The sequence below is a fragment of the Pinus tabuliformis genome, chromosome 9 (assembly GCF_031772625.1).
Source record: "Pinus tabuliformis cultivar Carrire ecotype Pingquan chromosome 9, CPIR1, whole genome shotgun sequence".
Lineage (NCBI taxonomy): Eukaryota > Viridiplantae > Streptophyta > Pinopsida > Pinales > Pinaceae > Pinus > Pinus tabuliformis.
In genome coordinates this window covers 1055066288-1055185129 of record NC_142307.1, presented here as the reverse complement: position 1 = coordinate 1055185129, position 118842 = coordinate 1055066288, and the positions used below count along the sequence as shown (strand labels likewise).

At 37.2% G+C, this 118842-nt stretch overlaps 2 pseudogenes; both read right to left on the bottom strand.

The window, feature by feature from the left end:
• Positions 1 to 27168: 27168 nt before the first annotated feature.
• LOC149152312 (DEAD-box ATP-dependent RNA helicase 53-like) lies at positions 27169 to 82669 on the bottom strand (annotated as a pseudogene).
• A 5529-nt stretch (positions 82670 to 88198) lies between these two features.
• LOC149152311 (DEAD-box ATP-dependent RNA helicase 53 pseudogene) lies at positions 88199 to 89352 on the bottom strand (annotated as a pseudogene).
• Positions 89353 to 118842: the final 29490 nt, after the last annotated feature.

The following is a 118842-nucleotide window of genomic DNA, read 5'->3' as shown; positions in this document are numbered from 1 at the left end:
GAATTTGACAGGTTGATTTGACTTTGTATTGGGCTAGTCTATTTGACTTTTTTACTCTCTCTTTGTTGAACTATTGAATAATAATAAGAAGATTTGATCAAATGGTTTTCCCCAAATTGGGGTTTGGCATCCGCTAAATCTGGTGTCCTCTTGTCTTGGCTGGTCTTCTGCATTTGTTTTATGTTCTATCTGCATTTACTGTCAATGTGATTGCTACTGGAAATAATTGGAAATCGTTATTGGGTTGCTAAGCATAGAATATACCATTGTTGTATTGAAATTACATCATCAAACAAAGCTTTGGCGAAGACATGCTAATAAAGACCGCTATAGGCAAAAGTGCATCGCATTCAGGCATTTGCGCAACGCACTCAGGCAAAAACGCAGCGCCATCTTGCAAAAGGCTTTTGGAGGCCTTCCGGTGCTCCAAATTAAGAACTTGGTGGCTCGTTGGAAATTTGTGAGTGTTTAGTTTTCATTTGACTACTCAAGAAAGTTATTTGGACACTCCATCTAGCAGAAAAATAGATTTTCCCAAGGTCACTCCAAAAACACAGCGCCTGTTTCAAAATAGTGCCAGAAAGTGATTGTTTGACTTGTTTTTGAGCTTTTTCTCCCAATATGTCCACCAAAAAACTTGAAAAAGTGGATAACAGATAAGTAGGGGTAATTATATATCCAGGCATATAAATTTTTTGGCATTAGGATGGCTGAGGAAAGTGCAGCGCCTTGGTAGGGTCAAAATTATGGGTTTTTCTGCGAAAATAGGCCTCAAAGATGGAGATATATATCTCTAAAAATAAAAATAGAAAATTAGAAAAAGGGCAGAGTTTTGGGTAGATAAGGACGTTTTGAATAAAAACCTCTCTCATTTCTTTGAAATTCATTTTCATTTTCTCGGAATCCGTGCCACAAAATCATGACTAAAACAAGAAATTAACTTGATTTTATTTTTTATTTTTTGACATAGGTCTCCAAGAAAGTTTCATATATCCCAATATATGATACCTATGTAAAAACGGAAGGAGCTTTTTGTCCCTTGTTATATGATTGACAAAAACCTCTTCCACATTTGTCAAGTTCATCTTCATTTGGTCATAAACACACTTTGAAGCAAAATCATCCCTGTGTGCGGCAAATGACCACTTGACAAGTTTGTAAGGAACTGATCTATTTGATGTTAGATGGCTCAAATCTTTAGACATGTCCTCCATTATTGTACTTATTCTTGTCAGTGTGTGTGGCCTCTGCTTCCAAGTTGAAACCCTAGCTCACTAGAAGGAAGAATTAGGGTTTTTTTTTGGGAAAATAGGGGATTTGAGACAGTGTTGTAGATGGAGGGGAATGAAGGGGTTAGGGGATTTCTAAATTCTTAGGGAAATTTTGGGACTTAGGTATAGGTGTTAGGGAGTGTAGGGAATTTGAATTCCTAGGAATAAGTGAGGGGAAGGGGTAGTAAAGTGCAAAACATAGCCCTAGCCTAGGAAAGTGTCGAAAGTATAGCAATAGGCTAGGGTTTGTGGGAAAGTGAGAGAAATTAAGGGAATGAGCATGGTAAAAGGTTAGGTGAGATATATGGAGTATATGTGAGGGTGTTTGAGCAAAAAAAATTAAGGTTTTACCACAAAAATGAAGTAAAATAACTAGGAGACCAAAAGTGCAGCAAAACCCTAGGAGAGGGTGATTCACTAGCTCTTTGTGAGCAAATTGATGAAAGGAAGGATGAAGGAGGAGTGAATGAAGTTCACTTACTTGTTGATTATGTGTTGGACCGGTAAATTGATGGATAAAACCTCTGCAATGAATAATTTTTCTCCCTTTTCAAAAGCGCAACAAGGATTCCAAAAACATAGCGAGGGAGAAAGAAAGATACTCCAGAGGAAATAATTCAATCTTTTGAGGGCTGGAATGCACTATTCTAGTGGAGTGATGTCTTATGAGGGTAGAATGAGCAAATGGATTTATTTTTTGGTCCTTTGTAGCTTGTGGAAGTCAATTTCTTCATAGTGGTGAGGTGGCCCACCACATGTTTTTCACTTTTGCTTCCAAAACTATGTAGCTTTGGCATATTCAATGCAACCTTGGAACTTTAGAACTTATTACATCATATTTGAAATAAATTAAACTTTGAAACAAATTTTTTTGAGCAAATTCCCTATTACTACTCCTTCATTTGTCGGATTTATGAATGAGATGACAAATTTTGATGACTTTGACCCTAATGACCTAATGGTGACACTAAGTTAAATGAGGACCATGATGATATGACTGAGATTATGATTGTGACCTTTCAGTGATGGCAATGACCAGAACATGAAAATTTTGAAAGGAGAAACAATAGACCTAGACACACTAGGCAGTGACCAAATTTTTATTTTGAAAACCTAATGAAATGATAAAAATTTGACTTTGAGACCCTAACAAACCTTATAAGAGCATATTTGATCACTGGTGACTGACATGACTAGCAGGCACTAACATATCCAACACTAGAGTGTCAAGTAATGGTTGCAAATGGAGGAACCATAAATTTCTTTGAAAAGTGCCAAAATATCATGCTATCCATGGGAGAATATGTATTGAATAGTCTAATGCTTTCCATTCCAATGGGTGGTGCAGATGTTGTACTAGGAGTCAAATGGATACAATATTTGGGTACGATAGATTTTAATTTTTAAGAACTTTTCTTGAAGTTTTTTTGGGAAGGAAAGGAAGTTGAATTAAGGGGTATCATGGGGAAACCAGGAAATATAATCAACTCTAACAGAATGATAAAGCTTCTAAAGAAAGAACAATAGGGTGTAATTGCACAATTATGTTCATTAGAGGTTCCCACATCGAAATCATCTATTTTTCCAAATCTCCAAAATGTTTTGAACAATCATTCCAAGGTATTTGAGACTCCTAAAGGCCTCCCACCTAGAAGTATTCCCCCAAACATCAGGCCTTACAAATATCCATATGCCCAAAAGAGTGAAATTGAACGCATGGTTATGGAAATGCTAGAGGTTGGTATAATTCAACCTAGTCAAAGTTCTTTCTCTGCTCCAGTGGTATTAGTACGCAAGAAGGATGGATCATGGTGCATGTGTTCGGATTATAGGGAGCTCAACAAGCTTACTATTAAATATAAATTTCCCATTCCTGTCATTGATGAACTACATGGAGTACTTTACTTCACCAAGTTGGATCTTTGTTCAGGATATCATCAAATCATAATGAAGACTGACGACATTCCAAAAATAGCATTTAGAACTCATGAGGGTCATTATGAATTTTTGGTCATGCCTTTTGGCCTTACCAATGCACCTTCTACATTTTAAAGTTTGATTAATTCCATTTTCAAAGCCTTCCTTAGAAAATTTGTGCTAGTATTTTTTGATGATATACTAATCTACAGCAAGTCTTGGAAGTATCATGTTCAACATGTTGATAGGGTGCTCAAACTATAGGAGGAGAAACAATTATATGCAAAAAGCTCCAAATGTTTCTTTGGAGTACAAGAGATCGAATATTTGGGTACTTAGTTAGCTCATAGCTCGTCTTATCATCCTCATTCTGATGGGAAAACTAAGATAATGAAAAAATGTTTGGAAGGATATCTTCATTGCTTTGTATCTGATAAACAGATACAATGGGTCAACTGGTTGCCTGTGACTGAATGGTGGTATAACACTTCCTTCCATACTGCAGAAAAAATGACCCCATTTGTGGCACTTTATGGATATCATCCATCGTCCATCACATCATCTTTAAAAGAAAATTCTAAGGTTCAAGCAGTGGAAGATCACATCGAGCATCAACAACAAGTTCTCAAACTCTTAAAGGATAACCTCACTTTTGCGCATAATAGAATGAAACAATAGGTAGATCAACATCATAGCCAAAGAAGTTTTGATGTAGGTGACTGGGTATTTCTACAACTACAACCATACAAATAAATGTCCCTCAAGTAAGCTAAGAAGGATAATAAATTATCACTAAAGTATTATGGTTTGTACAAGGTGTTACAAAATATTGGTACTATGGCATACAAATCGAAGCTTCCTACATCTTCTTGAGGCACTCAGTTTTCAATGTTTCATGCTTAAAGAAGGTTATAGGTGAGGGTATTCTAGTTCAAACAATATTGCTAGAACTTGACGAGGAAGGAAAAATCATATTGGAACGAAGTATTCACAAAAACAAGAAATTGACAGCTACGAAATCCATCAATTTAGAGTATCTCATCAAGTGGAAGAACTTACCCACTGAATTTTCCGCATGGAGGATGAGAATTTTATACAGAAGTATCCAAAACTACTCAAGCATTGAGGACAACACTTTTTGAAGGAGAGGAGCATGTTAGGTCCCTATACTACTAGTGTAACCCCTTATTGTTATTAGTGCAACCCCATTAGTGTATTATTGTGTCCACATAATCCCCATGTTGTTATTATTATGCCCCATAGAAGCCCACTATTGTTATTTTTGTGCCCCTACAATATTATTTTTATGTGGGCTTTGATTGCATTAGGGCCCCTTAGACTCCTATATATAAAAAGGATGTCTTATCATTTGTATCATATAAGAGTTGTTCATTTGTGTAATGTAAAAGAGGTTGCCCCCTTGAAGAAGCTGATTTTGAAGGCGTTGATCTATCTTTTCTTCTATTTTGTGAGCTGGGTGCATAACATTTCATATGTTTCTTAATTTATAGGTTTTAACTTATTTTGGAAAAGACATTTTTTTATTTTTTAAGTTTGTAGTTTTCCCTCAAACTTTGGATGGAGCTCCCAACTACTCTCAAAGATAAGTATTTCATATCTTTTCAGTTTTGGGTTCATGTAATCATTTAGTTTTGATTATATCGAATACTAATCACCTTTCTCCCTCTATTATCTTGATTAGGGAAAAACATCCACAAGAAGGAGGATCTCTCAAGACAAGGTTAGCAAAGAAACAAAGGTATGCTTTGAATTCATTGATTGAAAGGATTATTCATTTGATGATCTATTACTAACCTTGTTATGTCTAGAAGTATTGAATCCTAGTGATTCTTGTTTGGGTGATTCATCTCTTGATAAATATACCTACACCACTCTTATCTGATTTGGTAGAACCCTAGACAGATTCTGGAAAACCTTAACCAAAGGGTATGCTATTGTGAATGTTTGAAACCCTAAGTTGATTAGGAATATTGTGAAATGCTAGTCTTTATTGATGATTTTATGTTTTGGATTTTCATATGATTTCCTAACTTGCTAGGATGGAATGATAAGATATAAAATCCTGAAACCTTTGAAGTTATGGTAATATAGGGTTTCCTATGTTTCTACATTGGAACCCTAGTTCATTGGGGTTTGGTGGAATATGTATTCTACATTAGAATTATAATTGATTAGGGTTTGATGGAATGTGTGAGCAATACTCTTATATTGTCTTAGAATTGATTTACTTGGTATGTGTGTATTGTTTAGTCAAACCCTAGTACAATCAATTTATTGTGTGTCTAAATATTATTTGATATTGTTAAGAAGATGGGTTTGACTAACACATGATATGAAATGTATGTTTCATGATGATGAAATCCCTATCTTGATATTGTTAAGAAGATGGGTTTGACTAACACATGATATGAAATGTATGTTTCATGATGATGAAATCCCTATCTTGGTCTAGGTCATAGGTATTAATGTTATTGGACATATAGTATGCTTATGTATGGTTATGAATTCCTAGATATGTGTGTTGACCTAGTCATTGATGGTCATAAGTCTTAGTATTTAATGAAATCCTTGTCTGAGATTCTAGGATGTTGATGTTTGGAAATCTAGGGTGTTATAGCTAAACCCTAGTGAAGTTAAAAGCTGTTTAGTATGTGTGAAATATAACAATATGAGATTTATGAATGAAATGATTGTTGAGATTGGAAATCTAAGGTTTTGGAATTGAACCTTAGTCGGAATATCTAATGAATATTTGAGATTTGTGAAAGAGATTGTTGAATTTTTGAAAATGGAAATCTAGGGCTTACAAGTAACCTTAGTAGTAGTTGGTCATGTTAATGACTGATTGATGGTTTATTGAAAATCTAGGGGCTTGGAACTAACCCTAGTGGAAGTAGGCCAGGTTGATGACTAAGCTGTGATTGACTTTGATTAATTCTTTTGTATGAAATCTAGGATTTGTATGAATCCTTAGTGATACTGTGATGGTATAGCTAATCCATTTGTTTCATGTTGAGGTGTGATGATTGACAAGACTCCACAAATGGGCCATGAGGGCCAGTTTATTTGATGATCTCGTGCGAGCCCATATGCATGAGGGAGAATAAGTAACACCACATGGGCTGGGGACAAACTCAATCAACACTACATATGCCAGTGGTTCCTTTGTCTTGTGTAGCTCTTGATGGATAACTCTTGAAGGGCTATGGGACCATCTTGAGGAGGCCAAGTGCCGGATGTTCTAGGTTAGGTGCCTTTTATTGGATTGGGAAGCCGGAGTCTAGTGGGGGTGTAAGGACTTTGATGCAGGGGGTTGTGTGCCTTAGTAGTTTTGGAGGGAGTGGGCCAGCCTTGCAAGATGCCCGAAGTCATTGAGTAACGTACTGGATGCCTGCCTTAGGGCAAATGAGGTCTGAGTTAGGTACGAGCCTTGGGGCCAGCCTTGGACTAGGATACAGACCGGGGAGGCTCATGTCTGGTTCCAAAAGTGGGAAAAAGGACAAAGATTCCTTGAGATTTCCTTGGTGTTGTGAAAACTTTCGATGCCTGCTAGTTATACTAGTTCAACAGAGGGTGTCGTGTGAACATGAAGTAATAAATAACAAAATAAAATGTTAAATAATTCAACTTAACTTCGGGACGAAGTTCCTTAAAGTGGGAGAGTATGCAATGTCCCTTAATAATAAAAATAAAAATAAAAATAATAAACAATGAATAAAAAAAAATAGTAATAAATAATAATAAAATAATAAAACCATACTAAAGCTCTAAATAAATATAAATAGAAATAAAACAAGAAAGCAGTAAAAAAATCAGTGAAGCTATCAAAAAGTAAAAAAAAAAAGCAAAAGAAATAAAACAAGAAAGCAATAAAGTTGCATGTGGACACATGGAGCATGTGCATGTGGCTCCCCTTTGTTATAGACATTTTTGTGCCTTACAGCATGAAGCATGAAATGTCCATAATCTAAGGGATCCAAAGTCCCTAAACATGGTGTTCCTACCCCTAGAGGAACAAGGTCAGCAAACCACAGCACTGAATATCAGTTCTCCACCTGAAAACACTCAAAAACAAGCAATTTCTGGATCATGTCAACTGCTCCACTGAGCATCTGCGCTGAATGTCAAGTGCTCCACTCTGTACCTGCGCTGAATGTCAACTGCAAAGAAGGCCACCTGCGCTGAGCGTACTTGGACAAGTGGCACAGTCATTCCTCAAGGTGTCAGCGCCCAGGAAGCTTCCAAAATGACACTTGGATCAAGGAATTCGCCTAGTGATGAGTAAGAGGGTCTAGATCTCCAAGTGGAAGCAAGAACCTCCAAGTGGACTCAAGAACTGAAGTATAACTGAAGTGAGAGAGGACACTAGTCAGCTTGAAGCCAGCCTCAAGCTGACTCATCCTTTCTCCAAAACTCCTATATATAGAGCTCTCTCTTGAGGTCTAAGAAGGCTGGAATCTTGTGAATGTAAGGAAGTGCTGTTGGTTTGAGTTTAGAGCTATTGGGTGATTTGCTTTGAAGGAGGTGAAGAGGAGATTTCTTTCTGCTGGGAGGTGTTGCTGGATTGGGCCTCTTATGGTTGTAACACTTCCTGAACTTTACTTCTTCCATTAATAAAGCATTTGAGGTTCTTCTATATGCATGTGTCTCAATGGTGTATTGTTATATTTGTGTATTTGATTTATTCTAATCCTTGAATCAATTATGAATGTATGCTTCTTGTAGTTTCCCATTCTTGCCATTTTGCAAGATCTTGGTGTAGCTGGGCCAGTGAAAGAGCAAGGAGCTGGGAGCAAGCAGCAAGGAGAGAAGATTGGATCAATCATTAGCAAAAGACATCGGTTAGTGGATCCCTTTCTCCCCTATTTTACTTTCATAAAGAAGAAATCTTAGATAGCTTTGCTTCGGTTTTTGCTGAGGTACTATCACCCTTAGAGTGGGATAGGGTCATTCCGTATTGGATACTTTTCCCAACAACAAATTGGCGACTCCACTGGGGAACGTATCTTGTTGGTTGTTTGTGTTTTTGCTATTCATTTCCTAAACACAGGGGGTACCGAATCGAACTGCATTTGGATCTTTCAAATGCAAAGTAGAGGGCAGCTACTCTAGCTCAGTTTCTGGGCATGTTTATGATTTGAAGAGATGATCCACAAGGACTCTGAATAGCTCTTAGTGATAGCTTTTCATCCTCCTAATTACCCTTTAGTGTGTACTTGATTGATAGCTTCTGATTTGGCCAAAAACTGTGAATTTTTTAGCAATCTGTGACCCGGAAACCAAGAGAAACGCAAGTTTCTCGCTTCATTGCAGGCACTGTGAAGGCAGTATGCATTTCAGCGCAGTTCCCGAAGGGGCTACCTACGCTGAATGTCAAACTGACAGTGTACTACCTGCGTTGAACCAGTCTTGCCTTGTGCTACTGGGGTTCCCTGCTGTTTCTTGCCCTGTTTTCATCCTTGTTTTTGCAGACTGTTATCAGTCAATGTACCTATCTGAAACCAACTTTCCTTGCCACTATTCCGCCTCGGTTGTATAAAGAAACTGTGTTTGTTCTTTGTGTATTTCTTACATCATTTACAGTTTCCCATAACGAAAAGCGAACTAGTCTTGCTGTGGCCTCTTAGATCTAGACCTGTGATAAGTGTCGTATTGATCTTAAGAGTTAGTTTGTTTGCTGTTCATAGTTGATTGAGCTTTTGCTTTCATCATATGGTTTGGATTTATGTATTTCTAGTGTTGAAACAAGTAAATCTTAAGGTGTCTTTTGATTTTGGACAAGCTTGTTTGCTTTCACTTGAAATTGAATTCAAAATTATACAACAGCTTTCTTTTTTGTAATACACCAACATTAAGAAAGAGAAAAGAAATACCTGCATTGTGCATGTGAATTTTGACAGCTTGCATGTTGATTTAGGGAAAAGTGCATTAGTGTGTGCTCTATGATCTGTGTGAAAAGATGATGTCTTTCTTTTCCCTCAGTAGTTAAGATTTTCAAAGTTGAAAGATTGAAAAGCTTGCTTATCATCTTAGACTGCATTTAGGAAGTTGTATTATACATCTCGTGGTGATCCATAAAGGTAAACTGCTAAACAAGATCAATTTAAAATGAATTGAATTTACATAACAACGCTTTGAAACATAACGCAAACACATAGAGGTCTAAGCTAGAGACGTGTTCCGGCATCGTTAAACGTGATATCTTAGCGTTGAGTGGTTGGGTGATTCCTCCACGGTGAAGCGATAAGTATCAATACGGACTTGTGCTCCCACGTACCGTCGCATATATATTGGGAGACCCCTATAGGAACAAAGCCTTTATCCTTAGGAAGCCGTGTCGGCCACCCTACTGATCGCGATGCAGTGAACACAGCATTCACGAAGATCGACCACCCGTACCGTAAAATGTATTCTGTGTTTTCGCGAAAGGTTTGGCACACCCTCTGCCTAGATCTCCATAGTAGTTTCTTTTGGCCTTTTTCAAACTCTATAACTGAAAAAGTCCAACTGAGCATTTGTCACTTCGGGCTCGTTAAAACATCGAAGGAGACTAGAGTCATCTTTAGCTTTTTCTCGACTCTTAAAAAGTGAAAAAGCAAGTTGTGTCTAAAGCGTCGTTATAAAATTTATTTTAAACGGAACATAATCACCTCCTATTCCTGCGTTGATCTGTAGGTTGAGAACATGGAACGCCCCAACCAAGGAATTCCCCATGATGGAAATCCTAGTCCTTTCTCCTCTTGGGGAGAAGTTGGTGCGCCCCACATGGCCACATTGTCGCTTCCAGGACTGACAATTGGCCTGCCAATTTGGCTATTCTCAACCAATGTAGTTCAGAACACCATGGTTCCTAAACAGTCGAGTCAACAGTTAGATTAGTCTAGAGCTGCCCACCAGCCTTCTACTTCCTATAACTCTTCCTCCAATCCCTCGTCTTCGCAAGGTAGAGCCGGCAAAAGCCAAGCTCCCATGGAGAAGAAGGAGAAGAAGAAGAGAGAGAAGAAGAAGAAGGAGCCTAAGGCGACTGGGGGCAAGCAAAAGACTTCTGACAAAAATCCACACACAGCACAGACCGAGCCTAAATCGCCATGTGTCATATGTAGAGGAGACCACTTCCATAGAGATTGTCCCTGTATTCCCCGGATACTAAGGGACTGGTCCCCTCGTTTGCACAATTCGGGAGCATCAACCTCTGATAGCCATGTTGAATGCTTACCGTCAACCAGCGAAAGTGAAGGTTCAAGACAAAGAGGGGGAGCAAGATTCCCCTGCAGACTGTGTGAAGGCGATCACGCCATCCACCGTTGTCCCTTCTTAGACGAAGCGAAGAGAGTTTTGGAAGATCGTCCGGTTTCACCGTTGAGACTTCCTCCTGGATACAAAAAACTCGTGCCAAGTCCTTCGTTGGTTGAGAATATAGCTGGCCCACTCAAGTGGTCGGCTGAAGCGTCAGTCACTGAAAATGAACCTACTGAATCCAGACCGGACGAAAGTCCAAAGGTCGAAATGGCAGTTGACCGGGTTCTCCCTTCAGAAGTTTCATCTTCAAATGACAGCGTCACTGAAGAGTCATCTTCAAATGACACCCTCACTGAAGAGAATAAGGATGACACCATCCAGATTCTTTTCATCAACACAGACTCTGATGAGCATCAGGGCAATGCGCCCATTCCTTTATCGCAGGAAGGAACATCGTCAGGGTCATATCCGGCCGTGTATTCGGTCCCACCACCGAGCAACCTGGTTGTATCCTTTGATTGGAATCAACTAGGCAGACCCCAGTTGCCAGCCAGTATACCATTCAAAATCATAGTCCAAATATACAGAATGGTAATGGCTGGCACTATCATTGATGAAGGGGCATCTGTGAGTATCCTTTCCTCTATTGCTTGGAAAGCACTGGGTTCCCCGGCGCTTTTGCCTGAGATAAGAAATCTCTCAGGTTTTGATAAAGGAACCAGTCGACCATTAGGGATCCTCCCCAATGTGCCTATAACATTGAAAGGGAAGACCGTTCAAATGAACGTGATGGTCGTTCAAGGACCCTTGGATTATAACCTACTCCTTGGACGAGACTATATATATTGCATGGGAGCAATAGTCTCCTCACTCTTTAGAGTAATGTGTTTTCCACACGAAGGAAGGATGGTCAAACTCGTAGACCAAATTTCATTTCCGGGATCACGCATCGCAAATAGTCAAATACCAACCCTGAATGGTCTATTCAATCAAGAAATGTCTCCACCCCCAGTCCTCCTTCCCGATGAGTGCGAGTGATTCGGAAAGATAGGACTGGAACCCAGGGGGCATGCATCCTGGTCTGCTTCGGGCAGAAAAAACCCTGGGTATAAGGTAGAATTTCCGCGAGAGAATATGACTAGTCCGTACCCCGTCCGTAGAGGAAGAGGGGTTGTTCTGGAATAGGATTCTTTTGTCAAAGTTACGTGTTTGACAAGAGTCATTCACCCTTGTCTATTTCGGTAGACAGTGCCGAGGAAATGTTTTCGTTTGAAGAAGTTAACAAAACAATCTTTGGGTAACTAGAAAGAGGTAAGCCTCCCTCAATAACACAAATGTTTTGTCTTTGAGTAGTGTTCTTCTCTTGTCGTAAGTAGATATTCTCTTGTCGCAAGTAGCTGTTCTCTTGCGATCTTGCAAAAGATCTGTTAAAAGTTGGGCTGACGGGAAGACAAGTACCGCGTAAGACCCCTTAAAAATAACGAGAAGACAAGTATCGTTAACATTAGACTGGCAAGACGACAAGTAGCTGTGAACACCCAAAGAAAAGCAGAGGTGGGGGAGAGGAGGGGTAGCCTTGAAATTGTATTTTATACCTGGGGGCATGCAAACCTTTTGGAGTGCAAGCAAAGAGTGGTTATTTATCTGTTTTTTGGGATTAACCGTTTCCGAACTTGCATAAAGAAAGGATATGGAGTAGAGCTCAGTGAGATGAAACTCCTTAAAAAATAGAGATCTCACAGGGGACATTTCTTACCTTATGACTGGTAATTCGAGCAGTTTTAGCACATAGTTCATGCTCGTTAAAAAATAAACGCAAGATCCGAGCAGTTTTAGCACATAGTTCATGCTCATTAAAAAATAAACATAAGATTGTGAGCAGGCTTTCCCTTAGAGTTCAAGCTCATTCAGAAAAAATGAACCGGTAAATAACCATTGTGATCGTAAATTCATCAGCCATAAAAGCCCTGGTCGTGTTTGCACCGTCACCTCCACTTTTCATTTGGCCGATATTCACCTCCATTTGAGTGTTTACCTCTTTTGAGAAATAGCTGCGAAGAGTGATTTCACCTAGCCATCCTTGTGACACTGCCGTGATTGGAAAATTCCAACCTGTACCTGGAATCTGCTGCTATCCCTATTCATCACTCGTTCCTCAAAAGACGAGTCTTCTTTAAGCTCTTTTCATCTGACTCGTAAAATATGAAAAGTTTGCCGAGTTTTGGCCTTTCAGCTCGTTAAAGTGACCGGAAGAGCTATCCCTCCTCTAGATTTTAATCTTTTTGGACCTGAGGGATTATTGCACAAAAAGATCGAGCGCTTGTTTTGTTCGGCTCGTTAAAAGTACCGAAAACTCATCCCTTCTGTATTGTTTTATACTTTTTCGGACTTAAGGGATTAGATGACGAAAAAGGAATTTTGGAGTTAACTTTCTGTACCTTTTCAGACTCTCTAAAAATGAAAAGGACCGAGTTTTCCTTGTCGTTAGACTCGTTAAAATGATTAAATAGCGACAAACTTGTCTTTAGACGAGAACGAGTTTCCCTATCGCTAGGCTCGTTAAAACATAGCGATGGGCTTGCCCGAAGGGCAGGTTATAGAACAAGCATATGTTATCCTCCTCAAGCTTGACAAAAATAAAGAGGTACTGGTCAGAAATGACTGGGGAAAAATTGGGAGAACCTCAAAGCTTTAATGGTAGCAAGTCGCTCTTGAACATGACACTTTTCCTCCGTACCACATCGGGTTGGGTTGTTTCATTCACCGGTCTCATCACCATGGTCTCGCCAAACCATCCACATTTTGGGTAATGCTACTGATCCATCGCATCAGTGTCGTTATATGTTCAAGAGATGTCGTTCAGAAAGAGTCAACCGTGTCCCACCCACTGCCATACATTATCCTTCATCCATTCATGACCGCCACCCTGAATCATATGTCACAGATTGTTTTCACCTCCACTAAAATCATTAGCTCCGTTCCGTGTCACTGATGTGGGATTCATTAAGGCCCTCCTTTAACGGATCGCTTCTTGTCGACTTCAGCTCATTATCCAAGGAGTTGATCTAGGAACAAAACCCCCAGTACTTTGAAGCTTGCATGCCTCAATGGCAAGTTTCTCACTTTCGGCGACAGGTATACATCAATGACCTTCGACCAGAAGACTTTGCGTGGTGTTCAACGCCAAGTCCTATATTCACACCACGTGAATTGTACTGCAGTACCTTGAGGGTCATTATCATTATCAGTGATTCCTCTTGCGCTTGTTAACGGTTTACATCATTGACCGGTAATCAAGCGATGTCTTTCCATGTTCGACTTCAGCGCAATTCTCACATGGATCGACTTGTACTTAGAGTGAAGATCGAACGAGTTTGAAGACCCCGGATCTAGTTTCATCCATCCGGGCTGCGATATATATTCAGGAAATATAAAGACATTTGACATGTACATCATTGCAGCAGATGATCATCCTACTCAAAGGATGATAATTTCAACAGATAATTATCAGTCTACCATCAGACGATCATCTGTTCTATGTACCAAAATGAATTTATAAAGCTGAGCATGGGAATGCCTGCCTCATCTAGATCATGAAAGCAGAATGAAAAATAATGTATTGTATTGTATTTTATTACAGGTCACCTCTCAGCGATTGAATGAACTTCGGATCCTCCTGATAAAGCATTTCACCCGATAAACGACCTCATACTTTAGGGGGCAACTGTTATAGACATTTTTGTGCCTTACAGCATGAAGCATGAAATGTCCATAATCTAAGGGATCCAAAGTCCCTAAACATGTTGTTCCTACCCCTAGAGGAACAAGGTCAGCAAACCACAGCACTGAATATCAGTTCTCCACCTGAAAACACTCAAAAACAAGCAATTTCTGGATCATGTCAACTGCTCCACTGAGCATCTGCGCTGAATGTCAAGTGCTCCACTCTGTACCTGCGCTGAATGTCAACTGCAAAGAAGGCCACTTGCGCTGAGCGTACTTGGACAAGTGGCACAGTCATTCCTCAAGGTGTCAGCGCCCAGGAAGCTTCCAAAATGACACTTGGATCAAGGAATTCGCCTAGTGATGAGTAAGAGGGTCTAGATCTCCAAGTGGAAGCAAGAACCTCCAAGTGGACTCAAGAACTGAAGTATAACTGAAGTGAGAGAGGACACTAGTCAGCTTGAAGCCAGCCTCAAGCTGACTCATCCTTTCTCCAAAACTCCTATATATAGAGCTCTCTCTTGAGGTCTAAGAAGGCCGGAATCTTGTGAATGTAAGGAAGTGTTGTTGGTTTGAGTTTAGAGCTATTGGGTGATTTGCTTTGAAGGAGGTGAAGAGGAGATTTCTTTCTGCTGGGAGGTGTTGCTAGATTGGGCCTCTTATGGTTGTAACACTTCCTGAACTTTACTTCTTCCATTAATAAAGCATTTGAGGTTCTTCTATATGCATGTGTCTCAATGGTGTATTTTTATACTTGTGTATTTGATTTATTCTAATCCTTGAATCAATTATGAATGTATGCTTCTTGTAGTTTCCCCTTCTTGCCATTTTGCAGGATCTTGGTGTAGCTGGGCCAGTGAAAGAGCAAGGAGCTGGGAGCAAGCAGCAAGGAGAGAAGATTGGATCAATCATTAGTGAAAGACATCGGTTAGTGGATCCCTTTCTCCCCTATTTTACTTTCATAAAGAAGAAATCTTAGATAGCTTTGCTTCGGTTGTTGCTGAGGTACTATCACCCTTAGAGTGGGATAGGGTCATTCCGTATTGGATACTTTTCCCAACAACACCCTTCCAATGTTTGCCCTATTTATTAGATGGTGAGGAAGATGGGAGGCATTCCATCATTCCAAGATTCTATCATTCATTCTCTCAGGAGAATAGTGTTCTAAGACAAAGGATTCCCTGGCAGTGGTACATTGATTGAGGGCTCGGGGGTGGCCAGTTGTAGCAAGATTTTGTGCAATTGAGCCTACGGTTGGGTGGAGAGTCGTCCCCAAGACTTTTTTGCATTTAGCAGACTTCAACTGAAATCACAAGTAAGTTGTCTCTACTGATAGTTTTGAAATTTGATGCTAATTAGTTGATAATTGCATACTGATTATAAATTACTTGATTAATATAATTAATTACATGTTTATTTTGGGGCTGATACATGCAGTGAGTCAAGGAAGGTGAATGAGAGGTTCTGACACATAGGGGGTGAGATGATTGCGCCCCTTGGAAACCTGTAGCAGTACTCAGCTGAGAAGGGAACACACGAGCGAAGATGCATCACAGGCTGGAAAGTAGATCAATCGACAATCCAAAGTGATGGTTAAACCAACAGTACATCTACAATAGGATTCATATAATCGCATATGAATCAGTTCATACACACCTACGTAAGTTAATAACATATATTTCTAATCAATCAGAGTAGTCCAACTACAATAACATAATATGCATGAAAATGTGTTAGCTCTTATTATATAAAGAAGCTTAAGTCCCAATCATACAATACATCCATGTAAACTTGTTAGCCCCAATAGTGGAACGTGACAGCCACATCCACCTACTCCTCCAAAGAGATGAACTAGCTCCGTGCAGTGTAGAAGCTAAGGTGCATTACGATAATGTCCAAGATTTCTCCAAGATAGTCTTATCAGAAGCGTGGCTAACCAAAATCCTATACAATGAGTTATGAGGGACTATTTATAGCAAAGGGTTGGGTGACCCTTGACAATCCCATTTGTGACAGTTCATCTACCCTCATGACCCTTCATCTACTCTATGACTGTTACATCCAACTATTGACACTTGACTTACACCTGACATGACATTACATTACAATGCATGTGTACTCACGCGAGACAACATGGCTTTAGCAAGCCATGCAAGACATCACTGACACATGGTCTGCTGTGATGAGATTGACTCTTTGGAATGATTGTGATGGTGAAGGTGGTGAGATGATGCCAAGATTGCTCATCCATGATGGTGTGCATGCACCTCATGGTAACATCTTTCTGAAGTGAACTCTTGCCTCCGTTGCAACCAGTGCATTTGTTCGGCTCCTTCATCCAACTCGTCTATTAACATGCACATGGTCTTCTTGGGTGGGGCTGAATCGGCAACACACTGATGCATAGTGTCCATGTTGATCTTCAAGTGTGTGCTGGTGGTCATGCACATCAACTTGTCGAAGTACATGTTCAACTCCAGTTGGACTTGCTTCTTGTCTTATATTAAGAAGGATGATAAATTATCACCAAAGTATTATGGTCCTTACAAGGTGTTGAAAAATATTAGTATTATGGCATACAAATTGGAGCTTCCTGCATCTTCCCGAGTGCAACTAATTTTCCATGTTTATAAGCTTATAGGTGACAAGCTTCCAGTTCAATCAATATTGCTAGAACTTGACAAGCAAAGAAAAAACATATTGGGACCTGAAGAAGTCACGAAAACAAGAACCCGACATCTACAAAATCGATCAATTTTAGAGTATCTCATCAAGGGGAAGAACTTACCCATTGAAGATTCCACATGGGAGAATGAGACTTTTATACAAAAGCATCGAGAACTACTCAAGCGTTAAGGACAACACTTTTTTGAAGGAGAGGGGAACTTTAGGTCCCTATACTACTAGTGTAACCCCTTATTGTCCCTATACTACCAGTGTAGCCCCCTTATTGATATTGTTGTGCCCATGTAGTCCCCATATTGTTATTATTGTTCCCCATATAAACCCACTATTGTTATTGTTGTGCCCTTACACTCTTATCCTTATGAAGGCTCTGATTATATTGTGACCCCTTAGACTCCTATATATAGAAAGGAGGACTTATCATTTGTATTATCCAAAAATTGTTCATTTATGTAATGTAAAGGAGGATTCCCCCTCAAAGAGGATAATTTTTAAGTCGTTGATCTATCTATTTGTGAGTTGGTTGCATAACAACACATTAATTTAGGAATAGAGTATATTTTAGTACATCAGAAGTTAATTAATATTAATCACTTCACATTCACAAAATGTTGTATGTGGAGGAAGAAACACCTCTTCACTTTGCACATGCAATTCCGCACTCCGCAATTCCCAGACAATTAAATTATAAAACTCTCGAACATTATAGTGCCCACAATGGGGTCTTCATGATGTTGAGATATCCTGTATTAATTGTTATCATACATAATAGGAATATTGTTTATAGCATGAGCATTGTTTCCCTTTGGTAGGAGGACACTTGTCGTTGAATAAAGACAAGGAGACCCTTTATATAAGGCGATAAATTGGTATAAAAATGATGTTCTGTGTCATCATATTGGAATATCTCTCTCATATCCATGATATTTCTATTTCGACATTGCATAAGCACATCATAACCTCATGTGATATATTATGTTAATCCTTATCTAAAAAAAAAGATTCAGTTTATATTTTGCTGACATATATTAGTGTAATATGCTCTCAAGTGGCAATATCAAATCCATATGTAATTATGATTCACTCTATATTTTGGCAATACATATTATCGTAAGATGCTCTCAAGATGAAAAATGTAATCAATATGCCATGGCTCGACATATATTATCGTTAAAGTTAACATAATGCTATCAATCAATATCTTCTTCATATTACTGAAATAGCTACTTTTACTATTAATTCCTTTATTTTTATTTTGTTTCATGACATGTTGTCATAGCATGCCACATAACTTGACTTTTGTCCAACAATGTGACTCTATCCATACAAAACCATGTTTACCGTAACCTCAGTTAAACAAATTAACTCTATAACATTCAGAGAGAATCTACAATAATGACTTGGATTGGTTTGTTGGAAGAGTGTGTTTGTTCACTTATTGCACAATGGATTACAATCTCGCAAAGCTAGGGGTTTCTCTGATGTTCCGACAAGGTACTATCTTCATCAGTGTGTATGGAAGCACTAAGAGATGATATGCTATGTTATCACAATTTTAGTCACTAGTTTTAAAGTGTTGACAACTTTAATGTAAGCATTGATTTGTAAAAAATAATTTTAAAAGCACTGATGGTTTTAGTGTTAGCATCGAGTTGTAAAAAAAAATGTTAAAGTGCTAAAAAATAGAATATCAGTGTTATTGTAAGTTTTGAAAATAAAAATGCGCTGACAACTAGAGTAGTAGTGCATATGTGTAAAAATGGTTAGTTAAACTCTAACAACAATAATATCAATGCCGAAGGAAAAATTCAAATTTAGTTTTATGTCCAAAATAATGCGTTGATGGAGCACATGTCGTTGAAGGAGCGAGCACTTTTTCTTTTTGGTAGGTAAGCACCCACAGGGAGATTTGAACCAATGACCTATCGCAAGGAGTGCCTTAACAGTGCACCCATTCACCATCAATCCAAAGCCCCGTGGGCAGGAGTGAGCACTTGATCAAGTGAGTGCTAACAGTTAGTCTATCAGTGACAACTTTGTTTTACTTTGTTTGTTCCTATAAAAGACAGTAACTTTGGGCACATATTCCGAACAGTTGGAAATTAAATTTAAAAAAAAAGAGGTTTTTGTTGGTAACAAACTAATTTGAAAAAAAGCTCTTTCATTTTTTACACAATTATAATGCTTTGAGATATTCGAAGGGAGCTTTGAAGCCTATTTTTCAGGATTTTTCATTTTAGTTTTTTTCTGCTTTTAGTCACTGTTTTAAAAATCCATTCTTGAAGAACTGGGGATGAATTTTTGAGAACCAAAAAATTTTTGTTTCGATAATGGAACCATTAACAAAAATCTCTTTCATATTTTTGATGTATATCACAATTTGAGAGTTTGGAATGGATATTTGAAGCCTATTATTCAAGAATTCGCCAGAATTAATTTTTTCTATTTTTAGAAAGAACAACCGATCAGTTCTATTCTTAGTGCCATGTTCTTTCTTTATTATTCATTGATTGTTTAAGCTTCTCATATGAATCAGTAAGTAGATGTAGAATTCATGTCACAGTTATCTATATCTTATATTCGTATAATCACCTTTCAATTGATGAGTTAAATACAAAATTCCTCATTATGATGCGTTATTTTTAAAGCTCTGAGTGTATTCCTCTTCTTCCTTTCATGCTATAGATGATTAATTTCTAGCATATTGTTGAAACACATGTCTTTGGAATGTTAAATCCTTACAAACCAAGCTTCAAATATTCTTAACTTGGATTATTTGACTCCATTTCCCAATGGTTTCTTCTCATACTCCAACCAATTTTAGCAACTTCCACATTAATCTAGCCATAGAGCATTTAACAGGCCTGCTTCCATTGTGACCTAGGGTAGTTGAATTTGAGTAGGGACCTCCCTTTGGATTGAAGGGCCAACTTTAGTCTCAAAGTGGTTAGAAGTTACCTTAGAGTTTTTCCCCCACAGCCAAGGTTTTCTCTAAGTGATAACATGCTCGAAAATCTAGAAGGATACGTTTGTGTTGTTGTGTAGATGGAGTCTCGATTCGAGAAAAATGAAAGCAAAGAGAAACAAGGTTGGTGTGCTGTAGTAGCTAAAAGTAATGATGATTCTGGTGGTGTTGGTAATAATAATAATGTAATATCCCAAACATTAAAATTTTTAACAAATCAAGCACACTTTAATGTTCTAATTAAAGCAAACCTTCAACAAGAACAAGAACATGGATAAGATCTAGAATTGCAACCCCTTATTGATATTATTAGCTGAAGAAAATAACACATGCCCCTATAATAATATTGGAACCCCTATAGATGGCATGCATGGATTCTCAACACAAGAAAAAAACAAGTCACTGAAGCCCACTTGAGAAACCTAAATAGATCTACCACACAAATGTCACCGCAAGGTTTTCATCCTGGGATCAACCTAGAACTGGCCATGCCAAGTTATGAACAAAGTATAATAAGATAGAAGAATGAATGATCCCAATGCTCAGTTCCTATCCCATTTTATAGGCTTGATGGACTCTCTAGAAACTTTATTTTATTATTTTCCCTCGAAAAATGAAGGAAAATACCATGGGAAAATCCACGGTAAACACCATGGGTAGCTTTTATCCATTTTGACCATATCCAGAAAAAGGGAATATTGCAAATCCTCCCACCCAAATATTTCTTTCCCTCAAGCAATCCATTGCTATCCACTTTAAAAGCATCTGGTCATTGAAGCCAAGATCCCATACAACACAGTGTGTTATTACATGCCTCCATGCTAAATGATCCTGAATGGATCCTTCGATACTTAGATCCCAAATAATCCTCCAGCCAATCATTCCTCGATATATTCACCTGGATACCAATGCCACCTAAGTCATGGGACCTGTTGGTTACGATATTATTTCATCCATACATCACTTCTCGTGCTTAAGGGTCCAATTTGCGATATTCATTTGCCTAATATTATCCCAGCAATAGAGTTACAACTCATAATCTCTTGCCAATCCATCTCGTGGGAAGGATATAATGCAAGAATTCCTACACATGTAATAAGTCTACCATGTTGATGTTGTCTAATGCTCAACTCATGTTGCTCTACTCGATCATCCAACATGTTCCATTTGTATAACTTTTCTCGGTTATCCCCAATGTATAAATGTGGGTTGGCAGTGTGCCAAGACTTATCTATGTACTCTTGTAGAGGGCTACTTTGGAACTCCCATATCCCTCCTGATGCCTAGTGAGGGACTTGAGATGTTCCTCTACAGTAGACAATTTAGTTGCTAACTCAACACATACCCCTATGATATCCTCAATTTTTTTGTTCTCATGTAAGATAATGTCTCAAGTCTTCCTGACTCTCTACTTTAACATCATAAGATCTATCTTGAAATGTGTGAACTTTCCTTGAAATTCCTCTATTGTTGGTTCTGGTGCCCTATTGAATATCTTTGTATCTGTCTGCACCTAATGCCCTACAACCACCACTTTAACTTGAGCCTTTGAATAGCTCTTTGGGAATGGTTCATATTTCATGTTATGTTTGTCATGCTCCCCTTCATGACCATGCTCAACATGTTGGTTTACCATTACTGGTTCCTCATTTAAGTCTCCTTGAATGTCTGCTTCCTGACCTTCACCACATGTGGGGACAATTTGTTGTCCATCCTCTCTGGTTTTCAAACATGGATGTACCAATGGATTGTTATTTATACTTGCTTGTTCATACTCTTCATGGATGGACCCAATTCTACAAGAGTCTACCACATCATTAGGAAGAAACACCTCCTTCCTTTTCTCATGTATTTTGTCAAGCTGACTGATCATCATCGACTTGTCCTGCAATTTTCTTTGAATAACATTGTGTTGTTGGTAACCATCTGTACTTGACTGCTTAGATCCTTTAGATGAATCCTCATGGTCCAAAGGAATCTCTTTTTTTCTATCCTTGTTGCATCCTTCCTTTCACCTGGACATGAATGGTTAAGTTCCCAAGATCCCTTGCAGAGAAAGAATAGTACTCTCCTTCTTAGTTAATTCTTGCTGCAGGTTTATTTTCTTTGTTCTTGCTTCCTCCTTTAATCCTCTTCAGCTCCTTCCTAGTCAACACTCTTCTGAGCAAATTTATGTTTTACATGACCAACGTGTCAACTAAGTCACATGCAACTGGTGATACAATTAGTTCATTTCTCCAAATGATCAACAATTTGGATCTTCGTATCTTGTAGATGTCAACATCTCCTTCTAAAAACAATGAAATAATATTTTGCATACTTGTTTTGACACGTTCCATATGAGCTAATGTAATGTTGGTGTATAATTTCTGGAACACTTGAAAGATTAAGTCCTCACATTCTAGATTTAGCATGAATGTGCCAAAATTGAACTCTGTAATGAGTTCTAAAATTCTGCGTCGCTTCTGAAAAGCATGAAGCATGATGTTGTTCAACCCTTGAAGGGATTCTACTATCATCTACAATATCTCCCCCATGATATCATTATTGTAAGGTGGCAGAGGTGATTTTAAAGCTATGACATGATTGAGACAAGAGGAAACTATGATCCTGAGCTCTTCACAAGGATGCTCCCATAGTTTGGGTTGTATTAATGCAAGCATGGATGACTTGAGATCCCAACTAAGTTTCTTCCATTATATCTGCCCCAACTGGGACAAAGATGTGTCTAATTCCTCAAACTTACAAAGGTCTATGGCTAACTTTGTTTGCTACAATTCAAATCCAAGTGCAAAAAGCTTAGCCCCTCTTATTGTCCTTCATTCACTTCCCATGGGTGCTTCTGCTACAAAATAACTTAGACTCTTTTCGAGAAAGGTCTATTGCTTTGATCATTATTTTTGTCTAAGTAGGTATTTTTGTGTAAAGGTCCACGTATTCTCACTAGTTCGTTAAGAAGTTTCTAGGTGTTTTCCAAGGTCTCTTCAAGATGATCCATCTTCTCCAATACTAATTTTTCATAGGGAGATTTTATTAATCATATTTTGACCCAAAGATATTATAGCCACAATCTTAGATACTATTCTCCCTTTACTTCTTTTTTATTTAACCTGTCAACTACACTCGTAATTAGTAAATAGTATGGTTACAAATTGGTAGCCTTCATCTGAAAATGGTTGGTCGAAACTAGGAAGATTCTTATATACAAAATCTTTTGAAACCATTACTGCAAGTGATATATGAAGTTGTTGGTAGCCATCTTTACAGCCTAAACTCTAGCAATTGTTATAAAATTTGCACTAATTTCGTTGAAATGTTTTGTTACTATGGTTCAAACTCTTCAAAAATAAATATACTGCAAGAATTAATGTCTTCATGAATGGTAGGTTGAGGAAAGCCATTATGGAAGCAATCTAATGCTTCAACAACTCCTACAACCACTTTTATGTGCACTTTCCAAGGAAGGACTTGCTTCACCTTGCCTCCTAAAATATATGTAGTCCATAGATAAGGATATAACCAAATTTCATAAAATAGAAAATGAAAGACCCAACCATACAATATAGGGTGCTATAATTGCTAATATAATGATGCGGGTGTGCTTCAATAGAATAAGAATCTCAAGCACTTGCTCTGTTTTGGTTGAATAATTCAAGGTTTTTAGTCCCACTGATTATCTTTCGGGAAGAAATTCTATATAAACTTGATTCCAACCTCCTCTTGCTATAAAATTCCCACCAAGAACAAGGATGCCACATAATAGATGCCTATTCACAGGATACCATTGTAATATTGTTCACCGAATGGCCTGTTTTTGATATCAACCTTAGCTACAACAACACTTTATGATCCTGTTCATATTGATGAGCAGATTCGTGAACTTTTGTCTGTTGATAATTTACCATGGAAAGATCTTCATCACCGATCTTCGTTTTTACCTGAGCTTGATCATTTTGAAAATGATTTTTCTTCTATTTTTACTACTGACTATGTCAGAGAACAACAGAATCCATTGCAACATTCTGATTTTGAGTTAAATTTGGAAAATATCTCTCGAATGGTTCCTATTGACATTTCAGTTAAGCCATGAATTATTGAAAACATTCATATAGGTGCTTCCTGTATGGAAGATGAAATCCAAACTTATAAAGCCCTATTTCAAGAATTTTGTGACGTGTTTGCCTGGTCATATGAAGAAATGCCAGGAATCGATCCATCAATTGCTGTCCATGAAATTAAAACTTACCTGGATGCTAAACCTATCCAGCAACTCTTACGTCAGATACCTTTGAGAAAAGTCATTGCTATCAAAACTGAAGTTGAGAAATTACTTCGCACAGGTTTCATTTATCCAATTCCTTTAACCGATTGGGTATCAAATATTGTTCCTGTCAACAAAAAAAATGAACGATGTTAAACACGCATGGGCAACAAAGGAGTTTGAAGGATAAAACATGAGGGTGCATTTTTATTGACAACTAATATACATTTATAGTACATATTGTGACCGTTGGGTTCCACATCCCAAGGTCTCTTGGACTCCTTTTGTCTATTCAGCTTCCACACTAACCCATTGAGGATTAGGTGTCCAACATTCCCCCCCCTAATCTGAAGGGTTATGTATGAGTCCAAGAAGAGTTGTAATACAAAATGTGCAAAAAATGCATGGCAGCACTAGGCTGAATGTGCTCTCTGAAATTTTGGTATAAAGGGAGGTGGTCTAAGGATGACCACCAACACTGGAACACTTAGTGCAGTTCTTGGAACTCTTCTAAAACTAGCAAGAAGCTGAAGTCTTCTGCTAGAGGAAGTGCTCCTATTATTTTGAAGAGGGAAACCTTCAACCATGAAAGGGAGGTCTCACCCTGCATAAAAGGGAGAAATTCAACCTGAAAAGGGAAGTCTCAACCTGTGATGGTTTAGGGATGACCAACAACTCTAGAATGCTTAATGCAATTCCTGGAACTCTTCCAAAACTGGTAAGAAGTTGGAGTCTTTTTCTATAGGAAGTGTTCTCAATTTTGTTCCTGGAATTCTTCCGAAGCTGGAAAGAAGCTGAAGTCTTCTACTAGAGGAAGTGTCCCAAATTACCAATTGAAGGAATGCTCAGGGGCATCTTTGTTTCTGGCTACAACTCTGAATCTGGTATGGCAGGTTGTGGCTCATGATCGCTTGATGTGACTTTGAAGCTTTTAGATGACCATCATTTCCCCCCCTGTCAGATACAAGGTGAGATGATGGAGAAAACTCAACTGCAAGAATGTTCAATACTCTAGAACAAGTTCTGACATGTGATTGGAATATATTCTTGGATGTTGATTCCCATTGCCAAGAATCGATCCATCCAAGATGAATCTTTGTTCTTGCAGGAGGCTTGTTTCTGAAGCATCTATGTGAAGAATGGGTGGTTTTATGACAATGCTTACATGGATGAAGATCAAAACAATGATATTTCAAATGGCCAACTCGGTCACAATATTGGCATTTCATAGTCTGTTGTTGTTGTTGTTATGGAAGAGGGGCAGAATCTAGAAAAGCTAGATGTGAGTTGTCATGAGGAGAAGTTGAATTGTCATGAATGAATCCAACACTTTGAAACTAAAAGGGATTTGAGTAGTCTGGAATATGGAAGGACAAGTCCTTGTCATATCCAAGACCAGTTCTATGCTTGTTGTGGATAAGTTGTTCCCAAGGTCTGATGATGGGCTTGGGAAGTGCAGACTAAATTTCTGCTTTTGCATGCAAATCTGTTGTTGTATTAGGCATTGAATCTGAATTTGCAACATTATTGTCTTGCTGTTTATGGGAGTTTATTTCAATCTTCTGAACAGAAACAGGTTCATAATGATGACTCCACTCGCATAATTCTTCCTGTTGTAGTTGAGATTAAAGCTGCAAAAATTCAATCTGTTCTTGTGCATATTTTAGACATGTCTGAATTTCTGAGAGAGACCCTTTGCTGATTTGGAATGTTTCATCAATAGTAGATTGTATAAGAGTTTTCATGAACTCTAATAGTTTAGTAATTGTAGCCATTTTTCTCAACACTTAGAAATGCACCACTAGAAGCTTGTTTTAGTATGAGTTTAGGTGAAAATGTACCCTAAATAATCACAATGCTTGCAACAAAATTCTAATATATCTTCATAAACATTTTAAACATTAGAGACCCATCATTCCAAGGTGCATGTATAACCAACATCGGCTTCAAAGGCTCAACGTAGCACTCAACCATCAACACAATTCAAGAACAATACTATACCAATCCAAAAGACATGATTTCAACGTATAGCCTCCAACGCTATATGTTAAGAGCACCTTCAATGAACATGTAAAGAGTGGGGACACATGAACCATATAAATAGCACATGAACTACTGTACATTCACGCTATCCAATCATATAATACAACATACAGGAAGCATATATTCTCTTCATAGGAACTTTTTTTTTGCCACAAGTCAGATTCAATGTACAGAGAACACAAACTAATATATCTCTGTCAAAATGCAAGGATGAATATGGACTAGAACTCTTCCATTATAAAATCCTTCCCTGCTTCACTAGTCAGTAAACTTCTCAATGGAATAGGAAAGTTCTCGAAGTTGCTTTGATTGCCAACTTTGTTTAAAGCGTTCGCTACATGCTCCAAGTGTTTAAGCGAATTACTGCGAGAAGAGAAATCGACCCACATAGCAGAAGCACTTTTGCAGAGATCCAATTTCGTTTGATTGGAGAGTCACCATGAAGTTGGTAGGATTCTATATTATTCAACAAAATGGGTGATATATTTGAGAATGAAAATGAGACCGCACTCGCCATTGACGAGTACATAGAGAGCGTGGACGCCCAAGAATTGGAAGCCGATTTGGGGAAAGAATGCACGTATCCAAAGGGGTATATGAACAGACAGGCTGTTTTCTCATCCCTGACATGCGTGCCCCCAGGCAATGCTGGTGTATGTATAGCCTACTCTTTAACTTGTCATGAAGGCCATGAAGTGGTAGATTTGTGGATGAGAAGGTGATTTAGATGTGACTGTGGGAATTCAAGGTTTGACAGTATCTCCTATAAGCTTATTCCAGACAAAGATTCTGAAAATCATAACAATTCTTACAGTCAGAACTACAAGGGCTTGTACTGTACTTGTCACCGACCATATCCTGAACCTAATGGGGAAACCCATGCTCAGCTCATGGAATGGCTCTACGGTCTTTGGCAAATGGTTATTTTGCAACTTTAACCATCACAATTTCAATGCATAGGAGTTTAGTCAATGCCAAAACAGTAGAGATATATACCAATAGTGTTCCCACAGCGTGATACCAACAACCTTCCAACACCGAGCTTATAGTGGTCCTTCACGCAACACTAATTTCCTCAACGGATATGCCAATTCAATAACCGGAGAAACGTTCAAGATGCAAGATCTCCTAACGCCCGAATTGAAATTTATCTGCCATTCTTCATCTCCACCATGGGAATCGATCTCGAGTGCTTTCTCTATCTGGTCTCCATGTCTGTCACAGAGAAAACCATGCAGAGAGGTTAATGATACATGTTCGCATGTCTTTCTGTAATGGTAGAGAAACTAATTCGCAGCAACGGTGTGTAAATTGTTGTTGGATGTGGTCCGACTTCAATTTGTATGCAGGACTGGTGCCCTTCCATGCAGGAACGAACTATCACGCAGATGGCTATTAGGGCTATGCAACAAGAGACTGTTCGGTGGATTGGGGCAGCATTCAATCAAATATATGCTGCGATAGTTCTGGTTTCAAAAGAGATGGCTTCACGCAGATAGGATTATGAATGGATTATGAAATGGCTTCAATGGGGCAGGAGAGCATTTGAGTTTGTTGTCCAGGTGAGGAAGACAAGCGATCAAGATCAACAGTTGAAAACCATGCAGCCAACCATCCCGCAGCGCAGTAATGGTTTCTAAATTTAGGCAACAAGAAAACAGTGGATAGACTGCACAGTAGGCACGTAGAGAGGCAGTGTACCATGATGATTATGCACAGAAGACACGTAGAGAGGTAGTGGAGAGACTGCGTAGTAAACAGAGATTATAATTAATGAAATGGTTAGATGTACAGTGGATGTTGGAAAGAAAGAGTGCTGACAATTGCAGAGAATGCCCAAAAAGTGAGAAAATGTTCATGAAATTCATGGCAGAAATAACCTTCATAGAAAGGCCATAAAACAAATGGCTCAAATTAATTATGCAGGGCAGGAATACGCCTACTCTGATAACATGTTAAACACACATGGGCAACAAAGAATTTTAAAGGATAAAACATGAGAGTGCATTTTTATTAACAACTAATATACATTTATAGTATATATTGTGACCGTTGGGTTCCGCATCCCAAGGACTCTTGGACTCCTTTTGTCTATTCAACTTCCACACTAACCCATTGAGGATTAGATGTCCAACAAACAATAAGAGTATGTATCGACTATAGGGATATTAATCGAGCTTGTCCTAAAGACAATTATCCAACCCCCTATATCGATCAAATTATTGATGATTGCGCTGGAAGTGAAATTTTATCCTTTATGGATGGTTTCTCTGGTTATAATCAAATCAACATACCCCCTTCTGATCAACCTAAAACAACTTTCATTTGTCCATGGGGGACATTTGCTTATTGCAAATTACCCTTTGGATTGAAGAACGTTGGCGCAACTTTTCAAAGGGCTATGTCTTACACATTTCATCACATTAAGCACATTGTGTAGCCTTATCTCAATGATTTACCCACCCATTCATTGCGTAGAGCTGATCATCTCACTCATTTACGAGCTATCTTTATGAGATGTAGGCATTATTGAATTTAGCTAAATACACACAAATGTGCATTCTGTGTAGAAATGGGTTGCTTACTGGGATTTGTTGTTTCAAAGCCTGGTATTCGTGTTGACCCCTCAAAGGTTGAATCCATCGTCAATCTACCTCCTCCTTCGACTCTTCGCCAACTCCAAAGTTTGCAAGGGAAAGCAAACTTTTTACGTCATTTCATTCCTATCTATGCTAAGATAATGAAAGGTTTTACCAGGTTGTTAAAATAGAATACTCCATTCTTTTGGGATGAGATCATTGATCAATCTTTTGATGCACTTAAACACGTGTTAACCCATCCGTCGTTACTGCATCCTCCCAATTACAACCAGGATTACTTTTTGTATCTTGCCCCTTCTCATTCCACCATTGGCATGGTTTTAGTTCAGGAAGATGAATTCAACAATGAACATGTGATTTACTATCTTAGTTGAAATTTTCATCCGACTGAGCTTAAATATTCGCATGTGGAGAAACTGGCCTTGATAGCTGTCCAAGTTGTCTAAATATTTCGTCACTACATCTTATTATGTAAAACTACGATAATTTCTCACTGTAACCCTATGATGTATATCTTGACTAAACAATTGCTAGGGGGCAAGTATTCCAAATGGATAGTTATCCTGCAGGAATTTGACTTGGAATTTGAAAGATCCAAGGCAAAGAAATCTTTGGTTTTTGCCGAACTGATTTGTGATTTCCCGTGTACTGATACTGAAACTATGGAAAAGCAGCCCATTGCAGATGAATCCTTGTTTCTTATCAGTACTCTTGATCCTTGGTATGGAGATATTATTATTTATCTCCAAACCCAATCTTTTCGGCTTGAAATCTCACAATCTCAGCGACAAAAAATACGTTTCCAATCCCAACAATACAATATTATTGGTGATACACTTTATCATTGTGGAGCGGATTCTATTTTCTGACATTTTCTAACTCATGAAGAAGTTGAAAAGGTTCTGAATGACTGTCATTCTGGAGCATGTGGCGGTCATATGTCTAGGGATGCCACAGCTCAAAGGATATTACGCGTTGGTTATTTATGGCCGTCCTTATTCAAAGATTGTATCTATGCAATCCGGAAATACCACAATTGTCAAATCTTTAATCATAAAATGCGTACTCCACTTGCTCCTCTTCACCGTATAATTGTTGTTGGTCCTTTCACAAAGTGGGGTATTGACGTTATTACATGTGACCCTCACCCGGCCGGGGGGCATACGTATATTATCCTAGTGGTAGATTATTTTAAAAAGTGGGCCGAGGAAGTGCCTACATTTTCAGTAGACGGAAAGACCGCTACAACTTTCGTATTCAATCATATAATTGCTAGATTCGGTGTTCCTCAAGCTATTATTACTGATCATGGAAGTCACTTTCGAAATATCATGATGACTGAACTAACAGATCAACTTGGTCTGTGCCATGATAGTTCTACTCCATATTACCCATAGGCTAATGGTCTAGTTGAAGCTATCAATAAAGTTTTAGTCACTATGATCAAACGAATCCTTGATATTTATAAGTCAAATTGTGCATACCATGCTATTTCCAACACTTTGGGCATATCGGACCTCAGTGAAAACATCGACTGGTTTCACTCCTTTTCAACTGGTCTACGGTTTGGAAGTAGTGTTACCTATTGAATGCGAAATTCCATCATTAGAATTAGCCATAGAATTACTCCCAGCTACTTCTGAAGAAGAGAAATGTTTTTTGTACGTAGCTCAGCTAGATGAGAATCGATGCACTACTACGATAGCAAACAAGACTAATGCGAAATGAATGAAAGCTCAGTACGACAAAAGTGTTACACCTTATAATTTTTTAGAAGGAGACCTAGTTTTAGTATATGATCAAGCGAACGATAAGCTAGGGGCTGGAAAATTTGTACCTATGTGGCATGGTCCTTACATTGTTAAGTGAAAGCTAACAAAAGGGGCTTATGAATTGATAGATTTTGACAGTTTCTCTTTGGATAAACCCAGAAATGGACTTTATTTGAAGAGATATTATGCTTAAATTCTGTGTGGATATTTTTTGTTAGATTAGTTTCTTTATAGCTGGTGTGTTTTAGATTAGAAAAGTGTGCCTAGTTTAGAGAGTGCTCTTATCACTGTTCTTGCTTATCTTGATTTTACTCTTGATATTGCAGATGTCGATGTCTCTTCAAACATACATTGGTTTTGCTAATAGTGCTTATCGTAGTACATGGAACATTTCTTCCATAGCTTGGGTTATCTATTCACCCTCTGATGAGTTAGTGTCTATGCATGGGGTAAGCCTCGGTAAAAAAACGAATAACATTGTAGAGTATAGTGCAGTGATTGAGTTATTATCTGAATCCATCTCATTTGGGATTCAGAGTTTGATTGTTAGGTTGGATTTTGAACTCTTTGTATTACAGCTTAACAGGGTTTATGCCATTAGAAATCCAGTGTTATTAAGGTTATTTTTGAGAGTTCGTCTCTAGTATGATAAATAGACATTTGCAATAATAAAAACAGTAAATTTAATAGCATTCGATAACATGTTACACGAGATAGCTGGTAATAATGATATATCATAGCATAGGACTGTCTTTCAAAATATGCATCGTCTTCAATCATAGGTTGAAAAACACCTTATGATCGGTAAAAATGATAATACAAAAAGACAAAAATGTCGTGAGTCTACAAAATCGATCATCCTATCCCTGGTGATGATCACGATAAGAAACTACTGCTCGGGACACCCTACATAGCAACCTGCTAAAAGGTTCTAGGACCCCAATCACATATCTCTGTAACCTAAGTGGAATATCATCTATATCAGTCTCTAGAATATCTAGTGTCAAGCACTCTAGATGATGCTCCAAGTCAAACATGATCTCTGCTAATTGGCCCTGTGGGGCTGGTGCTGCTGCAGCTGGGTGTCTCCTCTCGTAAGGCTGGAGAGCATCTGGTCGTCATGGACCCACATCTGCATTTAAACTTTTTATTGTCAGTTTTGGACGATTTAAAAAAAAAAACGGAATTAAAACTTAGAAAGTGTTGAAAATGGTTTTTACCTGAATCATCCCATTGCTCTCCTGGTGGAATAATCATGTCTCAATCGCCATGGTAATCCATCTTGGCATATGGAAAGTCATGAATCACAAAAATTTGGGTGTTCAACCAACGAAAATATGTAGGCAGAAATTGAACAACCTCTATGCCCTCAGCGTGACGGGCCATCAAAGCAACCCAACAAACCATTCTAGGCTCTCGAGGAAGACCAACATCAACAGGAATATGTTGCGGGGCTAACATGGGGATCCTCTCTAGAGCAAAGGTGACTATGATAAATCCATATCCAAAGTTGTTCAGCTTTCCATTCTTTGCTCTGGCTAGTTGGCCTTTCACATTTGCCAACACAGCCTTGCACTAGTTGTATATTGTGCCTCGAAAACAGTCTATAGCCATCTGCATCTAGGATCTAGTAGCCACATGCAATTCTGCACTCCCGGATAGTCTGGTAATAGTGAATGCAATAAATTTAAGCTCAGGATGGATGATAGTTTTAATATCAATCCGTTTCTCCTTGGGGTCTGCTTGATCATCGCAAAACTCCAATAGGAGACTAGCGACAGACTAGCCATCTGGCCTAGTCCTGAAAAGAGATAATTATTCGCCCCTCTTGGACAAACCAGTCAAAAAGTATATGTCCTCCAGCTCGATTTTGAGCCGGTGGCCACCAATCACAAAACATTGGTCCTGTGTGCTCCATCTGTCTACCAGCCATGCCCAAAGGTCTACTTGGGCCCTCATGCCCTGTATGGCCCAAAACTTATACAGTCTACATGCTCTCAATGCCTGCAATGTGGGCATATGACTTATTGCATCAAAATCTACATCTTCATGCTCACGTTCTCGCCAAATAAGCATTTTGAATGTCCTACAATGCATAAAAATACATATCAGAACAAGCTTATTTGAAAAAATTTGGGCAAAAATGGAGAAATTTAAGTTTTAAAATTCATTGTGCAAGGTCTGCACCCACTGCTTACAAACAATGTGTAGGTCCGCACAAGTTGTGAGTAATAGGTGCAGACCCATGACTTTTTTCCTTATAGAAAAAAGTCAGGGTCCTCAAAACCTGCATGTTGCAACTGCAGAGCCCCGCGAACAATTTTTTAAACCTATTTTTCCTTTAAAAATCAAATTTAAAGCCTAAAAACAAAATGTAAACGGATGAAATGCAAGTTAAGGAGGATGTGGATTACCTGGAGCTGATGGTTTTCGATTCCGATGAACAGATTTTCCAGAATCTTCACAGGAACTTTTTTACCCAAAATCTCTCACTTTTCACTTTGAACTCAAATGGTAAAAATGAAGTTAGAAAAGCCCTTTTTATAAGTTTTTTCAAATAAATGAATTTTTAATTTATTTATTTTTCACTTTAAAAAGGTAAACTAAAAAAAAAAAAAAACATTTTTATTTATCTTAAACAGTTATGTGTAATGTTTCGAGTTTTTGTGCAGAATATTGGATTTTTCGGGAAAATTGATCATTTTTCAACAAAGAGCATACCTTTATCACTTTTTCAAACTCTTTCAAAAATTTACGAAAAAGCGAAGAATTGGAGTCCTCTTTAAGCCCTTTTCAGACTCTCGAAAATTGAAAAGATTTCCGAGCACTTGATTGTTCAAACTCGTTAAAATAAATGAATAATCGTCCCTTCAGTATAAGTTTACCCCTTTTACGGACTGAAATGGACTACTTACGAAAAGGTATACATTGACTAATTACGGTCAATTGAGTTCTCTCCCGCATTATTTTATCCTTTTTTGGGCTCGAGGGACTAAATTTATGAAAAAGTACCCCCATGTAGTTTTCTTAAGTTTTTCTTCTGACTCCCTAAAATTGAAAAACACTGAGTTTTTCCTATGTTGGACTCGTTAAAATTGAACAGTAAAGGACCTATTCAATTTTAAACAGGAATGAACCACTCCTACTTAGGGTTTGAATTTTAAACTAAGTTGGACTCATCTGAAGGATGAGCTTATAAACAAGAAAATGTTATCCTCCTCAAGCTTTTCAAAAATAAATAGGTACTTGCCAGAAATGGTGGGGGAAAAGAGAGAAAAATGAACCTATTTGTTACACTTTGTTTTTTAAAAAGCCGTTAACCACTCTTGAACATGACACTTTTTGTTCAACTAGGTTGGGAAAATCCTTTGCCTAATACTTAATCAAACTACATTGAAAGTCTTCAGCCAGTTTCTGGGTATTAGCTTTGGGTCAATTGTCACCAAACCATTTGCAGTGTCGTTATGTGTTCAAGAGAATAGTTTAAACAAACCATTCATCTGTGATATATCTGTCATCCATTTTGACCATCCCTGAATCAGTGCTTGCCAATATATTTCTTCAAAACTTGATCTATGATTTCATGTTGTGGGCTTGCCTACGACGGATCACTTTCTATTGACTTCAGCTCATTATCTAGGAATTTGATCTAGAAATCGTCAATACCTTGAAATTTGCATGCCCTAATGGCAGGTTTCTCACCTTCAACGATAGGTTGCATCATTGACCTTTGATTGAATGATTCTATGACATGTTCGAATTCAGCTCATTTATTCACATTTCATCGATTGTACTGAGTACTTTGAGAGCCATTGATATTACTGGTGGTTTCTCTCACACTTGTTAACAGTCCATATCATTGACTGGTAATCAAGTGGTTTCTACCATGTTCGACTTCGATACATTCATTCACATGGATAGAATCATACTAGTTCGGGAAGAGAAATCAAGACCCTGGTTCTAGCTTCTACCATCCAGGCTGCGAGGAATTTTGTTATTCATTATACAGTGGACTATTCATAAATAGTTGGTTGTGTCCATACTATGTCTACACATGTCTATACTCTTGATGTATTACAAAATCATTCCTGTATCAGAACAGTTTAGTCATTTTTCTAGTTAGTTTCGATCTGGGAATGCCTACCTCAGTAATGATATGTCTACATACATATATATATATATATATATATATATATATATATATATATATGCATTGAATGTTTTTATAGGTTCTGATTGGGGTGTCCACAAGATGATCCTTGAAATGATAAAGTACTTCACTCTTCATACATAACAGACTCTATCTTCATCTATTACAGACTTCTCACTTTAGGTGGCAATCTGTTGCACTAAAAATTGTCACCTTGACATTCTGCTATCTGTGTGAGTTCATTACCACTCATACTTTCCTCCTCTGCAAGTCTAAAACATCAGTTCCTCATATCAAGTCTTGAAAATAAGAGAAAAGCTCTCAAAAGTTTTTAAAACTCTGGTTCTGCACTTTCTCTTTGTCTTACTTGTGGTCCCGCACCTAATGGTCATGTCTCTGGCGCACCTGACTACACTGTCTCTGTGTTAAAGGTGTGGACCCTTGTAAAAGTTAAAAAGGTGCAAGTATACTCTGAAAAAACTCACTTTCAGTTATTTCTAGAAGCTTCTGAAAGGAATCTCGAGGTGGCAAGTTCGCTCTTTTAAGGTTCATGTAACCCATACCTTAAGGAGCTAACCCCTTGATGTGAGGATCTTATTCCTTTGAAGGAGGATTCTATCCCTTCATAGGTGGAGTTGTAACCTCATCCTCTGCATTATAAAAAGAAGCATTGAGCTGGTTAACTGGTTAAAACTTAGTCTTCTTTAGTTGAGTTTTTATGAGGAGAGATTACATACCTCTATGTATCTCATTTGGAAGAGTGCAAGACTCGTCAAAGTAAAGGAAATTCCTGTTTCGGACCCCAGGAAGAACTTATTCAACATCAAGGCTGAAAAGGTTGTAAAGTTCTACTATTCAAAGTTAATACAAATATATTTGTTTTTCTAAATAAGTTGTTAATTCATTGTTTATTTTATGGATTCCTTGATCACCATAATAGGCATGATTTATAATATTTTCTATGCAGGTGCTATTTAATGTTTGCTTGTTTGTGATTTCAGGTCTTCAAAGATAACTCTTTCGAATGATTGGAGGATGACTACTATGAACAAGCATTGGATCTAAGGTAGGATCTTAACACCTTTTTAGTATTTACTTATAAATCGCATATGTCTAGAGAAAGATAGGTTTGTTTGTCTGTTTGTTGCTAGACTATCTTTTGATACTAGGGAGATCGGTCTTGTCTGCAAGATCGATTTATCTGGCCAACAATGTGTTGAAGCAGCAACTCAAGGAAGAACATGAAGCTACATAGACATACGAATGAGTTGCAACAGAAATAGGAACAACAGTAGGCGCAACATGCACTCACAGATGAAACTACACCAGTACAAGTTAAAGATCCATCCTAGTAGCTGACACAGAGCAGACATGGTGAGCAATGTTATTAATTGCATGCAAGATGTTCAGCAACATGCATGTCATTGTGCGTAGGCATGCAATCCAACCCATTCAAAACACTCACCAAGGTGAAGACAAGAAGCAATTCCAACTGGAGCTGAACATGTACTTCAACAAGTTGATGCACATGACTACCAACACACAGTTGAAGATCAGCATGGACACTATGTATTAGTGTGTTGTCGGCTCAGCCACAACCAAGAAGACCATGTGCACGTTAACTGACGAGTTGGATGAAGGAGTCGAACCAATGCACCAATTGCAATGGAGGCAAGAGTTCGCTTCAACAAGATGTAACCATGAGGTGAATGCACACCATCATGGATGACCAATTTTGGCATCAGCTCACCACCTTCACCATCACAAGTATGCTAAAGAGTTGGTCTCACCACAACAGACAATGTGTTAGTGATGTCTTGCATGGCTTTCTCAAGCCATTTTGTCTCACATGAGTACATGTGCATTGTAATGTAACATCATGTCAAGTGTAAGTCAAGTGTCAACAGTCGAATGTAAGAGTCATAGAGTAGATGAAGAGTCATGAGGGTAGATGAACTTCCACAAAGGGGAATGTCAAGGGTCACCCCACCCTTTTCTATAAATAGTCCCTCATAACTCATTGTATAGGCTTTTGGTCAGCCAAGCTTATGATAAGACTATCTTGGAGAAAGCTTGGACATTATTGTAACACGCCTTGGCTTCTCCATTGCACAGAGCTAGTTCATCTCTTCGGAGGAGCAGGCGGATGTGGCCGTAGCATTCCAATGTTGGGGCTAGTAGGTATACATGGATTTATGGTATGATTGGGACTTACACTTCTTCATATAATAAGAGCCAGCACATTTTCATGCATATGAAGAGCCAACACATTTTCATGCATATATTGTTATTGTAGTTGGACTGCTCCAGTTTCTTAGCAATATATGTTGTTTAACTTACTTAGTTGTGTATGAACTACTTTGTATGTGATTATATGAATCTTGTTGCAGATGTGTTGTTGGTTTAACCATCACTTTGGATTGTCGACTGATCTAATTTCCAGCCTATGATGCATCATCTCTCATGTGTTCCCTTCTCAACTGAGTACTACTACCAGTTTCCAAGGGGTGCACTCATCTCACCTCCTATGTGTCAGAACCTTTCATTCACCTTCCTTGACTCATTTTAGTAGTCACACCCTTGCTACTGACAAAGATATCCTACTTGCCTCTGTGCAACATTGCAGTCAAGGCATTATCTTACGACCCACTGCTGGGACTCCTACACCAAACAGTTTAAGGTCTGATTAGGACTTCTTACTGGGGATGTCCCCTTGACATGTTGGTGGGTCCAACACTGTCAACAGGTGTCAACCTTGTATGTTGTGGAAGACTAGAAGAAACAACACTTCCATCTTTGTAGTTGTGATTAGTAGACTTCCTTGTTGCCATAATTTTTCTTTCAACTTTTCTTGCCACCCTGAATGCCTTGTCCAATGAATCAGGTTCCCAAAGGAAAACCTCATGTTGTATGTTATCCTTTAAATTACCTATGAAGACATCAATGTTATGTTCCTCTGGAATATAATTTATTCAATTTTTGGAAGTCATCAATGTGCTCCACCATTGAACCTTTTTTTTTTAGATTTATCAATTGGCTAAAGAAGGTGTTGCTCTTTGTATCCTCATAATGTGCTATCATTTCCTATGTGACCAAGTGACAAGTGGTTTATGAGAATAAAGTCATCGATACCATACAAACTGATTGGGTTCTAAATATAAAGTTAAAATGCGTACACTTTGTGTGTGTTGCACATTATGGAGATCAAAATATTGCTCCATCTATACCGTCCATGTTACCAAATCCTTTTCATCGAAATTCCTCATATCAATATTTGCAATATGGTGGGTCTTCAATCCAATGTTAGAGTCTATGAAATCATAATTAACAATTCTTTTTTTCTCATCGTGAGTTTCATCTAATATCTTTTCTCCATTAGGAAGCATTTCTTGTAGAAACTTTATCAAACTTTCTTTCAAAACTTCCATGTTTTCTTTTAAACCATCCTTTGAACCTTCCATGTTCGCTTTTAATCCATCCTTAAAACCTCATGTTTTCGGGAAAACTAGTGTCTTTTCGATCTGCTAGTCCCACTAAGATGGGTAGCTATCTTAGAAACAAACAATCAAAGAAAATTGTGATTTCCTTTATGTATGATAGATAAGAGAGAATCAAAGAGTACCAAACTGAATCTTCCGCTTGGCCCTTTGCTTGTTTCCTCTCTCCCTTGATAGAGCTTTCCACTCCCCTCCTACTTGTCCTGCTTTATAGAATACCTGTAGATGAAAAGCAACAAAACACTATCAAAGCATCTTGATCTATAATATCATAAACAATGCAGAATCAAAAATACATTGACCATACAATTGCATTCACAAATACATGATTATATGGAGGAAAACTCAAATAAATTTATTAATAGTAGAAGAGAGGATTACAACCCATCTTTCTGATCTAGCATCATCCTCCTAGCATCAAAGCCCTCTTCACCTCATGAAAAGCAAGATCACCCAACAATACAATATCTCTCCTCAAAGATAAACCAACAACACTTCCTTACAAAATACAAAATTTTAGCCTCAAGATCTCTCAAATGAGGGATCCATATATAGATGTTTTTCAAGGGTGTGATTCAGCTCTGGGTTTTTTATTAGTGTCATTCCACTGATAGTTCTTGGTTCCACTTGGAGATTTCATTGATATCTTACTCATCCCTGGGCAAATTCACAAAGGCAAGTGTCACAGGAGAAGTTTCTAGAAGATTCCATGAGCATCCACTTAGCAAACTGTCTCTGCCATTTGCCTATTCTCACTCATCGCACCCCACAAAAGGCTCTTTCAGTATGCATCACACCTGGCTAGTGTAGCAGCCAGTATGCATCATACCTTGACCACGGAGCAGTCAGTATGGTCCAGTTTTGGCCAGTTCTGAGTGGTTTTTCAGGTGGAACTTCTGGGAAATGATGTAATCAATTGACCATAATCCTTTAGGGTATGAAACAACAATTTTAGAGGTTAAAGAGCCCTTGTTTTATTGACATATATGATTGGGGTTGAAGTGCCCAAATATGTCTATAATAGTTGCCCCCTAAAGCATGAGGTCATAAATCTTTTGATGTTGGGTGAAATGCTTTATCATGAGGATCCAAGGTATTCGAACTGGAAAGTGACCTGTATAAGATATAATGCAATACATCATCATCATATTATTTTCATGATCTAGCTGAGGCGGGCATTCCCATGCTCAGTTTTATAAATTCATTTTCATGTACATGGAATAGATAGCCATCTGTGGTTGCAGACTAGTGATTCTTTATATGTAGAGTCATCATCCCTTAGCTTGGATGATCATTTGTGCAGCTTCTGTGTATATTTTATGTCTTTATTTTCCTAAATATATTGCAGCCTGGATGGATGAAACTAGATCCGAGGTCTTCAAACTCAATCAATCTTTGCCCGATGCAAAAGTCGATCGATGTGAAAATATTTTCTTAAGTCGAACATGGAAATGCATCACCTGATACCAGCCAGTGATGTAAGCTGTTAACAAGCATGAGAGGAATCACCGATAATGATAATGACCCTCAAGGTATTGTACTGCAATTCACGTGGTGTGAATATATGAGCCGATGTCGAACACCACGTAAAATATTTCAATCGAACGCCATTGATGTAAACCTGTCGCCGGAAGTGAGAAACTTGCCATTGAGGCATGCAAGCTTCAAAGTACTAAATGGGTTGTTTCTAAGTCAACTTCTTGGATAATGAGCTAATGTCGACAAAAAGTGACTTGTCATAGGAGGGCCTTGATGAATCCCACATCTACGACACAAAAAGAAGCAAATGATTTTCTAGAGGTGAAAACAATTTGATGATACAAGGTTTAGGAATGGCGGTCATGAAAAATGGAGCGTGAAGGTATTGCAGTGGATGAGGCATTAGCTGGGTGGTGAATTCTTTGAATGACTTCTCTTGAACATATCGACAATACTAAAATGGATTGGTAGCGTTAACCCCAAAAATGGATGGTATGGAGGACCAATGGCGATATGACCGGTGAATGGAATAACCCAACTCGACTCAATCATGGTGATGGAGTGAAAGTGTCATGTTCAAGAGCGGCCTGCTACCAATGAAGTTATTCAAGTTTTCTTCCCTTTTTCCCTAGTCATTGCTGACCAGTACCTCTTTATTTTTGTCAAGCTTGAGGAGGATAACATATGCTTGTTCTATAATTTTCCCTTCGGGCAAACTTGACGCTATGTTTTAGCGAGCCTAGCAATAGTGAAACTTGTTCTTGTCTAGGTGGACAAGTTTGTCGCTATTGTTTTAACGAGTTTAATGACAAAGATAACTCAGTCATTTTCATGTTTAGAGAGTTTGAAAATGGACGAAAAGGAAACTCCAACATTCCTTTTTCGTAGCATAATCCCTTAAGTCCGAAAAATTATAAAATAATACGAAAGGGATGATTTTTTGATCGCTTTAGCGAGCCAAAAAATACAAGCACTCAATCTTTTGTTTGATAATCCCTCAGGCCCCAAAAGATTAAAATGTATAGGAGGGATGGCACTTCTCTTTACTTTAATGAGCTATAAAGGCCAATAGCTCGGCAATCTTTTCATATTTAGTGAGTCTAAAAAGAGCTTAAAAGAAACTCGTTTTTGAGGAACAAGTGATGTTTTCGAGTAGCAGCTAGTTCCAGGTAAGTTTGGAACTTCTCAAAACATGGTAGTGTGAAGAGGGTGGCTAACATAATCACTTGTCACAACTATTCCTCAAAAGGGTAAATAATTAAGTGGAAGTATATGATCGGCCAAAAGAATGGAGGTGATGGTAGAACACAACCATGGCTCAAAAGGCTGATAGCATGGAAATCACAGAGGTCGTTTACTGAAGGTGGGTTTATTTATTAATGAGATTTAACCTTGTGCCAACATGTGCTAAGTGGTAGGTTTATTTTTTAACGAGCTTGAACCTTGCGGAAACATTTCTCGTGCAGTCGTTTAAAGATGTCTCTTATTAATAGGTTCATTTTTTAGTGAGCTTGCACCATCCGAAACTTTGCTCAATGCCTTTTCGTGTAGGCTAGAAATGACCAAACTACGAAGCTAACTACACTAAAAGCCAAGGAACTACAAATGTTAGGTAGGATGGTTTTGTCCTCTGTCAAGGAAAAATCCTTCCTTTGGTCCGTCTGGTATGCAGACGTTTCTGGACCAACTGGCTAACCTAAGAAGTTGACATTAAAAAGCTAAAAAGCTAAAATTGCTAAAAGCTAAAAAATGAAATTGGTTGTCTTTTGCTTGCATAGAAACAGTTACATGCCCTCAAGCATGAAGAAAAGGAGAGTTTCCAGGTTACCATATGGAAGTCCTTGCAGTTAGGCAGGATCGTTTCTGTCTGTGGCTAGACAAAAACACTTCCTTGGCTCTGCCCATAGACAAAGGTGAATGGTGTGAGCTTCCAATCACATAACCTACGAGGAAGTAACTGTTTGAGATTGATCCCAAATCCTACAAGGAAATTGTGTTTCATACCAATCATATAACCTACAAGGAAATCTATATTTTTAGCTGGGTTTGTCTGCTGAAGCAGACCAGGGTGCATGCCTCCTAAGCTTCGTTACATTCACCGAACTACTCGTGGTAACTAGGTGGATGAACTAAAGGTTGGAGAGACATTCTTGATGCAAAGAGACCATTCAGGGATGATGTTTTACTTGTAGCTGTGTTTGAGCCAGGAAATGAAAGCTGGTCGATAAGCTGTATCATTTTTCCTTCATGTGGGAAACACATCACTCGGAAGAGTGTGGAAACAATAAATTCCATGCTATAAACATAGTCACACCCAAGGAATAGATTGTAATCTAATGGCCCTTGGACTACCATCACGTTCAAGTGAACGGTTTTCCTTTTCAAAGTTATTGTCAACTTCAGAAGGATCCCTAACGGTCGACTGGTTCCTCTGTTAAAGCCTGACAAATTTTGTGTCTCAGGCAGAAGCAATGGCAAACCAAGTGTTTTCCAAGCAATTGAGGAAAGGATACTCACTAAAGTCCCTTTATCTATGATAGTGCCAGACATGATGATTTTGTAAACTTGTAATATGATTCAGAATGGTACATTAGATGGAAGGTGGGGTCTCACTGGTTGATTCCAATCGAAGGAAACGACTAAAATGCTTGGAGGGGGTACCATATAAATGGCTGGATGAACCTCCTGAACTGGGGAACTTTCTTCCTGTTGTAAAGGAACAGGTGGATTTCCCCCAAGTTCATCAGACTCTGTATTAACAAAAGGAATTTGAATGGTGTCGTTCTCGTTCTCTTTGGAAATTATATCATCTAAAGGTGGACCTTCTAAAGGTAAGACTGGGTCGACTACCATCTCAACCTGTTGACTTTGGTCTAGTATGGACTCAGAAGGTTTAATTTCAATGATAGGTGTTTCAACCGATGATTGAGTTATGTCAGTAAGATTTTCAACTAGCAATGGACTTGGTAAGAGTTTCTTGTATCCAGGCGGAAGTTACTGCGGTGAAGTAGGATGGTTATCCAAGACACTTTTGGCTTTGTCCAGAAAAGGACAACGGTGAAGAGCATGATCGCCTTCACACAACCTACATGGAAATCTGACCTTTCCTTTTTTTCCATTGACTTCATTTTCACTAGTTGATGGTATGTTTTCAACCTGATCGCCAGAGGTTGATGACACCGGATGGTGTGAATGGGGAGACCATTCTCTCAAGATCCACATACTTCAAGGAAAATCTTGATGAAAATGGTTTCCTTTCCAAATTATGCATGGAGACTTGGGTTTGGAAAGTTCAGTGTGCAGATTTTCACCGGATGATGCATGGTTGCCCCCTTGCTTGATTGAATTCTTCTTCTCCTCAACTACTTGGTTTTTAGTATCACTAGTTTCACCAAGCAAAGAGGAAGAAAGAGAGGGAGAAACAAATGAAGTAGAAGGTGAAGGGACAACTTCAGTATCATCTGATTACTGATTTGATCGCTGAGGAATTACGGTGTTTTGAACAACAGAGGTTGAGAATAGCCATACTGGCAAGCCAATTGTGATTCCTGGAAGGGACAATGTAGCCATATATGGAACACCAATATCTCCCCATGAAGAGAAAGGACTAGGATTCCCCCTAAGGGGAATTCCTTGATTGGTGGACTCCATTACCTCAACCTAAGATCAATGAAGGAATAGGGATGTTATTTCGAATTAAATAAATTTTATGACGCTTTGACACAACTTTGCTTTTTCAATTTTTAAGAGTCAAGAAAAAGCTAAAGATGACTCTAGTTGCCTTTGATTTTTAATGAGTCTGAAGTGACAAGTGCTAAGACGGACCTTTTCTTTTAAGGAGTCGAAAAGGAACGAAAGTGACTACTCTAGAATTCTAGACAGAGGGATTACCAAGCCAATCGCAAAACTACAATATACACCTTGGTGGTAGATTAAAGAAAAATTACCAAGGACTTATGTACGACAGTCAATCTTCCTGAATGTTGTGTTTAGTGCATTGCGATCGATAGGCTAGCAGACACGACTTCCTATGGATAAAGGATATTAGCCTATTGTGGTCTCCCAATATATACTCGACGGTACGGGGAGCACAAGTCCGTACTGGAACTTGTTGTATCAAAGAGGAGGAATCATCCAACCTTCAATGAAAACGATAGTTACCAGGTTTTACGACACCGGAACACGTCTCTAGCCTAGACTTCTAGATGTGTTGCATTAGGTTCCAAAGCGTTTTTATGTTCATTGAGATTTATTTTAGAGTTGATAATTTTTTAGAAGTTTGTCTTTCAAGGTTCACCACGTGATGTAGATGTAAAATTCCTATATGGAATCCAAACTGATAAACAGTCGTTTGTTTTTTTTAGCAATGAAAATCCTAGCTACTAAGGAAAGAAGATTAAGATTGTTTCAACAGAGAGCAAAGAGCACACACTAAATGCACTTTTCCTAAATCATTTTCCCCATACAATCTAAATGAAAATGCACATGCATGTATTTATTTTTCCATTTCCTTAATGTGAGAATGCCAAAAAGGACAACTAAGTACAGATCTGAATCATTTTCTTGAAAGCGACATTTCAACAATTTCTTTTCAAAATGAAAGGAAGACTAAAAAGACACTTTCGATTTCGAATGGAAACTGGTTTCGACACTTCAAATATTGAAAAATCAAATCAAATACAATGACAAAAGTATAGTCGACTAGCTAGAGGAGGAAAACTTTATGACACTCTTCTTCTTGACCCAAAATGACAGTTACGACACTTTTGAATCAAAAAACGACAGTTCGATTAAGCTACTTTTGACAAAGAAGGACTGTAAATGATGAAAAATACATAAAAAAACATTTACAAATCCTAATCAATGGAGGCTGAATAATGTAAAGGAAGAAGGCTTCAACAATGAGATACTGATCATATGCAGCAAAACTACTGAATAGAGCTGAAAACAAGGAGGAAAAAACAAAGTTCCAAAGAGAGAAACAATATCACTCAATCATCGCACCTATCCTTAAGGGAAACAGGGATGCATCTCACCTGCAACACATGGGAGGTGCGATGCATATAGGCTGCCAATTACACACAGTGTGATGGGCTAAGGAGCGAAACTGAGTTGGGTTTTTGCTCAAAATTTGTAGCTGAGTTTAGTTATTTCAGCTAAGCTATGATAGATAGTAAAAACAAAGTAAAGGGGTATGATATTATGAGGTTATTGAGCTACCACAAGGGCACTTAGGATGTTTGCAATTCAGATGTTCAGTTCATAAACCAACCCGAAGATTAACTGAAGCAGCATTTATCTACTTTGCACTTGAATAACAAGAGCAGTTCGAAGGCTAGATGGCTAACTTCAAGCTTCGTCTGTAGTTTATAATGAAAACAAAAATAACAAACAAACAAACTAATAACTCCCCAGTGGAGTCGTCATTTTGTTTCTGGGAAAACTAGTGCCTTTTCGATCTGCGAGTCCCATTAAGACGGGTAGCTATCTTAGAAACAAACAATCAAAGCAAATTGTGATTTCCTTTATGTATGATAGATAAGAGAGAAGCAAAGAGTACCAACCTGAATCTTCTGCTTGGCTCCTTGCTTGTTTCCTCTCTCCCTTGATAGAGCTTGCCACTCCTCTCCTACTTGTCCCGCTTTAGAGACTACCTGTAGAGGCAAAGCAACAAAACACTATCAAAGCATCTCGATCTATAATATCATAAACAATGTAGAATCATAAATACATTGACCATACAATTGCATTCACAAACAACAAGATTCACAAATACACAATTATATGGAGGAAAACTCAAATAACTTTATTAATAGTGGAAGAGAGGATTACAACCCAGCTATCCTCCCAGCATCAAAGCCCTCTTCACCTCATGAAAAGCAAGATCACCCAACAATACAATGTCTCTCCTCAAAGATAAACCAACAACACTTCCTTACAAAATACAAAATTCCAGCGTCCAGATCTCTCAGATGAGGGATCCATATATAGATGTCTTGCAAGGGTGTGAGTCAACTCTAGGTTTTTTATTAGTGTCATTCCACTGATAGTTCTTGGTTCCAATTAGAGATTTCATTGATCTCTTACTCATCCCTGGGAGAATTTAGAGAGGCAAGTGTCACAAGAGAATTTTCTAGAAGATTCCATGAGCATCCACTTAGCAAACTATCTCTGCCATTTGTCTATTCTTGCTCATCGCACCCCACAGAAGGCTCTTTCAGTATGCATCACACCTGGCTAGTGTAGCAACTAGTATGCATTGCACCTTGACCATGGAGTAGTCAGTATGGTCCGGTTTTGGCCAGTTTTGAGTGGTTTTTCAGGTGGAACTTCTGGGAAATGATGTAATCAGTTGACCATGATCCTTTAGGGTATGAAATAACACTTTTAGGGGTTAAAGAGCCCTTGGTTTATCGACATATATGATTGGGGTTGAAGTACCCAAATATGTCTATAACACCTTCCATGTATGATTTTAAACCATTCTTAAAACCATCCATTTTAGCTTCCATTTTATTTTTTGGTTACTCTTTGCGAGAGCAAAATTTGTTGCACTTGGTCTCGTAATTTTGATATATCATGTTGCATTTCATCCTCTTCTTCGTGCATCACATTATAGCTTTCGTTTGATTGCAGGTGTTTCCATTTTATTTATTTATGTCATTTTAGAATCAAACAATGATATTTATGCTTCAATATGCCTCTCAAATCACTTCAAACTGATTTTTCAAACAAAACGTACATAAATTTTTAAAAAGTACACACCATTTTCATGCTTTGTAGGAGCTCGATATTTAATATGTTGTATCTCTATAAATTCAGATATTAAAGGTCTGAAATTCAGTCCTCTGGTATCCCTCTAAGTATTCTTTCCAATGCCACAAGTATGACCGAATATGGATTCTTCAAGGTAAATTTATGTCCAATCTCCCACGATGTCCTAATTATGGATTGGTTCAGTAGAGCTAACTTGTACATAGTGCCACATGTCATTGTTTTTTATATTCAGCCTTGAAAATTATATACACGATACTACATTTTGTGCAACTTTTGACACTTTTTTCAAAATTCAAATTCGATGCTTATAGAGGAAGATATAATGATTTTCCCAAGGTCACCTATTTCAGGCAAACTTTTGGAGCATCCAAAAACCCTAAATTCTTTGGACCATATCTCTGAAAATGTAGTGAAACAAACTCTAATTTTTTGCAAGAATTTCATTAGGATTTTAGCTACTTGTGGTAAAAATTTGACTTTTGAACATTCATAGAAAAAAATTAATAGTGAAAATTTGACGATGACCTATTTGCAGCAGTGAAATCCTAGAATCCAAAGCTCTGATACCAAATGTTATGCAACTAGCTCACAAATAGATAGATCAACGACTTAAAAAGTATCCTCTTTGAGGGAGAAAACCTCCTTTACATTACATAAATGAAAAATTCTTGGATGATACAAATGACAAGGCCTTCTTTTTATATATATGAGTCTAACAAGTCATAATATAATCAGAGCCTACGTAATAATATTAATGTAAGGGCACAATAATAATAATAGAGGATTTCTATGGGGCACAATAATAACAATGTTGGGTCCCTATAATACTAGTGATTACCCCATTAATATTGTATTTGTACCCCTTATTAATATTGTTGTGCCCCTATTGTCCCCATATTGTTATTACTGTGCCCCATAGAATCCCTCTATTGTTATTTTTGTGGCTTTATATTATTATTGTTAGGTCGACTGGGTTATATTGTGACTCCTTAGACTCCTATATATAGAAAGGAGGTTTTTTCATTTGAATCATCGAAGAATTGTTCATTTATGTAATGTAAAGGAGGTTGCCCCCTCGAAGAGGCTGAATTTTAAGGCATTGATCTATCTTTTCTATCTTTTTCTTGAGCTGGTTTCATAACATTTGGTATTAGAGCTTTGGATTCTATGGTTTCGCTGCTCCAAACAGGTCATCGTGGAATTTTCGCTATAACTTTGTTTCTGCGACATTTCAGAAGCTAATAAAAAACCCATTTGAGAAGACATCGCACTGAAGCTCGGATCTGAATTTCAGATTTTTTTGTGCTATATTTGCGGAGATATGATCTGAGGAAGTTGGTCTTTTTGCAGACTCCTGAATTACATTCCAAGCAGGTGACCTAGGGAAAATCATCATAACTTTCTCTCTGAGCATCGGATTGAAATTTTGTAAGAAGTTACAAAAAGAGGACGGACTGTAGTTTCTTGTATATATTTTTTAGAGCGAAAGGTCAAAACATGGACACATGGCACGTCATACAAGTTCGCTCTACTGAATTAGTCTATAATCAGGTCACTGTGGGAGATTTGGCATAACTCTTCATTGGAGAATCCAATTGGGGTAGCACTACTGGCATTGGAAAGAGGACACAAAGGGCTACCACAAGTCGCAATTTCAGAATTGGATGATCCGAAATTACAAAGATACATTAGAGGCAATATCGAGCTCCTACAAAGTGAAAAAAGGTGTGTAGATTTTTAAATTTTTGCTTAAGATTGGTTTGAAAAATTATTTTGAAGGAATTCAAAGGGCATTGTAGAGAATTAGTATCGGTAACTGATGCCCCGAGGAAAGAAAATGCAAACACCTAGTAAGCAATCTGAAAGCTCTAACATGACTCATGAAGAAGAGGAAGAAATGCTACATGATATATCAAAATTACAAGACCAAGTGCAACAAATTTCACTCTCACAAAAGCTAACAGAAGCTAAGATAAATGGAGTGGAATCTAATATAAAGGGTGTGGAAGCCAAGATTGACGATTTGAAGATAGATTTGAAGGCATATTTGACAAATTTTCTACAAGAAATACTTACTAATGGTGAAAGGGGAGGAAAGGAAACTCATGATGCAAACAAAGGAAATGTTAATCATGAATTCATAGACTCTAATGTTGGATCGAAGACGCACCATATTCCAAAAATCGATATGAGGAAGTTTGATGGCAAGGATCCCGCAACATGGATATTACAGATGGAGCAATTTTTCGATCTCAATAATGTGCAAAACACACAAAAGGTACGCATTGCAACTTTATATTTGGAACCAAATCAATTTGTATGGTATCAATGGCTTTGCTCTCGTAAACAATTTATCACTTGGCCAATTTTTACGGAAGAATTGATAGCACATTATGAGGATACAAAAAGCAACACTTTTTTTAGCCAAATGATAAGTCTCAAACAAAAGGGTTCAATAATGGAGCACATTGAGGAGTTCCAAAAATTGAACATAAGGGTAAAAAATGTTCCAGAGGAGCATAGGATTCATGTGTTAATAGGGTCTTTAAAGGATAATATCCAACATGATGTTCGCCTTTGGGAACCTGATTCATTAGAGAAGGCATTCAGGTTAGCAAGAAAAATGGAAAGCAAAATTATGGCAACCAGGAAGCATACCACTCACAACTATGAAGACAGAAGTGTTGTTGCCACTAATCTTCCACAACCTATAAGGTTGACACCACAACAATTGGGAGAAAAAAGAGCAAAAGGGCTTTGTTACAGTTGTGATAGCAAATACACTAAAGGTCATAAGTGTGCTGAGAAGAAATTATTCTACATAGATTGTGAAGAGGAAGAAGAAAAGGAGCAAGAAAGGTCAAAAGAAGAGGATATACTCCAGGAACAAAGCCTAGATGAAGAATAAATGAATCCGACCATATCTTGTAATGCATTGGCAGGAATTACCAACTAGTAAGTCAACAATTTAGGAACCAAAATTCCATGGACTAGATTCTTAACCAGGGAAATCTATCCAAGTAGGACTAAGGTGGACTCAAGATTTCAACCCCTCTAGGTACCATCAGGCTTACTTGTTAACCACCAACCCAAAAATCTAGGTGTGTAATATAGCTCAATAATAAAAACCGCCTTTCCAACTTCAGGGACTTAGACATCAACACAAAGTGTCTGCCAAATGTCTCCCTAGGAAATGCTTCACTTGCAAAGCCTTAACACCCCTTGATCTAGCATATCAAGAATGTCCAGTCTCTCCCAGTCAAACTGATTGGTAACCAACATGCTTTCCTTCGAGAGATTCACATGTACAATATCAATAACATAATTTCATATGTAAATAATCAAATACAAACCTTCAAGGTCTTCCAGGAAACATATGTTCCTTCTCAATTTTCCATAGTAGGACTATCAAGCAAATATTTGACGAAAGATTACTCATACATTTTTCTTCCTATTATTCATGCAACAACATATTCTTCAATTATATCCTACATTCATTCCATAGAAAATTTTAGGGGCGAATGTTCGCCCTTTGGCGAAATTAAGGGGTTTTAAATTTTTAGTGGGCGAATATTTTGTAACATAGTACATTTTTACAAATCACCTCAAATAGCCCACCTTATTTTAAGGGAGAGGGTAAAAAAGGTAAATCTAGCCCTTTAAATTAGGAGTTACAACCTTCCATTCGCCCATTTTCAAGAATAGGTTTTATTTAAGTAAATCCATTCGCCCATTTTCAAGAATAGGTTTTATTTAAGTGAATCCTATGGGCCAATGGCCCAAACACCATATTTATAAAAGAGGTATGGTAAATTAATAAAAATATAAATAAATGAGAGGTATGGTAAATAAATAAAACATTTTTTATATTTACTCCATAAGTCACCTTATATACATGCAAGGGTGTAAACAAATAAAAATATAAGTAAAGTGGAGGTATGGTAAATAAATAAAACGTCTTTTTATACTTACTCAAAAGGTATGGTAAATAAATAAAAACGCGGTAAATAAATAAAACCTCTTTTTTATATTTAGTCCATAACCCTCGTTCTATTTATGAAGGCTCAAGAAAGAGGTTTTATTTAAGTGAACTCTATGGGCCAAATACCATATTTTTAAAAGAGGTATGGTAAATTAATAAAAATATAAATAAACGAGAGGTATGGTAAACAAATAAAACGTTTTTTTTTATATTTACTCCACAAGTCACCTTATATTTATGAACACTCAAAAAATGAGTTATATTTAGGTGAAACCTATGGGCAAAATACTATGGGACAAATACCATGGACTAGATTGTTATTAATACCATGCAAAAAAACATTATTAACCCTAATATTAGTATTAATAAAAATAAAAATGGCACATGGTATTGACCCATGGTATTCACCAAAATGGCACATGGTATTGACCCATGGTATTCACCTGGAATGTAGCCCATTTAAATGGGGGAATTAAATGAGCATAGATCCATCTTTACTCTGGATCTACTAACCCCCGAGAGGTATCAAATATCGTGATATAGAAACTAGCATAGAGTGAAAGAGTAAAAATGGATGTTGTAATTTAATGTATGTTAAACATTTTAGCTTGGTTAAAATAAAAATCAACTATTAATTTTATTAATTTTTATAAATTACTAATAGTAATTTTTAAGCTCCAGGTTTATGATAACCCATGGTATTGACCCATGGTAATACCATGGTATTCATGTGAGCATAGACTATTTAAAGGGGAAATTCTATCATCTTAGATCCATCTTAATTCTGGGTCTACCAAGTGCTTAGAGGGATAAATAGATTTCATCCCCCTAAGAGTGGTAGATGTGGAGTTACGATGGATATAGGTTGGTTTTTATGATAATGAAGATATTAAATAGACTTAGGAAATTATATTGTAAAAACATCTTAAGGTGAATGGTTAAAGCATAGACATTGGACAAGTATATTTGTATACTTCTGTTTTAAACTGAAACAAATCCAGGGCTAAAAGGAATCGATTGATTGCACTAGCCATCCTTCTATAACTTTCCAACATATGCTGGAGTAAACAGATTTTAATTTGGGTAATTTTTCTAATTGCAAATAGGAACATACTTGTGTATTGGCAGGGTGGTTACGAGGTCCCTAGAAGTGATGAATTTGAATTTTTCTTGGTTTTATATATAGTATTAAGTTTTTTCTCATGCTTTCTGTGAATGGCACGAGTGAATTTTATCCTACACCCACTAGGTTATCGATAATTTCGGTAATTTTGATTTCAAAAGATATTTTAAAGAAATGCAATGATTTCATTTGTGTATTCAATAAACACAAGATTTTATAATTGATTAAAATATTCGCTATGCCTAGTGAGAGATTCGCCAAAAAATTATATATACATATCATATTATTGATAAAATCGCCTTCCATTTTTCCTATATACCATGGAGATTCACCCATTTATTATACATGTAAATTTAGGGGGGGTTCTTAAAATTTTCCCTGATTCCTTCTTTTAGTAGCACTTCAAAATGCATTCTCCAATTTCCTTTTCCTACTCATGGCCTTCACTCAGACTTATGACTATTTGTCCTAGTCTAGTGCATGACACATGAAGAAAATAACCATATTTGTCAGTCCCCCTCAACCCGGAAGCACTTCTTTATCCAGACTCCCTCTTAATATTAGGGAGATCTCTTCTATTCATGCTTCCTCCAGGAGATCAGCTTCTTGTTTTTTACATCGGAGAACCTTTCATAGCTTCCAACCATTTCATCAGATTTATCATTATCCCCATCATGCTCAACACATCTTCACTAAGTTGAAGATTATGTACTTGCACAACTTGTTTGTCACATTGAGTATCTTCACCAAGTTAAAGATTGTGTACCTACACAGCTTGCTTGTCACATTGAGTATCTTTACCAATTTGAAGATTGTGTACCTGCACAACTTCAACAGAAAGTACAACCAAAACTATAGAAGCATGATGTTAGCCATATTAGAATCACGAAATCATTTCAACTTTATTCATATCATATACCTAGACTTAATTATAAATAAGAGGCATATACTCTTTCAAAATCTTATTAGGGACTTTATACACCCTAGACTCCTTCATAAGATAATTCATTCCATCTAGGGTTTCAATATGTCTTCCAAAGGTATGACATACCTTACTACAACATAAATCCTAGAAACCATTCACACAAATATGGATCTACAAATCATCTCACAACCTTCCAAAATACATGTGTTATACTTCTCACTAAGGATTCATACAAATCCTAGATTTCATACAAAAGAATCAATCAAAGTCAATCACAACTTAGTCATCAACCTAACCAACTTCCACTAGGGTTAGTTTCAAACCCCTAGATTTTCAATAAACCATCAATCAGTCATCAACATGAATAAATACTACTAAGGTTACTTGCAAGCCCTAGATTTCCATTTTCAAAAATTCAACAATCTCTTTCACAAATCTCAAATATTCATCAGATATTTCGACTAAGGTTCAATTCCAAAACCTTAGATTTCCAATCTCAACAATCTTTTCATTCATAAATCTTATATTTTTATATTTCACACATACTAAACAACTTTTAACTTCACTAGGGTTTAGCTATAACACCTTATATTTCCAAACATCAACATCCTAGAATCTCAGACAAGGATGTAATTAAATCCTAAGACTTATGACCATCAATGACTAGGTCAACACACGTATCTAGGAATTCATAACCATACATAAGCATACCATATGTCCAACAAGGATAATTTTAGGGGCGAATGTTCGCCCTTTGGCGAAATTAAGGGGTTTTAAATTTTTAGTGGGCGAATGTTTTGTATCATAGTACATTTTTACAAATCACCTCAAATAGCCCACCTTATTTTAAGGGAGAGGGTAAAAAAGGTAAATTTAGCCCTTGAAATTAGGACTTACAACCTTCCATTCGCCCATTTTCAAGAATAGGTTTTATTTAAGTGAATCCATTCACCCATTTTCAAGAATAGGTTTTATTTAAGTGAATCCTATGGGCCAAATACCATATTTATAAAAGAGGTATGGTAAATTAATAAAAATATAAATAAATGAGAGGTATGGTAAATAAATAAAACATTTTTTATATTTACTCCATAAGTCACCTTATATACATGTAAGGGTGTAAACAAATAAAAATATAGGTAAAGTGGAGGTATGGTAAATAAATAAAATGTCTTTTTATACTTACTCAAAAGGTATGGTAAATAAATAAAAATATAAATAAACTAAACGTATCGTAAATAAATAAAACCTCTTTTTATATTTAGTCCATAACCCTCGTTCTATTTATGAAGGCTCAAGAAAGAGGTTTTATTTAAGTGAATCCTATGGGCCAAATACCATATTTGTAAAAGAGGTATGGTAAATTAATAAAAATATAAATAAACGAGAGGTATGGTAAACAAATAAAACATTTTTTTATATTTACTCCATAAGTCACCTTATATTTACGAACATCAAAAAATGGGTTATATTTAGGTGAAACCTATGGCCAAAATACTATGGGACAAATACCATGGACTAGATTGTTATTAATACCATGCAAAAAACCATTATTAACCCTAATATTAGAATTAATAAAAATAAAAATGGCACATGGTATTGACCCATGGTATTCACCAAAACGGCACATGGTATTGACCCATGGTATTCACCTCGAATGTAGCATATTTAAATGGGGGAATTATACTAGCATGTAGCCTATGCTAAGATTCACTAGGTCTTTACAAAGTTTTATTATTTAGTGAAAGACTCGCCAAGATCTTACAAGATTTTATAATTGAGTAAAATATTCGCCATGCCTGGTGAGAGATTCGCCAAAAAATTATATATACATATTATATTATTGATAAAATCGCCTTCCATTTTTCCTATATACCATGGAGATTCGCCCATTTATTATATTTATAAATTTAGGGGGGGTTCTTAAAATTTTCCTTGATGTCCAATAACATTAATACCTATGACCTAGACCAAGCTAGGGATTTCATCATCATGAAACATACATTTCATATCATGTGTTATTCAAACCCAACTTCTTAACAATATCTAATAAGATTTAGACACACAATCATTTGATTATACTAGGGTTTGACTAGACAATACACACATACCAAGTAAATCAATTCTAAGACAAGATAAGAGTATTTATCACACATTCCACCAAACCCTAATGAATTAGAGTTCCCATGTAGAACACATATTCTACCAAACCCCAATGAACTAGAGTTCTAGTGTAGAAACATAGCAAACCTTATATTACCATAACTTCAAAGGTTTCAGGATTTTAGATCTTATCTTTCCATCCTAACGAGTTACGACTTCCTAATCATACCAAAAACCAAAACATAAAATCATCAATAAAGACTATCATTTCACAATATCCCTAATCAACTTAGGATTTCAAACATTCACAATAGCATACCCTTCGGTTAAGGTTTTCCAGAATCTGTCTAGGGTTTGCCAAATCAGATAAGAGTGGGGTAGGTATATTTATCAAGAGATGAATCACCCAAACAAGAATCACTAGGATTCAATACTACTCGACATAACAAGCTTAGTAATAGATCATCAAATGAATAATCCTTTCAATCAATGAATTCAAAGCATACCTTTGTTTCTTTGCTAACCTTGTCTTGAGAGATCCTCCTTCTTGCGAATTTTTTTCCCTAATCAAGATAATAGAGGGAGAAAGGTTATTAGTATTTGATATAATCAAAACTGAATGACTACATGAACCCAAAACTGAAAAGATATGAAATACTTATCTTTGAGAGTAGTTGGAGCTCCCTCCAAAGTTTGAGGGAAACCTATAAACTTAAAACAATACAAAAATGTCTTTTCGAAAATAAGTTAAAACCTATAAATTATAAAACATATGAAATGTTATGCAACCAACTCACAAAATCGAAGAAAATATAGATCAACGCCTTCAAAATCAACCTCTTCAAGGGGGAAAGCTCCTTTACATTACACAAATGAACAACTCTTATATGATACAAATGATAATACCTCCTTTATATATAGGAGTCTAAGGGGCCCTAATACAATCAGAGCCCACATATAAATAATATTGTAGGGGCACAACAATAACAATAGTAGGCTTCTATGGGGCATAATTATAACAACATGGGGGCTACATGGACACAATAATACAATAATTGGATTGCACTAATAACAATAAGGGGTTACACTAGTAGTATAGGGACCTAACATGCCCCTCTCCAAAAATTTTTGTCCTCAATGCTTGAGTATTTATGGATGCTTCTGTATAAATTTCTCGTCCTCCATGTGGAATATTTAGCGAGTAAGTTCTTCAACTTGATGAGATACTCTAAAATTGATTGATTTTGTAGCTATAAATTTCTTGCTTTTGTGACTACTTCAGTTCCAATATGATTTTTCCTTCCTCGTCAAGTTCTAGCAATATTGTTTGAACTAGGATACCCTCATCTATAACATTCTTTAAGCATGAAACATGGAAAATTGGGTGCACTCGAGAAGATACATGAAGCTCCAATTTGGATGCCATAGTACCAACTTTTTGTAACACCTTGCATGTATCATAATACTTTAGTGATAACTTATTATCCTTCTTAGCTTGCTTGAGGGACATTTTTTTGTATGGTTGTAGTTGTAGAAATACCCAGTCACCTACATCAAAACTTTTTTCACTGCGATGATGATCTGCCTCTTGTTTCATTCTATTCTGTGTCAAAGTGAGATTATCCTTTAAGAGTTTGAGAACTTGTTGTTGATGCTCGATGTGATCTTCCACTGCTTGAACCTTAGAATTTTCTTTTAAAGATGATGTGATGGATGGTGGATGATATCCATAAAGTGCCACAAATGGGGTCATTTTTGCTACAATATGGAAGGAAGTGTTATACCACCAATCAGTCACAGGAAACCACTTGACCCATTGTGTTTGTTTATCAAATACAAAGCAATGAAGATATTCTTCTAAACATTTTTTCACCATCTTAGTTTGTCCATAAGAATGAGGATGATAAGACGAGCTATGAGCTAACTGAGTACCCAAATATTCCACCTCTTGTAATCCAAAGAAACATTTGGTGCTTTTTGCATATAATTGTTTCTCCTCCTATAGTTTGAACACCTTGTCAACATGTTGAACATGATACTTCCAAGACTTGTTGTAGATTAGTATATCATCAAAAAATACTAACACAAATTTTCTAAGGAAGGGTTTGAAAATGGAATTCATCAAACCTTGAAATGTAGAAGGTGCATTGGTAAGGCCAAAAGGCATGACCAAAAGTTCATAATGACCCTCATGAGTTCTAAATACTATTTTTGGAATGTCTTCAGTCTTCCTTCTGATTTGATGATATCCTAAACGAAGATCCAACTTGGTGAAGTAAATTTCTCCATGTAATTCATCCAATAATTCATCAATGACAAGAATGGGAAATTTATATTTACTAGTAATCTTGTTGAGCTCCCTATAATCTTGAGACATGCACCATGATCCATCCTTCTTGAATACTAATACCATTGGAGTAGAGAAAGAAATTTGACTAGGTTGAATTATACCAACCTCTAGCATTTCTGCAACCATACATTCAATTTCACTATTTTGGGCATATGGATATCTGTAAGGCCTGATGTTTGGGGAAACACTTCCTGGAATCAAATGAATATCATGATCATGATCATGAATAGGTGGGAGGCCTTTAGGAGTCTCAAATACCTTAGAATGATTGTCCAAAACATTTTGGAGATTTGGAGAAGTAGATGATTTCAATGTGGGAACCTCTAGTGAACATAATTGTCTAATTACACCCTCTTGTTCTTTATTTAGAAGTTTTTTCATGTCGTTAGAGTTGATTATCTTTCTCGATTTCCCTGTGATACCCCTTAATTCAACTTCCTTTCCTTTGCATAAAAAAATTCAAGAAAAGTTCTTAAAAATTAAAAGCTATCGTACCCAAAGATTGTATCCATTGGACTCCTAGTACAACATCTACACCACCCATTGGAATGGAAGGCATTAGACTATTCAAGACATATTCTCCCATGGATAGCTTGATATTATGGCACTTTTCAGAGCAATTTATGGTTCCTCCATTTACAACCATTACTTGACACTTTCATGATGAATATGTTAGTGCCTTCCAGTCATGTCAGTCACCAGTGATCAAATATGCTCTTACAAGGTTTGTTAGGGTCTCAAAGTCAATTTTTTATCATTTCATTAGGTTTTCAAAATAAAAATTTGGTCACTACCTAGTGTGTTTAGGTCTATTGCCGATCCTTTCAAAATTTTCATGTTCTGGTCATTTCCATCACTCAATTGGATATGGCATCACTGAAATATCACCATCATAATCTCAGTCATATCATCATGGTCCTCATTCAGCTCAGTGTCACCATTAGGTCATTAGGGTCAAAGTCATCAAAATTTGTCATCTCATTCATAAATCCGAAAAATGAAGTAGTAGTAATAGGGAATTTTCTCAAAAAAATTTGTTTCAAAGTGTAATTTATTTCAAATATGATGTAATAAGTTATAAAGTTCCAAGGCTACATTGAATATGCCAAAGCTACATAGTTTTGGAAGAAAAAGTGAAAAACATGTGGTGGGCCACCTCACGACTATGAAGAAATTGACATCCACAAGCTACAAAGGACCAAAAAACAAGTACATTTTCTCATTCCACCCTCATAAGACATCACTCCACTAGAAAAGTGCATTCCAGCCCTCAGAAGATCGAATTATTGCCTCTAGAGTATCATTCTTTCTCTCTCACTACATTTTTGGCATCCTTGTTGCGCTTTTGAAAAGGGAGAAAAATAATTCATTGCAGAGTTTTCTCCATCAATTTACCAGTCCATCACATCATTAGCAAGTAAGTGAACTTCATTCACTCCTCCTTCATCCTGCCTTTCATCAATTTCCTCACCGAGAGCTAGTGAATCATCCTCTCCTAGGGTTTTACTGCGCTTTTGGTCTCATAGTCATTTTACTTCATTTTTGTGGTAAAACCCTACTTTTGTATGCTCAAACACCCTCAAATATACTCCATATATCTCCCCTAACCTTTTCTCATGCTCATTCCCTTCATTTATCTCCCTTTCCCACAAACCCTAGCTTATTGCAATACTTTTGACACTTTCCTAGGCTAGGTCTATGTTTCGCAGTTTAATACCCCTTCCCCTCACTCATTCCTAGGAATTCAATTTCCTTGCACTCCCTAACACCTATACCTAAGCCCCAAATTTCCCCAGGAATTTATAAAGCCCCTAACCCCTTAATTCCCCTCCATCTACAAGACTGTCTCAAATCCCCTGTTTTCCCAAAACAAAACCCTATTCTTCCTCCTAGTGAGTTGGGGTTTCAACTTGGAAGCAAAGGCCACACACACTAACAAGAATAAGTACAATAATGGAAGACATGTCTAAAGATTTGAGCCATCTAACATCAAAGAGTTCAGTGCCTCACAAACTCATCAAGTGGTCATTTGTAGCACACAGGGACGATTTTGCTTCAAAGTGTGTTTTTGACCAAAGGAAGATGAAATTAACAAATGTGGAAGAGGTTTTTGTCAATAATATACCAAGGGAAAAAATTTCCTTCCTTTTTTACACAGGTATCGTAGATTAGGATATATGAAACTTTCTTGGAGACCTATGTCAAAAAATAAAAAAACAATTCAAGTTAATTTCTTGTTTTAGTCATGATTTTGTGGCACGGATACCGAGAAAATGAAATTGAATTTCCCAGAAATGAGAGAGGTTTTTTTTCAAAACATCCTTATCTACCAAAAACTCTACCCTTTTTATAATTTTTATTTTATTTTATTTTTAGAGATATATCTCTCCATCTTTGAGGCCTTTTTAAGCAGAAAAACTCATAATTTTGACCCTGGGCGCTGCGCTTTTTCCTCAACCATCCAAATGCCAAAAAAGTTATATTCCTGGAAATATAATTACCCCTAATTATCCATTATCCACTTTTTAAAGTTTTTTTTGTGGAAATATTGGGAGAAAATGCTCAAAAATATGTCAAACAATCACTTTCTGCCACTATTTTGAAACAGGTGCTGTGTTTTTGGAGTGACCTTGGAAAAATCTATTTTTTTGCTAGATGGAGTGTCCAAATCACTTGCTTGAGTAGTCAAATGACAACTAGACACTCAAGAATTTCCAAAGATCCACCAAGTTCTCAATTTGGAGGATGGGAAGGCCTCCAAAAGCCTTCTGCAAGATGGAGTTGCATTTTTGTCTAAGTGCACTGCGCAAATGCCTGAATGTGATGCGCTTTTGTCTATAGTAGTGTTTGTCAACATGTGTTCGCCAAAGCTTTGTTTGATTATGTACTTTCAATATTTTCAATTCTTGATGATGTAATTATGAAATAAATTAGTATGATAGTTTGTTTTTTTCTTAATTAAGCCTCATAAATGAAGCAAAACTCAAATCAAAGTCTAAGAGAAGAGTTTGTTTTTGACCTTCTCACTCTCACTTGTTGGTTGAGAGATTCTTGAAAACTGTTCCACAACTTAGGGATTTGACCCCTGCCGATGGGGTGACTATTTGTTTTATTCTATATGTATCATTTCTCATTCATAGAGAAGGGTTAGACTTCAGAGGAGAGGACTTGTATCTTATGCTTTCACGTAGTTAATCAAGAAGCAATTGCAGTTATTTTTCAGGAATACATGCGCAGTAAGTTTGTGATGTTGTTTTCTTTCTATGTCAGTTTTTTATGAATGAATGCATCTTTCTTAACATGTTTTTCTTTCCTTAGTTATTTTCATTACAGGTATATGGCAGAATTATTTATATTCAAAGCTCTGTTTATGTGGAAAATCATGTCTGTCCATTTCTTCTTCTAGATTAATGAATTCATGGTAACATGCTCATTACGACCTTCTAAGCTTTTTAGACCCTACACTACATTGATCAAACTCTTAAGTCCATCACAAGACACTTAATTACTCCTCTTTATGCCTACTACTACAAACCTCAAAGACCTTAACCTAATTTCTCTTTCTAATCCCTGGTCCAGCAACCCAAAAACCATAGATTTTCAAAAACTCAACTAAAACTCTTATATCTAGCCTAAAATTCATTTCTATTCCATTGATTGACTGTGAAATCCTTAGAGAGATCCCTCTCTGGTTTAGTAGGGCTAGCTGCTGAATTGCAAGTGGTTTGAAGTTACCTCTTTCGATCTCATCCTCAACCTTGGACATTGTGGGGGATAACAGGATATAGGAAGCAATTCAATTCCTTGGCTATCTTACAATGAATAGAAGTATGGGTACTACCCAAATCAATCAACACTATTACCTTTTTCTTCTTGATATGCCCTTCTATCTTGAGAGTTTGAGGAGTGGTAATTCATGTCAATGCATTACAATATATGGTCAGACTCATTTCTTCTCTCTTTGGGATTTGTTCTTGGTGTATATCCTCTTCTTTTGACGTTTTTGTTCCTCTTCCCCATCTATGTCTATTAATTTCTTCTCGGCACACTTATGACCTTTAGTGTATTTTATATCACAATTGTAACAAAGCCATTTTGCTCTTTTTCTTCCAATTGTTGTGGTGTCAACCTTGTAGGTGGTGAAATACTAGGAGCAACAACACTTCCATCTTTATAGTTATGAGTGGTAGGCTTCCATGTTGCCATAATTTTGATTTCAATTTTTCTTACCAACCTATATGCCTTCTCTAATGAATTAGGTTCGCAAAGGTGAACCTCATGTTGGATGTTATCATTTAAAGTCCCTACGAAGACTTCAATCCTATGCTTCTCTGGAATATAATTTACCCTTATATTCAATTTTTGGAAGTCCTCACTATGCTCTGCCATTGAAATCTTTTTTTTTTAGATTTATCAATTGGCTAAAGAAGGTGTTTCTCTTTGTATTCTCATAATGTGCTATCATTTCCTCCATGAAAATTGACCAAGTGACAAGTTGTTTACGAGAACAAATCCCTCTATACCATACAAACTGATTCGGTTATAAATATAAATATGCAATACATAACTTTTGTGGTAGTTGCACATCATGTAGATCAAAATATTGATCCATCTGTAGTATCCAAGTTACCGAATACTCGCCATCAAATTTCCTCGTATCTATATTTGGAATATGGCGGGTCTTCAATTCAACGTAAGAGTCTATGAAATCATGATTAACATTTATTTTTTTCTCATCACGAGTTTCCTCTACTACTTTTTCGGCATTAGGAAACCTTTCTTGTAGTGACTGTCCTGCCTTCCTTCGAACCTATCATGTATTTCTTCAAATCTTCCATGTTTCTGTTCAATTTTTCTTCTATACCCTTTATCTTATTGATCATATCTTTGATCACATTCTTTAAATCATCCCTCCAATTTTGCTTAGTAGGTTTTTCTATTTTCTTGATTTGAGTCATTCTTTTTCTTTCTTTTAGGAGCTCGATCTTGAATCTATTGTATCTCTAAAATTTCGGATCTCCAACGTCCACAGTTTCGACCTGTGATAGCCCTTTGCGTCCTCTTTCCAATTCCACCAGTTTGATCAAAATTGGATTCTCCAAGAAGGAGTTATTCCTAATATCCCAAGATGACTTGATTATATGCTTTTTTAGTAGAGCGAACTTGTACGAAGTGCCACATGTCACTATTTTGACCTTTAGACCTAAAAATGATACACAAAAAAGTAAAGTTCATTCTCTTTCTATAAATTCATACGAAATTTCAATATGATTCTTAGAGAGAAAGTTATAATGATTTTCCCAAGGTCATCTGTTTGGGATGTAATTCAAGAGCCTGCAAAAACCCTAACTATCTGGGATGGTATCTCCAAAAAATAGTGAAACAAGATTGGAAATTTGGGTCTGAGCTTCATCAATATATCAGTTCAAATGGGTTTTAATTTGAACCTTCACAGAGACAAATTTATAGCGAAAATTCCACGATGACCTATTTGAGATGGAATTTTGGAGCTTGCAAAAACCCTAACTTCCTTAGATCATATCTATGAAAATATAGCAAGACAAGATCTGAAAGTCGAAACTGAGGTTCAAAACGATTTCGACTCAAATAGGGTTTTTTTTTTTAGCTTCTGCAACTTCGTAAAGAAAAAGTTATAGAGAAAATTCCACAACGACCTGTTTGGAGCAGCAAAACCCTAGAATCCAAAGATCTAGTACCAAATGTTATGAAAATAGCTCACAAAATAGAAGAAAAGATAGATCAATGCCTTCAAAATAATCCTCTTTGAGGGGGCAACCTCTTTTACATTACACAAATGAACAATTCTTGGATGATACAAATGACAAGGCCTCCTTTCTATATATAGGAGTCTAAGGACTCCCAATAAAATCAGAGCCTGGATAACAATAATATTGTAGGGGCACAACAATACAATAGTGGGATTCTGTAGGGCATAATAATAACAACATGGGGACTATATGGGCAGAATAATACAATAAGGGTGTTGCACTAATAACAATAAGGGGTTACACTAGTAGTATAGGGACTTAACATGAAACAAGGTATGTAAAACAAAGGACTTAATAGTGCATGTCCCTAATTTTAGAATCTTTTGGTTTGACTTTCTTTGAGTCTCCTTCTTCAACAAAGTTGGCTTGATCTCTTGCTCTCTTCTTATTCCTCAGATTCTTAGAACAATCACTTTTGTAGTGACCCTTTTTATGACATTGATAGCACTCTATCTTAGACATGTCAACTTTCTTCCTTGGTCCCTTTGTTCTCTTTCCTTTATGATGATCAACATAAGAATTTGATACTTCTTCAAGATTAAAAGCCATAGAGATCCTTAATTCTTCCTAACTACATGTGGTCCACAATTCTTCCAAGGTGGGAGCTACTTTCGAACTCTTGAGACCTTAAGCAAATGCACTCCAAGAGGGTGGAAATCCTAATATAATAGTGATCACTAATTATTTTTCTAGAATAATCTCATCGATGGCCAAAATATCATCCTTGAGTGTATTCATTTTCACAAAGAAGGTTGCCACAATATATTCCTTTGTCATATTTGTATTCCTCAACTCATTCTTCAAACTTGCCACTTGATTGATGTTATTAATAGTGAACAGATTCGACAAGACTTCATACATATCCCAAGCATGATTGATGTTATCTATGAATGGGACAAGATGGTATTTTATCCCTTCTACCATTAGAGTCATAGCCACCAATTCTAGATCCCTAAATTTCCCTTTATCGGTATCACTGACTTCTTCGATAGGCTTCTTTACATTTCCTTTTACCAGATCTAATACCTTGTTCTTCTCGAGGATTATTTCAATCCTCTTCTTTCAGGATCTAAAGTTATATTCTCCTTCAATATTGTTCTTACCCTTGATAGAGTTAGACATATTCCTTGAATATGATAGATTCCTTCCTGGAGATATTACCTTTGAATGGAAATCAGAAAGGTAGTAAATATTTTCTCGATCTTGATAATTACTTGTGATGTTACTTATTATTACGACCCTTATATCTTCTTTCTTAAGTTCATCAAACAATTACACAAAAGCAACATCACATAAAACAATGGACATAAGATGGAGGCACATGCCAGGGAAAAACCCCCCGTGAGTGGGAAACCTAGTTAAATTAATTCTTCCTTTCAATAGTATTCCTTGAGACTCTTCACCCTAGACCTTGACCATACCTTCCCTCCACTCCAAGTCATCCTCTAGAAGATTGATCTCTTCCTAGCAACTTCGACTCTGCAGCAACTTGCAGTAGCTCACGGCTTCCGGCAATAGTCCAACTTGGGAGACTTTGTTCTCCCAATCTAGAGCATGAAACAGAGAGAGACCACCACCAAAATTTTAATTTTCCTTGACTCCTTAGATTCCCCCAAACTCACATTCACTTCATACTCTCAGCAGTAGACTTTCTGAGCCTCTTACTTCGCAATTCTGCTCGACAAACATATTTTCGCACTTATGCCCAAAAGAGAGAGAATGAGAAGTGATGCTACAAATGGATTCATAGTACTTCCTTTTATAGGCTTCTTGTGGGATAGAATGGGTCCTTAGGTTGACCTAATCTTCTTTTAGGTCGACATGGTGTGGAGGTTCCCTAATTCATATTTGACTCAATCCTAAGTCTTTTTACATGATTCAAAAGCCCAAGAATGGTCTCTTTAAATGTACAATAATTCTATAGACCCAAAATAAATCCTAGAAATAGTCCCAATAGAGATTTTGACCTAAAACATGGTGACCCATGCTTTAATAAGTCAAAATAATAATAATAAAAACTATTTTCTTCATTCTTTTGACAAGTACATTACATAATGACTCAAGTACATTATTGAAGACTGAGCGTAGTTACTTTTTCCAACACGACAACCCCAAGGATTTTCAAAGTGTTTTACATAAGCGAAGCACACCAGTTCAGATGACTACTAACAACATCCCATTGTTGCACAAACAGCAAAGCTCCATATTCCATAAAAGGATGGCTCCTGAATATTTGAAGTTATAATTAGAACCTCATAAAATAAAACCAAATAGAGGAACGAAGGCAAATATGATCAGGAGTTTGCTTCCGCTCCCCCAATTTTTGTTTAACAAGATATAGGATATGATGAGGCTACCACAGGGTTTTGAAGTCAAATTTTCTTGCAACCACACTTCCACACTCTCGAAATTGAAACTCATATATTTAAGACAATATAATATTTTCATGGTTGCTAATCAAAATTAGCAAAATCATCCAAAATAATTTAAATACAGAGCTATGTAAAACCCAAAAATCAATGTGTGAAAGTTTGCTAATTTACTTCTATAAGGAGATTTGAAAGCTCTACACAAGAAAACCTTCACCACAAGCAACCTAGCAACTTAAAACCAAAACAAAATACGTATCTTAAATTTATAATGAATTAGGGTAATATTAACCCATGGCAACTTTCGAATATAATTCAATACTTCATGCCCTCTGTACATTATAATGTTTCATGCCCTCCATACACAATTTCTCACAAATAGTAAAAACCTAACAATGTTGTGCAGAAATTTGTTTCACAATGAACAAATGATGAACTAGGTGAGTAGTAATCAATAAATTAAGGAGTCATCTACAGAGGTGGAGGAATTGCCTGGACGGCCAAAAGTGGCCGGAATTCAGGTAAAAAAATTCAAAAAATCGTGTACAGACAATGTTTGAATTGTGTTTTTGATGGTGGAAATGGATTCAACACCATCAAAAACGTTTAGGACACCTAAAATTTTTGAAGTTTAACAACTATAACTTGGATTTACAAAAATCCTTGTTGGAGTTTTTCTAAATATGACCAGAATTTCCATAGCTTTCCCGACAATTCCTCATGCTAGTTAGACTACGACATAAATTAAATATAACGAAAATATAAATTTCACAAAGAACATGGTGAGCGGAAATGGTTCTCGTTTTTTGGAGTGTGAATGTGTAGAGAAATGGTTTAAGTATTTTTGCATATAAAGATTTGAATCCAATTTCTTAATTACTCTAACAGTTTATATTAAATAATTTTTTATTGTAAACAAGTTATATAGTAGCGAGTACCTTCCGCCTAGTTTAAATATAGTTAAATTAAATAAAAAATTATGAAAATTTGGCAAAATGTAAGGCTATATAAGTGCATGTAGAAAATCCAAAGCTAGAAGAAAAAGAAGTAAAATTGGAAAACAAAAGATGAAAAAAAAGAAGGCTATAATTAATTAAGTCGAAATCTAAAATGATGCATTGTATTTTTTAAGATTAGAAATAAATATTTAGGAATATTATTTTATAACTTTAAAAAGCACCCTTCAGAAGTCATAGTCAATAAAAAAAATTGTCTTTTGATGACCAAAATAAGCTATAAACAACTATTTCACTATCAAATTCTACCCTTCATAGACATGTTAATTGGACTTATGATAATTAGACTTGTGAAAGGGACAATGTCTATTCATGTAGAGCTTTTCTCAAAAAGTTAAAGAATTTTACATTCAATTTGAACTCTTTTTTAATGAATGGTTATGGAAAAAATTATGCAATTTGTAAATTTTAAAGATTTTAATGACAAATTGTTAATTATTTTCCCTTTATAGATATACCCCATTTTATGATTTTTCTTTTAAATACAAGTTTTATTTTTTTCATAAAATTAAATTACCTAACACAAATAAAGTTCGTTCAAAGTTGGAATACACTAATATGCTTTGTTTATTATTATTTTAAGGCTTTATATTGTTGTGGCCCCACATAGATCAAGTATTTCACATAGATGAAGTAGTTGATAAATGAATTTTAATGTTATTGTTCATTTCTATCTATATTATAAATTACACATGATTTGCTTGCAACTTTTATTATACCTTTAATTTTCTAATTTTGGGATTGTGATTATTGTCCAAGATACTCATCATTTTTTCATATATATATGAACAACTTGATGAATTGAAAAGTTTAATATATTAATAAAAAATAATATTTATTTTATAATTCTACATTTGCCCATGACTTTTACTTTGACTCACAAACTTTCACTGGACTAATGATCCACTTTGGCCCATGAGCCCCTCAATTCTCTACTCACATGCATGCACTATTAACGTTTAATTATTGCTTAGAGAATATTTATGTACATAAGCACCTACCAAATTTGTGAGTACTATATTGTCCTATCATTAGAAAAGTGTACAATAAAAAAATCTTAGAGAATCAAAATCATGAGATTACTAGGTACACTAATAAGTAGGTCGAGAATTGAAAGGCTGAAATAGATGAAAATCGTCAATAATGAACAACCTTTAGTTTTCACACGTTTTGAGGACCACCCTCCGATTTCACATTAAACGTTGACTGGTCCATCTTTTAATAAATAATAAAGATAGTATGGATGGTTCAATAGTAGTTAATGATGCAGTACATTGAAGGTCGTTCCTACCATCCTTACACAATAAAAGGTGAAACACTTGGACCAATAATATTTGAGATAAATGAATTTAGATTTCATTTCATAATATTAAACTTTGGATAAACTTTAAATTATTTTAGTTAAAGGAAACTAATAACAATCAATGGAAAACTTAATACCTCCTCCGTATAATAAAATTGTAATTTTAATTTATAACATTTTTAAAATTAAAAATAAATTTAAATGTGATAGGTTAGTTTAGGATTGTTAAGTTTTTGATATTTTTTTAATCAATTTTGTTGGAATAGTAAATTTGATTTATTAAATGTTGGAATAATAAATTTGACTTGTTAAATTTATATGCACCTTTTAATGTTTTCAAATTTATTTACACTTAAAAAAAAAAAATCTCGCTAAGAATTATATTTATAGTATTAAATTAGATCGAAAAAATGTATAAAACTCAAAACCATTCATAAATTATTATCATATTTTATACATTAAAATATAAAACAATTATCATCTTATAATTAAATTAGAAAAAATTACAAATTCAACTTCAAAATCTTAGACATACATTATTAAAATAAAATTATGTTATTTTGAAAAACGATGTCCAATTTCAACCATGTATTAATAGAGCCTTGCAAAGAGGAGTTTAGTCACTGTCTACCTCTTCTAATTCTATAAAAGTGACCATATTTTTGTTGTGAATAAACAAATTTAAGAGAAGTTTAGTCACGGTCTCCCCCTTCTAATTCCATAAAAGTAACCATATTTTTGTTATGAATAACAAATTTGTATTTAAAAAAAATACCCACCACCACCGAAAATCCTTTAATCAAATATATTTCCCGATTTTAGATGAAAAACGATGTGACCCTCTTTAAAAGTTGATCCAAAAACCAAGAAAAAGAAATTTATGTATGAAGTTAATATATTCTTATCGGGGTCACGTGTTATTCTAAAAATTTCCTAATAGTCTAAAATCTCAGTTTACGTTAGGGTAAAGACAATACAATATTATTTAGGGCAAAACTTTTCACGGAACTTTGAAGTTTGAAAATCGAACATTTAAGTACTAAGATGAGCTACAATGAAAAATGGCTGCGTTGTAAATTCCAGTGGACGGATGGTTTTGCTGATAATTTTGTTCATAGTTTTGTTATATATAGAAGTTCGGAAACCTCATTAAAAATTGAATGACAATTCTTAATAAAATTCGGAAGTCTCTCATTTAATAGTTTGCGAAGAATTTAAACGAAGAATTTAAAAGTTTCATAATTGATGTGAATTTTTTTAATATTAATTAATTTATTAATGTAAAAAGATAGGCGATTTTCTCAATGACGTAGAATTTGGATGAATTAAATTTAAGAAATGATAAAATATTTTGTACATACAAGATGCACCTATTTTCACTTTTTTCAGACTTCAACATTGTCTCATGTTGTGTGTCTACATTTTATCCAGTGACAATTTACGCTTTTTCCAGAATCTGTTTAACAAATAATAAAAATGTTAAATCATTTATTAGGTGTAGATTTAAATTTCTAAATGGAATTGTTTTTAGTGTGATTTTTTTGAATTTCAGATGTAATAATGGTCAAAAATTTTGAGGTGAAATTTTTATTTGTGTTATTTAAATTATTTTTTTTATTGTATATATGGATTCAACACCCTGAAAAACCCTAAGACACTTCGATTGTATAGGGGTTAGCCCTCAAAATTGTGATTTCAATAAATTCCTGTCAGATTTTAAAGAAATTAAACAAAAAAAACCCCGGAAAAGCTTCTAAAAAATCGCACTAAAAAGAACTATCTAAATAGATAAACACTTTTACATTGTAATTAATTAAACTATACATTAGAAATTAATGACGCAGTATATTGAAGTCAATTCTTAGTGATGCAGTACATTGAAGTTAGTGCTTCCCATCATTACATAATAAGAGGTGAAACATTTCATCCTTTAAGATTTGAGATAGATAAATTTAAATTCTGTTTAAAAATAAGAAATTTCATTTCATAATGTTAAACTTTGAATAAATTTAAGAATCGTATTTAATGAGACTTTTTGGAAAAAAATCGCACTAGACAACGCCTTTTAAATTTTTTTTAGTCAAAAGGTAAACTAATAGCAAGTCAAAAAAAATAAAATTGAACACAATATATTATGGCTACAGCCGGTATAATAAGACATCCAAGACATCTAAATATAGATAGAGTCTTTGTATTTTAGATGTAATCCGAAAAATTTAAATACACATTAAATTTTATTTCCAAATATTAATTCCTCAAATATTTTAGATCAAATAAATCTTCCTAAATAAAGAAAATCATTTTTATTAAATTAATGATATATTTAAAAAAATTATAAAATATAAAATTTCACAAAGAACATGGTGATAGGAAATGGTTCTCATTTTTCTGAGTGTGAATGTGGGGGAGAAATGGTTCAAGTATTTTTGCATATAAAGATTTGAATCCAATTTCTTTTTCAATATTAATTACTTTTAACATTTTATATTAAACAAATTCCTATATATAACCAAGCTACATAGTAGTTAGTACTTGCCTCCTAATTTAAATATAGTTAAATTAAAGTAAAAAAATATGAAGATTTGGTAAAATGGAAGTCAATATAAGTGCATGTAGAAACTGAATATAAGTGCATGTAGAAACTGAAAACCAAAACTAGAAGAAAAATAGGTAAAATTGGAAAACAAGAAATTAGAGAAAAAGAGGGCTATAATTAATTGAGTGAAAATATACAGTGATGCCTAATATTTTTTAAGATTAGAAATAACTATTTAGGAATATTATTTTATAAATTTAAAAAGCACCTTTCACAAGTAATAGTAAATAAAAAAAATTGTCTTTGATGACCAAAATAAGCCATGAACAACTATTTCACTATCAAATTCCACCCTTCATAGACATATTAATTTGACTTATAAAAGGGACAATATCTATCCACCATGTTGAGCTTTGCTTATAAAGTTAAAAAAATTTACATTCAATTTGAACTCTTTTTTAATGAATGGTTATGGAACAAGTTATACAATTTGTAAATTTTAAAGATTTCAATAACAAATTGTTAATTATTTTCCCTTTATAGATATACCCCATTTTATGATTTTTCTCTTAAATAAAAGTTTTGTTCTTTTTTTCCATTAAATTTAAATTACCTAACACAAATAAAGTTCATTCAAAGTTGGACTACATTAATATGCTTTATTTATTATTATTTTAAGGCTTTATATTGTTGTGGCCCCACATAGATCAAGTATTTCACATAAATGAAGTAGCTAATACATGAATTTTAATGTTTTAAATTACACATACTTTGCTTGCAACCTTTATTATACCTTTAATTTTTCTAATTTAGGGATTGTGATTATTGTCCAACATACTCATCATTTTTTCATATATATATATATATAACAACTTGATGAATTGAAAAGTTTAATATATTAATAAAAAAAATATTATTTCTTTTATAATTCTTCATTTCCCTATGACTTTTACTTTGATTCACAAATTTTCACTGGATTAATGGTTCACATTGGCCTATGAGTGCCTCAATTCTTTACTCACATGCATGCATTATTAATGTTTAATTATTACTTAGAGAATATTTTTGTACATAAGCACCTACTAAATTTGTGAGCACTTTATCGTCGTGTCATTAGAAAAGTGTATAATGAAAAAAAATCTTAGAGAATGAGAATCATGAGATTACTAGGTATACTAATAAGTAAGTAGGTCGACAATTAAAAGACTGAAATCGGTGACAATAGTCAATAATGAACAACCTTTAGTTTTCACATGTCAAAAGGTTGAGGGTCACCCTCTCATTTCACATTAAATGCTAACTAGTCCATCTTTTAATAAATAATAAAGATAGTGTGGATGGTACAATAGTAATTAATGATGCAGTATATTGAAGGCAGTTCCTACCATCATTATACAATAAAATGTGAAACATTTCGACCAATAATATTTAAGATAAATGAATTTAAATTTCATTTCATAATGTTAAACTTTGAACGAACTTCAAATTGTTTTAGTCAAAGGGAAATTGATAACAATCAATGGAAAACTTAATAAGTCCTCATACATAAATTTGGTGTCTGGCTTGGCAATGACCTTAAAAATGGATATTATTATTATTATATTATAATAAAATTTTAATTTTAATTTAAAATATTTTTTAAAATAAAAACTAAATTTGAATGTGATAAGTTAGTTTAAGATTGTTAAGTTTTTGATATTTTTTAAATCTATTTTTTACTAAGTGTTGTTGGAATAGTAAATTTGATTTACTAAATGGTGGAATAATAAATCTGATTTGCTAAATTTATATGCACCTTATAAAGTTTTCAAATTTATTTACGCTTCTAATTTTTTTTTCCAAATTCTTACTAAAAATTATATTTATATTACTAAATTGTAACGAAAAATATATACAAAACTTAAACTCATTCAATAAACTATTATTGTATTTTATACATTAAAATATAGAACAATTATCATCTTATAATTAAATTGGAAAAAATTACAAATTCAACCTCAAAATCTGATGCATACATTATTAAAATGAAGTTATGTTATTTTGAAAAACTATGTTCAATTTCAACTATGTCAAATACATTAATCTTACCACAACTATTTTGCATAAAGCCTTGCGAAAAGAATTTAGTTTGTATCACCTTCTTCTAATTCCATAAAAATAACCATATTTTTGTTGTGAATAAATAAATTTGTACTTTAAAAAAATGCCCACCACACAATATCCCTTAATCAAATATATTTCCCAATTTTAGATTAAACCAAAAATAAAATCAGATTTGACACTCTCTAAAAGCTATTTTAAAAACCAAGAAAAATAGATTTATATATAAAGTTATTATATTCTTATTGTGGTGACGTGTTCTCTCCAAGAATATTTTAATTGTCTAAAAACTCAATTTACATAACGGCTAAAACAATATTATTGAGGACAAAGCTTTTCACTAAACCTTGAAATTTGAACCCACAAAATCCCATGGATTTACTACATTATTTCTAAACCGTCCATTTATTTTAGTGAAATTAAACCCGATGTCGTCTGCTAAAAAAAATTCGAGCATTTAAGTACTAAGATGACCTATAATGAGAAAGGCCTTTGCTGTAAATTCCGGTGGACCGATGGTTTTGCTGTAATTGTGTTCATAGTTTTGTTATATATAAGTTTGGAAAGTTCATAAAATTTTGAATAACATTCGGAAACCTGTAATTTCATAGTTTGATGCGAAGAATTTAAAATTTTGATAGTTTGACGTGAAGTTTTTTTAATATTATTTAATTTATTAATGCAAAAAGATAAGCGATTTCTTAATCACATAGAACTTAGATAACTAGCAATTGCACCAAATGTTGCAAAGGAACGCCGTAAGGCATAAATTGGAGAAACATCATAACATAAAAAATCATTGAAGATAAAAATTAGTAAACAAAATGTTATTCAGTAGTCTTAAATCATAAACAACAGTTTCATGTGAGCTATTAAATCCTTGAAATTGTCCATTACCAGTGGCATATCTCTGAAATGAAAATTCATTTAGCAACATTTAACAGTGGAGAAACTTTTCAAAATCCTTGTGACCCAACTGAAATTTGATAATCCTCACCATATCACTGAAATGAAAAGTCATTTAGCAGCATTTCGCAGTGGAGAAACTTTTGAAGGTCCTTGTGACCCAACTGAAATTTGATAATCCTCACCATATCCAAAACCTTCAGGTAACAAACCATTATAGAAAAATCACCTAAGAAATTGTTGGGTCATGCATTTTTAGGCATATAATAATAGCTTGAACCACCTGAAATTTGACAATCATATTCTGTTTTTTTGTTGAGCATAACCATACCAATTTTCACTATAGGAAACTCTCACCATATCCAAAACCTTCGAGTAACAAACCATTATAGAAAAATCACCTGAGAAATTGTTGGGTCATGCATTTCCAGGCATATAATAATAGCTTGAACCACCTGAAATTTGACAATCATATTCTGTTTTTTTGTTGAGCATAACCATACCAATTTTCACTATAGGAAACTGAGAATCACGATTTTGGGGACTAGGTAAGGTATCTCCTTTCCAAACATTGTGAAAAGAAATTAATAATTTGTGTTATAAAAGTAGGAAAACTGAATACATGGTCCATGGTGTTGTGAACATTCAGGACAGAGTAGAAGAAAACTTGGTACTCGTTTAGAGGTTACAAAAAAAAAAGGAAATGCCTTTGGAAGACATCGGGGAAAAGCGTTTTCCCTTATTTTCTTATATATCCTTGGCCTTGGCTCTGCTCAAATAAAGAACTTGGTACTTCTTTAGAGGGACAAAAAGGAAATGCCTTTGAAGACATGGACAGAAAGTGTTGAGATTGCAACAAGATGATGGAGCTTAGTGAAAAGAGTCGCCTTCACTAAGTGGGCCCGCAGGCTATTTTTGGCGCAAGTCTATTTTTAGACTATGTCTATTTTTAGACATATGGATCATGTCTATGTTTATGGATGATTGATCAAGTTGGGAAAATAGATGGACTTCTATTTTTGATGAAAGTGTGAGTGATCACAGTGTGAGTGATCAAGTCTATTTTTAGACTGGATGTCAAAAATAGAAAAGTCAAATATTATTATCTCACAATAATATTTGGACTATAAACTTAATCTTATTCTCTTGGAGCACTTCAGTTTGAGCTACGGAAGTGGCACATGCAGCTGTCAGAAGGAAATTCGTTTTTCTTATGAGTCAGTTGAGTTGTTGCATGCATGACTTCAGTTAGAACTCAAGTGAGTTGAGTTTAGTGGACTGGAGGTACAGTTGATGGAGTTGTGTTCAGTTTAACTTAGTTAAACTGGTTGTAGTTAGTCTAACTGCAGATAGACTAATGATGAGTTGTTAAACTAATTATTAACTCATAATACAACTAAAGAATACATCAGTTAACTCAGTTGCATGTCAGTGCATGTTCAGTTCAACAGGGACAGGTGGTAGAGAATCAGATTGCTATCAGTTGTGACTATAGTTGTGCACCAGATCTTGCACAATCAAAGGATTGAGTATGCCAATGAGTTTGCTCACGTATTTGGCCCACATTTTAGCCTTTGCTCACGTCCACAAAGAGTGAGTGACTATTTTGCAGGTGAAAATCGAGTTTGGGAAGCTATTCTCATCAGTTCTTGAGCAGGTATTGAGCAGTGGAGGCAGGCAAGCAGTGGAAGAGATTTGGAGATCAGATCTGAGATGTATTGTGTGTAACAGAGGTGGAGATACTTGTGAGAAGTATTATGCTGTGTAATGTTACATGACTCAATCATTAATATACAGATAGTGTGGGGTTTTTAGCGAGATGCTTTCCCCGTGATACATACTGTGTTAATGTGTGAATGCTCTTGATGTTTTATTGTTATTGATGCTGCTATATTCTTGATCAACGTAGAGGAGCTTATGTATTGTGTATGTTTTCCGCATTAGTACATGATCATGATAATCTCCATTGAATATGTGTTAAATTATTCAAAATTTCTACATGGTATCAGAGCTAGATAATTGTAGAAAAAATTTCTACATGGTATCGGAGCAGCTTGATTTGTAGAAGAGATTTTTACAGGATATCAAGCGAGGGTTGATCGGAAGCAGTTGAGTTGGTTGTTGGTGGAATTCGAATTTGCAGCAGTGTTTTCTTGGTGACAACGCAGCAATGTCTTTCAACAGATTGCGATTGGAGTATGCTCTTGAGGGCAGCTCAAACTATATTGCATGGAAGGACAGGATGGAGGCAGTATTGGATGATAACGGGCTGAAGGAATTCATAGATACGGATATCCCAAAGCCTACTGATGCTACTCAAGCTGATGCTTGGCAAAAGAAGATCGCAAAATGTCGAAGAATTCTGTTGGAGGGCGTGAAGGATTACATTGTGTCCAGCCTCCATGGAAAGGCTACTCCATATTTGATGTGGAAATCATTAACAGAATTATTCCAAAGCAAGAGCGATCAGAGGAAGCTGGCGCTCAAAGATAAACTCAGAAACATCAAATGCGAGAAGGGAGACAGTATTCCCAAGTATCTCACGAAGTTCACTCAGTGTCGAGATGAGCTGGGAAGTGTGGGGGTTACTGTCGATGATGAGGACTTGGTGAGCTTGGCTCTCCTTGGTCTTCCGAAGAGTTGGCATTCCTATCAGGACTCTGTCAATGGTCGGGAGAAGTTGCCAGGATGGGAAAGACTATGGTCAGATCTTGTGCAGGAGGAGATCAGGCGGAGTACCAGGGACGGATCTTCGTCAAAGGGAGCTGATGAAGAGAATTGTGCTTTGGCTGCCAAAGCAAAGAAAGGGAAGAGCAAGAAAGCTTCTCAGTCTGGTGCGAAAGGCAAGAAGCAGGATATGTCCAAGGTGAAGTGTTTTCACTGTCACCAGCATGGACACTATGCCACAAATTGTCCGCAGAAGAAGAAGAACAAGCAAGCTGTTGGATCTGCAGGGGGAGAGGCTTTAGCTTCTCAGTTTGAGCTTGATTTTTCATTGATCGCATGCTTGGTTTCAAGTGTGATGGGATCAGTGTGGTTTCTGGACAGTGGTGCGTCTTTTCACATGACGGGAGATAGAGATTTGTTCTCTGATCTGGAGGACAAAGATCTTGGAGTGCACATCGAGATGGGCGATGATGGTAGATACAGTGCGACCGGTATCGGTACCATTTCCTTTGAGAGGGAGTCTGGTAAACCCTTTGTATTGAAGGAAGTCATGCATGTTCCAGGATTGAAGAAGAATCTCATCTCAGTGGCGATGTTAGAAGACAAGGGGTATGATGTTGTTTTCAGCGAGGGAAAGGCCTTCCTGCGCAGCAAGACAACTGGTGAGACCCGGAAGATAGGGGTTCGAGTGAGGAACCTTTATCAGTTGCATGTAGATGGATGCGCAGCAATGGCAGGCAAGGCAGAAGGATTGGTGAGCCGGGATGATGGCGAGTTGTGGCACAGGAGATTGGGTCACCTTCACCATGGAGCCTTGAAGATACTGCAGCAGATCACTACAGGGCTTCCTAAAGGCACACTTGCACAGTCAGATCAGTGCAAGGGGTGTACTTTGGGGAAGTTTGTGAAAGCCACCTTTCACGAGAAGGATAGTCGCGCCACGACGATCCTTGAGAGAATTCACACAGACGTGTGTGGACCTTTCTCAGTTGCTTCGACAGCAAAACATAGGTATTATGTGATTTTTGTTGATGATTTCTCTCGTAAGTGCTGGATCTTCTTCATGCAGAAGAAGAGCGAGACATATTCAAAGTTCTGTGAATTCAAAGCACTGGTCGAGAAGGAGTCGGGGAAGAAGGTGAAGGCTCTTAGGAGCGATAATGGTGGTGAATACATCTCGGACGAGTTCAAGGATTTCTGCAAGGCAGAAGGGATTCGTAGAGAGCTCATAGCTCCCCATAACCCACAGCAGAACGGGGTAGCTGAGCGGAAGAACAGAACGATTGTGGGTGCTGCACGGGAAATGTTGCATGATCAGGGCCTATCCCTTCACTTGTGGGCGGAAGCATGCAATACAGCAGTTTATGTGCAGAACCGTTGTCCTCATAGGATACTTGGCATGAGTACACCCGAGGAGGCTTATTCTGGTAAGAAACCTGATCTTTCTCATTTGAGGATTTTTGGTGCTAACGTTTACATGCATGTGACGAAGGATGCCAGAAAGAAGTTGGAGCCGACTGCAGAGGTTGGGATATTTGTGGGGTACACTGATACGCCCCACAACTATCGTGTGTATTTGCCAGATAGTGGTAAAACTGTTGTGCGACGGGATATAAAATTTCAGGAGGAGAAAGCCATGAAGTGTTCGCTTGAGAGGGAGCTACACTTGCATGCAGATGAGGAGCTATTAGTTCCTAAGGATGAGCTTCAGGACGTGGATCAGCCACAGGACGAGGTTCATGGAGTGGAAGAGACCACTCATGCAGCGCCAACCATCAGAGGGCGAAAGCGCTTGACAGAAGCTGAGCGACTGGCTCAAGATGCAGAGAAAGTTGTAGGACCACCTACAGCCCAACGCAGGCAGAGACAGTCACCTGATCGGTACACTGGATACATGGCTCTTATGAGCAAGTGTGTTGTGACTGAGCCATCCTCTTTCGAGGAAGCTGTGGAGGATCCCGCATGGGTAGACGCCATGGTGGAAGAGTATGATTCTATTGTCAGAAACAGTGCATGGGAGATTGTTCCTAGACCGGAAGGGAAATCAGTGGTAGGTTCGAGATGGATCTACAAAGTTAAGCAGGCAGCTGACGGGAGTGTGGAGAAGTACAAGGCAAGATTTGTTGCCCGAGGCTTTTCACAGATTGAGGGGATCGATTATGAGGAGACCTTTGCACCTGTCGCAAGGTATTCTTCCATACGGACGATTCTTGCTCTCTCAGCGCAGATGGGATGGCACATTCATCAGATGGATGTGAAGACTGCGTTCCTCAACGGAGTCATTGAGGAGGAGGTGTACATTGAGCAACCCGAAGGCTTTGAAGTCTTCAGCAGCGAGTCGCATGTGTGCAGGCTCAAGAGAGCGCTGTATGGGTTGAAGCAAGCACCACGTGCTTGGTACACACGGATAGACAGCTATTTCACAGGACTTGGATTCTCCAAGAGCGAGGCGGATCCGAACCTATACCAGATTGTGGTGGAGGGTAAGTTGCTTATCATTGTACTGTATGTTGATGATTTGATTCTAACGGGTGATGAGCTGTTGATACTGTCATGCAAGAAGGATCTTGCTACAGAGTTTGAGATGAAGGATTTGGGCCTCCTTCACTATTTCCTAGGATTGGAAATATGGCAGCGCAGTGGTGGACTGTTTGTTTCTCAGGGCAAGTATGCTCGGGAGATACTCGAGAAGTTCAACATGCATGGCTGCAAGCCTGTTGATACTCCTCTTCCTGGAGGTTGGAGGAAGGAGGATGCCACTTCGGGAGAAGAAGTGGATGCCACTGTTTATCGACAGTTGGTGGGGTCGCTGATGTATTTGGTCAATACACGACCTGATATATGCTATGCAGTTAACCAGCTTTCACAAGCTATGGTTAAGCCTACCAAGCTCTTCTGGAAGGCGGGCAAGCATGTATTGCGCTACTTGAGAGGCACATCGGGATATGGTTTGTGGTACAGACAGGAGGATGAGGTGAAGCTATGTGGCTTCACAGATGCAGATTGGGCAGGGAGCCCAACAGACAGAAAGAGCACATCAGGAGGGGTCTTCAGTATCGGATCGACAGTAGTTTCTTGGTACAGCAGGAAGCAGAGATCTGTGTGGATGAGGATGATCCTGGTCGGGTTTTTCGGGTCCAAGCACATCAGGTACCATCATATCAGAGATTGTGTGCAGCGGAGGATCATGTTACTTTCGTACATTCCAACGGAGGATCAGGATGCTGATATTCTGACGAAGGCTCTCACCAGGAGCAAATTCGAGTACCACCGAGGCAGGATAGGGGTTGCTGATAATCCATATCTTGTCGAGAGGGAGTGTTGAGATTGCAACAAGATGATGGAGCTTAGTGAAAAGAGTCGCCTTCACTAAGTGGGCCCGCAGGCTATTTTTGGCGCAAGTCTATTTTTAGACTATGTCTATTTTTAGACATATGTATCATGTCTATGTTTATGGATGATTGATCAAGTTGGGAAAATAGATGGACTTCTATTTTTGATGAAAGTGTGAGTGATCACAGTGTGAGTGATCAAGTCTATTTTTAGACTGGCTGTCAAAAATAGAAAAGTCAAATATTATTATCTCACAATAATATTTGGACTATAAACTTAATCTTATTCTCTTGGAGCACTTCAGTTTGAGCTACGGAAGTGGCACATGCAGCTGTCAGAAGGAAATTCGTTTTTCTTATGAGTCAGTTGAGTTGTTGCATGCATGACTTCAGTTAGAACTCAAGTGAGTTGAGTTTAGTGGACTGGAGGTACAGTTGATGGAGTTGTGTTCAGTGTAACTTAGTTAAAATGGTTGTAGTTAGTCTAACTGCAGATAGACTAATGATGAGTTGTTAAACTAATTATTAACTCATAATACAACTAAAGAATACATCAGTTAACTCAGTTGCATGTCAGTGCATGTTCAGTTCAACAGGGACAGGTGGTAGAGAATCAGATTGCTATCAGTTGTGACTATAGTTGTGCACCAGATCTTGCACAATCAAAGGATTGAGTATGCCAATGAGTTTGCTCACGTATTTGGCCCACATTTTAGCCTTTGCTCACGTCCACAAAGAGTGAGTGACTATTTTGCAGGTGAAAATCGAGTTTGGGAAGCTATTCTCATCAGTTCTTGAGCAGGTATTGAGCAGTGGAGGCAGGCAAGCAGTGGAAGAGATTTGGAGATCAGATCTGAGCTGTATTGTGTGTAACAGAGGTGGAGATACTTGTGAGAAGTATTATGCTATGTAATGTTACATGACTCAATCATTAATATACAGATAGTGTGGGGTTTTTAGCGAGATGCTTTCCCCGTGATACATACTGTGTTAATGTGTGAATGCTCTTGATGTTTTATTGTTATTGATGCTGCTATATTCTTGATCAACGTAGAGGAGCTTATGTATTGTGTATGTTTTCCGCATTAGTACATGATCAGGATAATCTCCATTGAATATGTGTTAAATTATTCAAAATTTCTACAGAAAGCGTTTTCCCTTATTCGCTTATATATCTGTGGCCTTAGTTGCGCACAATCGTATGTAAATAAAATTGTCCAATCTAATCAAAAGAACCCCAATTTTTTTTACATTTGAAAAGAAAAATGAGGTGGAATCCTAGAGCGATCGATCCATCACCAATACATTCTACAATACTAGGTGTATTGAATATTTCTAGGTCAACAATAGTGATATATTGCGTATGTTCTACACGAAAGTCATAGCAGTTAAGATATCTATGATTTTCACAAAAATACGTTGTAGAGGATACAATTCATTTGCACTTGCTAGTAAATACAACGTGCATTTTCTTTTCAAATGACACATTCCATACACAACTACTATTTCTCACTAAGAAAACCATAGTGAATCTCCTATGGAACCAAAAATCTGTCTCTTTCTTGGTGGCTACAGAAATTTCATATTCCAGCGATTTCGTTCATATGTTCGCACTGATTACGACAAAGCTCGCTCCCAAAGAATAGAGGCTCTTAGGCTACTACTCTGCAATTTCATATAAATTGTTGCCACTTGAACCTGGGTTTCTAATTAACACCAAGTTCAAAATTCTTGCATCCCTGCTACCAAACTCCCTCAAATATTTTATTGTCTCATCTAGTACTAAAAGCGGCCCCATAGTCTCCAAACCTGCTACTGGAACCTCTCTGAGAGCTGGAAGACTCCCCATAGTCACTAAAACGACGCTTAAACGGCGGGATCTAGAACCACCATAGCCACCTCTTGACCCACCACTATAGCTAATTCCGGATCCACTACCATAACTGCCTCCTAATTTGCCATAACTTGAACCCCCATACTGGAACCTCTCTGAGAGCTAGAAGACTCCCCACAGTCACTAAAACAGCGGGATCTAGAACCACCAGACTACCTCCTGACCCACCACTATAGCTACTTCCCAATCCACTACTGTAACTTCCTGCTGATCTGCCATAATTTGAACCCCCATAATCTCCTCCTGATCCACCATAGCTTGAACCACCAGATCGCCCCTGTCCTGAACCACCGTAGCTTACAAAACGGCTCCCCCCTAAACTGCGAGAACTTCCAAAACGACTCCCTCCTGAACCGCCATAACTTATAAAACGACTGCCTCCTGAATCACCGAAACCACCAACTCCATTGTCTATTTCCTCTTTCATCTGAGTCAGCTCTTTAAACTTGGAACCTATATCATTTTCAATCATCTTAACTTGCCTAATCTGTTGGTCGGTATGGATAATGATAGCATTATCGGGCCTACCAGCATGCCCTGTTCGCCCTGATCTATGCACAAAAATATCTGAAGTCGTTGGGAGCTCATATTGAATAACGAGATCCACATTAGGAATATCAAGACCAGATGCCCTATTCGCCCTGATCTATGCACAAAAATATCTAAATTCGTTGGGACTCATATTAAATAACGAGATCCACATTAGGAATATCAAGACCAGATGCAGTGACATCAGTAGCAATCAGCACATTAAAACACCCCTCACGAAATCCAGCAAGAGTCCTCTCCTGCTGATTCTGTGAGATATCACCATGAAGAGGTTCGCATGTAAGTACCCGACCCAGTGCCACCAGCAAACTATCTGCATCTGACTTTCTTTGAGTGAAAAAAATACATTTTCCTCCTTTGGCATATTCAGTTATCAATGGGTTGAGAATCGAACATTTCCCATAGGTGGATGCAGCAATATAAGAAAGTGAGATTTCTTCTGCTTACTTCTGAGATGATTCACCAACACCATCGATAACAACAAGATCATTTAAATATTTCCTTGAAAGCCTTTGCACCCAGACATGCATTGTAGCAGAAAAAAGCATACTCTGACGCCTTTTCGGCCATCTTTCCATAATCACCTCAACATCTTCATCAAAGCCCACATTCGGCATCTGGTCAGCCTCATCCAAAACAATAAACAGTACTTATGAAAAGACTAATGCACCACGATTGATTAGATCAATAATGCGACTAGGTGTTCCAGCAACATCTAAACCCCTTCTAGATTTGGCTCATTATAGGTACACCCCCATAACATCAAAGAGTATCTAGGCTTGGAGCAGATTCTTGGAATTCCTTGGCGTGCAAGTTCTCGTGTTGGAGCCGAGATGAGTGCCAAGGGATATGATCCATGCCCATTCTTACGGTTGTGCTAAATGATTTTTCCAAGATTGGGATTCCAAAGGCAAGAGTTTTTTCCAGTTCCTATCCTGGCGCGACCAATCATGTCACAACCTTGCATTATTGGTTCCAACATTGCTTTTTGAATGGGGAACAATCTAGTAATATCGCGCTTATTGAGAGAATTAATAGTCTCTTCATCCATTCCGAGCTTGGCAACATCAACCCTTCATCGTCACCGCCGACTTTCCTTTTGGCTTCGAATTTTTGTATCATAGTCACCGTATTTTGTCCGAGGCGTCTCGACCTCCTGACGCCCAAGATGCGTGCCTCTCATCCTCTGCGATTCCATATTCAGCCAACAACTGGGAGAGTGGAAGTATCTCACTTGGCTAATATTGCCATTGATGATTTTAACTCTCATGATGTCGTACTGACTAGCAGATTGTAGGCTTCAGAGGATTGAAACACTTCGAGTCAAACCCTGAGAGACAGGGGACAAAGGGTTTATCAGAACAGAGACAAAGGGTTATCAGAACGGGATTCTTTAGAGAAAACCAACAAGAGGAGAATCAAAGCCCTGTCGGACCTCCTCCATTGAGGGATTTCGATAGGGAAAAAGCCGCAACGGCTTTGGCTACCTTCGAATTCAACTGTCTACCTGCTATGCTGTTCAATTTTGGAACAATTGAAGCAGCCACCTCGTACTGACTGGTAAATTGCAGGCTTTAGAGGATTGAAACCCTTCAAGTGAAACCTAGAGAGACAAGCAACAGAGGGTTTATCAGAATGGGGTTCTTTAGAGGAAACGAACACAAGGAGAATCGAAGCCCTGTTGGTCCTCCTCCATTGAGGGATTTCAATAGGGGAAAAGCTGCAGCAGCTTTGGATGCCTTCGAACTCAGCGGTTTTCCTGCCATGCATTTCAATTTCAGCACAATTGAAGCAACCACATCGTAGTGACTAGCAGATTGCAAGCTTTAGAGGATTGAAACCCTTCGAGTGAAACCCCTAGAGACGGGCGACAAAATGTTTATCGAAATGAGATTCTTTAGAGGAAACGAACATGAGGAGAATCGAGCAGCCAACGAGGAGTCCAAATCCGCCCAGCCCAAATACTCTACCAGTTTCTTGTCTGGCAATTTCTCCCCGCGGAGCAATTTATCCGGAATGCTTCCAGTGAATCAAAGAAATTAGGTCGAAGCAAGTCATTAATATGAACAAGAAATGTTCATCAAACTGATTACCGACCTTCGAAGAGGGGTGTCGTCTGGAAGAGCATGCTCACAAGGCACAGGAGGGCGAGCACGTTGAGGCTGGTGATGTCGTCGTTCTCGATGAAGAAGGAATTGAAGGGCGGTTCCCAGAGTTTGTTCAGTGCCCTCAGGAATGTCGACTTTCCGCTCCCCTTCGGCCCTAAATCGAAAGGCTAACAAACTAACTGAATAAATAATAGTTTGGTAATTGAATAAATAATAGTTTGGCGCAAATGGTGATATCGAACAGCCAATAACATTTTAATCGTCTAACATGTCATCTGACGGTCGAAACGAGATGCACGAATCACCTGAGGAGAGTTATTTTCAAAGGGGAACGCCTTACGGCGTAAATATTTTGTAAGGTTAAGTTACCAATAATTTTTGGTTTCCAAATTTTGATAATTCATGTTTTTTCTCAGTGACATTATTTTTTAATGTAGCATACTTTTTCCTACAAAAAGAAACCCGCAAATTCATTCATCAAAAGAGGAACAAAGTTACATTTTGTATATGCTAAGCACATTCACACAATACTGCCTCTCAGCAGGGCAATTAGTCCAAAAGGCCAAACAAGTAGCAGGGCACGGAGGCTCGCCAAGAAACCCCATAAGGGTCATCCAAAAGCTAGAAAAAAACCCTAAAGGGTGCAAATATTTACAAGCCAGAAAAAGCTAGCAAAAAACACTAGGAACATGCCGCCTAGAAAGCCCCAACAAAACAAGCCCCGAGCAAGCCTTCATAAAAAAAAAACAAAGCAGTCACCCAACAAAAACCCAAGGGGAGATGACACAAAACGACGAATGAGCAGTGGCCAACGTGAAGAGGCACGAACCAAGGCATAGTGACAATAGCACCACAAGCTCGCTTCCTCAACTCCCCATATGCAATTGTGACTAGGGAAGCTACAAACGCCAAAGAAACCACACCAAAGAGCAACCACAGTGGGATTGATGTGTGATGACCCACCGAGGCAACGACACGCATATGGAAATGACAACAACAAAAAGCACTGTCAAACGAGAGACCATTAAAAGAGAAAAAAACACTGTGGCAGCTAAGGTTCCAACCACCCAACTCCCTCAAAGACAAAACCTCCTCTAATAAATATATATATTCAATCTAAATCTAAATCTATCTTAATTTTGAATCTATTAAACTTAAAAAAAATCAATTCTCTTTTCAAATTTTACAATAAAAAATTATATTTACTCAATGAACCCTTGATAAATTCTAAATTAAAATAAATCAACTAAAATAGAGTATTATTTATAGTGTAAATATTAATTAAAATACTAATTTCTTTGAAACCACCCCTAAATTCTATCACAATGACACAGTGTTTATCGCAATGTGACAATATCCATTCTAATTTATGTTTAATATTCTAATGGTAGAATGTCGGAATTTGAATGGCAAAGTGCTAGTCCAGGTATTTTTGCCACTAAAATACTGTCAATACCAATCACAGTCACTCAGAAACTATCAATGATTCATAAGCCTTTGTTGATAACTGTCAAAATCGATGGTGGTATATTTTCGACGGCCAACACTGTATAGGAAGGAACTTTGAGATGTCCAGCCACTTCAATATGAAGAAAGCTCAAGACTCGCCCTCTTCTAGCACTTTGCTTGCCTTTCGGCACATCCTTTCGCCCCAGAGCAAGCCTGACAGGAAAAATATAGAGGACGAATTGACTGACAAATAATTGGATATCCAACGATGGCAGCAGCAGTACCTTCACCCCAACCTCTCGCTCCAGCTATTCAGTCAGAACAAATGGTGCAGGTAGGAGTTGGAGCATTTATTGTGGAGGGAGAGTGTGTACTCATCGGACGTCGACGGTCCTCTATCAGCCATTCCACCTATGCCATTCCTGGTGGCCACCTCGAATTCGGTTCGACCCTCTTTCTCTCTTGCAAATTCATTGTTTTCCCTTGTACTCATTAATGGGTAGAATGCAAAATCCTTGTTTATTCGCACATATGTGCAGGAGAGACTTGGGAGGAGTGTGCTGCACGTGAGGTCATGGAGGAAACAGGGCTATCAATACATAATATACAGTTTGCAACAGTCACCAATGCTATAATAAAATATGAAATCAGACCTTCTCATTATGTTGTTATTTACATGCTCGCAGAGCTGAGTGATCCAGACCAACACCCACAGAATCTAGAGCCTGAGAAATGTGATGGATGGGAATGGATGGAATGGTCAAACTTGCCCAAACCCCTGTGTAGGCATCTTGAGGCTTTAGTTGAATCTGGATTCACTCCCTTCTAAGCCTTTAGTGGCCGAACCTATGAAATTGCCAAATTATTTATCAACTTCACTGGGGATGTTCTTCTTTCACAGTTGCAAACAATTACAGTGTGTATGTATAACTGTGTATCCTGTTTATGGAAACTCTTGTTGCACTGATAAAATAATCAAATGATGGACACGTAGAACACCTTATATCATTGAAATTCTTTACACAATCATCTGTAGTGTTGGTTACAGTACAGTCTACACATTCAACACTTAGAGGTATTACTTTGAATTCGCTTCTTATTCCTTTTTATTTTTCCAAAAGTGCTTCTAAGTTCTCTTAACTCCATAGGCTTTACAATTGGCATGAATGAGTCAGCCTCCAGAAGCAGCCTGTTTTCACTTGCAACTTGCAAGACAACCCTTGAAGGGCGAATCATTAATCACGAGCACTTTCCCTTGGCTAGGATGCTATAGTGGGCTTATTGTTTTTTTTAAATAACCTCAAATCTCCAACAACTTATGTGTGCCTCTCAAAGAATTGAATCTTGGTGGCTGGCCAACACACCAACGATCTCACTGCTGAACCATGATCCCATTGGTATCATCCTTTATTTTACTTTCTCCTTGGGAAGAAACTGTGTAAAGTGCATGTCAAACTCCCTTCCGGACACAAAGTTATCCAATATTGGTTTGCTAAACTGTGTAAAGTGCATGTCAAACTCCCTTCCGGACACAAGTTATCCAATATTGGTTTGCTATAGGGAGTAACCTTCACTGAATCTATTTTAGCAGAGGGCTTCTTTTATGTCATATGGTTTTATTCGTATTTGTGTGCAGGCCAACTAATACATGAAATAATCCTGCAACTAGGTTATGCAGAATTAGGGTACATGTTCAATGATTCCTCGGATTTATTATCAATGATTAATCACCATCATTTAATTACACATCAGAACCCAGAATTAGGGTACATTTTCAATGACTCCTCGGATTCATTATCAATGATTAATGACCATCATTTAATTACACATCAGAACCCGGAATTAGGGTACATGTTCAATGACTCCTCAGATTTATTATCAATGATTAATGACCATCATTTAATTACACATCAGAACCCCAATAGATAATTAGAGAATATATTGATGGCACTGGTATAGATCACAAGATAATAGCAAAATTTGACATCATGAAAATGGATCTACGATTTGATTTTGACCTAGCAAAGCTAAGGGCTCAAACTGCAAACATAGGTTTATCGTTATTCAGTACCGTTGATCTCATCATGGCTTATGAGCTGCAAAGTATGTTCTCACCGTGGCCTGGGAGGTCTGCATCGGCGCTCACAAACTTTTGATATTACAATCTATCCACTTATGATTTTGCTCATTGTGGTCACTGTGATGTGGGCTTTAGAGCACTCCCCCGATCAACTTCTCTTGAATCTAACATCGTTGCTCGAAATTGGAGAGGGATGAACATATAAATACTATTTTTGAGACATGTTTTCGGCCATAATCACATCAAAATTCATTTGTCCATGGATTTTGATAAATACTATCATGTTTCAAAATTCATTTGTCCATGGGTTTTGATAAATACTATCATGTTGACAGCATCACACTCTCCTTTCATTTGTCAAAGCGTTTTGATAAATACTATCATGTTAATAGCATCACACTTTCCTTGCAAGCTTATGCCAAATGAATCTTTCCTTATCCAAATTAAATCGATTCAAAATCAGGCCATTGGTATCTTTATAGGCTGGTGCACCTTGCAAGTTTTGCATCAAAATAGCTCTAATTTTGTATAACTGTGTTGCTTTCTGTCACAACATATATAACCCAGGGTTAGGGTCTACCCATAGACAATGCCTAATGAGTACGGCATCCATTTATAATTTTGTTCATGGCAGTCGAAGTGACCTGGGTCCTTGGGCACTCTTCAAATTGCCTCCGCTCAATGGATCCAACAGTGCTGTTCACAAGAGGAGGGGGCCAAACAGATCAAGCCTGTTGAGAGCTTCAAACATAGCTCCTTACAAGGATATCTTTAATGGAGACTTCCATGTCCAAATCAAACCTGATTCAAAATCATTGCATTGGTGTCTTTAGAGGCTTTTGTGCCCTGCAACTATTGCGGCAAAATAGCTTTAATTCTACCAATGTGCTGCTTTTGGTCATGCTTTAAGTTGCAAACTTAACATAGATTTAGGGACTTATCCATATACAAATTACAAAGCCTAGTGAATGTTGCATCCACTTTGGCTCTTCCTGCCCTTCGTCAACATACACACTTGACATGATTCAACCTTTGAATCATTGTTAATGGAATATAACACCACCTATTTTTGTTACAAGAAATGGGAGATTTATGTCGAATTAGCAAAAATACACGTAGAAGGATGCTACATGCGTACAAAATTTATATCCTGTCCATAAAAGAGGCCATACCCAGGTTAGGCTCCAAACCTGGGCTCCAAATTCTCATCTAGCTTATTAGGAACAAGTAAACTGAAGAAAATTACGACGGCTCTGGTAATATAAAGCCTGAGAAAAATTGCTAGCACCAGATGCAGTGACATCAGTAGCAATTAGCACATTAAAACACCCCTCACGAAAGCCAGAAAGAGTCCTCTCCTGCTGATTCTGTGAGATATCACCATGAAGAGGTTCGCATGTAAGTACCCGACCCAGTGCCACCAGCAAACTATCCGCATCTGACTTTCTTTGAGTGAAAAAAATACATTTTCCTCCTTTGGCATATTCAGTTATCAATGGGTTGAGAATCGAACATTTCCCATAGGTGGATGCAGCAATATAAGAAAGTGAGATTTCTTCTACTTACTTCTGAGATGATTCACCAACACCATCGATAACAATAGGATCATTTAAATATTTCCTTGAAAGCCTTTGCACCCAGACATGCATTGTAGCAGAAAAAAAGCATACTCTGACGCCTTTTCGGCCATCTTTCCATAATCACCTCAACATCTTCATCAAAGCCCACATTCGGCATCTGGTCAGCCTCATCCAAAACAATAAACAGTACTTATGAAAAGACTAATGCACCACGATTGATTAGATCAATAATGCGACTAGGTGTTCCAGCAACATCTAAACCCCTTCTAGATTTGGCTCATTATAGGTACACCCCCATAACATCAAAGAGTATCTAGGCTTGGAGCAGATTCTTGGAATTCCTTGGCATGCAAGTTCTCGTGTTGGAGCCAAGATGAGTGCCAAGGGATATGATCCATGCCCATTCTTATGGTTGTGCTGAATGATTTTTCCAAGATTGGGATTCCAAAGGCAAGAGTTTTTTCCAGTTCCTATCCTGGCACGACCAATCATGTCACAACCTTGCATTATTGGTTCCAACACTGCTTTTTGAATGGGGAACAATCTAGTAATATCATGCTTATTGAGAGAATTAATAGTCTCTTCATCCATTCCGAGCTTGGCAACATCAACCCTTCATCGTCACCACCGACTTTCCTTTTGGCTTCGACTTTTTGTATCATAGTCACCGTATTTTGTCCGAGGTGTCTCGACCTCCTGACGCCCAAGATGCGTGCCTCTCATCCTCTGCGATTCCATATTCCGCCAACAACTGGGAGAGTGGAAGTATCTCACTTGGCTAATATCGCCATTGATGATTTTAACTCTCGTGCCTCTCATCCTCTGCGATTCCATATTCCGCCAACAACTGGGAGAGTGGAAGTATCTCACTTGGCTAATATCACCATTGATGATTTTAACTCTCATGAAGTCGTACTGACTGGCAGATTGTAGGCTTCGGAGGATTGAAACACTTCGAGTCAAACCCTGAGAGACAGGGGACAAAGGGTTTATCAGAACAGAGACAAAGGGTTATCAGAACAGGATTCTTTAGAGGAAACCAACAAGAGGAGAATCAAAGCCCTGTCGGACCTCCTCCATTGAGGGATTTCGATAGGGAAAAAGCCGCAACGGCTTTGGCTACCTTCGAATTCAACTGTCTACCTGCTATGCTGTTCAATTTCGGAACAATTGAAGCAGCCACCTCGTACTGACTGGCAAATTGCAGGCTTCAGAGGATTGAAACCCTTCAAGTGAAACCTAGAGAGACAAGCAACAAAGGGTTTATCAGAATGGGGTTCTTTAGAGGAAACGAACACAAGGAGAATCGAAGCCCTGTTGGTCCTCCTCCATTGAGGGATTTCAATAGGGGAAAAGCTGCAGCAGCTTTGGATGCCTTCGAACTCAGCGGTTTTCCTGCCATGCATTTCAATTTCAGCACAATTGAAGCAACCACATCGTAGTGACTAGCAGATTGCAAGCTTCAGATGATTGAAACCCTTCGAGTGAAACCCCTAGAGACGGGCGACAAAATGTTTATCGAAACGAGATTCTTTAGAGGAAACGAACATGAGGAGAATCGAGCAGCCAACGAGGAGTCCAAATCCGCCCAGCCCAAATACTCTACCAGTTTCTTGTTTGGCAACTTCTCCCCGCGGAGCAATTTATCTGGAATGCTTCCAGTGAATCAAAGAAATTAGGTCGAAGCAAGTCATTAATATGAACAAGAAATGTGCATCAAACTGATTACCGACCTTCGAAGAGGGGTGCCATCTGGAAGAGCATGCTCACATGGCACAGGAGGGCGAACACGTTGAGGCTGGTGAAGACGAAATTGAAGGGCGGTTCCCTGAGCCTGTTCAGTGCCCTGAGGAATGTCGACTTTCCGCTCCCCCTCTGCCCTAAATCGAAAGGCTAACAAACTAACTGAATAAATAATAGTTTGGTAATTGAATAAACAATAGTTCAGCGGAAATGGTGATATCGAACGGCCAATAACATTTTAATCGTCTAACATGTCATCTGACGGTCGAAACGAGATCCACGAATCACCTGAGGAGAGTTATTTTCAAATGGGAACGCCTTACGACGCAAAAATATGAACTTAGATAAAAATATTAAATTTAGGAAATGATAAAATATTTTGTACAGACAAGATGTTACCTACTCTAATTTTTGTCATACCTAAACGTTGTCCCAAGTCGTGTGTCTCTATCTTATCCAGTGACAGTTCACTTTTAAGTCATCTAAATATAATAACACATCTAAGCAAAGTCTTTTGTAAAATCACAAAGATAAGATTTTTTATATTTTGGATGCAGTATGAAAAAGGTAAATACATATTAAATTTCATTTCCAAATATTAATGCCTCTCACATTTTGGATTAAAATCTTCATAATTAAATTAAATATTTGTTATTGAATTATTATATTTATATATATATATATATATATATATATATATATATATATATATATATATATATATATATATATATATATATATATATATATATAGTATAAAATAAAATAAAATATTAATCAGTATAGAAAAATTAGTAAGAAAAAAATTGATTTATATATAAAATAATTAAACTATTTTATTAAAATATAATATAAAGTGTGAAACGGACATTAATATAAAATATAATGTTTAAAATATTTTTTAAAATTTTTAAATGAAAAACTTAAAAGTGATTTTTTTTCAACAACTTTTTTCCTTAATAACATTAAGGATCATTGCGATCGTAAGGGAGGGAGCAATGGAGACGAGCGGGAAAATAAGTGCGTGACCAGGGTTCGAGGTTCAACGGGAGTTTTCATCCATGGAGGGATGTAGAGGAGGGGGATCTTCTCCCTCCTACAAGGAGATCATGGCCAACAAGGGCAAGAAACCCCCAGAAAAAGTCAGAAAGTTCACGGGAGAGGGAAAGAATAACATAGAAGAGAAGGAAGCAGCGGCTAAAATAAAAGAGAACAATAGCACTAAATACAAGGAGGAAGATGACAAAAAACAGAAAACAAAAGAGAAAAAGCAAAAGGGACCTTGTAAACCCAAAGCTAAAGTTACACCCAGAGTTGTTTTAAATGATCCTGCTCTATAAGCGCACAGGGAGAACATGCAAACCTACACAATCATCTGCAAATTCATGGAACTATGGCCCACAGAAAAATCTTTACAAATATGGATCAAACACCACTGGAAACCTAAAGGGAGCATTGATCTACACCTTGGGTCAAAGGGTTTCTTTACCCTAGCGTTCACAAGTATTGAGGATAAAGACAGAGTGTTTGAAGGAGGGACCTACTTCTATGCAGTAGCAGGCCTCTATATGAGGCCTTGGAAGATGAACTTTGTCCCGGAACGAGAAATGTTCATATCAGTCCCAGTCTGGGTAAGACTCTATTCTCTACCTCTTGATTACTGGCAACCTGAATCATTAGCTGCCATAGGCAACAAAATAGGTAGGTTTGTCAAAGCTTCAGAAGCTACTAGAAGGGGAAGATACACTTCCTTTGCTAGGATATGTGTTGAGATGGATCTATCAGGAGCTCTTCTGGATGAGGTGATATTGGAAGTTTTTGATGAAGAATGGGTTCAAACGGTGGACTATGAGCATATTCCGTTTAGATGTCATAGATGCCATGAACATGGGCATCTTCTCAGAGATTGCCCTCTAGGCAAAACAGAGAATAAAAGCAAACCTAATACAATGAAACATCTGGATAGCTTTGACAAGGCAATCCATAAAGGAAAGAGAGGAAAAAGAGGGCAAAGAATACAACAAAATGAAGGACAACAGGTTAGGCAGAACCAGTTCCAAGTTCTGGAAGAGGACAAAGAAAAAACAGCAGAAAATCAAGAAAATAAAAGTAGTACAAGAGAGAAGGAAAAAGAAGGAAACCGTGATCAAACGCAGGAAAATGACAAGCAGATAGAGAAAATATTGAGTGACACAGAACGAGAGATGGACCAGGAAATAACCCAGAGTGAGATGGAACTGAAGGAAACTGAGCTACAGGAGATACTGGAAAGAGAACACCTGGATTTGGAAGGATTCTTAATTCAGGGTACTTCTGGAGGGGTAGATTCATTACCTCAGGAGGAGATCAATAGAATAGAGCAATTATATTTATGAAAACTCAGGAAAAGAGTATGGAGGGAGCCAAAAACAGGAGCAGACTGAGTAGCGAAGGAGTGAAAACGATCAAATCTACTTCGGGTTTAGCACCCAGAAACCCAGGAAAAAGCAGAATGAGCTATTGATGGAGTGTGGAAAGCTCATGATAGACTCAGGTAAGATGAAATATCTGACCAGCTACTCCTTCACAAATATTTAATAATGAAGTTAATTTCTTGGAATACTAGAGGACTAGGAAGTAAAAGAAAACAGAGATTGCTTAGCAATAGAATGAAACAGGCTGCTTCGGATATAATTTTTATCCAGGAAATGAAATGTTCCATTCAAAAGTTAAGGCAACTACATAGCAAATGGCTCAGTAAGTTTGAATATCTAGAAGTTAAAGCAGATAATACAGCAGGAGGTATTCTCACTCTTTGGAACCCTCAAAAAATTGACATAATTGATGTAGAGGCTGCTAGGAATTATTTATCAGTAGTGATTCAGCCTGTAGGGGACAGGAGTACCTATCTAGTCATGAATGTGTATGGCCCTCAAAGGATCGAGGAGAAACGCAGGCTAACAGATTCCCTTAGGTATCTCAGGGAGAGACAGGCAAAAATACCCTGGATCTTTGGAGGAGATTTTAATATGATAAAATCTCTTTCTGAAAAAAAATGTGGAGCCAGAGAACTAAGTAAAGATTCTTTAACATTTCAAATATTTATAGACAATATGAAATTAATGGATGTGGAAACGAACCATGGCCTCTTCACTTGGAATAACAAAAGAGGAGGGGAGTCTTAGGTAGCATCCAAGTTGGACAGGTTCATTATCTCTGAGGATCTAATGCTATTAGATAAGGAAATATTAGCAAGTGTTCTTCCCGTTGGAGGCTCATATCACTGGCCAATTCAAATTGAGATCTAGGGTATAGGTACCCCCTAGAATAGACCTTTCAGATTTGAGAACATTTGGCTTTCACGCCCAGATTTCATTAGTAATATTGGAAAATGGTGGGTAGAAGATCTTCAGACCCAGGGAACTAAAATGTTCATGCTTCATAAAAGATTAAAGCACATAAAAATGAGGCTCAAAGAATGGAATAAGAAAGATTTTGGCAATATTTTTGTAGAAAAGAAATCAGTTGAAAACAAAATGCAAAAACTCAACCAAGCTATGATCACAAAAGGGTTTGATAAAGACAAAAATAGTCTAGTGGAGAAACATCATCATGAATGGGAAAACTTGTGTAAACAATAGGAGATATTCTAGAGACAAAACTCCAGAGTTCAATGGCTACAAGAAGGAGAGCGTAACACAAGATTTTTCCATAGAGCCACCATGGCGAATAGATCACACAACAGAATTTCCTTAATAAGAAAGGAGATGGACAACTGCTACAATACCATGAAGATATAGAAGCGGTGTTAGTTCAACACTCCCGAGAAATAGCCTAGGAAAGTAATCTAGAAAGAGAAAATCACATCAAGGACTTAATAAAGCATATACCTAAGCTGGTGTCTAGAGAGGAAAACTACAACCTCAACAGACCAGTTACAGAAGAAGAGGTCAATGAAGTTCTCAAAGACATGCAAAATGGCAAAGCACCTGGCCCGGATGGCTTTAATGTAGATTTCTTTAAAGCTTGCTAGAATATTGTAAAAGAAGATATTTTGAATGTTGTGGAAGACTCTAGGATTAACAGAACCATCTTGAGAGCTCTTAACACCTCCTTCATTTCCTGATCCCTAAACAAGAAAATGCTCAAACTCCAGACAGATATAGACCAATAGCTCTTTGCAATGTGGTTTACAAGATAATATCCAAGGTTGTGGCCAATAGACTTAAACCTTTGCTTCCTTCTTTGATTTCGGGGGAACAATCAAGATATGTTGAAGGCAGACAAATTCTGGACAACATTATTCAAGCTCATGAGGTGGTCCACTCATTAAACAGCACAAGAAGAGCTAGTATGATTATGCAACTAGATATAGCAAAAGAATATGACAAAGTGAACTGGACCTATGTCAGGAAAGTGTTAATGGCGTTTGGTTTGATCACAACTGGGTGAGATGGGTCATGGCCTTAGTTATCTCTTCCAACTTTTCAATATTAGTTAATGGCTCTCCTTCTGAGATTTTTCTTCCCTCAAGAGGACTGAGGCAGGGGGATCCACTTTCCCCCTTCCTATTCATACTCATGATGGAAGGTCTTGGCCAGTCTATCAAGCATGCCAGAATTATGGGAAAAATTCAAGGTCTTCCTCTAAAGGAGAATGGTCAGGCTTTGACACATCAACAATTTGTGGATGATACTATGTTACAAGGTATCCCCACAGTCAAAGAGGCTCGGGCGTACAAACAAATTCTGAGTGATTTTGCCATGGCTTCAGGTATGGAAGTTAACCTCTCCAAATCCAAATTTTTTTCTTTAATACTCATATTGCCATTCAGAGAAATATCTCCAGAATTCTTGGCTTTCAGAGGGATTCCCTCCCTTCAAAGTATTTAGGAGTTCCTCTCACAACGAAACCCTTGCAAAAGAGCATTTGGGAACCACTGATCAAAAAAATGCAGGATAAAGTCAGTAATTGGATGATCAGATCCTTAAATTTGGCAGGTAGACTCATGCTGACAAAGGCGGTGCTCCAATCAATTCCAATTTTCATGCTATCAGCACTACCTGCCCCTAAAGGAGTTTTGCAACAATTCAAAAACATCCAAAGAGATTTTCTCTGGGGCTTGGTCTCTTGGGAAAAGATCTGTAAATCCAAGAATCATGGGGGCCTTGGCCTAGATGACTAAGAGATCCTAAGTAAGGTTCTAGGGGCCAAACTATGGTGGAGGTGGGTCAAAAATCCCAAGGCCCAATGGGAAAGCAAATGGAAAGAAAAATATGCTAGCTCCTGGAATCACATTGAACTCATAAGGATGTTTGGTAACATAAAAGGCTCTGCCATCTGGAATAAAGCTTGGGAAAACAAAGGTTTAGTTCAACAAAACAGCTTCTAGGAAATCAAAGAAGGTGACCTTGCTCTTTTCTGGGAGGACAAATGGCAACAAGAACCAAAATTGTTAACAGAGGATTTTTGGAACCTTAAACATGAGACTGACACCCAAGGTTTGACTAGAGTGAAAGATTTTTGGGATGATACTCACAACAATGGAAAATGGAGGATATGGAAGGATATAGGATGCAGGAACGATAGAATGTTGAGTACTAAAGTAGAGGCTCTTGGAAAAATGTTGGAACAAAGGATGATCTTGGTGTCTGAAGGGCAGGACCAACTCAGATGGGGAAACAACACTAAAGGCATCTTTAATATTAAGGAAGCAAAAAGTGTTCTCCTTGAGCTAGATTCCTAGGCTTCGAACAGAATCTGGCTAAACCTTTGGAGACATCAAGGTTGGATGAAAATCAAACTCTTCATGTGGTTGGTTCTTCAAAGGAAAATCTTGACTTGGGACAACATTAGAAAGAGAGGCATACTCGGACCTTCCATATAACAGCTCTGTGAAACCCAAGAGGAAACTATGGAACATCTTATCAACAACTGTAATTTCACTTCCCGACTATGGGAGGCTTTTACCAACATCTTTCAACAGTCTGACAGGGACAAGGAGAGTATTACTAAGATCCTTAACAGATGGAGGAGAAATTTTTCGGATAACAAAGTTCTCAACCTTGCTTGGGCCCTCTTGCCAAGTTTTATTATTTGGAACATATGGAAGGAAAGGAATAAGAGAATCTTCAAAAATGAAAAGAATCCTACTCATCACCTATTTGATCAGGTCTTAAAACAAATCAAGGAGACAGTCAACTCAATAGTAAGGAATCTTCCCAAAAATCCTCCCACAGGAACAAACTTGAGAACTCTCAGGCTGTTAGGATTGCAGGGGATCATCCCCCTAAGTTAGAACAAAACAACAAGAAATAGGGAGTCTGAAAAAGATTACTGGCAACCTCCTCCAAGAGGTTTTTTGAAATACAATATAGATGGAGCCTCTAAAGGCAACCCTGGAATAGCTGGCTTTGGGGGGGTTCTACGGGATGAAGCAGGTAACATCCTCTCTCTCTTCCATTGTCATTTAGGAAGAGCCACCAATAATATGGCGGAATTAATGGCCATGGAGCAATGCTTAGATTTGTTGAAGCAGGAAAACCACCACAATGTGATCATTGAAGCTGACTCTAAGTTAGTTATTAACTCGGTTAAAAGGATCAATTACGGTTTAGAGCTGGAGAAAGTCTCTCAGCACTGGAAGTTAATCCAGGTTTTTCAACGTATTCAGGGTCACCTTCAGGGGCTTTTCTCAGTCAGGTTCAATCATGTCCATAGAAAGGCTAACAAACTGGCAGATTTCTTAGCCAACCAAGGAGTTCGCTGTAAGGAAGGCAAAGTTGTGACAGGGTGGCTAGCAATGCGTCATGGCAATCTGAAAACTCTTTGTCACAATCTTGGGAAAGATGACAAAAAAGTGTTTCAGGTTAAAACTAAAAAGGAAAGGTCACAATGACCCATTCTCAATGGGATCCCCTCATTCTAGTCATACATGTAAGTGGAAGGAAAATTACAGTAGGCTTCAATAGCACTGATAATTCCAACTTCAACATTCAGCGGCTTTGGCTAGGCAGATGGCTTTGTTCCATAAAGATCTGCAAAAATCCTGGTTGTAGACACTTCAATCATGTTAAGGAGGAGTTGAAAGGTAGGCTCAACATTCTAGAGGTTATGAAAGGTGCTGGGAGTATAATGGAAGCTACTTTTCCCACAGTTTCATCACACGGAAGGAAAAACCGCTTCCTAATCAGTTTTTTGGAGATCACACCACTCTCAAGCATAAGGTGGTTTCTATCTTTCAGAAGTGATACCACACACCCGACAACACGTGGAGGAAGGAGAGGGATGTAAACTTCCCTCATTGCATGGTGAAGCCTGTGCATTTCTATGGTGCACTAATGGTCTTGTCCGTTGGATGCCGAGGCGCTAATCAATGGTCAAATTTCATCGTGCTGTTTGGTTGGGGTGAATCTTTAATGTTAAGTTTTGGTAGATTTGAGGCCAAGTGATGTGTTTTGGACCATTGGATGCAGAAGCAGAGTTCATCAATTAGGATTGTTCGTACAGTTGTGTGGGGCCGGGGAGTTGAGGTTTGTTTATCTTAGTGAAGCATTTTTCTCAGCTGCGGTAGGGTCCTGCAGTGACTGGGTAGTCACGGTTTCTCGGTTGGTTTAGGGGGTCTCAGTTTCAGGTTGGGGGCCTTGCCTCTAGCGATGAGCTACCTTGTTCATGGTCCACTTGGTTTGGTGGGCAACTGAAATTTTTATAAATTATTTTTCGATTAATAGATTTGGAAGGAACGTCTCTTGCCTTAGAAAAAAAACATTAAGGATCATTGTAAAAATAGAATATATTTTAGGTCCAAAAAAAATTGACTGTAATAATAATTATTTCTTTCTTTTGATCATAATTTACATGTGATATTCTCATATGTTCTTTAATTCTAATTTTTAATAATATTATCAATGACATTCCACAATAATGTGATATTTTCTTCCAGGCAAATTTTTATGTTATGACCTGTGTGAATGGATCTTTCTCATACATCATCGTCAATTTCTATGTATTTTAAAATGGAGAGCTTCTCGATTCTTATTGGAAATATCTCAAGTGTGTGAAAATACTGTGTCCGCAAGAATTGAAGTTTGGGCATTATACCCTCCGTCCACACAACATTTGATGATGACGAGCTTGATATACTCTCTAAAACAGAGTAAGCCATTTGGTACTTCTCTTAAACCCTGATTTTGGGCTAAGATCAAAGTTCCAAGTCTTGGGCATCTGAAATCTGTGGGTAGAAATGCAGTATCATAAATATAATGATACATCCTTCTTAATCCATGAGAAGATACATCCTTCTTTTAATCCACGAGAAGATACATCCTTCTTTTTCATCGATGACTGATCTTAGAAGGTTGCTTCTTGATTAAGTTTTCGATCACATATAGATATATTTATAATTATGAGTAAATCAACTATAATATAGGATGATAGCCATTCACAAAGGGTCTCAGAACAATTCATATCAGTAATGGTTTCATGTTGGATAGTGGCTACTAAATATCCTAAAATTTTGTTGAAGATTTTCATAAATGCATTGCCACAAATGTCACAACATCGCAAACTGGCTATTATGGAATGTTTTCTAAGTGTTGTAGGTGAATCAAGATTTCCTATCTTCTATTATTACTAATTGAGGCAATGATTTCAAGAAATTGAATATCCACGTAGAAAGCACAAAATCTTGGACGCATGCGATCAATTGTGACTCATCGAATTTCTTGTCATATTGTAAAACATTATTCTACTATAATTATGGAAATTTAGAAATACCAAAAAAATCATGTAAAATTTAGTATGAATTGTAAATTTCATTTAGAATGTGACAAGCCATGGTGAAATTTAAGAGCGATGGGGAAGGTGAAGAGTCACTTACCCATTTGTATAAATGTACCTTTATGTCTCTAAGATAAAGGATTTTGGTGCTTGAGGCTTTTGACACTTAGGTAGTTGTGAGTGCTCTTACTCTTGGAAACTGTAGACTGAGTTGTGGTGAGGCTAAGGACTTATTTTGGAGATGATATGAACAATGCTCCTTCAACTATTGGATTTTTATGGACTTATAGTATATGTACTTGAGAGTATAGCATTATCAATAAGAAGCTCTTCACTCTTGGCATAGATTCTCCTGCACTTTCATGGAGGTTGTAATGGCCATGTTGCACTTATATTGTGTGTGGATGTTCACTTTCACATGAGTTGTATGTTAGTGAACTAATTCATGGATTATTTCACATATTTTTGTTGAATCTTGATCTTTCATTCCATGCTTAGCACTAGTTATTAGTTGTGAACTACTTTGCAATTACTATTTAGTACTCTTTTACTCTTGTATGTCCTATATGGTTTTAGCTAACTAACTCTTCTTGAGATATACTTAGTGCTCTTATTGTTTCTCTATTACGATATTGTATGTTGTATTTCAAGTTTATAATTTGTGGGTTGATTAATCCTCACTCTTCGAGCATTTCACACTCACCTAATATTAACATTTCTTCACTTGAAACCCAAGAAAAATGAAACAAATATGGTGGTAGTTGGGCCCACATCCCAAATGAGCCTCCTATCCCAAACAATGTGAGGTCTTATTGGGAATTCACATTGGGGAGATCCCTTTTCCATTGGTGGTGCATTTTTCCTCGTCAACAGAACGATGACATTGGTTTTGGATCTCAAACTATGGTTGAAGGGTGTAGTTCTCATTAAAATCCAAAACTGAAAATGTAGTACCTAGGGGAAAGGTTTTCTTACATTTTCTAAATTTTGCATCTTGCCATCATGCTACATGAACATGTTGAACAAATTTTTTAATTTTTACAAAAAATTACTTCATGAAATCACATACTCATGCCTAATGCCACACATATAAGGTCATATGAAAAATATATATGTTTAATTTGGCGTGCAATAAGAAAAAATGTTATGTTAACTTACCTAGGACTTCAACAATGCAATCTATTTTATTTCTTTCCCACTATCTATTTCATAGGTGACATATTTGTAGCTTTGTTTACTATCACACTCCCAAATCCGTGCTCCTTAATTTCATGAATGCACCAACTTCATGATGCAAATCCATTGCACCTAGAGCATGTCCCACATCAGAACAAGATTTTTCATTATATATTTTTCTCTTAGGCCTTGGATGTGTGATGCTATGAATAAATTCTCTTGATGAAAAATGTGGTAGTTTGGATGAAAAATCCTATACAATGTCATGATAAAAAACATGATGAATGAGTACATATGTGTCGTACAAATAATCTATTTTTGAATGGTATTTACAAAAACATGTGTTATGATTTGCGCATATTCTAACATACCAAGTTTTGCATTTCTCAAAAGATATTGGGTACAGGTTCAATTCCATGGGCTCTTTCTTGAATCTCTCATAAATTTCTATTTGTGTCGTGTTAAGGAAGTGCTTAAGGTGGGGTTCGTGGTATTCACAAATATTTTTAATTTTAGCACATATTTTTGATTGGATAAAGGCCTAGTATTTCCATGTCAAACATTTTGTGGTAGTGTGAATGAGACAACCTACCTATGAAGGGAAACTTTTTTTTGAATGTGGTAGCCTACCAATGAATACCCAATAATTTGTTTGACATGGGCTATCTCACTTACAATAGAATAATTTTAAAGAGTTTTTCTTTTTCCATTTAAAATATAAGACGTGCATGATATAAAATGATGTTGCCTTGTGGACGTGTTTACAATATATTCTAATATTACAATATGAACCACATTATGATATTTTAAATTAGTCTTTCCAATTGTATTGAAAGCATCTTGAAGGTTTCTAATAATGTGATTATTGGTGTTTGTACTTCTAACTATATTTAAGCCTAACATTCTCCTTGCAACAACTAAATAGTGTAATTTTAAGAAGGCCAAAAATAATTTACATTTAGTTGCATCACTTTTTGAATCAAAATATTCTTTCAAAATTTTATGGCACTACCAATAAATAGTTTGTTTATGTAACTTACCTACAAGGCATGCTAGAGAACTTTCATCCACCTGAATAAATCTATGAGTTCTTTGTCATTCACTTGAGAGCCTAGGTAAGGAAGGTGAACACAAAGTGTCAATCCATTTTCCAATAGACTGTAGCACTTCATTCACCTAATTGTCAAGCTTGGGAGTGCTTTGGAGAGTTTTTTAGTTTATATTTTGAACATATAATTTTTGAAATTCAACTTTCACATGATGAGCCACTTCACCAAAAGGATTCAAATCATTCAATTTTTTAGTTTCCACCTCTAGATATTCAACATCTCAAAAAATTTAAATGTCTTCTTCCGTTATGTAATTTCTTGTTGATGGAATATTGGCCATAAGATAGCTTGTTGTTGGAATTTGAATGGCCTCCATTGGATGCATACACTTCACTTGCAGCAACAAACTAGAGTCCACCATGGAATTTTTTGTGCAATTATTGGAGTTGGTCAAGAGTGGATGCCAATCATTCTCCATTTCAAATATTAGGGATCAACTTTTATAGGGGGACAACTTCCTCCTAGAATTTTTTGATTTATTATGTAAGATACCCATCATTAAAAGGTTATAATAGAACAAGACTATGCCAAAATAGTTAAGGAAATCACTTAAGAAAACCACCACTTGCAATAGAATGTTTTTCGTGGTATTTTCGAATATGAGTTTTAAGCATATGAGACAAAATGATAGCAATGGAAAACTGTTTGTTTGTCTTATACATGTAGCAACATGCATGCGTTAATAACATGCACATATTAATAATGTGCATAAGTTCTTTCTTATATGCCTAGTATCATGCAAAAAGGAAAGGCAAACATGGTGAAAGGAAGGAATGGGCATAAATTAATAACACATGCACATATTCCTATCCCACTCTCATGTGAGAAGGAAGAGATATATGGAGGGGATGACTAAGAAGAGAAAGAGATGAGGGGTTTAGAGAGAGATAAAGAGAGAGAGAGAGTAAAGGGATAAGGAAATGGGGATATGGAAAATGGCTACATGGGGAGAGGAGAGATAGAGATAATTGGGATGAGTGATAGAGATAACGGGGATAGAGACAAAATGTTTATTTTTTTAGAGAGGGAGGGAAACGAGGAGGAGTGGAGTAGAGAGAGAGAGAGAGAGAGAGAGAGAGAGAGAGAGAGAGGGAGGGAGGGAGGGAGGGAGGGAGGGAGGGAGGGAGGGAGAACAAGATATATATATATATATATATATATATATATATATATATATATATATATATATATAAAATGATAATGAGAGAGAGAAAATTAGGGATAGGGAAGAGGGAGGGAGGGAGATATAGGATAGGGAAATGGAGATAGAAGGAAAAAAGGAGGGGGTTAGATAGATTTTGTTAGAGAGAGAGAGAGAGAGAGAGAGAGAGAGAGAGAGAGAGAGAGATGAAATGGAGAGGGATCTAGGAGGGAAACATGCAGGGAGGAGAGAGAGGGATGAATATAGAGGGAAAAAGAGGGAAGGGAGTTTAGAGAGAGAGAGGGAGGGAGGGAAAGGTGGAAAGTTAGGGGGAGAGAGATATGGATGTAGGAGGGAGACACACACACATAGAGAGAGATAGATATGGGGAAGGGCCGAGTGGGGGGGATTGGTGGTGGGGGGAAGGAGATATATGGGGGAAAGCGGGAAGAGAGATAAAGGGATATAAGAGACAAATATAGAGAGATAAAGAGAGAGGGGTATGGATATATAGAGGGAGTGGGGAGAGTTAGGGGGAGAAAGAGAGAGAGAAAGAGAAAAATAGTGGAGGCTTAGGAAAGAAAAGAGAGAGAGGGATATAGGGGGGAGATGTAGGGGAGGGAGAGGGAAAGTGATAGGGATATATGTACAGGGAGGGAGAGAGGTGGGGGGGGGGGGGGGAAGAGAGATAAGGGAGAGGGTGGAGGGAGGGAAGGATAGATAGGGAGAGAAAAATGTATGTTGGACAATAAAAGTAATTATATTAGGGTTTGATTCTCCTTCATTGATAATTACTTGTGAGTTTGTTGGCTTCTTTTACTTATTTATTATCTTATATTTCATCAAGCAATTACCATATTATGTGTGTATGAATATCACAAAACAAGAGCCACAAGATATAGGCACATGGTAGGGAAAAACCCCCTTGAGAGGAAAACCCAGTCAAGATAATTCTTCCTTTCAATAGTATTCTTTAAGACTCTTCACCCTAGACCAAGAAAAGACCTTCCCTCCACACCAAGTTAACCTACCAAATCTTCGACCCCTTCAACAACTTCGATTAGGAAATTAATTCTTGTAACATGTAGCTTCAGGCAACAACGAAACTCAGGAGACTTTGATCTCCCAATCCAAACCACGAAACAGAGAGGGAGAGAGAGACCAAAATTTTGATTTTTCTTTTCTCCTTAGACATCCCAAAACTCGCATTCACTTCAGCTTCCCAAAAATAGACTTCACACTTCTTCCCATCTATAAGAGAACTTCATACTTCTTCCCAACTATAAGAGAGATTGAACTCATGTGAGATAATGATACTCCAAATGAATTTGATGAGATTTCTTTTATAGGCTCCTTGTGGGGTTGAATACGTTCCTTTGGCTAACTTGATCTTCTCTTAGGCTGACATGGTGTGGAGGTTAAATATTTCATATTTGACTCAATACTTAACCTTTTTACAGGATTCAAAAGCCTAAGAAGTGTCTCTTTAAATGTACAATGACTCTATAGACTCAAAATAAATCCTAGAAGTCCTTAATGAGGACTTTAGACTAACACAAGGTGACCCAAGAATGAAACCCATGCTTTAATAAGTCACAATAATAATAATAAAATTTATTTTCTTTATCCTTTTGACAAGTACATTACATAGCAACTCAAGTACAATAATGAAGATTGAACATAGTTACATTTTCCAACACTCCCTTTTTACTAAGTAGGTATTCATAATGTACAAATACAATGGAAGATCTCAAACTATATGAACCATGAAGAATTTTAGGCATCGCAATGCCATGGACTTGATTCCTTACCAAGGAAATCTATCCAAACAGTCACTCAACAGTTTAGGCACCGCAATGCCATGGAATAGATTCCTAACCGAGGAAATATATCCAGGTGGGACTAAGTTGGACTCAAGTTGGACCCCCATGTCGCATAGTCTCGGGGTTCCTTCCCTTATCACATAGCATCACCGACGTTGATCCGCCGACGCCAATATTGGCGATCACAATGTCGCATCGGTCTGGGGTCCTTTCCTTATATTATTTGCATATGCCTGCCTTTAACCCGATATGTCAGGGATCGATATTCGGGGGTCTCTTCCACCTCCGCTTTAAGTCTGCCTCTTGGACCACTCCGATGCGATTTTCCTTTATAAAGCCTTTTAGGCCATTCTTTAGAATATTTTTTCCTCTTTTTCAAACGAAAAAGGGCAACTTATTTCTCCGATAACTTCTACATCCAAAGTCTATTTTAGCCCATTCAAGTTGCAGTAGATTCAGAATGAAAGATCTACACAATGGGACTATCTAGGAGCATCCTTAGATTTTCATTTTCCTCTGTGAGGAACACTTAGACTTAGAAGTCTATCCAAAATCCATTTTGGATCAGAAATAGAGAGAGTGTATGTGTTATATGGGGGAGGAAGATAAGGACAAAGAGAGAGAGAGAGAGAGAGAGAGAGAGAGAGAGAGAGAGAGAGAGAGAGAGAGAGACAGAGGGATAGAGAGAGGAAGGGGGAGAGGTGGGGGGAGAGAGAGGGATGTAGGAGGGAGAAATTAATGGGGAGGGGAGAGAGAGGGAGACAGGGGAGAAATAGAAGGAGTTAGAGAGATAGAGAGAGAGAGAAGGAAGTGGGGGAGGCAGGGAAGAAAGATATGGATGTAGGAGGGAGACATATAAGGTAGAGAGAGAGATAGAGAGGAGGAGGAGGGAGACATATGGGAGGAGAGAAAGAGAGAGAGATAATTAGGATGGATGCATACATGGGAGAACATAGAGAGAGGGACAAGGAAGGAAGAGAGAGATAGAAAGAGAGATGGGGGAATGGGAGGGGGAGAGGGCTATAATGTTGGATTCACAATTATACTTAGAGGGGGGTGATTCAAAATAATGATAATTTTTACTTATTTAAACATTTGAACATAATAAAAAATCAATCTCAAAAACTGAACAAGTAACACAATATATATGTGTAAAATCTTGTAGTTTAAAACAAAAAAACTTCTATATATGAAATATATTGTAAGCACCAACCTATTATTACATAAATTTGAATGCACCAAACTAAATGAGACACAAATCCCTTATGTTGCTTTGTAGGAACCAACCTATAGGATACACCAATCCCCTTTGTTATTTTTATAGGAACCAACCTATAGGAAGCACCAATCCCCATTGTTGCAAGATTTTTAGGGACCACCATACAAGAGACACCAATTCCCACTACTACAATATTTTTAGGAACAAACTTATGGAAGACACCAATTCCCACTGCAACAAATATTTGTAGGAAACAACCTTCTTTAGTTGTTCTACTTACTTCTTCATAATGTATGTTAGCTACTTCTACATTCACCAAGTCTACTTGTTGCTTCTACATTCATTAGGTTTGTTAGTTACTTCTGCCTTGACAAGGTAGACCTACTGCTTCTTCCTTCATTAGTTCTACTTATCCCAAAACTTATTTCTTTTGGATTCTTTAAAAGAATGATTTTTTACAACTTTCCATATATCAAATTTTGCAAATTTGATTTTGAAATTTCTTCATAGGTACCTAGAGATCTCCTCTATGTCTCATCTAAATTTCACAGTCTGAAACATATCAGAAATAAAATACAAAAAATGTCAATTTGACCTATTTGAAGCATGTTTCAAGATCATTAATAAAAAATAACTTCCTCATATCATATATCCAAAATTATAGAAAAGAAATGTCTGAAATTTCTTTCATAAGTACCTTTAGATCTATGTTTTGTCTCATCCAAATTTCACAAAATGAAACATCTCAAAAATAAAGATAACAAAAACGCCAAGCTAACATATCTAAAGCATGTTTCAAGAGAATATAGGAACATTATATTCCTCATATCATATATCTAAAACTATAGAAAAATAAGGTTTGAAATTTCTATCAGAAGTAACTTGAGATCTCTTCTTTGTCTCCTTCGGATTTTAGATTTTGAAACATTGGAGAAATAAATATAAAGAGAAAATACCAAGTTTACCTATTTGAATAATATTTTACGAGCATTCAAGAAGCCTCACTTGTTTAGATAATATCTTTGACATTATAGTGAACCAAGTTATGTAATTTGAAACATAGGTAGATGACAATATTCTGTCTATACCCTCCAAGTTTCACAATCCAAAACATCTTAGAACAAAAGTTATAGAAAATATTGCAAGATAACACGTTTGAAGAAGATTTTTAAAGCATTAAGGAAGCCTAAATTTGTTAGAGCATATCTCCAAAATTATAGTGAAAAAAGGTATACACTTTGAAACTGATCAAGAATTAAAAAAATTGAAGGTCTATTTAAAATTTCAAGCAAGTTTATGTCTTGTGGGCAATGGATCAAGTTGCAAAAGAATATAAAATTTAGTGTTCTTAAAACTCAGTTTGTATAAATAAAACAGAGAAATATGAACCATACACAACAACACAAAACAACAAATTGATAACGGAGTTCAGCCCTCCTGGGCTATGTCTCCAGGTCCAATTTCCAATATTAAGCCTCTTCACTTATATGCTCAAATCTGAATTACATCAATTTATAGATCTCAAAATTCAAAAATAGTGCTTCCAATGGATTCAAAATGCACAAAAACCCCTAAATAGGCTCTTCTTGAGCTCAAAAAGGTTAAAACCTGAGCAAGATATGCCTCCTCAAACAAATTCTGCTATTTTTTTTGCAAAATTACAATTATTGCTAATCATTCTATGCTTTCCTCCCTTTTGCCAATCACCGAGTGATAACTTTTCCTGGTGCTAGTAAGATTCTTGCTATAAATGGGGCAATTTGTCGCCTCCTTAACCACACTAATATCCCTTAATCATTGGTCAAGGTCATATGGATGCCATGTGGTCGGTGGTCGGGTTAACTGGTCGCCCCCACTGCTCCGCTCCCTTCAGTTTTGACATAGGGTCATATTATATCTCATGATACTCAGGGTTGATGTAGGCTAGGTGCCGCCGGATCCACCCATTTCACCATTAGTTTTGGACATATGACATAATAAGAACCGAGGGTTAGGCTTAACCTCCCACCCCTTTCGCTCTATCTCTGATGGTGGTCATCTAGGTACCATGAGATTAAGGTTGGGGCCTAGTTCCCACACCCTCACCTTCTACTCTTCCTTAGGATCTTATGGTTTGTGTGTGAACGGGGTTTGGGGCCAAGTGACCTACCCTCTTCCCCCAATGCACCGACCATTTGATTTTAAATATAACGAGGGAACTCCATTGGTTAAGAACTAATACGATGGTCTAACAGTAAGGCGTGCAATTGTGTTGTGGCAAGTCAAGGGGTTAAACTCCACCAAGGCCCTTGAACTTATTTACAATTTTTTTGGCTAAACATGGGGTGCCATGTGGCTACCTCTCATTAGGCCACGTGGTGCCTCATAATTGGCCAACCGCACAACCAATGAACCAATGAAAAAACACCATCTACCTCAGTACGACCCTACCACTTTTCAAGCCTGGGTTGGTTTGTACAATCTATTATGCCTGCCTATTCAGTTGTTGATTTCAACATACAATCTACCCAGACAACATCCCAGTCAGCAGCCCAGTCAACCCTACTACTCAATTTTTAGTTTTTTGGCCAAACTTCATAACAACATAACTTGAGCATACGATGTTGGTTTGAGGCGATTCAAGTGGCATTTAATTTAGAATGACGAGCACTATGATTTGGCATTGGTTTCAATGGATTTTGAGAAATTTCAATTTTGAGCACTTTTTTGATTCCCTCGATCATTCCTCCCAACTAGAAGCTTTTGGACCACCAAAATGTTGTTTTCAGTCAGAAAGTAGGCGAGGGTACAACTACCTCACCCTTTTGATCTCAATCAACTTAACCTTACTTGGATTAGTTCCTTTCATCCCCACATGGATGTACTCCACATTGCCTCCACATGAAGTCCTTATCCTCCTATCAAGAATAATATCTTATTGTAATTCTTTTAAGTATTCAAGAGAAAAATCTTATATAGTTGGAATCTGAACATTCTTTCCTTGATCTTTAATTGAAGGAGGCTCATATAATCTCAAGTTTTCCACATTTACAACAACATAAATTTGCATGTATGGTGGTAAATCTAACCAGAAGGCACCATTACCATCTTTTCCAAGATTTTAAAGGGACCATATCTGATTTGTTTGATATTTTTACCTTCATTGGGGAAAATTTGAGGTCTAAAATGGGCCTCCTAAGGAAATTATAAAATAATACAGGAAATAATAAAATAAGATTACATTACATCATCAAATATTACAGAGAAAAAAGAAAAAAACTAATTTTTCAACTCATACTTTCAACTTATCTCCCTATGGGTTTACTCAAATTTTGAGCAGAAATGCTAGTTGGATGCAAAATTTTATTCCTCATCCAAGGAGTACCCATGTTGCATACTTTCGATGGACCCTACTACATGAAAAATGAGAAATACATGAAAAATGTGGTTGCAATCATGTTTTTTCATGTATTTCTCATTTTTCCTATAGTAGGGTCCATCGAAAGTATGCAACAAGTGTACTCCTTGGATGAAGAATTAAATTTTGCATCCAAAAAGTACTCCCACTCAAAATTTGAGTAAAACCTTAGGGAGGTAAGTTGAAAATACGAGTAGAAAAAGTAGTTTTATTATTTTTATTATTTTTACTTTTTTACTCCAAAAAAGGTGAATCATCCCCCATGGTTTACCTCATCATATTGAATGCTATTGGTTCTTATAAATTTTAGTTTGGTTGTACATTTTTCTTAGGAGGCCCATTTTAGACCTCAAAATTCCCATAATGCTCCTTGGAGTCGTACCTTGTTGATATAAAACCAAACTTGATCTCCCACCTGGAAATTGTGGTCAACATGATGTATATCATGTCTTTCCTTGTACTTTTCTTGACTCTTATCCAATTTTTCTTGTACCATCTGATGCACCAACTAAATTTGTTCAATGAGCCTTATCTATATCATTTTATCCATCCATGAAAACATATTTCCTAAAGATAAAATCCAAGGGAGATTTTGGTAAATATCCCAAACATGCTTCAAATGGAGATGTCTGAGTCGAAGAATGATTGGCTTTGTTTTAGGCATGGTAGATGTCATTTAAGTGCTCATCCCAAAGCTTAGGATGTTTGTTACTTTATCCACAAAGGAGATGTACTACTATTATGTTCACCACTTCTCTTTGGCCATAATTTTGTGGATAAAATGTTGTGCTCATATTTAACGTGGTGTCCATGAGTTCCCATAAACTTGACCAAAATTTCCTAATAAATAGAGAATCTTGATCAGATATAGTAGGAGTGGGTAACCGAAAATGCACCCATACATTTTGGAATAACATCTGTGCAGTCTGTACAACTATAACATGCTTCTTACAAGGCATCAAAAAACAAATTTCGCTAAAACAATCCACAAGAACATAAAGATTATCATGAAGTTTCCTAGACATAGGTATTCCTCCTAGAAAATCCATAGAAATACTTTCCCAACGATGAGAAGGAATAGGGAGTGGAGTATGCAAACCCAAATTTGTATTTCTAGGATTGTTAGTAGCAAACATAGAAAATCCTCACATATCTTGACACATTTTCATTCATATGAGGCCAATAACAATACCTCTCTAATTGTACAACTATTTTTCCTACACCAAAGTGGCCAAAAATAAAAGAAGTGTGAGCTTCCCTTATGATGTTGACATTTTCACCTCGTGGAACACATAAATTTCCAAGTTGATACAACAATTTATCATGAACATGATAATCTAATTCTTCAACATGATTTCCTTGACACAAAGTTGCATAAGAATCTTTGAAATCTTCATCTTTAGCATATTTTTCAACATAGCTCTCATGCATGATGGAATTATGCTTAAGAATGCCAGATGCACTAACAATAGGCCTTGATAACATATCAACAACTTTTTTTTATATACCTTTCTTATACTTGATTATCGAATGGAACTACTGTAGAAATCTCATCCAACTAAAATGTCTGGCTTGTTGTAACTTTATTTGCGATTGTAAATATTGCAAAGGTTGATGGTCAATATGAATAATCGTTTCCTCACCCATCAAATAATGCTTCCATTTCTTCATGCTTTGTACCAAAGCATACAACTCTTTGTCATAAGCTGGATAGTTAATTACTCCAATGTTAAATGTTTCAGAATGATAACAAATAAGCTTACCATGCTGTGTCAAAACGTCTCCCCTGGCATAATCACTTGCATTGGTTTGAATCTCAAATGGATGCTTAAGATATCGAAGTGCAACAACTGGTGTTGTATCGATTTTCTCTTTCAACGTATCGAAGGCTTTCTCCAGCTTACCTCCCCACTGAAAGACCAGTTTCACACTTGTCAAAGCATGTAGTGGAGCTGCAATAGATGAAAAGTTAGCAATATACTTTCTCCAATATTGGTATGCCCCCAAAAAGCTAATAACCTTTGTTACATTAATATCATAAGGCCAATTCACAAATACCTCAACCTTTGAGGGATCAACATTCAATTCACCCCCTAACAAAAAAAAACTAAAGGGTTTTCCCCAAATTCACACTTATACATCTTCAAATAGAATGTTTCTCTCTTTAAGACATCTAAAACTTGCTTAACATGCTTGACATGCTCTTCACGAGTCTTATTGAAAATCAAAATATCATCTAAGTAGATTATGACAAAATAATGAAGGAATGGTCTCAACACATCATTCATAACTCTAATAAATGTTGCAGGTGCATTACAAAGCCTAATTGGAATAACTAACCGTTCAAACAAACCTTGTTTTGTCTTGAAAGATGTAGAAAATCCTATAGACTCACAAGCTCATGCAATTTACTAAATCATAGGACAAGAATCTACTTCTACTTTCAACCAGCGGAAGCCAATAGATCGATGAAAACAATATGAACAAGAAGAAGATAAATCAATGGCACATAACACAAGATGTATCTAGGGAAAGCCACTGCTCAACACCCTGCTATCTGTATTGCATATATTAGAAATATGAGTGAAGATACACAGCTTGTTATCACCAAAACAATTCAGCACAAGTATGCTCAACTCTCTTAGCTCGCAAATTAGCTCAAGCTAAATTGTTAGCTTATTCAACAGCTCTCCAAGCCCCTAATATCTTACATAATTCCTAGGATGAATAACCAATATTCAAAGGGAATTCATGCTTCCAAAAATATGCAATCCAAACAAAAGATCAATCTATGATGCATGCATGATATTTACACTCCAGTAAATAATACCACTGATAGTACATTGTCCTTGCACTCTAGTCTCAACTGGGTCTTTCTATGAACTGACATCCATGAGTTTCACATGAGGGAATCTTTAGTTAACTGGAGTAGCACTAGTGGATGCATTAGTGCACCAACTGATTGTTAGTCCTCTATTAGTTCTGAAAACAAGGTAGAACTAATTTAATTGAACTTAACTCAATAAACTTAGTGATTTAATTTCCAACTCAATTTAAAATCATACTAGATCCCTAAAACTTAGGGAGAACATATACATGACTACATAAAGACTTCCAACACGGAATTCCTAAACTAATTAAGTTAATTAAACTTAATTAACTATTTACAAGTTGCTGTGAGAATAACATTCAATTTTAATTCTCAGTTTAATTGAAGGAAAAATTAAATTGGAATTTCTTGTTGTCATTTCTAAACACTCCCTCTCAACAAGAAAGAGATTATCAACTACCCTGATCCTGTCTCAGTGAAAATTGAATTTACATCTTGACAATGCCTTTGTCAAAATGTTAGCATCTTGTTCCTCTGTGGAAATGTACTCTAACAACATAATCCACCTCAATACACAATCTCTGAGATGATGATATCAGAGATTAATATGCTTGGACCAATCATGAAAAAATAGGATTTTAGAGAGTTTGATACAACTCTGATTATCGCAGTAAGTCACCGTTGGATCCATCTGCTAACCAAACAAGGCAACCAAGATCTTCCTCATATAGATGGCCTCACATGTTGCCTAATTCGCAACCATGTATTCTGCCTCTACCGAATTGATTGCAACTGATCTTTGTTTCTCGTTGTACCAAGAAATTGTTGCTAACCCAATACTGAAGATCCCTCTGGATGTGCTTTTACAATCGGATGGGTTCCCTACCCAATATGCATTGGTGAATCCTTTAAGCTTCACTCCCTCTATCTATTTGTACCATAATCCATATTGAGAAGTGCCCCTAAGGTATCTCAACACATGCTTTTTCGTCTTCCAATATAGCTTGGTAGGCCTAACCATCACTTGACTAATTTGGTTAGCTGCATAGCACATATCTAGTTATGTGTTCACCAAGTACATGAGTGAAACCACAAGATGCATGTAAACAATAGCTTCCACTACTTCCCTTGAAGTAGCATCCTCCTTCCTCTAGTTACCTTGCTAGAGGAGTCTTCATGGGTTTGTTGCTTTCCATGCAAAATCTCCTGAGTATCTCTTTGGCATACTTTCCCTGAGACACAAACAACTCCCAATCTTCATGTCATACCTCCATGCCAAGAAAGTAATGCAGGAGCCCCATGTCCTTCACCTCAAACTTTCTTGCAAGGTCCTCCTTGTAATACTTGATTAGCTGATCATCACCTGTCAGTATGAGATCATCAACATAAAGTACAACGATCAACAATTTACCTTCCACCACTATGTGGTGCAGGTTCGCATCTGCTTCACTCTTAATGAAGCCAACTTGGTGAAGTAGCTATATATCTTGGTGTACTAATAACATGGTGCTTTCCTCAGCCCATACAATGCTCTCTTGAGCCAACACACATGCAACTCATGGTCAAAGGTCTCAAAACCTTCAGGTTGCTCTATGTACACCTCTTCCTCAATCATGCCATTAAGGAAGGTTGTCTTCACATCGATCTAATGTATCTTCCAACCCATTTGTGCTGATAGTGCCAAAATATATATGATTGACAAGTAACTTGCAATAGGAGAAAAGGTCTCATCATAGTCAATCCCCTCTACCTTTGAGAAGCCACGAGCCACAAATCTAGCCTTGTTACACTAAAAAATGTCACCATGACTATTTGCAGTTAGTATGGCTCCATCAACTATCATACTATCCTCCTTGGCAAGTCTCATGCCTCTGCTTTCCATGTCAAACTACAAGAAAGAGAGAAAAGTCATTTAAAGTCAATTATCTCTGTGTACGCAGTTTCTCTCAGCCTTACCTGCGTGTACGCAACCCAAGTTCACAATACCTGCGTACTTGTACACTCTGTCTGTAAAGAAATGCATTCGTATTCTTGTAAAGGTCAAAATGCGCAAGTTTCACTCCAAAAAAATTACTTGTGGTCATTTCTAGAGCATTCTAGAAGTTTGTTTGATGTGTATGGAGCGCCTCCAGATGGTTTATGTATCCCTATAGAAGAGGAACTTATCCCATCAAGAGGGGAGCTAACCCACCCAAAGAGGGGCTTATCCCATTGATGGTGGACTTGATTAACTTCCTCTACAACACTATAAATACATGCATTGGGCCAGAGGGAGAGGAGGTTGAAAGCTGAACATTCCTAAGGGTAGGTGCTGAGATTAGGACTTCCTTGTAGAAGCTTGTGAGGAGAGATTCCCATCCTTTCTTGTTTCATTTGGAAGTGGGGGAGCTGATCAAAGTAAAGGAAAACTCTTGCCGGACCCTGGGAGGAACTTGCACAACACCAAGGCTCAGGTTGTAATGGTTTCTTTTGTTTCCTATTAATACAAATAAGTCCATTCTTCTCAACAATTTGTTATTTATAAGTTGTTTCATATACTCCTTGGTCTATATGTTAAATATGTTTTATTCTATGAGATATTCAGGTGCTATTTAATCGTTTGATTGTTAGTGAATGCAGGTTTCGAAGAGAAGGAGGAGCTCATCCGGATCGACGAGGCTGGACTACTACAACAGCGTTGGACTACAGGTAGGATCTAAACACTTGATGTCTTATATGGTAAATGCATATTTAGAGAAGGATTGTTCTTAATTGTCTTGTTTGTCACTAGAAAGCCTTAAGCTTCTAGGGAGGTTGGTTTTGTCCGCAAAATTGACTCTTTCCGCATGAAAAAATGGCGACTCCGCTGGGGAACTCCATTGATGTGAATGATTTTTCCTTTGTGTGAAACTTTGATTTGAGATAAGTCGTTTTCTTTCTGGTTTCTGGCTGTCTGACTGTGCATTTGGGTGGCTTAGCTTAGGGTTAAGTTAGATTTTATTTTTCTTGGTTTTGCTAGTAGTACGCACCCTCTGCGTTAAGCACAGTGCGTACCTGTACGCACTTTTGCTGTGTACACAGAGCGTGGACGCACCTGTGCAAACAGGCTGCCTGCGTACCCCTGTCAAAAGCCTAGAAAATTTCAATTTCTTCTTTTTTATCTTTTAGATTTTGTTTATAGCTTGTTTTTGCTGCCCAGATCCACTGTTCACCTGTCAGAAGCTTTCATCTTGGCTAATTTCATTGGCATTCCTGCTCTCAGCTTTTATCAATTGGGTGTTTTGAGTCTCTTTTTGAGAAATTCTTGATTTGTTTTCCTTTGGTCATTACTTGGAGGTTCCTCTCAGTCCTTTCACAATTTTGCATCTTTTTGCTTTTGTTTTTGCAAAAGAATGTCCCCCTCATTCGCCGGGGGGGGGGGGCTAAATTGTGTATGAGTGTTAATCGCCTTTGAGTGTTTTTATTGATCTTTGGAACTCTCACCCAATTTTCTCGACTTTCACTTGATTGGTTCTTAGATTACATTAGAATCATCTTGTGTTTGAGAATTCTCTTGCATAGATCACATTTGCATAATTAGAATTCTCATTTTCAGAATATGAATGAAAAATGTGCATAGATTACATTTGCATACTTTTCAAGTGAATTTTGCATAGATTACAATTGCATAGTTTACATTCTGAAAAATCAATCATAGATTTAGATCAGTTTTCTTTGATTTGAATTTACACAAAAATGAAAAAAAAAAACTATTTTGGAATTGATTTGCATTAGTTTTTCTTGATGAAATTAGTGCATTAGAGAATTTGTTATATTTTATCTTAGTGATCAATTCTTTGCATTGTTGGAAGTGAATGGAAACTCTCTCCTTACTTTAGTTAGGATTCATCGAATTGAAAAGATCACATTATCATATTCGATTGCATTCAGTTGAGTCGGGTCATAACACCATTGGTTTCATATCCATTTACCCATTTGAGTAATAACAGCCTTAATAACACAACGCTTAATTAAAATTCATCTAGTAATTTTTACATTTCTGGGGCTCTGAAACACCAATATAGATCAGGCTAGTGTCTTGGAGTAGGAGAGTAATTAACTCTCCAAGATAGCAAAACCAAACAAGTAGCTCATCTTGTGGTAGGATAAATCCAACTGTTTCATTTGTACTCTGGGAAAGCTCCTCTTAAAGGAGAAGCACGAGACCGTGTCCAAACCAGTGAGGGGATCAATCCTCCTTCATTGGGAAAGACGCCAGATACGCACGTACTACAAACGGTAAACCTCAGATTATTGTCGAGGAGCCTGGGGTCACTTGTCGGTAAACCTTGGATTATTGTCAAGGAGCCGGCAAGGGGATTGAGCTTGTTACTCTGCCCTTGCGTGCTATCGGGTCGTAGACTGTTCACCCAGGTATATTTGTTGCTGTTGGTAACCTTAGTGACCATTATCTTTAGGATTCTACCCAAGGTGACGGTGGAGGGAAGATCCCACTGTACCTGGAGCAGACGTCGGCTAGACTCACTTGGATTTTCTGGGGGGTTCACTTCACTCGAGACGGTTAAAGTGGAGGAACTTGGTCCAGTCTATTCATTAAGCAGGTTGCCGGGGTAACTGTTCCACCCGCCACTTCTGTACTGAATTCTGCGATGTTGGATTTCATCCCAACTAGTGTTTTCGGTCCGGAAAGTTACTGTTTGTGTGTGGTTTGACTCCTAGATTTGATAGTGCATGTTAATTTGCTTGTTTTTACTTTTAGAGACCATAGGTGTGAATTGTGAATTTTAATTGTTAGGTTTGAATTGTGAATTGTTAATTTTAGTTTTAAATTGTTAATAAAATTCACTGAAGTTGAATATAATGGCAAATGTTCCGGAATTTACCAACCTAGGAACCCCTCCTAACGAAAATCCTAGTACTTTTCCTTACTTTGGAAATGTTGGTCCTCCTTATATGGCTACTTTGTCATTACCTGGATTTACAATAGGATTACCGATATGGTTATTTTCAACTTTGTTGGCCCAAAATACTCCAATTGTTCCACCTCAACCGAATGCTTCACCTCAACAGAGTTCACCATCTCAACATCACCAACCTTCTGTTGACCCTTTACCTTCTTCGCCTAATTTTTCTTCCTCCATTTCTTCCTCTTCGCTTGGTAAAAGCCTTGATGCTAGTAACCAGGAGTCTAAGAAGATGAAGAAAGGGAAGAAGAAGAAGAAGAAGAAGAAGCAAGATAAGAGAGAAGTCAACCAACCAACCATGGCTGTAAGTGTTAGTTGTGTTGAGGAAAATTCCGACATGCATCGTAAACCCAAATACCCTTGCAGGCTTTGTAAGGGTGACCACTTCCTTGTCAATTGTCCTGGTATTCCAAAGGTTCTGGAAGTATGGTTAGAAAAATCTCATCAACTTTCCATTGATCCATCAACCAGTGATAGTCAGGTTCCTGGGAAAAAGGGTAAAGTTAGGTTTCCTTGTAAGTTATGCAAAGGGAGTCATCAAACTCACATTTGCCCTCACATGGATGAAGCCTCAAAATTGTTGGAAAACCTTCCTGTTCCACAGCAAGAATTTCCAACCGGTTACCGTAAAATTTCTCCCAACCGACCGTCAACTGACAGAGTGGTCGATTCAATTTCACATTCGGTCGATCACACTCTTCCATTGGAGAGTGAAACTCATGTCACTCAGGTTGATGATCCATTAGTTGATCAAGTGGTCGATTCAATTTCACATTCGGTCGATCCCACTTTCCCTTTAGAGAGTGAACTTCATACCGCTCAGGTTCTTCTCGTTACATTAGATTCTTCTATGCCGGGGGGCATTTTACCTGTTTCTACAGAACCCCCTCCAAATACTGAGGTCTTTTCCTTTGATTGGAATAGACTGACAGAACCTCGTCTTCCATCCTCCATCCCTTTCCAAATCATTGTCAAGGATGGTGGTAGGGACATACATCGTACTCAGATAGATGAAGGTGCTTCTGTTAGTATTTTATCCTCAACTATTTGGAAAGCTTTGGGTTCCCCTCAGCTTGCGCCTATTACGCAGAATCTGAAAGCTTTTAATAGAACCATTAGTGAACCTTTAGGGATCCTTCCTAAGTTTTCTATTACCTTGGAAGGTAAACCTGTCTGTATTGATCTTATGGTAGTTCGAGGTCCCTTGGATTTCAATTTACTCCTTGGGCGAGACTATGTTTATGCAATGAAAGCTGTCGTATCGACACTCTTTCGCGTGATGTCTTTCCCTCACAATGGCAGTATTGTGACTGTAGAGCAGCTTTCATTTCCTAGTCTTGTTTCAACTACCAATAACAGGACACCCCTAAATGTTCCTGATTCTAAAGTGGTATCTACCCCGCCACAGGTTAATTATGTGGCAACTGGTCCCATGTTTTCAGTTACCGATGTAAGTGAGCCTCTCACTGTTTGCTCATCTTCCTTTGATTTAGATCCGGTAATTGACATGGAGAACTCGATGGGATTCCTTGAACACGATGTTATTATCCCTTTTGAGTCCTTTGACTTGTGTTCCTTCCAGAGAAATATTCTTCCTTATGATGAAGACCTCTTGGAAGCCATGATCAAGGTGTGTCCATTGACATGTCTTTCTTCCAGTTGGTTTGAGGATAGTTCATGTTACTGAGTCAACCTCATTAAAAAATGAATCAGGTATGAGGATAGTTCCTGTTACTGAGTCAACCTCATTAAAAAATGAATCAGGTATGAGGATAGTTCCTGTTACTGAGTCAACCTCATTAAAAAATGAATCAGGTATGAGGATAGTTCCTGTTACTGAGTCAACCTCATTAAAAAATGAATCAGGTATGAGGATAGTTCCTATTACTGAGTCAACCTCATTAAAAAATGAATCAGGTATGAGGATAGTTCATGTTACTGAGTCAACCTCATTAAAAAATGAATCAAGTATGAGGATAGTTCCTGTTACTGAGTCAACCTCATTAAAAAATGAATCAGGTATGAGGATAGTTCCTGTTACTGAGTCAACCTCATTAAAAAATGAATCAAGTATGAGGATAGTTCCTGTTACTGAGTCAACCTCATTAAAAAATGAATCAGGTATGAGGATAGTTCTTTTCTT